Source organism: Accipiter gentilis, unplaced genomic scaffold (genome assembly GCF_929443795.1).
Source record: "Accipiter gentilis unplaced genomic scaffold, bAccGen1.1, whole genome shotgun sequence".
NCBI classification, from domain to species: domain Eukaryota; kingdom Metazoa; phylum Chordata; class Aves; order Accipitriformes; family Accipitridae; genus Astur; species Astur gentilis.
The window spans coordinates 2393466-2511647 of NW_026060824.1; the positions used below are offsets into that span (position 1 = coordinate 2393466).

Genomic DNA, 118182 nt, shown 5'->3' on the forward strand with positions numbered 1-118182 from the left:
CAGAAAAGGGAGGGAGGGACTCTTTAACAGGGAATGTAGTGATAGGATGGAGGGTATTGGTTTTATACTGAAAGAGGGTAGGTTTAGATGAGCTATTAGGAAAAAATCTTTACTGTGTGGGTGGTGAGACACTGGAACAGGTTGCCTAGAGAAGTTATGGCTGCCCCCTCCCTGGAAGTGTTCAAGGCTAGGTTGGATGGGGCTTTGAGCAACCTGCTCTAGTGGAAGGTGTCCCTGCCCATTGCAAGGGGGTTGGAACTAGATGAACTTTATGGTCCCTTCCAACCCAAACCATTCTATGATTCTGTGATTTCATGATTCTAGCTTGGATATTAGGAAAAATTTCTTCTGTGGAAGGGTTATCAAATATGAGAACAGGCTGCCCAGGGAAGTGCTTAAGTCACCATCCCTGGAGTTACTTAAAAGATGTGTGGATGTGGCACTTAGAGATATGGTTCATTGGTGAACACAGCACTGTTAGTTTGTCATTGTTTAACCCAATGTGGTAGTACATTCCCCCCACCCCCATCCTGCCAGCAGGAAACAAAACTTCTCCAGGAAGGGAGAAGGGAAAGGAAACCCTGGAAGCTGCATGTTGAAATTTGAACTGGCCAATCGAGATGTGCCAGGTACACCGAGGTGGCCCTCCTAGCCAATAGAATTGAATGACCACAGGTCAGATTCAACAGGGGTATAAACAGGGTCCTGCTGGAGGACATGTTGGAAACATTCCTCCTCGGAGCAGTGGGTCTGCAGTCAGGGACTCCCCATCGGGTCGGGGCACCACCCAAGGTAACTCCTCGAGGGAGAGAGCCCTCAGCTTTTGGGTGAGTGTGATACCGAAAAAGCCAGTCAAAGAAACTCTCTAAGACTCAATTTTGGAGTTTTAGAAAGCAGGCATTCTTTATTGCAGCACTGGGTGCACGGGGGATTGCTCCACCTTTCATGCACACTGTCAGGCCTAATTGTGCAGGTTAAGTACATGTTCTACATATATATTCACTAGATTTCTGAGAAATGTTATACATATTCATTAGTTTTCTGGGGAAAATATTAGCATATGCAAATGTCCATTATGCAGGCATATTGAAGGTCTCTGGTGGTCTTCAAGAGTCCTCTGGTGGTCTTCCATAGTCTTCCTCTCTTGTCTGCTACTTGACCCTTCTCAGATGATTCTGTGCAGTGTGATCTTCTGCATGTTTGATACATCTTATCCTAAAGAATGCTTGTTAGTGCTTCTATTATCTATGCTTGCATTTTGACATAATCCATATGGATACTTCTAAGCTCAGTTACCTAAGAGGGCTAAAGTACTTATCTTCTTCAGAAACTGCAAGGCCATCCAAAAGCAATTTGTCACATATTTTGCAACATACAGAACCCCCATCCACCACTGATCAGCAAACAATCGGTCAAAGAAACAGCAAGGCCATTGTACTCAGAAAAACATCCTGCAACCTCAGCACTGCCCGAGGTAACTCCTTGAGGGAGAGAGCCCTCAGTTTTTCGGTGAGTGATATGCACATTTTGAGCCATCGCTTTAAATCTTGGGGATTCTTAAGTCGGCCATGTAGTATTAATTCTCTTTACATCGAGCCTGTGGTTTTATAAAATGTTACCGGACTTCTGACTTTTGCTGAAGAATAAATCTGAGCTTTAACGCCTATTGGATATGGTTAGTTGCGCATCCCTAACAGTGGGAAGAGTTTAGGGGGGCTGTGCTGGGCTGGAAAGCCCCCAGGAGAGAAAAATATCAGTGTATAGCTTGTAGTGTGTGACCGTGCAGGGCAAGGACTGACTCCGGGGGTTTGTGGTGCAGAGCCAGGGCTTGTGGCAAACATGGAAGACATGCAGGTGCAGGAGAGAGGAGGAGGCTGGTCTGTGCCCTTGGTGGTGTGGACAGATGAGGAAGGTGGCTCGGGGCCTTCGTCACCCCAATTTTTGTCCATTTCCAGCACTTGCTGGTCGTCCCAGGTTTGCAAGTGAGTTTTGCTGTTAGGCCATCTCCACCTTCCTCCTGGGCCAAGGGCTGGTTTGGGGGAACAGACAGCCCTCCCCAGCTTCCTTCCTTCCCCAGACTCTGGCAGACCCTGGAGCAGAGCTTTCTGCAAAGCCCCACCTGGGACAAGGCTGGGGCAGGGGAGGGTTCAGGTGCTGGGGCAGCTGCAAAGTAGGAGGGCCATGGGGGAACTGTGATCTGAAGGCCATCATTGGTGTCGGGAAGAACGGCCAGAGTCAAGAATCACACTCAATATGAGTTAACATCTTGCTCGTTTACTGTTCAGGCGTCTTGACAAGACTCAAGACTGACTTGTCCACACGCCTTATACAATACTCTGATTGGTACAATACCCCGTTTCACGTGACACTACCTTATTCTCTATTGGCTGTGCAAGCTTCTTCACAAGGTGTCCAGCAGTTATCTCATTCTTCAGCATCCAGGTGTTGTCAGGCTCTTCTTATCTTCCTTTTTCCCAGTGTACAGGGACACAGCATCCTTGTCTGCTTCAGCACTTTGTAAACTTATGCTTCGTTCCCAGCTAAAGGCTGGATTGCTCACATGCCTTCGCCCAGCCAAGAAATCCTCAACAATTCCCCCTTTTTGTTTTTGAGTAATCCAGGCTTGCTTAATAACTTGGGATGCCATTTTCCTTAATAAGCTGAACAAGGTAAAATTATTACAATAGCTAAAATCACAATATCTACAACAATGCCCATAATTCTTTGAGCCAACCCGTTACCCCTAATCACCCAGACCATGAGGACTATGAGGAAGATGAACCATCCATACATTCTTGTGCCATCTTGCTCCGCAAACTCAGCCCAGCAATCGGTAGGTGCCAGCTTTCCGTGGGCGTCCCCACAGAGGCAACGACGGCCTCACTGTACACCAGCCCGATGCTCTTCGGAATATCCAGGTATTTATACATTTGCAGAGGAACGGGTTTTAGCACACGTGGCCAGCGGGTGCCAAAAGTCCGCCTCGGTTGCAATCTATGACGCATGCGCTCGCTGGCCAGGCGCGCTGCACGAGTCATAGCCATCTTGTCTATTGGTTCATGGGCTTTGTGATGCGGTTGCAATGCACAGAGAATCTTGACCTGTTATGTTAGCCAAGGTGACCTATACGTTAGTTTTTGACTGACGTGGTATTCATATTGCCACACCATCTATGATGTTCCAGATGATGATGGTCGTACAGATCGAACGGAAGTCCATTGTGGGCCTGCATCTGTGGAAACACAAGCATAATCTCGCCCCCAGGTTGTTAATGAAAATGGATTTTCTTAATGCCAAGTTTCTTGTTTTACTTATGTCAGGGAGAGCTCAAGGACACTCTTATTCTATTTCCAAACCTGTGTTATGTGTTCCCATGGGAAGTCCATGTCCTCTTTCTATCAACCAACTCTCCACAACTCCCCCTTTTTGTTTTGGCACTAACCAAACCTGGCTGGTGAGGCGGAATATCAATTGCTTAATACAAGACATCACACATCCCACTAAACAAAGCCAAATTAATACCATGAAAATAATGATAAGGCCAGATTGTAGCAGCCCTTTAAACCAACCTGATAATCCTAACCAATTTGTCAAAGCTTCCAACCCAAAAAATCCGACATCTTGCTGGATCTTTTTTGTGTGTTCTATCAAACCTTGTATTTCCTTATGAATAGAACGTGAGTGGTCTGTTATGGTTATACAACAGAGTCCATCAAAATCTTCACAACCATGACCGTGTGCTAATAAGAGAAAGCCGATAGCAGCCTGATTCTGCAATACCACATGTTGCGTTGCCGAAAGATCTTCTGTGAGCGCAGACAGCACTTGACTGGTCCCATTCGCTTGCTTTATCACCCAACAGACAAGTCGAGCCAGGGTACTGTGTGCTTTCGCTGCTGCAACTCCTGGTGTGACGAAGGAGGCAGCCCAGACCTCAAATTGACCCCACAGGCTTACTGTATCATTACAGTTATTAGACAACGTCTGGGCAACATCGCGCTTCCAGCGAATGTGATGCGAACTATTCAGGCGATGGTGAGGGAGAGCCAAGCTTAATTTCCCAATGGTACAAGGACCACCTACAGGGACAGAGGGTATTCCAGACCATGCCCGATTACCTGAGGGCAGTTGTCGGGGATATCTTGTACCTGGGGCAGGATTAGAGCTATTTCTAGACTTGATTGAACACCAAGCATTTTGCCAAAAACTATCGCTACCTCTCGGACTAACCCGTGTAGCTACTGTGATGTTATCTACACATCCCTTTTGCGAGCCTTCTTGACAGTTGGGCGATGATGCATTTATAAAGAGGCAAAAACTGGCATTTAGCGAGTCCCATAATTCTATTTCTTGTGGCTCTGGTCCAATAGGAAGTCTACCATCCCACTTATCATAATCCTCCATGGCCTTGCTCATGGTGGGTTTGAGAGCAAGCTGGGCAATGTTTGCGGCATCTACAAAATTCCCCCATGCCTCACTAGTCAATGGCACACCCACCAAACATGTCAAAAAAGGGGTACTAGGAGTGGCTAAGCTTGCACAAAAGGTGGTTGTATTAAGAGCTCGTGCCAAGGATACCCACACATTTTCTCTAGGACCATGTAATTTGCGTGAAAACAAGTCTAAAACTTTCCCGCTTGTTATACTACACAGCCCTAACCATCCAATCAACCACCATAGACCTTTATCTTTCTCCATCTTTGGTTGCTGGTCCTGCCCCGCCAGATGGACTCACGCCGTCCACTTGCTAGGCACCCACAGCGGTCCTGTTGGAGTAGAGACACACATATAACCATGGCCATTAAACATTACTGGTGCAGGACCCTCCCATATGCCCGTTTTAGGATTACGATAGTATACTGACATATCCAATTTGGGAAGGTCTGTGTTTGCACAAGTGTTGTGTACAATTGCTGGTGGCTCATTACTATCCCCCAGAACACATAAGTGATTCATTACAAATAATGCCTTATGTAAACACTCTTTAGGGCCAGTATAACTCATATATTTGTGCAGATAGTCCTTCAATGTTCTCTTCGTTCTTTCTACAATCACCTGCCCTGTTGGAGAGTTGGGGAGACCTGTTTCGTGCTCAACTCCCCAGGTTGTCATAAATTGTCGAAAGCTGTTGCTGCTATACGCTGGGCCATTGTCTGGTTTTATTGCCTCTGGTACACCCATCACCACAAAACAAGCAATTAAATGTCGACACACATGTATAGCTCGTTCTCCTGGTTGAGCTGTGGCCCATACAAACTTTGAAAAGGTATCCACTGAAGCATATTTTAACCGTCCAAACTCAAGCACATGAATAACATCCATCTGCCATAATTCCAAGGCCTTTAGTCCCCTAGGGTTTACTCTGATTCCAAGACCTGGCCCGTGGTGGCTACACTGGGGACAGCTACACACTATACCCTGTGCTTCATTCACGGAAATGTTAAATTGGTGGTGCAGGCCTTTTGAATTCTGGTAGAATTGTTCTAGCAGCTTCAAACTGATTCAAAGGAGCACGTAGTCGAGACACACTGACTAGTTGGTCTGCTCGATGGTTGCCTTCACCAAGGCCCTCCTGCCATTTGTGGCTACGAATATGGATGACACCATATGGTGCTGTTCTTTGCATAAGGGCTCTTTGAAGGTGTTGAAAAAGCTTAAAAAGTCGTTGGTTTTGTATTTCCCGCAAAAAGGCATCCTCGATCCGCTGAACCACCCTGGCTACATGTAAAGAGTCTGTCACTATGTTTAGTGGCATGGCCATCCAGTTTGTCAATGTCCAACATACAGCTGCTAATTCTAATGTTTGAAGGGTGTCACTTGACTGGGCAACAATCATATATGTTCATGCCACTGTCCACCTTTGTACCATGTTGCCGCGGCTTGTTGAGAGGCCCGCCCTGCATCGGTGAATACAGTCAGACCATTTTTAACAGGTATTTCTGAACATCGAGGTATTGGAACCCATGTATAGTTTACAAGCATGTGCCCATTCTTGCCCGTTGGCATATCGGTCGAAAGAATGCCAGAATAATCCAGAAATGCCAATTGCAATGGAGTGGAATGACGCAAGGCCCACTCCCAGTTGGCTGCTGACATAGGAACATGTATACTATCTGGTTCAGCACCTGTCATAGCTAGGACCCTAGTACGTCCTTTCTTGATAGCCTCTCCTACTGCTTCCAGCCGTGGTTGTACACTTGTTCTGGGTTGACTGGCCAAAAATACCCATTCTAAGATTCGAAGTCTCTCTTTAACCGCTCCTCCTTTCCCTTTTTGTTTTTTCCACTGCGTGATGACTGAAAAAATAGAGCGGGACCAGGAGATAATTAATAATTGGATCGGTATATCTAGTCGTGTTCGTGAAGCCCACCGTGAGGCAATCATTTCACCCAATTGCCAGACGCACTCCTGCTGTTCAGTGGTGAGACGGATTCTCTGTGCAGCATCAGTACCGCGAAGTAATGTGCGTAACGGAGCTAAGTCATCATTTGTAATGCCCGTAACGGGTCAAATCCACTGCAAATCACCCATCAAGGCTGGAACGTCCGTAAGTGTATGAATGTCTGCCATAATTGTAACCTTCTGAGGTGTGATAATACTGTCTGTTATTGCCATCCCAGATACTTCCAAGGGGCTTGACGCTGTACCTTTTTGGGTGCCACTTGCAACCCAGCTTTTCTTAAAACGGCGGATAGCTGTTGCAAGTCTAGCTCTGAAAATGGTTGTTCTCATGCTACAAGGATATCATCCATGTAATGATAAATCATCGCAGCAGGCCATAATTGTCTTAACGGTAGTAGTGCTGAGGCAACAAAAAGTTGACACATTGTTGGACTATTTTTCATGCCCTGGGGGAGCACAACCCATTCATAGCGCTTGGCTGGTCTATCCTTATTGGTGGCAGGTAATGTAAAAGCAAAGCGTTGTGTGTCAGACGGGTGCAGGAGTATGGTGAAAAAACAGTCTTTCAAATCTACTATTAACAGTGGCCAATGTTCCGGTAACGTCGAGGGAGACGGCAAACCTGGTTGCAAGGCACCCATGGCTTGCATCTTTTCATTAACCTTGCGCAAATCATGTAACAGCCGATACTTGCCCGATTTTTTTGGTATGACAAAAACGGGAGTATTCCAGGGGCTGGTAGAGGGTTTGATATGATGTGCAGCTAACTGCTCTTGTATTAATTGATGTGCTATAAGCAGCCATTCCTGGCTTAGCGGCCACTGCTCCACCCATACAGGCTCATCCGTAATCCAGGCCAATTTCAGGGTGGGGGGCTGCCGTGCAGGGGCCGCTGCCAGACAACCGTATCGGGGGTAGTAAGTATCACCCCCCACTGGGTCATACACTCTCTGCCAATCAACATATTTACGCCGTCAGGAAGAGGTAAAATCATTACTGATAGGGTGGCTGTCCTTTTTTCCGAACTAATTTTGACAGGTTGTGCACTGACCATTGCCGTTGATGTTCCTCCTATTCCATCCACTCCGCTAAGGCTCGGTTTCATCGGCCAGTGTGAAGGCCATACTCTAATAGAAACAATAGTAACATCGGCTCCTGTGTCTAGCAAGGCTTTTAATCTAAGAGTTTCTGAGCTGCTTGATAAGGTAACCGTCGTGACAGGCCATTGTGACATGTTTAATGTAAGACATACAATATCTCCCGTTGAGCCAAAGCCAGAGTTACTTCTGAGTGGCTGGAATATCTGTGTCTCTCCTGTAATTTGTTGGGTGAGATTAGCCAAGGGTACAAGCTGTGCAATTTTACTACCACTAGGGATAAACAATGGTGGATATAAGGTATAGGCAACTATTTGTACTATGCCTGTAAAATCTGCATCAATAATACCTGGGAGTACTAGGATACCTTTTAGCCCCGAGGATGAGCGCCCTACTAACAGGGCTCCTAGCTTGTAATGCGAGCTATGTAAAGGACCATGAGTGGTCGTAGGGATCTTGACTGGCCGATTATTAACTAATGTAACGTCTATTGCTGTTGCCAAGTCAACACCCAGGCTCCCCCTTGTGTCTGATTGTTCAAGCTTTGTGGGGCTGCCATTGTTGTCTGCACGCAGCTCCCCTCCACGCTCATTTTCCCGTTTCCCGACTGCTTACAAACAATACTAGAGTGTGTTCCAGATTGGCAACGTTTACACCATATGGATGCGCGACAGGCACGACGCATGTGTCCTGACTGTCTGCATCGGTAACACACCCCCCAATTATTGTTTGGTAGTCGTGCATTCCCATTTCGACTACAGGGCTTTGAACTCGCTAAAACAGGTTTTAATGTGGCTGCCAAGGCTTTTGGTTTGCGCTTGCACTGTTTCCTTTAATGCTTCAGTGGCAAAGGCAGCCTGTTGCCCTACCTCACTATTGGATACTCTCTCTAACATCTCTTCTATCGGCGCAGCCTTAGGTAAGGTTGATAAAAAAATTTTGCCTTTGAGTTGGCATTTTCATGTGCTAACATGTGCAATAATTGTGCCCTCATCTCATCGGTTAAATCAGGAGCCCGTTCTAATGCCTGCACCAAACAATTAACAAAATTCCCATAGGGATCTTGCACCCCTTGCTTAATGCTCGTAAAAGAAGGTGGTCTCTTTTCATAGGGAACGAGGAACAATGCCTGTCGGGCAGCATCTGCTGCAGTGTTATGCATTTCTGTCAGAAAAGTGAGTTGTATGTTCGGGTCCGCATACGGCCCTTGGCCTAGAAGCATATCTATTTGTACCCCGTGAAGGGGATCTCCGGCGGCTCGCAGTATCGCCACGACTCGCTGGCATTGTTGTTCCCGCTCCTTTTCCCACAACAAATACTGGGATGGGGATAAAATCAATCTCACCACAGACATACAATCGCTAGGGGTCATTACATTGGCCCCAAACACGTATGTTATCAAATGTCTAGATGCTTCGGAGAATAACCCATATTGAGTAACTGTAGCCCAAACTCGCTGCATGAGTTTCCAATCAAATGGCTTCCATTCTGCCCCTGGCCGGCCATTTGGCAATCGTGTTACCACAACGGGGCATGCTACTGCAGAGGCAGCTTCCCAATCCCCTTCTAAGATATCATCTTGGAGAAGTGCATGCCATCGGCTTTGTGGAGCAGCGGGTCGCATTGTTACCCCCCCAGCAGCCGTGATTTGTACATCTCTCACAGGGACGGAGTCAGATATCTGCAGTTTCTGAAGTGATCGTGCAAGTCAGGAGTATGAGTCATCCTTCTGCGCAGCTGGTGCTGTTGGTTTCACCATCTGTGGTTCCGAGAGGCAGGATGGATTAAAGGGCGGTGGCGGGGGCGCAGGTGGTTCTGCCCAGGGCTGGCCGTGGCCGCAGCTGGCGGTGGCCATTCCATGGCCAGCTGACATGCGCCGCTGCAAGGAGGCGGGGGGGCGGGAAGAGGGGGGAGGAGGGAGGGGAGGAACGCGGCGGTTCTTGATCGTCTCCCGGGCTTCCCTCGTCCTCAGAGGAGGAAGGCTCAGTGTCTATTGCCGATACTGATCGGGGCTGAGATTCCCTCGGGCCGCAACTGGCACTCCCTTGTTTAGGATCGCACTGTCCTGTTTCCGGGTCGCCAGGTGAATTACTTAAAAGCTCAGTAGCTGACGCTTTCATAGGGACAACAACCCCTCTAGCGGTTTTCGTGGTTTCCAAGTTGAAAATACGTGTGGACTCAGGAATAGTAGTCTCAGTGCCCAACATTGTGGAGGCAGCCTAGGCCATTTTTTTTTCTGCTACCATTTGTAGAAGGTGATTCATTACTTCTCGCCAAGTCTGTCCGAAAGCTTTTGTGGTACGACTCCCCTTAATCGTCTCATTCCACAATTTATCTCCCAGTTCACGCCACTCTGTGACACTGAACATAGTCTCAGGAGTCTTAAAACATCCTCTCTCTTTTCCCCAATGACAGAGCTCTTGGAGCTTTTGTGTGCTCACACTGGCCTCTCGCTTTGCGAGAATTTCCATTAACAGTGTGAGTGCCGCTTCTCGATCCAAAGTAAATAAAAGCGGTCTTACCGATGCAGGTCCAAACTGGTGCACGCAGTTGAATCCAGCTTTCTGGCCAAATTCTCGCAGATGCCTCCTGCTCCACTCCTCCCGCCTCCGTCTGCTCCGCCGAGTCTTGTGAGAAGATTTGAGAAGCCCTCCGTCTGTTCTTGGCCCAGTTATAACAGATTTGAGGGTCCCTGTTCGGGTGCCAAATGTCGGGAAGAACAGCGGGAGTCAAGAATCACACTCAGTATGAGTTAACATCTTGCTCGTTTACTGTTCAGATGTCTTGACAAGACTGACTTGTCCACGCGCCTTATACAATACTCTAATTGGTACAATACCCCGTTTCACGTGACACTACCTTATTCTCTATTGGCTGTGCAAGCTTCTTCACAAGGTGTCCAGCAGTTACTTATCTCATTCTTCAGCATCCAGGTGTTGTTTGTCAGGCTCTTCTTATCTTCCTTTTTCCCAGTGTACAAGGGCACAGCGTCCTTGTCTGCTTCAGCACTTTGTAAACTTATGCTTCGTTCCCAGCTAAAGGCTGGATTGCTCACATGCCTTTGCGCAGCCAAGAAATCCTCAACAATTGGGATCACAAATGGGGGAACTTTCCCTGCCCCTGACTCTACCCTTGCCCATGCTGTGCCTGCAGAGTGGGGCTGTGGGACCATGTATGGGCAGCAGGGCTGGTCCAGTACAGGGACAGAGCGCTGACAGGGGCCATGAAGCAGCTGCCAGGAGGTGCCATCATGGACACTTGTTCTCACAGTTGCATACCAGAGGCTCATCACTGAGAACTTATAGCTATTTTGTCAAGTAAAAAGAAAATTATAAAGTTTTAGTTCATCTTTGAGAATTCAAAGGAGTTCTCTTTCAGCACTGTCTTGTTAATGGTAGTAGTGATAGTTCCACTAATTCCAAAATGTCCTTGAGAGCTTTGATATTTTTCCTTGGTTCCAAACCTCAGGCTGCTCAGACACGGAAAGTACTACCTCAAAGCTCTGCAAACCAAATCTCTCCCACCTTCTTTCATCCACACTCTTTTATCCCAGGACACTTCTAACCATCATGTCAGCGGACTACTTGGTCTCTTTTTTACCCGGGTGAAGTCAGGGTGCTCCCTCATAAAGCCTTCCCTACAAAAGTCTTCTCTACCTGCTGATCCTCCTTGTATCATCTCACACAACGCACAGCTCCAACTTCCTTCTGCAGAGCTCTGTGAGATGGACAGTTTTCCTGTTCCTTTCATGAGAAGAGGTGACAAACAGGAGAGACTCCTTGCCAGGAAGCCAGAGCTTTGGGTGTTGCTCAGCTGCTTCTTACTGGCACTTTACTCAGACTCTGTTTTTCTGTATTTGGTGTTTTTCTGTAACTACTCTTTCTGCAAAGAAGATCTTAAAAAGAGAATGATTTCATAAAAGATGGGCATAAAGGCCCTGTTGTAGACAACAACATTTGCCATGAGCTCTGGAGGGATTCAGGAAGATAGTTAATAAGCACCAAGAATATGTAAGAATCTCAAGGCCTCTTCTGAAGAGTGAGTGGCTCTGAGCAGCAGTGATTGGCTATATGTAGGGCTCAGAGAGAGGGTTGAGGGATGTCAGTGAGAAACAAGGAGGTGGCACATGGCTTTAGCAAATCCTGAAACCCTCTCTGAGGCCAGACATGGAAAGCAGTGGATGTCTGTGGATGGGGAAGAGGAGGAGGTGTGTCCTGGGAAGATGTCAGGAAGGAAGACCCCTCTTCTGCAAGTCAGGGATGAAAGAGATTTTTCCATGTTGTGTGCATGCCTAGGAGATGGAGAATGCCTGCTGATTCATGGGCACTGACACTTCAGAGAGGTGCCCGGCAGCACTGATTTTACTGAAAGAGTATCACAGGACCTCAAAACTACAGTAGAGGTTTAAAGGGACAGGACTGGACCCAGTATTGACCCCTTCAGTGCACCACTGGTAACCTGCCTCCACGGAGACCTCGTGCCACTGATCACCATTCTGTGGGCCGGCCATTCAGCCAGTTTTGCAATCCACCTCACTGTCTGCTCATCCAGTATCTGCTTCAGCAGCTTCTCTATAGGATTTTATGGGAGACAGTGTCAAAAGCCTTACTCATCTACCAAGGCAGCCATTGCATTGGAGAAGTTTATCAGGTTATCAAATAGGAATGGCATTTCTTTTCATCGGCTGCGCTCTGGGCCTCTGTGGTGTATCAGCTGGGGTCTGGCACTTGGAGGGCCATGATGTTATGCCGCTGTAGAGCCCATAGTGATCTGGCCACCTCAAAAAAGGGATGATAGGTGGTAAGTGCTACCAATTTTGGACATTGCTTGATAGCAAAGAAATAAAGTGGACTGTACCCAACCTCCATTGCTCTCAGCTCTGTTTAGATATAAAATGCAGATGTCAAATGTTTTAATATAAACTTGTCCTCAGAACAGCTGCACCATTCAGTGTCTTCATAGGTAATGCATTTCAGAAATGACTGTATAAATCTAGATTTATGTAGAGGGAGAGAAAGGGTAATCAGCTTGCTCTTCCACACCAATGGACAATAGAGAAAACAACGATGAGGATTTATAGAAAACTCTCAAAACTCTGAAAATGATGACTTCTTACACACTTATTACACCAAGCACTTTTCTGCATATGTTTCAACATCTACCTATCATCTCCACTCACGGGTTGATGCAGTTGCTGACCTGGGGGTGGCCACTGCCTGCAAGATACCCTGAGGTAGCTGAAGACCTCTCATGGAACAGAGAAACGTGAGGCAGGACCAATGGCAGAATACCTGGAGCATGAGCTGGTGGACAGGCAGGTTGCATCAAAGCCTCTTGGCTGAGACAAGTGATTTCTCTCCCTTGACTGGAAAGGGAAGCCTGGGCAATTGCACCCAAGGTGTCTAGTTTTAGAGGTGATCACTCTCATCCCTGCCTTCACCTACAAGGGAGTCACCTGTAATTTTCCAAGCAGTGAATGGAAAACAAGCGTGTCTAGATGATGCAGAGTCTGCTTAAAGACATGCCTATAACCCAGACACGTCGAGGTTGGTTGGTGCAGATTTGGCTGTTCAGAAGGGAGCTTTTCATTCCCTTTGTCTCTTTGCTTTCCTCTGAGCCTTGAGGGAGCTCGTGACTTCAGTGTGTGACACGCTGTCTGCAAAAGAGCGAATATGGACAAACAAACAAAAAAATTCAAGGACAGGGAACTTTTGGGGAGGTCCTGGCATCTGTGACTAAACAAAAAATGTGTTTCCTGTTGGTCTAAGTTCTTTCTCTGTAGGAAGCAGGTTTCAGTGGAGGTAATGCGGACTTAATACTTAGCTGAGGAATGGCTTTTAGTTTTTACTGAACTATGCCTTCTTTTGGTTTTGCTTGTTGGCAGTTAAGAAACAGCCTTTTGTGTCTGTGTGTCACTCATTCTCCAAGTAAAACAGCTGGGAATTGGTGCCAACAGGCTGAAACACGCAGCTGCAGCCTTCAGTGGCAAAAGCTCAGATTGGAACAGGGCTGCTCCAAGTCCCAGGTGGCTGATGAGAGACATGGTAGGTTGGGGGTAGGGATGAAGACTGACCATAGGTTGTGGAACATGAAGGCTCAGGATTTTCACATCTATTCAGACTGCTTTAGGATATGCACAGGATCAATATCAGTTAGAGTTTGCTGATATCAATTCATGTATAAGCAGAAAAATAACGTGGAAAAAAAGAAACCCTTTCTTTTTGGTGTTGTTTAGTGTTCATATCATTTCACTTTGATTACACTCCTGAAACTGCTCTAATTAACCACATCAGAATTGAAGACTGAAAGGAAAATGATGCACAGCGACTGGACATGTTAGGGTGTTTTGCATGTTAATGAGCCCTCTGGTGCTGACTTCCTGAACTGCAGATCCTGAAAGATTGAAGACACCCCTGGAGAATTAGAAGTCAGCAGCAAGCCTCCAAGTTTCCGAGTGTGTTAGTGGGCTCCAGTGAGGGCCATCCCTGAAAAGGCCATGGAGGGAATGATCAGAGAAGGGACTGTGCCTGGGGGCTGGTGAAGCAGGAAGTCAGAGGCACTGCTTAGAGGTGGAAAATCATGCGTGGAATGTGGCTGTGAAAACCCTTGTTGTGTTTCACCAAGCGGGACAGCCAAACCCTGACCCCCATCCTCTGGGAAAGGGGACCCATTACCTCATGGGATGCTTGTGGCTCTTCTGGGGAGCAGTGGGATGTGGCGGGTGTGCAATGCCGAGTGCAGGACAAGATCAACAGAGGGAAGGTGAAGAGCCAACAATGCCCTGGGACTATAAGAACCTGGTGTCTTCTCATGGGCCTCAATGGAAGAGACAGCAGCCAGGGTGGAGAGGATAAGGATCCCCCCAGACAGACATTAGCTACGTCCCCCTTTCCCCAACCCACTCGGGCATTGGGATCTCCCAAGCCATACTGATACCATTTTGTCCTTACTGGCTGTTGCTTCAACCACACAGCTGTGGTTAAACAAGGATTAGCCAATGCCCATGAGTGCCTGACAACCTGTCTGCCTTCAAGTACCACCATCACGCCTCTCTCGCATCCAAGCTATCACAGCTCCACACGTGCTTGAATCTTCTAGTTCTCTCTCTATGCCAGCTCTGAAATACCTGTCCTCCTTCTGCCACCTCAAAATCAAAACTCAACTTATTTCACTTCAACAGGATGCCCCGCTACCCCGCTGCCAACACTTCAAGTCTCCTACCAAAGATAGGAGAAGTTGCATATGTTTGTGTTTTGAAAGATAAATGCCTTAGATTTTCAGTATTTTTTTAAATAGATACTGATAGTACTGGGGAAATCACAAAAAACACCTACCGAAGAATTCCTGATATGGTCAGAGCTGTATGTATGGGGGCACACGAAAAGCAGGCCTGCACCTGAAGAGATTTATTTCTGTGGCCAGGGAGACACTGAGAGCTCTCGCTTATTCAAAAGCATGAAGGGGAAGGAAGGGCAGCATCATTCAGGGTGGAAGCGAATACGGAAGTTTCCTGACCAACATTCTGCACAAAGCAGGACTGGACCAGATTACTCAGGGGTTTATCCAGAAATGCTTAGTCACTTTCTGGGATAGAGCTGGCACAAACTCCCTGGGAAACAGATTCCAGCATTTGACTATCCTCATGTTGGATATGTATTTCTCTATATGTGCACTAATGCCCTTCTTTCAGCCCAGTGCCTCTTGTCCTTGTATCTTGTACCATGGACACAAGCCTGACTCAGTCTTCCTGTGAACACTGCAATGCTGCTACATGTTTCACCCAAGATCTTCCTTTCTCCAGGCTGGACAAGCCCAGCTCCTTCAGCTTCTCCTCACAGGTAAAGTCTTCCTGCCTCGGACCATTATGAGGACCCTTCGCTAAAGTGGATCCAGCTTGCTAACATCTTTCCTATTTTGGGATCTGAAATGTGGACACAGTGTTCTGTAGAATCTCTTCCCACAATCACCTGGCCATGCTCCCACTGATATAGCCCAGGGTGCTCCTGTCCTTCCTTGCTTCCAAGGCACATGGCTGCATCCTGTCCATCCCGCTGTCCACCAAGACCTTTCCAAAAGGCCTCCTTCCAGACAGGCAGACCCCAGCTTGTGCCATTGCCAGGATTAGTCCCCTGTAGGGGCAGAAACTGGCATCAGTCCTTGTGGGACTTCCTGACTTTCATGCCAATGCATGCTCTCTTCTGCCTTGGAGCCTTTCCCTGAGCACAGGGGCCTGGAGACCATTTCAGTAAAGACTCAGGCACAGCAGGCATTCATTCCTTCAGCCCCAGCTGCATCTGCTGTCCTTATATCACCTTCCCCTTCAGCAGCAGCCCTGCATTTCCCTTGTTCAGCCTTGGTCTCTCAGAAGTGACCAAAGGTCTTCTGTTTGCTTTTGACTTCCCTTGCAACCAGCATCTCCAGGTAAGCTTTTCTTTACCTACGCACATACCTCCACAACAAAGGCAATAGAAATTCCTGGTTTCTACCTGTCCTTGCTGACACCTCCTGGCAGATGCTTCGTGGCCCCTGTCAGCGGCGTGTCCCTGTGCTGGCTCAGCCCCACTGCCCGTACATGGTCCCACAGCCACAATGTGTAGGTGCAGCGCGGGAGAGGGTAGAGTCAGGGGTGGGAAACTTCCCCCCATTGTGAGCCCTATGATGGCCTTCAGAAAACAGTTCCCCCATGACCCTCCTACTTTTGCAGCTACCCAGCACCCAACCCCTGCCTTGCCACAACATTGTCCCGTGTGGAGCTTTGCAGACAGCTCTGCTCCAGGGTCTGCTAGGGTATGGGGAAGGAGCAGGACTGGGCAGGGCTGCCCATTCCCCCAAACCAGCTCTTGGACCACCAGAAAGATGGAAAAGGCCTCACAGCAAAATTCAACTGTAAACCTGGAGTGACCGGCAAGTGCTGGAAATGGCCAAAAAGATATGCTGGGGGTGACAAAAACCCTGAGGCACCTTTCCTGTCTGTCCACACCACCAAGGGCACAGAAAGGCCTCCTCTCCTCTGCACCGGCTGCATGTCTTCCATGCTTTCCACAAGCCCTTCCTCTGCACCAGAAAACGTCGGTGTCAGTCCTCACCCTGCATATTCACACACTACAAGCTATACACTGATATTTTTATCTCCCAGGCACTTTACAGCCCAGCAGAGCTCCCTCTAAAGTCTCGCCACTTCCCTTAACCTCCCTCTGCCCAGTGCAGCCCAGTGTGACATGGCCCCACAGCAGTGCCCACCACAGGGTGCGGCAGAGCTCTGGGCACTCACCCCAACGCCCCAGACCCTCTGAAGGGTAGAGCAGCTCCTCGGGGGTGGAGAGGGGTGAGCTCAGAACATGGGGGCATCCGAGGCACAAAGCCTGAGAAGACCCCCTTGTATGATGGAACTGCTGCAGTGGAGGCCAGCTGTGTCACACAAGTGCCCACTGCCTGTCTTTGCCTGTGGTCACAGGCCTGCCCCACAGCAGGACTCCAGCCATGCTTGAAGAGCACAGAGGTCTTCCACCAACCAAAGGTTTCAGAAGGAAAGCATGGAAGTGGGAAGTCCAAGCGCTGGTGCTCCCTGGCAGTGCTGCTGTGCCGGGACTCCTTTCTTCTTCCTCTCTGGACACGAGCACGGATCGCTGCAGCTGCAGAGAAGGTCTTCGAGGAAGGGTCTCAGAAAAACAAGTCACTGCAGGGCCCTTTATTTTGGTTAAATACACAGAGGGTATGGCTCTTCATTTGCACAGCCTCCAGGTCACAAAAAAGCTGGATATATTGTGAATTAGAAACCAGAAGAAGTAAGACATTTCTTTGTGGAAAGCATTCAGAAAAGTAAAATAAAACAAAACAAACAAAAACATCCCCAAACCAAAAGAATTAAAGAAGGCATGAAATCCAAAATATTCATAAAAGAAACACCAGAAGAGGCTGGGCCTGTAATGAGATATATTATGAGTAATATGCAAAAGACAACATGTAGTTTATTCCTTCTCAAAGGCACCCAGTGATTAGTTTTCTCAGGGCATCCTTGATCTCATGGTTTCTCATGCTGTAGATGAGGGGGTTCAAGACTGGAGGCACCACTGAGTATAGTAATGCCACCAGCAGGTCCAGGGACGGCGAGGAGATGGAGGGGGGCTTCAGGTAAGCAATCACAGCAGTGCTTACAAACAAGGAGACCACGGCGAGGTGAGGGAGGCAGGTGGAAAAGGCTTTGTGCCGGCCCTGCTCAGAGGGGACCCTCAGCACAGCCCTGAAGATCTGCACATAGGACAGCACAATGAAAACAAAACACCCAAATGCAAAACAGATACAAACTGCAAGTACCCCAGCTTCCCTGAGGTAGGCATCTGAGCAGGCAAGCTTGAGGATCTGGGGGATTTCGCAGAAGAACTGGTCCACAGCATTGCCTCGGCAGAGGGGTAGTGAAAATGTATTGGCAGTGTGCAGCACAGCATAGAGGAACCCACTGCCCCAGGCAGCTGCTGCCATGTGGAGACAAGCTCTGCTGCCCAGGAGGGTCCCGTAGTGCAGGGGTTTGCAGATGGCGATGTAGCGGTCGTAGGCCATGACAGTGAGAAGAAAATACTCTGCTGACATCAAAAAGACAAACAGAAAGAGCTGTGCAGCACATCCTGCATAGGAGATGGCCCTGGTGTCCCAGAGGGAGTTGGCCATAGCTTTGGGGACAATGGTGGAGATGGAGCCCAGGTCAAGGAGGGAGAGATTGAGGAGGAAGAAGTACATGGGTGTGTGGAGGCGATGGTCACAGGCTACGGTGGTGATGATGAGGCCGTTGGCCAACAGGGCAGCCAGGTAGATGCCCAGGAAGAGCCAGAAGTGCAAGAGCTGCAGCTCCCGTGTGTCTGCAAGTGCCAGGAGGAAGAACTGGGTGATGGAGCTGCTGTTGGACATCTGCTGCCTCTGGGTGTGGAGCACTGAACAGGGAAACAAGGGCAGTGACAAGTTAGGGCATTATTCTTTGAGCAATAACAAAGCCATTTCTCATACTATACGTTCAAAGCACCTTTACAATTGCAGTGATATTTTCGTTCAGCTGCACTATTGGAGCTCTGGTTGGTCCTAGCTGAGTGTGCCGTGAGGATCCGGACTTCTGACTACTGGCTGCCCAGGAATTAGCCCTGCTCTGCAGCAGTGGCTTTCTGGGAATGGTGTTGGTCAGTCCTGGTGTTTGAATTGGTCAGATTAATCTGCCCCTAAACTAAAAGTACTTGTCAATATCTGCACTCCCAAAGCTAAGAAAATACAATAGAAGCATTGTTTGGGTGAGAGGTCAGGGTTTACAGCTCTCCCCCATCACACCTGGTGATTTTCTTGGATTTCAGAAACGCCTATCCTGTCTGCTGCACTCGGAGAAAATAAAGTGGGTTCTGCGAGGAAAAAGTACTGCCTGCACCACAGTACAGAATGAAGGGAGCTGGTCTGTCACTCTGTCTTGTTCCCAGCTACCCTGAGATCTCACCTTTCTGAGATGGAAGGTAATCACACTCCCGGGTTAACCTGAAAATAATCCAGAGACTACTGAGAGCAGAGAGATCCACTGCCCATCACAAAGTGACTCCCCCTTTCTCAAGGTCTCTGCACCCCACTTCTTGCCAAGGACACACACGGCTCATTTCACAAACCCAGTATTATTTCCTCACTCATGGTGTCTCTGTGTTTTTCCATGGGGCATTCAGGAAAACCAAGATGCTATGGGACAGACCTGCATCCTGGAGGGCAGATCTTCGGGTTGGAAGGTCACCCTAAGGAGGTAGCCAAGTGTCCTGATGGTGGTATCTCAGGAAGGGAGAGTCAGCTCATTTCCTAGGGAATGACACAGGCTGCATTGCCCACAGCCCCACAGCTTGGAGGGAAGCTTGGACACCTGTGACTTTGTTCCCATGGACACAGCTGCATGGGAGGACCCACAAGATCAGTGTGTGTCTCTGCAGCTGAAACTCCCAGACAAGAGAAACAGACAGCCAGAACAAGAGAACTATAGCAATAACACACTAGTGGAGAATCAACAAAAAAATGCAGTGATTGAGTGGTCAGAGAGGCAAATGCAGAGGCAGCTGGGCAGTCAGGAAAGTTACCCTTACCCAGCTGTACATGCCACCTCCCAAGCACCAGCACAGCCAGGCAGTTGTTCTCATTCCCTGTGCTCTACTTCAGGAGGCTCCTATCAGACCTACTGGTCATTCAGACTTACACCTCAGGAGTCTTAGTGAGCTGTTCAAGCATGACAGCTCCTTTTCCATTCCTCCTGAAAATTCTCCAAGAATAGGAAAAAGAAAACACAACCTCAGGAAAGCTTCTCAGGTTTCTAGTAATCCCTGCTTTCACCGTGCCCTTGAAATGTGCCCTCAAAAACGTCCTGGGGATGATCTGGAGCTGTGAGCAGCGCTGATCCACACAGCACCCTCTTGTCAGCAGAAGGACCCTGCCCTGCTGGGGTTTGCTTCTTCCACCCACAGCTTCTCCCCCTCCCCAGCTACTCCACACTCTGCTGTTAGAGTTCCTCAGGCAGGCTGAGTACTTACCCTGACCAGCGGCAGAGTTCCTGCCCTAACACACAGCCCCCTGGCCCCAAGGACCCTGCTCAGAAGGACAGCCCTGGGCACCCCTGGCTGCACACCCACCTTCACACTCTGCAGCCATCCCCGGGTGAAGGCAGCTGACATGCCCTGTCCCTCTGAGGGTGCAGCAGGGAAGCTGTGCTCCAAAGTGCATCCTTTTTCTCTACACTGGAGAAACTGTAAGAGTCCTCCTGAGAGGTTCTCTAGGCTGTGGGATGTGCCAGCTTTAGGAGGTCATTCCAGGAACCACAGCTGCATTGCCCTGAAGCAAGACACTTACCCTGTTAAGGCGATGAAAAACTGTCTCCAAGTCAGCTCTTCTCTGTCCTCCCACCCCAGACTGCCTTTAACGTCTCTCTCTGCCTCACTTCTCTTCCCTCGGTGCCTGCAGGCAGTGCCCTCAGCCCTGCTGCGCTTTGCAGAGGAGCTGCTCCTGGGCAGAGCTGTCTCTCGGCAGTGCTGCCTGCTTGCCATGAGCTCCCTCCAGCCCAGGAGCCCAGCCCAGCTCAGCAGCAGAGGACCAGCCCAAGGCAGCCCTTTCTCTGCCCCCTCTGGGCTCCCTCCAGGTGTCCCTGGGGCTCCAGGGGAACCTGCTGGGAAACAGGCTGAAGCAAACAGTGATGTTGTTTACCTCATCTAGGGAGAGACACTTCTTTCCTGAATTCTGCTCTCAGAGACAAAGTTACATATACATGCCACATTTTTTGGTCACATTCTGAGACAGGATACCTAAAGAGAGGCAGGCAGGGATCTTCTTTACCCCTGTTGAGGGAAGGGATCCAGTTGCCAATGGAAGCATCTCATCCTGCATTTCAATTCATGAAAGTTGAAGGAGGCTCAGCTCCCTCCCATGAACACCACAAAGCCACAGGAGGTGGGATTCCTCTTGCCTCAGTTCAGGCATGAGCAAAATAGACACCTGTATGGGAGCTCCTTGTCTCAGCTCCCATCTGAATTAATGGGGAGGAAAGGCAGGGGTAAGGTATTCAGATGCAAATCCCTGGTGACATTTGAACTGCCAGAGGTGGTCCAAGATACATGTAGGTAACAGTAAACTGTAATGCAGAAGTTCATAGAGACAGGGCAACATCTTGGGAAACGTGTATTTTGGGAAACATATATATGGGAAATTCCTTTGGCTAAGTGACAGGGCAGCTTATGCCCAACTAAAGGCCAAAAGAACCTTTTCCTACTCCTTATCTTCATGGCACTTGATACAGGTATTCATATGAACGATTGCAATCACGTACCATAGCGAGAACTGGGTCTCTCTCTTTTCCATCAGCTGAATTTACTATACCTCCACTGCCTATAATGGCATGTGTCCCAGGTTCGTCCCCACATTGCCTAACAGAATTCAGGGCAGGTCCTCTGTTTAATGTCCAAATCCAGGGCCACAGAGCTACGCGGGATGCCAAGACAGGCAGGGACCTCACAGGAGCTCCAGGAAAGCAATTCCCATTCAGGGTGGGTGCATCCTAGACATCTCAGATGGCATCACAGAGAGTGTGATTTGGTGCCTGTTTGCCATACACTAAAGCCATCAGTCAGAGGCATCAGTCATCAGATGCCAACAGAGAGGTAAGGTCTGTTCCTTCTTCACCCAAGAGCTGCAGGCATTGCACGAACAGGAAGTATGTCACACAGGGGTTTTTACTCACTCCCTTGATGATCCAATCAATGAAAAGACCAAGAATTTTCAGAGTGTGCCTGGATACATCTTGTCATCAAGGACGTTACCCTCCAAGCACAGCAATGGTCCATATCAAAACTTAGTGGAAGCTCAAAAAGGATTTCAAGGGCACCAGGATGAACTTTTGATACTTCAGAAACCGTAACGGAAGAAAAAGAGATAAGGTAGGGCCACTGCTGAAATGAGGAAGAGCAGCTCTAAATAGATCTGAGGTACTCTACGTTACAGCTTTGGCTAATACCAGCAAGGTGTCCCAGGCCTTTGAGCTGTGAGGCAGGATTCTGGAGGAGAACAACCAGCAGTGAATCGGGATCAAGCGCGGGGTTACTCAAGCAAACTACACCCTTACCAGTCCATGGGAACTATAGGGGCTGCATCGAAGGGTGCCGAGAGAGTTGTTTTTTCTTGAGAAGGTGCTGGTCTGTTTTGACCCCAGGAAGAAAGGAACTCAGACACGGTGAGCTACTTTGTAAAATTATGTTCATCATCGTTAACACTATAAGGAGAGAATCATGCAGATCACCTTAGGTCCCTTTAGATGGTGGGAATCCCAGGTGGTGTAGCACTGAATGGGCCTTCCACCTCAATGCAGCAAACCAAGCAGACCCCATCCATAGAAGACAGTCTCCTGTTTTGGTCATTCAAGCTATTGTAGGGTTTTCTTACAAGGAACAACTCTACTCATCATCTCAACAGTCAAACAGAAATGATGTTTTCATGGGAATGTTTTGCTGCACTCTTAGATACAGGGAAGGCCACGCAGGAGGCATGATGTCCAGTACAGTGTGGGACCTGCCTGCAGGCTCTTATGTGATAATATGCTGCTGAGATCGTCCTGTGGCCAAGGGATCTGTGCAGCATAGCACAGGTTTGATGGCCGTGCTCTACATCCAGCAGCCCTAAGAACGCGACGTTCAATATTTTCCTGGTCAGGACCAGTGTTCAGGTTTCCCTGTGAGAAATCCGTGGTCCAGTAGGCTGCCAAAGCTGAGATGCCGTGGCCCAAATGTGCACTGCCAGGAGCAGGTGGAGACCCATGGCTTGTCACAGAACTGTGATGGTTTTGGATTAAATGAGATGTGGTAGGACAGCGCGCTGAGCTGTGGTGCTGCAATGGAGGGATACAGTCTCTCCCAGGGATCAGCAGGGAGGATAAGGACTATGCCCCCTGTATGAAGGGGAAGCTTGGATTTGTGGGGTCCTCTGTGTGACAGAAAACAGGTTGGACTAGCTTTTGTCATTTCAGATCAGAGCAGGAGTCAGCAGGAGTGACCTTGTGTTTGTAGTTACAGACTGCTTGCTCAAGAGGAAACAGAAGAAGTCTTTTGTCAGCAACCCCAGGAAGTCCCCAGATTCACAAGCAGGTTCCTGTGGTGAACAACTTCAAGTGCCCTGGCATTCCCTGGCAAGGCAAAGCAACAGGGTGCCAACAGCTTGACTTTGGCTATTGGGACAACTTCTTCAGACAGCTGCTAGGTGGGCCAATGAGAGTGATTCTCACCTAGACCTGATCCTGCCCAACAAGGAACAGCTGGTTAGGGATGTGATGATATTCAGTGTCAGTCTTGGCTGTCATGGCCATGAATTAGTGGGGGATGAGACACCAAAGGGCAGTGAGTAAGGCCAGCAGCAGAGCACAGACGTGGGACTCCAGAGGAGAAGACTTGGACATACTCAGGAGACTGGGACAAGTGGTGCCATTGGAAGCATCTCTGCTGGGTTAAGGAGCACGGGAAATCTGACAGGCCATACAGTACAGCGTCTTCCAAGCACAAGAGTGATCTCCCCAAATACCCTTGAAGAGAAGCAACCATCTCTGGAGGCTGCTTGTGTGAACTGACTGAGCTCCAAGACAAAAAAGCAGCAGGCAGGAGTTAGAAGCAGGGAAAGCTGCAGACAGAATATAGAAACCTTGTCCCGGGATGTAGGGATGATGCCAAAGCCAAAGGTCCCATTGTCTTGAGAGGGGAGGCTAGAGGCAGCAAGATGAGCTGATGCTGGTTCATTAACAGTAAAAGACTAGACAGGGATCATGTGGGCCTGCTGCTGAACTTCCTAAGTGTAGGAGCAGGTAAGGCTGAGGAACTGAATGACTTCTTTGGCTGTGACTTCTGCCAGGCCTTTGTGACTGGCAACAGGACCCTGGAGGGAAACAACCAGCAGTGAGTGGGGATCAAGTCAGAGGTTACTTGAGCAACATCAGCCTTGAACAGCTCCTGGGAGCAGAGGGGAATCATCCAAGGCTGGGGAGGGAGGAAGCCAATTTTGTAGTGAGGCTCACTCTGCATCACTTTTGACAGATCCTGGAGATCAGGACAAGTCCCTGATGACTTCCAAAAAGGTTGACAGCTCTCTTCCAACACAGGCCAGAGGATGACCAAGGGAACAACAGGCTGTTTAACCTCGTATTGGAGAGCAGTGTGTCTCTGAGCATGTCCTCCTGGATGTATTTCTGGGAAGATGAAGAGGAAGGTGACGGGGCATGGCCAGCATGGATTTACACTGGGTGGATCATGGTGTATGTCCATGAATCATGGACAACCACGGTGTCCAACATTGGAGGGTATCACTCTCAGTTCTGCCTTCACTGACAATGGAGTCACAGGTACTTTACCCTGCAGGGAATGAAAAATGCGTGGGTCTAGGTATTGCAGAGTCTGCTTGAAGATGCTACTGTGTCCCAGATACATTGGGCTTAGTGCCCATTTGGCTACTCAAAAGACAGCATTGCATTCACTTTGTCCCCTTTTTACCCTCTGTGATTCAGGGGAGCTCATGACTTCAATGTGTGACTTGCTGTGTGCAAAGAGCAGATATGGACAGATAGAGTGCAGAGCAGGGAGTGTTTGGGGGGGGCCTGGGATCTCTGCTTACACAAAAATGTAGGTTTTATTCATCTAAGGCTATCCGCTGTGGGAAGTGGACTTCAGAGGAGGTAACGTGGACTTAATATACAGCCGTTGAGTGTACTGCGTCACTGCATGTCTGTGTGCAGCTCGTTCTCCAAGCAGGAGGGAGTTGGTGCCCACGGGCTGAAACACGCAGCTACAGCCTTCAGTGAAGAAAGCTCAGATTTGAACAAGGCTGCTGTAAGTGCCAGGTGGTTGGGAGAAAAGGTGGGGCTGAGGGAAGGGATGAAGAATGACCATAGATTGTTAAAAACGTAAAGGGTCTTGATTTTTGTAATCATTCAAACTCCATTAGGACAATCAATGTGAATTGAGGATTTCTGATATCACATGGTGCAAGAGAAGAAAAATAAAGAAAAGTGTGTGTGTGGGGGGAGAATTCCTTCTTATTGTTTAGTATTGTCATCTTTCCACTTTGACTACACTCCTGAAATGTCTCTAATTAACCACATAAGAATTGAAGACCTAAAGGAAAATTATGCACAGAGCCTTGTCTCCTTAGGGAGTTTTTACATTAATGAGCCCTCTGGTGCCAAGTTCCTGAACTGCACATCCTGAAAGATTGAACAAGCCTCTCAAGAAGTGAAAGTCAGCATCAAACTTGCAAGTTTCTGAGGGTGTTAGTGGGCTCCAATGGGGAACATCACTGAAGAGACCGTGGAGGGAATGCCCAGACAAGGAGGTTTCACCTGGGTGCTGGTGAAACAGGAAGTCAGAGGCACTGGTTACAGGTGGAAGATTAATTGTGGATGTGGCTGTGAAAGCCCTAAATGTGTTTCTCCAAGCAGGATGGCCAAGCCCTGAGTCCCATCCCCCTGGAAAGGGGGATCCTTTCCTTCATGGGGTGCTCACAGCTCTTCCTGGGAGCAGTTTGATGTGGGGGGTGTGATGCCGAGTGAAGGACAGCAGTAGGACACCTCCCAAGCTCTTTTGTGGTCGGTGAGGAGGGAACAAGGGCCTAGGGCTGTAAGGAATGGTGTCCTCGCAAGCTTTCCCTACTTCTACTTCCTGCTTGTTGCCTTTTTGCCCTGGAGCTCAGTTCACACAAGCAGCCTCCGGAGATGGTCACTTCTCTTCAAGGGTATTTTCGGAGATCATTCTTGTGCTTGGAAGCGGCTGTCCTATAAGGCCTATCGTATTTCCCATGCTTCTTTACACTTCACAGCTGCTTCCAATGGCACCACTTGTCTCAGATTCCTGAGTGTGTCCAAGTCTTCTCCTCTGGAGTCCCACGTCTGTGCTCTGCTGCTGGCCTTACTCACTGCCCTTTGGTGTCTCATCCCCCACTAATTCATGGCTAGGACAGCCGAGACAGACACTGAATATCATCACATTCCTAACCAGCTGTTCCTTGTTGGCCGGGATCAGGTCTAGGTGACAATCACCCTTGGTGGCCCACCTGGCAGCTGCCTGAAGAATTTGTCCCAATAGCCAACTTCAGGCTGTTGGCACCCTGTTGCTTTGCCTTGCCAGGGAATGCCAGGGCACTTGAAGTTGTTCTCTACAGGAACCTGCTCATGAACCTGGAGACTTCCTGGGGTTGCTGACAAAAGACCTTTGCTGTTTCCTCTTCCTGAGGAAGCAGTCTGTAACTGCAAACACGAGGTCACCCTTGCTGACTCCTGCTCTGATATGAAATGACAAAAGCTAGTCCAACCTGTTGTCTGTCACATACAGGACCCACACAAATCCAAGCTTCCCCTTCATATAGGGAGCAGAGTCCTCATCCTCCCTGCTGCTCCCTGGGCAGAGCCTGTATCCCTCCATTGCAGCACCACAGCTCAGCAAGCTGTCTCACCATGTGTAATATAATCCAAAACCATCACAGTTCTGTGACAAGCCATGGGTCTCCAGCTCCTCCTGGAAGTGCACATTTGGGCCATGGCATCTCAGCTGTGTCAGTGTAGTGGACCACAGACTTCTCACAGGGAAACCTGAACACTGGTCCTGACCAGAAAAATGTAGAACATCAGTTCTTAGGGTAGCGTTGCTCTGCACATGCTGCACATACAGCACGGCCATCAAACCTGTGTTGTGCTGCACAGATCCCTTGGCCACAGGACAACCTCAGCAGCATATTATCACACAACAGCCAGCAGGCAGGTCCCACTCTGTACTGGACATCATGCCTCCTGCGTAGCTTTGCCTGTATCTAACATTCTCATGAAAACATCATATCTGTTTGACTGTTGAGATGATAAGTAGAGTTGTTCCTTGTAAGAAAATCTTGTAGTAGCTTGGATGACCTGAAGAGGAGACTGTCTTCTATGGATGGGGTCTGCATGGTTTGCTGCATTCAGGTAGAAGGACCGTTCAATGTTACACCACCCGGGGTTCCCACCATCTAAAGGGGCCTGAGATTATCTGCATGGTTCTCTCCTTATAGTGTTAACGATTTTTAAAATGTTTAAATAATTTTAAAAGGTAGCTCACCGTGGCCGTGTTCCTTTCTTATTGGGGTCATAACAGACCAGCACCTCCTTGAGAAAAAAAACACTCTCTCAGCACCCTTGGATGCAGCCCCTATGGTTCCCATGGACTGGTAAGGGTGTAGTTTGCTTAAGTAACCCCGCGCTTGATCCCCATCCACTGCTGGTTGTTCTTCTCCAGAGTCCTGCCTCACAGCTCAAAGGCCTGGGAGACCTTGCTGGTATTAACCAAGGCTGTGATGTAGAGTACCTCAGATCTATTTAGAGCTACTCTTCCACATTTCAGCAGTGGCCCGACCTTATCTCTTTTTCTTCCGTTACAGTTTCTGAAGTATCAAAAGTTCATCCTGGTGCCCTTGAAATCCTTTTTGAGCTTCCACTAAGTTTTGATATGGACCATTGCTGTGCTTGGAGGATGATGTCCTTGAAGACAAGATGTATCCAGGCACACTCTGAAAATTCTTGGTCTTTTCATTGATTGGATCATCAAGGGAGTGAGTAAAAACCCCTGTGTGACATACTTCCTGTTCGTGCAATGCCTGCAGCTCTTCGGTGAAGAAGGAACAGACCTTGCCTCTCTGATGATTGATGCCTCTGACTGATGGCTTTAGTGTATGGCAAACAGGCACCAAATCGTACTCTCTGTGATTCCATCTGGGATGTCTAGGATGTACCCACCCTGAATGGGAATTGCTTTCTTGTAGGTCCTGTGAGTTCTCTGCCAGCCTTGGCATCTCGCGTAGCTCTGTGGCCCTGGATTTGGACATTAAATAGAGGACCTGCCCTGAATTCTGTTAGGCAATGTGGGGACAAACCTGGGACACATGTCAGTACAGTGAGTGGAGGTATAGTAAGTTCAGCTGATGGAAAAGAGAGAGAGACCCAGCTCTCACTATGGTACATGACTGCAATCGTTCATATGAATACCTGTATCAAGTGCCATGAAGATAAGGAGTAGGAAAAGATTCTTTTGGCCTTTATTTGGGCATAAGCTGTCCTGTCACTTGGCCAAAGGAATTTCCCACCAGCGTCATACATGATTCCCAAGATGTTGACCTGTGTCTATGAACTTCTGCATTACAGTTTGCTGCTACCTACATGTATCTTGGACCACCTCTGGCAGTGCAAATGTCACCAGGGTTTTGCCTCTGAACACCTGACTCCTGCCTTTGCTCTCCATTAATTCAGATGGAAGCTGAGACAAGGAGCTCCCATACAGGTGTCTATTTTACTCACACCTGAACTGAGGGAAGACGAATCCCACCTCCTGTGGCTTTGTGGTGTGCATGGGAGGGAGCTGAGCCTCCTTCAAATACAATCAGTAGTAACACAGGATGAAATGCCAACATTGACCCCTAGATCCCTTCTCTCAGAGGGGGGAAAGGAGATCGCTCCCTGACTCCCTCTGGCTGTCCTGTGTAACAGTAGGACCAAAAAATATGGCATGTAGGTGTAACTTTGTCTCTGAGAGGAGAATTTTATTTCCGGAAAGAAGTGTCTCTCCCTAGCTGAGGGAGGCCACAACAGTGTTTGCTTCAGCCTGTTTCCCAGCAGGTCCCCCTGGAGCCCCAGGGACACCAGGAGGGAGCCCAGAGGGGGCAGAGAAAGGGCTGCCTTGGGCCGGTCCTCTGCTGCTGAGCTGGGCTGGGCTCCTGGGCTGGAGGCAGCTCATGGCAAGCAGGCAGCACTGCCGAGAGACAGCTCTGCCCAGGAGCAGCTCCTCTGCAAAGCACAGCAGGGCTGAGGGCACTGCCTGCATGCACAGAGGTGACAGAAGTGAGTCAGAGAGAGATGCTAAAGGCAGTCTGGGGGGGGAGGAGAGAGGAGAGCTGACCTGGAGAAAAATCTTCACAGCCCTGAACAGGGTAAGTGTCTTGCTGCAGGGCAATGCAGCTGTGGTTCCTGGAATGACCTCCTAAAGCTGGCGCATCCCACAGCCTATGGGATCTGTCAGGAGGACTCTTAAAGTTTGTGCAGTGTAGAGAAAAAGGACGCTCTTTGGAGCACAGCTTCCCTGCTGCACCCTCAGAGGGACAGGGCATGTCAGCTGCCTTCACCCGGGGATGGCTGCAGAGTGTGAAGGTGGGTGTGCAGCCAGGGGTGCCCAGGGCTGTCCTTCTGAGCAGGGTCCCTGCACCCCAGGGGGCTGTGTGCTGGGGCAGGGACTCTGCCGCTGGTCAGGGTAAGTACTCAGCCTGCCTGGGAAACTCGAACAGCAGAGTGGGCAGAAGCTGTGGGTGGAAGAAGCAACTTGCAACAGGGCAGGGTCCTTCTGCTGACAAGAGGGTGCTGTGTGGATCGGGGCTGCTCACAGCTCCAGATCATCCCCAGGACGTTTCCAAGGGCACTTTTCAAGAGCAAGGTCAAAGCAGGGATTGCTATAAACATAAGGAGCTTTCCTGAGCCTGTGTTTTCAGTTTCCTACTCTTGGGGAATTTTCAGGAGAAATTGAAACGGTGCTGCCATGCTTGAACAGCTCACTGAGACTCCTGAGCTGTAACTCTGAGGGATCAGTAAGTCTGATAGGAGCCTCCTGAAGTAGAGCACAGGGACTGAGAAGAACTGCCTGGCTGTGTTGGTGCCTGGGAGGTGGCATGTACAGCTGGGTAAGGGTAACTCTTTCTTGACTGCCCAGCTGCTTCTGCATTTGCCTCTCTTAGCCACTCAATCACTGCATTTTTCCTTGATTCTCCACTAGTCTGTGTTACTGCTATTGTAATCTTGTTCTGGCTGTCTGATTCTCTGGGGTGGGAGTTTCAGCTGCAGAGCCACACACTGATCTTGTGGGTCCTCCCATGCAGGATCTGTCCATGGGAACAAGGTTACAGGTCTCCAAGCTCTCCTTCAAGCTGTGGGCAATGCAGCCTGTGTCATTCCCTAGGAAATGAGCTGACTCTCCCTTCCTGAGATACCATCATCAGGACATTAGCTATTTTCTTGGGGTGTCCTTCCAAGCTCTGAGCTGCCCTCCAGGATGCAGTTCTGTCCCATAGCGTCCTGGTATTTCTGAATTCCCCATGGAGAAGCACAGAGACACCATGAGTGAGGAAATACTGCTGGGTTTGTGAAATGAACCATGTGTGTCCTTGGCAAGAGATGAGGTGCAGAGACCTTGAGACAGGGGGAGTCACTTGGTGTTGGACAGTGGGTCTTTCTGCTTTCAGGAGTGCCTGTAGTCTTTACAGGCTAACACAGGGTGTGAATACACTCCATCTCAGAAAGGAGCTATCTCAAGGTACCTGGCAACAAGACAGAGTGACAGAAAAGCTACCCTCTGTCTGCACTAAGCCACAGGCAATCCTCTTGCCTCACAGGACACACTTTATTTTCTCCGACTGAAGCAGAAATGATGAGGGTTTCTGAAATACAAGAAAAACTCCAGGTGAGATAGGGGAAAGCTCTAACCCACCCACTTCTCACTCTTCTGTTTTGATTGTGGTTTCTTAGCCCTGGGAGTGCAGATGCTGACAAGCACTTTTACATTAGGAGCAGTTTCATCTGACCAATTCAAACACCAGGACTGACACCCTAATGGACACCATTCCACGAAAACCGCTGCTGCGGAACAGGGCTGACTCTTTGGCAGCCAGTACACAGAGGTCCTGCTTTTCATGAGACATGCAGCCAGCAACAACCAGAGCTCCACCCACAGAGCTTAACAGAGATCTCTTTGAAATGGAAAAAAATGCGGTGAACATGTACTATGGCAAATGGCTTTGATTTTGGTCAGAGAATAATGCCCAAACTTGTCTCTGCTCTTGCCTCCTTGTTCAGTGCTCCACAGCCAGAGGCAGCAGATGTCCAACAGCAGCTCCATCACCCAGTTCCTCCTCCTGGCATTTGCAGACACGCGGGAGCTGCAGCTCTTGCACTTCTGGCTCTTCCTGGGACTCTACCTGGCTGCCCTCTTGGGCAATGACCTCATAATCACTGCCGTAGCCTGTGACCACCGCCTCCACACACCCATGTACTTCTTCCTCCTCAATCTCTCCCTCCTTGACCTGGGTTCCATCTCCACCATTGTCCCCAAAGCCATGGCCAACTCCCTCTGGGACACCAGGGCCATCTCCTATGCAGGATGTGCTGCACAGGTCTTTCTGTTTGTCTTTTTGATCTCAGCAGAGTATTTTCTTCTCACTGTCATGGCCTATGACCGCTACATCGCCATCTGCAAACCCCTGCACTACGGGACCCTCCTGGGCAGCAGAGCTTGTGTCCACATGGCAGCAGCTGCCTGGGGCAGTGGGTTCCTCTATGCTGTGCTGAACACTGCCAATACATTTTCGCTACCCCTCTGCCGAGGCAATGCGGTGGACCAGTTTTTCTGTGAAATCCCCCGGATCCTCAAGCTCGCCTGCTCAGATGCCTACCTCAGGGAAGCTGGGGTACTTGTAGTTGGTGTCTGTTTTGGATTTGGATGTTTTGTTTTCATTGTGCTGTCCTATGTGCAGATCTTCAGGGCTGTGCTGAGGATCCCCTCTGAGCAGGGACAGCACAAAGCCTTTTCCACCTGCCTCCCTCACCTCGCTGTGGTCTCCTTGTTTATCAGCACTGTCATGTTTGCCTACCTGAAGCCCCCCTCTATCTCCTCCCCATCCCTGGACCTGCTGGTGGCAGTTCTGTACTCAGTGGTGCCTCCAGCCTTGAACCCCCTCATCTACAGCATGAGAAACCATGAGATCAAGGATGCCCTGAGAAAACTAATCACTGGATGTTTTTCCAAACGAATAAACTGCCTCTTGTCTTCTGCATAGTACTTATCTCATTATAGGCCCAGCCGTTTTTCTGGTTTCTTTTACGGTGATTTGGGGGTTTGAATGTAATTTTTCTTTGCTCTTCTTGCTTTCCTTAATTTATTTGCATGCTTTCCACAAAGAAATGTCTGTCTTTCTCTGGATTCTAATTCACAATATATCCAGGCTTTCTGTGACCTGGAAGATGTGCAAATGAAGAGCTGTACTCTCTGTGAATTTAAGCAAAATAAAGGGCCCTGCAGAGACTTGTTCTTCTGATATCCTTCCTCCAAGACCTGCTCTGCAGCTGCAGGGAGCAGTGGCTGTGTGCAGAGGGGAAGAAGAAAAGAGTCCCGACACATTAGTACTGCCAGGGAGCACCAGCGCTTGGTCTTTCCCGAGCTGCTCTCTTCCCACTTCCATGCTTTCCTTCTGAACCCTTTGGTTGGTGGAAGGTCTGAGTGCTCTTCAAGCATGGTTAGAGTCCTGCTGTGTGGCAGGCCTGTGGTCGCAGGCAAGGACAGGCAGCGGGCACTTGTGTGACACAGAGCTGGCGTCCATTGCAGCATTTCCATCATAGATGGGGGTCTTCTCAGGCTTTGTGCCTCGGATGCCCCTACATCCTGAGCTCACCCCTCTCCACTCCCGAGGAGCTGCTGTGCCCTTCAGTGGATCTGGGGCTGTGGGGTGAGTGCCCAGAGCTCTGCCGCACCCTGTGGTGGGCACTGCTGTGGGGCCATGCCAGACTGGGCCACATTGGGAAAAGGGCAGGGGAGGTGCAGCAAAGTCAAGGGAGGTGTTAAGAGTTTAGGGGGAGCTGTGCTGGGCTGGAAAATGACCAGTAGAGAAAAATACCACTGTATAACTAGCAGTGTGTGACCATGCAGGGCAAGGACTCACACTGAAGATTTGTGGTGCAGAGGCAGAGCTTGTGGAAAGCATGGAAGACATGCAGGTGCAGGTGAGAAGAGGAGGCCAGTTTTTGCCCTTGGTGGTGTGGAGAGACAGGGGAGGTGGCTCAGGGTCTTGGTCACTCCCAGTGTCTCTCACTGGCCAGTTCCAGCACCTGCTGGTCACCCCAAATTTACAGGTGAGTTTTGCTGTGAGGCCATCTCCATCTTCCTGCTGGTCCAAGGGCTGGTTTGGGGGAATGGACAGCCCTGTCCAGCCTCTCTACTTTCACAGACCCTGGAGCAGAACTATCCGCAAAGTGCCATCTGGTACAAGACTGCAGCAGGGGTCAGAACAGGTAGAAAGCATGAATTTCTATTGTCTTTGTTGTGGAGGTATGTGTGTAGGAAAAGAAAAGCTTACCTGGACATGGTGCTTGCAAGGGAATTCAGAAGCAAACAGAAGACCTTTGGTCACTTCTGAGAGACCAAGGCTGAACAAGAGAAATGCAGGGCTGCTGCTGAATGGGGAAGGTGATTTAAGAACAGCAGACACAGCTGGGCCTGAAGGAATGAATGCCTGCTGTGCCTGAGTCTTTCCTGAAATGGTCTCCAGGCCCCTGTGCTCAGGGAAAGGCTTCAAGGGAGAGGAGAGCATGCGTTGGCATGAAAGTCAGGAATTCCCGCAAGGACTGATGCCAGTTTCTGCCCCTGCAGGGGATGAACCCTGGCAATGACACAGGCTGGGGGCTGCCTGGCTGGGAGGAGGCCTTTTGGAAAGGTCTTGGTGGGCAGCGAGATGGACAGGAAGCAGCCTTGTGCCTTGGAAGAAAGGAAGGACAGGAGCACCCTGGGCTTTATGAACAGGACCATGGGCAGGTGATGGAGGGAAGGGATTATAGAAAACACTGTGTCCAGATTTCAGATTCCAATATAGGAACAAAACACTTTAGCGAAGGGCCCCAATAATGGTCCGAGGCAGGAAGACTTTGCCTGTGAGGAGAGGCTGAATGAGCTGGGCTTGTCCAGCCTGGAGAAAAGAAGATCTTGGGCAAAACATGTAGCAGCATTGCAGTGTTCCCTGGAAGACTGAGTCAGGCTCGTGTCCATGGTACAAGACACAAGGACAAGAGGCAACGGGCTGAACGAAGGGGGTTAGTGCACATATTTTTCCAACGTGAGGATGGCCAAATGCTGGAAGCTGTTTCCCAGGGAGTTTGTGCCAGCTCTATCCCAGAAAGTGAGTAAGGTGCCTTTGGATAAAGCCCTGAGTAATTTGGTCTGGCCCTGGTTTGAGCAGGAGGTGTTTCAAAAAACTCCTGAGGTCCCTTCCAGCCTGAATGATGCTGCCCTTCTTTCCCCTTCATGCATTCAAATGAGGGAGAGCTCTAAGCATCTCCCTGACCATAGAAATAATTCACATCAGGTGCAGAGATGATTTATATGTGCCCCCATACATACAGCCCTGACCATATCTGGTATCCATCAATATGTGTTTTTGAGATTTCCCCAGGTCTATCAGTATCTATTAAGAAAAAAAAAGGAAAAAAAAAGAAGCATTGACTCTTCCAAGACATAAATATATGCAACACAGCAGTCCACATCTTTGGTAGCAGACTGGAAGTGGTGGCAGGGGTAGCAGGGCATCCTGCTGAAGTGAAATAAGTTGAGTTTTGATTTTGAGGTGGCAAAAGGAGGACAGGTATTTTAGTGCTTGCATACAGAGAGAAATAGAAGATTCAAGCAAGTGTGGGGTTGTAATAGTTTGGGTGCAAGAGGAGCATGATCAGTGTATTGGAAGAAGGCAGACAGGTTGTGGGCAACTCACAGGCCTTGACCAATCCTTGCTTAACCACAGCTTTGTGTTTGAAGCAACAGCCAGTAAGGACAGAAGGGCATCAGTATGGCTTGGGAGTTCCCAAGGTCCAAGTGTGGTGGGGAAAAGGGGATGCAGCTAAAGTCTGCCGGGAAACCAGCACAGGCATAGGACAGTGTAGGACAGCCTGCAATGGGGATGATCAAGGACATTGCTGAGCTCTGGTGCTGCAATGGAGGATACAGGCTCTGCCCAGGGAGCAGCCGGGAGGATGAGGACTATGTCCCCTGTATGAAGGGGAAGCTTGGATTTGTTGGGGTCCTCTATGTGACAGACAACAGGTTGGACTAGCTTTTGTCCTTTAGGATCAGAGGAGTCAGCAAGAGCTGTGACCTTGTGTTGGAAGTTGTAAACTGCTTGCTCAGGGAGAGGAAACAGAAAAAGTCTTTTGTCAGCAACCCCAGGAAGTCTCCAGGTTGATGAGCAGGCTCTGTGGAGGGTGGGTGAGGAGGCAACGAGGCACTGGAGCTGTAAGGACCTCATGTCCTTTTGCATGTACAGAGTGTTTACTGCTGGTGACCACATCCTATGATCAGTACTGGGCTGTGTGCCACCTCCTGCCCTCTACAAGACTCAGGAACTGACAGCTCTATCTCCTTTGCTAGGGGGATTTCTGTCAGCTACAGTAATCATTTCAGTCATGACCCAGATACTGTTCTGTGGCCCCAGTGGAGTGGACCATTTCTTCTGTGATTTCACCCCATTGCTGGAGCATTCACACGCTGGCAATATGACACTCATGCTCTTTGTTATGATGACCTGCTTTTTAGATCCCATTTTCCCCTTCCTGTTCACATGGTCATCCTGTGTGCATCAGAGCTGCCACCCTGAGGAACGTCTCCCATCCAGCACGGGCAGGCAGAAAGACTTCTCCACCTGCTCCTGCCACCTCACTAGTGCCACGCTTTTCTACGACACCCTCATCCTTGGGTGTGTGATGCCCAGAAGAACCCTCCTGAGAGAGGCTGACAAAGCCCCTTATCTACACCATCCTCACATCCCTGTTCAATCCTCTCATCTACAGCCTGTGGACTAGAAAGTTTGGGGGAGGGGGACACTGAGAAAAATGCTCAGGGAAGCTGTGAGCTGCACGGAGAGCCCATGGGAGTTGCTGGCCTGCAGGAAGAGATCACTTCTGGTTCTCTTTTGAACCAGCCCAGAGGACCTGGCCTGGCATGTGTGGTGTCCTGGGCACTCCCCTGCAAGTGTGGGATATAAAGACAGCTTTTGGTGTGCGATGCAGCAGAGAGGTGCTGGTGGAGCTGGCTGGTGTCATCCTGAGGCCTCTCTCAAACATCTTGGAAGGGGCAGAGAGAGCAGGGTGTTTCCAAGATCCTCAGAAAAGGCAAATCTCAAGCCCATCTTCAAGAAGGGCAAAAAGGAGGATTGGGAGTGTTACAGGTTGGCCAACTTCATCTCAGTCCCTGGCAAGGTGACAGGGAAAATGCTCTTGCAGCCATCTCCATTGCTTGAAGAACAAGAAAAGGATTGCTGAATCCATGTGGGAGGGGAAAGGAGGGCATGCTGTGTATGTGGACTTTTGCAAGTCCTTGGTTTCCTATAGTCTCCTTAGAGCAGATTGTTGACATCTTGACTGAAGACTTTGACGATGCAGTGCATGGGAAGTTGGCTGGACGATCAGGAATGAATTCCATCAGTGGTACAAAGTCCTCTGAGAAGCCAGCAGCATCCCTCCGTGATGAGCAAAATTTCATAAAAGATCTTTAAAAGCTGGAAATCAAGACTTTTTCTGCTATTACATAGATTTCTTTTTGTGCATAGGCTTCCACATTGTTTTAAAATTTACATTCTGCTCTTGATTCAGTTGTCTGCACAGAGGTGGCCATGGCATCCAAGCTGTCCTGTGGTAACTAAAGCAGCCATTTGGGAAAAGTGATGCAGGAATCCTTCGGATGTATAAGTGGGTTTGCAGGCAGGGAACCTCGAGGGTGGTGCAGGGCATCACCTTCCTCCAGTGCTGCTGGGTAGGCTGTGAAGAGGTCTCTCAAGCACGGCAGACAGTATATCCCCTTGGATGGTGGCTGTGAGGTCACTTCTGACTGGTCAGCAGCAACAGGGAGAGAGATACTCTGAGGTCATGAAGGTCATCAGGAAGCTGCCCTCAACAAGATGACTCATTTGGGGAGGGCAGGAGGAGCCTGGGCAAAAGAAATGGGAGATTTGGGGCAGGGAAGAGGACCTTGACCAACAGACATGAAAGGTTTTGAAGAGGTAAAATGGGTTAAGGACGTTGCTGTGAAAACACTGACTGTGAAAAAGTTCCTGCTAAGGCTTTACGCTATCTCTACCTAGTAGCCTTAAGCCCTAACCCTACGCCTAAACACAACTTCTTCCCATGACAGTAATCCACTGTTACTAACCTAACTGAGCTTAGGCTATCCCTAACCTCAAAGCTGACATCTAAGCCAAATCCCAAACCCAAAAACCCTTACGCTTACACCTACCAGGTTGCTCAGCCTAGTCCCTAGCCTCTACCCCTAGTCTTAACATGTTGGCCTTAATCCTAGCCCTCACCCCAGACCTAAACAAAACCCTAACCCACCATGCTAGCCCGCACCTTAAACACTAGCCAGGGAACCTCAGCAGAACACCAACCTCTCTGCCTAAGCTTTTGCCTAATCCCCAACCCTGAAAGGTGAGCTCTAATCCCTAAGCTCCAACCTGAACACTGAATCCCTGAAGCTCACTTTCCCATGCTCTACTGCCCTCATCTTGGTCACCTCTCCTCAACCTTACTTAAGCTGTTTGGACCCGTGGGACCGGGAAAGGGATTGTGAGGTCCCAGAAGAGTTGCATGGCATTGGGAGAGGAATGTGAGGTGACCTGTATCTGATGAGCTCGTAGGCCACAAGGAGGAGATGGGTGGGAATGGCTTTGGTGAGGTCAGCTGTGCCTCAGGATCTCATGGGACAGCAGGAGGCACAAGGCTGGGAAGGTGGCTGGGAGGTCCCTTCTGTCCTTGGAGTTGATAGGCCAGCAGCAGGAACAAGGCTGGGAAAGGGACTGTGAGGTCACTTCTTTCTGAAGGAGCTGATAGGTCAGCCCTTGACTCATGGCTGGGATATGTGCTTTTATGCTCACATCTGCCAGTGCCTCTGGCAGACCAGCAGAAGCATGTTGATTGTGAGAATCCCTTTCCGTAAGTACCTGGTAGGCCCGTCCAGGACAAGGCCTCGGATATGGGTTCTCACACCTCTTCTGCCTGAGTACATGACGGGACAGCAGCAGGCACGTGGCTTGGTGGTTGTTCTGTACCTGGAGGTTCTGGTTTCTTACATCCCCAGTAAGAAAGACACGCAGCCTCTGTGCAGTATCATTTGAAATGCCGTTTGATAGAGCAAAGACTACAAACAGTGAATAAGGCCAACTGCATACAGGGCTGTATTAGTAGGAGTGTGGCCACCCAGGCAAGGGTGTTCTCATCCCTCTGGCCTCAGCACTGGTGTGACCACATCTGGAGTAGTGTGCCTGGGTGTGGAGTTCTTACCCAGTCTGTAGGAGCGGGGAAGAACTGGAGTGGTCCCAGAGGACATCTGCCAGGATGGGGCCTCTTTGGAGAGGCTGAGGGACTTGGGCTTCTTTCGCCTGGTGAAACGGAGGCTCAGGACACTATAGTAGTAGAGTGCACCGGCTTGAAGGGTGGCTTCAGAGACGATGGAGCTTTTCTTGGTAGTGGGAAGAGAAGGAAATTTGCGCAAAGTGCAGCTTGGAAGGTTCAGACTGGATGTGTTGAGAAAGAAATGCCACTCAAAGGGTAGCCTTGTGGTGCAAGAGGTCACCCAGAGAGAGCCCAGATCAGCCCGTGGCCTTGTGTTTCAAGGAAAATCCAGCCAGGCTCGAGAAACATCCGTGAAGGAACAGAAAGGCTGGGGTGAGAGCTAGGTGGGAAAGCAAGATGGACATCAACAGCCTGAAGGGAAGGAGGTAAGGCATGGGGCAGGTTATGACAGCCTGCAGGAGAGATGGCCAAGTGCTCTGGCAAGGCTGAGAAGCCAAACAGGTCCAAGGGATTTGTCACCTTGGATTTGACAGTAGCTTCTGCCACTGAGGCCTACCAGGTAAAACTTGTTTTGAGGCTCTGGACTTAGTTTCTTCCCCACCACTGCTTGGGGAAACCAGGATACACTGTGCAGTTTTCCTACACTTGGCATTGCTCACCCTCACATCCTGCTGCCCCCAGGAAGAGCCCTGACACACCTGTGAGGGACAGGATCTGTCTTCCCAAGGCCTGCAGATCAGGGTTGGCCTTTCTGCTTCATAAAACAAAGCAAATCTTTTCTCAGCATTGTAGCCACCTTCACAGTGCTTTTGCCTACCTGCAATCACAGCCTCCAAGTATCTGCTCTAACGAGTCCCTGGGGAGGCTTTATCAGGAATGGCCCTCAGTGGGGCCTATTAATGCTTCAAGGTACTTTGTTTCTGACTTTGACTTCTTGAGAAGTTTCTTTCAGTCTGCTCTCAGTATCTTAGGTTCATGGACTCAGCCTCAAATACACCATGGGTCTCATTAGGATACAGAAAGTTCTTACGAGACTTGTTTCTTCCTGCAACTTTCTCCTAGTCTGCAAGACTTGTACAGCTTATTAGAAAAATGTCATATTGTAGTTAAGGAGGAAGATTTCAAACTACACCTATACCCATGGTTTTGGTTTTTTTTTAAAGAACAGTTTTTGTTACTCTTCAGTTTAGAGAAGAGGTGATAGAAGCATTCTCCAAGTGATAATGATCCAGAGTGTCTCCTCAGGAGGTCTGGACAGCTACAAAAAGCAGTCCCTTGAGGTCTGACACTGTATGGACACCCTTGCTCCTCACCTCTCAAACCTCAGCACTTCTGACATTGGCCACCTGGGGTTTACATCTCTGTTCCTTGCCTCAGACTTCTCCACTGATCTCTACAGCTGGAGGTTACAGCTCCTTTGCACCATCTCCCCCCTGCTCTCCTTAGAGAACTGGCTGCACACAGGCCCAGAATAAATATTCCTATTTGCAAGCAAAGCAAAGAAAATCATGAAGAAATTTCATAAACAATAAGTCGCACTCCTCAACAACTTGGGAAGTACAAGCTGCCCCTAATGAGGCTGCCTTTCTACACGGGCTAATCTTATGAGAAATGTTTGTGTTGGAGATGAAAAAGTTAGATATAAACACAATTAAAGAATTGGCTAAAGAGACTATTAGACTACTGGTAGACAGGCAAGCTTGTAACTCCCTGAAGCTCAAAGCAGCTGCATAGCGGGAGAGGTATCTGAATGACCAAAGAGCAAGGGAAGGAGAGAAGTGGAGCATCATGGAAAGGGCCTTTGCCTAGGCAGTCTGCATCTGAAAAGATGACTTTCACAGATGCTCATTTTGCCACGACAGCTGCAACTACATGAAAGACTAAAGAAACTAAATACACCGAAGAACAGGCAGAATAGTGGTAACAAAGTTACATGGGAGGACTAATATTTCTTTGGAATGTCCTCTGTAAAGGGTCATGGAATTGGTAGGGGCCTCTTGAGAGTGAGGACAAACCAAAGTTGCACCCATCTTCTAAAGAGGCCAGAAGTGCAACCCAGGGAGCCACAGGCTGTACAAGGTCACTTGGAGATGGAGGGATCTCAGAGCTGCCAGGTTCCTCTGAAGATTTAAGGCCTCTGAGACAGCAGCAGAAGATAACAGTTTTGAACTGGCCTAGCCTTTAGATCCTTTCACATGTAATGGCTATGCTCCCCCAGTTCAATCATTGGCACCTGGAAACCAGCCCTGCTTTTCCTTCCTCTCCTCCCAAAACCTGACCAAGGGATGAAAGGAAGGAAGGAAGGAAGCAGAAAGGCCCTAGGCCTCCATGAATCAGCTCGGTTCTGACACTTAGAGGGCCATAGAGTCCTTCCCTTGTGCAACCCATAAAGAATCAAGATAGGAAGTGAGCCTGCAAATCTGAATCAACAAGGTCCATGGACAGGCAAGGCTGTGTCTATGGTTGTGTCTGGAGACCAGTAGCCCTACAGCATAGATCAAGCTGGGGCTGAAACTCAGGCCAAGGCTTCAATTGTCTCCTGGGCCCATGCACACAGGTGTGGGTGGAGGCCGCAGGTGATGCTGCTCAGGGTCCTGACACTGCCATCTTAGACCCCACCTGCCAGTGCCCTCAATAGGCCAAATTCTCATTCCCTGATGTGCAGGGTCTGCTCTCTGCTACTCTTCTTTTCCCATCTCTGGGGATCTGGGGGACCAAAATTTCATGGTCACTATGGCCAAAGCTGACAATGGACTTCACATCCCTGACCAGCTCTTCCTCTTCTGGGACTTGCAGGTCCAGGTGAGCATCAGACTGGATGGCCTACTTAGAAGCTGACCCACAAGGAAGCTCCCACCTAATCAGTTGCCTGTCCCGCATAGAATGTCCACACATATCTGACCTGCCCTGACATCACACAAGGAATCCCCCACTTCTCCTCTGTCAGTATCTCCAAAGCATGTTGTGTCTCCATTCACCAATTAACCCATGGGAGCTATCCTTCCTCACCTCAGGTTATACCACTTATCTCACAGCTCTGCCGTGGTATGCAGAGCTCTCCCTGTCCACGCCCAAGGTGTTAGGAATTGATGCCCATTAGGACTGCAGCACCTCAGATGTGGCACCAGGGCCAAGGGCAGACTTGTAACAAGGAAAGCTTCTACCATGTGATGGGAGCCCTTGTCTAGAAAGGCTTTGCTTCTCAGCAGAGACATGACAGAATAGATGGCAGGTGGCAACATCATGATGAATGAGGTTCCCATAAAGAGCAAAATCTGCAGTCCCCATGGCCAGAGAGAAAGACACCTGGGCTATGCAGCCCTGGCAGGAGAGGGGTTTGCTGTCCCAGGCAACTCTGCAGCACTGTGGGACTTGTGACAGAGGTGAAGGTCATCTTCAAGAAAGACAAGTCCCACGGAGAGGACAGAGCCACACTGTGGACATCATGCTGGAGTCAACCACCGAGATAGCAGCTCCACAGAGAAGGACCTTGAGGTCCCAGAGGACCCAAGCTGTTGAGCATGATCATGCAATGCACCCTCATGGTGAAGGCCAACAGCCTCCTGGGTTGCATTAGGAAAAGCATTGCTGGCAGATGGATGGAAGTGATCCTTCCCCTCTACTCAGCACTGCTGAGGCCACAGCTGGAATTCTGTGTCAAGCGCTGGGCTGTCCAGTGCATCGTACTTGTTGACCTACTCAAGCAAGTCCAGCAAAGGGCCACAAAGCTGGTTTACGGGGCTTGAGCGTCTTTCCTAGCAGAAAAGGCTGAGAGATGTGGGACTGTTCAGCCTGGAGAAGAAAAGGCTGAGGAGGATCTTATTGATGTGTATAAAATTCCATCTGAACCCAAGGAAAAACTATTTGACCGTGTGGGTGGTTAAACACTGGAACAGGCTGCCCGGAGAGGTTGTGGAGTCCCCCTCCATGAAGTTATTCCATACTCACCTAGATAAAGTGCTGAGCAACATACTCCAGCTGAGCCTTCCTCAGCTGAGGGGGTTGAACTGGAGGGTCTCCAGAGGTCCCTTCCAATCTCAACATGTCAGTGATTCTCTGAGTATAAAGGAGAAAGGTAATACAGAAAGAAATGAACACCACTTAGCCTTGACCACAACTATTGTGGGATCCCGTGGAGGAGACCCAAGCTTGAACAGGGGGAGAACTGTGAGGAGGAAGAGTTGTTCTTTTGTGACTGTTAACCCCCTCTTCACCATCCCCCATGCTCCTCTTGGGTCTGGGATGATTAGAAGAATTTGAAGCAAGGGAGTAATTTGAGCCTGGGGGAAAGTGTGAGGGCAATGGACTTGAATAAGTTTGCCATGGTTTCTCACAATCCAAACCTTTTTTACATGGCATAAATTAAATTGATCTTCCCCAAGTCAACTCTTCTTTGCCTGTGACAGTAATTAGTAAGTGATGTCCCTGTCTTCATGGTGACCCATGAGCTATTCCATCTTATTTTCTCCCTTCGTCCTTGTAAGTTGGAGGTGTGACTGGGCAGCTGGGTGGGGGTTAGGGTACTGCGCAAGGCTAACCCACTACAGGATGACCACCTCAGGACTGCTGTGTCCAGTATGGGGTCACCACCACAAGGAAAACCCTGACAGAGTGGAGAGAAAGTTGCAGAGGCCAGAAGGATGGTTGGGGCCCGGAGCACATTGTGTACAAGGAGAGGCTGAGAATGCAGGGGTTTGGAAAAATCCCTCAGAGCCAAACACTGGAGGAAGGACCCAGGCCAGGTGGTGAGAACTCTGTCAGTGGAGATTTTCAACATCTGTCGAGACAAGCACCTGATCTAGCTGGAGGTGTCTGAGAATGGGCTTGGCTGAGAGTCTCGCTGTGGCAAGAGCTATGGGACTTGATGTGTAATGAGTGTTGGTAGGAAACTGGTTCCCTTTGTATGTATAATGGCAGTAGAGCTGGGTATCCTAGAGACCTGGAGGAAGACAGGGGTGACCATGCAGCAAAGGTCCTTCCTCAGGGTTGGGCTGTATGGCCACTCACTCTCTGGCCCTTCTTTGTTCATACAATAGGTGATCCCAAACACTGACTGCATTTGCCCCTTCTCTGTCCCCACCAGCCCCCACGACCCAGGGCAGCATGACAGTCCTGGCCCTGGAGCTCCTCAGCCAGCTCTTGCATCTCTTCAGCCTCTTTCCCTTGTGCCAGATGGGTTCCCGCTGCCTGTCCTGTGATTGCAGAGTCCTCCTTTCCCTCTGAATACTTGGAATTAACACTTTTGTGTGATTCCACCTGGGCAATCTCTCACTTTGTGGAGCTCCAGTCACAGGCCAGGCTCACGCTGCCCATGGAGATCACCTGGGATATCCAGGCAGCTACAGATTCCCCTCCTGGAGGATGGCTTCTGCCCTGTCACATGTGGGAAAGGGCTGGGCTTGTATCTCAGTGACCGTTCACCATCTCCTCTGTTACCAGGCACCAACAGGTGAGTCCTAAGTCCACGCCTCTAGCAGGTCACAAGATGACAATGAGTTTTTTGCCCTTGAAAACATGGATCAATAGGCCTTTTTGAAGTGCAGTATCTCGGGCCTGTTCCTGACACGAGGCTTGGAAAAACACCCCTACTATCAGGCAGTGCACAGGGAAGATCCCTTTTTATTACAGAGATGCTGTGAGGGAGTCAGCTTGGACCCAGTGTTACAAAGACACATTTTTCTGTGGTCCTCCAGGTGAGACAGAGGAGGTTCATGCTTCACATGAAGTACGGGAAGTCCAAGTATTGGTCTACGAACATGAAACCCCAAAGAGCAATAACAGCAACAATAATGAAACAAAGCATGGGCCTAGTATGGGAGTCACTTGTGGAAAAAGACTGGAAGTTTACTGGTATTGAAAAATGTCCATGAAATCACTTTCCTCAGGGCATTTTTGAGCTCCCTGTTCCTCCTGCTATTGATGAGGGAGTTCACAACTGGAGGCACCAGCGAGCACAGCACTGCCACCGCTAGATCCAGGGATGGGGAGCAGATGGATGGGGGCTTCAGATAGGCAATCATGGCAGTGCTGACATACATGGAGACCACTCAGCCCACAAGGCAACAGCCCTAGCCAAGAGAACAAGGACCTCAGTTCTGGGTCCCAGCCCTACCAAAGCCCTTGGCTTTCCCCACCACAGGCTGTCCTATACTGCCCTATGTCAGTGAATATTTCTCTGCAGATTTTAACTCTCCTCCCTGCTTCCCCAACTCACTCTGACCCCATGATATCCCAAGGTTTACTGAAAACTCTCTGTCCTCACTGTTCTTCAAACATAAAGCTGCAGTTTTCTGAGGGTTAGACAATGTCTCTGAGTTCCCCCAAACCCATCTGTCTTCTTTCAAAGCCTTGTTTATGTTCCTCTAGCACCCAAGATGTGCTCCTCTAGCCCCAGGCTCGCCTGAATTCTTACATGCACAGCTCTCTCCCCTCACTACCTCGTGTCTCACAAACCCTTCCTTCTTCCCCCGCAGTGATGAATCTTCACCCCAGGTCTGTGCATCCTCCACACTCATAGATGTTTCCTGAGGTCCACCCAAGTCTGGGAAGTGAAGCAGGAAAAGAGCAAGGTCAGCTCATTTGGCATGATAGCCACCCTCAGCAGCGGGCATTCTCCATTTTCTAGGCATGCACATATGATAGAATAATCTCTTTCATCCCTGACTTGCAGAAGGGTCTTCCTTCCTGACATCTTCCCAGGACACACCTCCTCCTCTTCCCCATCCACAGACATCCACTGCTTTCCATTTCTGGCCTCAGAGAGAGTTTCAGGATTTGCTAAAGCCATCAGTCACCTCCTTGTTTCTCACTGACATCCCTTGACCCTGTCTCTGAGCCCTACACATCGCCCATGACTGCTGCTCAGACCTGCTCACTCGTCAGAAGAGGCCTTGAGATTCTTGCATATTCCTGGAGCTTATTAACTCTCTTCCTGGCTTTCTCCAGAGCTCACGGCAAACGTTGTTGTCTACAACAGGGCCTTTATGACCATCTTTTATGAAATCATTCTCTTTTTAATATATTCTCTGCAGAAAGAGGAGCCAGAGAACAGCACCAAAGCCACCACAACAGAATCTGAGTGAAGTGCCAGTAAGAAGCAGCTGAGCAACACCCAAGCCTCTGGTTTCCTGGCAAGGAGTCTCTCCTGTTTGTCACCTCTTCTCATGAAAGGAACAGGAAAACTGTCCATCCCATGGAGCTCTGCAGAAGGAAGATTGAGCTGTACATAGTGTGAGGCATTACAAGTGGGATGAGCAGGTAGACATGAATTTTGTAGGAAAGGCTTTGCGAGGGAGTACGCTGATGTCACCCAGATAAGGAAGTGGAGGCTGGGTCGTCTGCTGATGTGATGGTTACAAGTGTCCTGGGATAAAAGAACGTGGATGAGAGCAGGTGGGAGAGATTTGGTTTGCAGAGATTTGAGGTAGTACTTTCCGTGTCTGAGTAGCCTGAATTTTAGAGCCAAGGAAAAATATAGAAGCTCTCAAGAACCTTTTGGAATTAGTGGAACTATCACTACTAGCAGTAAGAGGACAGTGCTGAAAGGGAACTCCTTTGTATTTAGAATTATGAACTAAAGGTTTTTAATTTTCTTTTTACATGACAAAAATAGCTATGCGTTCTCAGTGATTAGCCTCTGGTGTACAATTCTTAGAACAAGTGTCCATGATGGCACCTTCTGCAGCTGCTTCATGGCCCCTGTCAGCATGCTGTCCCAGTGCTGGCCCAGCCCTACTGCCCATAAATGGACCCACGGTCCCACTATGAAGGCACAGCACGGGATAGGGGAGAGTCAGGGTTGTAGACCTTCCCACCATTGTGACCCCAATGATGGCTTTCAGATCACAGTTCTGCCATGATCTTCATACTTTGCAGCTTCCCCAGCAGCCGACCCATGCCCTGCTGCAGCATTGTCCCAAATGGGGTTTTGCAGACAGCTCTGCTCCAGGGACCACCAGGGTCTGGGGAAGGAGAGAAGCTGGGCAGGTCTGTCTGTTCTCCCAAACCAGCCGTTGGATCAGCAGGAAGATAGAGATGGCCTCAGCAAAACTCACCCGTAAACCTGGAGTGACCAGCAAGAGCTGGAAATGGCTAATGAGAGATGCTTGGGGTGACAAAGACCCTGAGCCAAATTTGCCGTCTGTCCACACCACCAAGTGTACAGAGCAGACTCCTCTCCCAAACACCTGCATGTCTTCCATGCTTTCAGTAAGCCCTGCCTGTGCACCAGAAAAACCCAGTGTCAGTCCTCACAATGCATGCTCACACACTACAAGCTATACACCTATATTGTTCTCTCCTGGGCACTTTCCAGGCAAAAAGGCTCAACCTAAACTCTTCCCACTGTTCTTGACCTCTCTCTACCTCCACCGCCCTCTCCCCACCACAGCCCAATCTGTGCTGGCCCCACAGCAGTGCCAACCACAGGGTGCGGCAGAGCTCTGGGCACTCACATCACAGCCGCAGACCCTCTGAAGGGCACAGCAGCTCCTCGGGAGTGGAGAGAGCTGAGTCCCAGGGCTGGGGGCATCTGTGGCACAAGGCCTGAGGAGATCCCCTTGTATGATAGAAATGCTGCAGTGGAGGCCAGCTCTGTCACACAAGTGGCCACTGCTTGTCCTTGCCTGTGGTCACAGGCCTGCCACAAAGCAGGACTGTAGCCATGCTTGAAGAGCACTCAGGCCTTCCACCAACCAAAGGGTTCAGAAGGAAAGCATGGAAGTGGGAAGAGAGCAGCTCAGGAAAGACCAAGCGCTGGTGCTCCCAGGCAGTGCTGCTGTGCTGGGACTCTTTTCTTCTTCCCCTCTGCACATGGGCACTGCTCCCTGGAGCTGCAGAGAAGGTCTTGGAGGAAGGATCTCAGAAAAACAAGTCACTGCAGGGCCATTTATTTTGTTTAAACTCACAGAGGGTACGGCTCCTCATTTGCACAGTGTACAGGTCACACAAAAGCTGGATAGGCTGTGAAATAGAAACCAGTAAAAAGAGAGACATTTCTTTGTGGAAAGCATTCAGATAAGTAAACTAAAGCAAACCAAACCAAACCAAAAAAAACCCCCAGAAGAATTAAAGAAGCCACTAAAACCAAAATCTTTGTAAAAGAAACACCAGAAAGACTAGGCCTGTAGTGAGATATTTTATGAGTCCTATGAAAAGGACAAGTAGTTTATTCCTACTCAAAAGCATCCAGTGATTAGTTTTCTCAGGGCATCCTTGATCTCATGGTTTCTCATGCTGTAGATGAGGGGGTTCACAGCTGGAGGCACCACTGAGTACAGAACTGCTACCGCCAGGTCCAGGGATGGCGAGGAGATGGAGGGGGGCTTCAGGTAGGCAAACATGCCAGTGCTTACGAACAAGGAGACCACGGCGAGGTGAGGGAGGCAGGTGGAAAAGGATTTGTGCCGTCCCTGCTCAGAGGGGATCCTCAGTACCGCCCTGAAGATCTGCACATAGGACAGCAAAATGAAAACAAAACACCCAAATCCAAAACAGACAGCAACTACAAGTACCCCAGCTTCCCTGAGGTAGGCATCTGAGCAGGCAAGCTTGAGGATCTGGGGGATTTCGCAGAAGAACTGGTCCACAGCATTGCCTTGGCAGAGGGGTACTGAAAATGTATTGGCAGTGTGCAGCACAGCAGCGAGAAACCCACTGCCCCAGGCAGCTGCTGCCATGTGGACACAAGCTCTGCTGCCCAGGAGGGTCCCGTAGTGCAGGGGTTTGCAGATGGCAACATAGCGGTCATAGGCCATGACAGTGAGAAGAAAATACTCTGCTGAGATCAAAAAGATGAACAGAAAGACCTGTGCAGCGCATCCTGCATAGGAGATGGCCCTGGTGTCCCAGAGGGAGTTGGCCATGGCTTTGGGGACAGTGGTGGAGATGGAGCCCAAGTCAAGGAGGGAGAGGTTGAGGAGGAAGAAGTTCATGGGTGTGTGGAGGCGGTGGTCACAGGCTACTGTGGTGATGATGAGGCCGTTGGCCAGGAGGGCAGCCAGGTAGATACCCAGGAAGAGCCAGAAGTGCAAGAGCTGCAGCTCCCGTGTGTCTGCAAATGCCAGGAGGAGGAACTGGGTGGTGGAGCTGCCATTGGACATCTCCTGCCTCTGGGTGTGGAGCACTGAACAAGGAGGCAAGGGCAGAGACAAGTTAGGGCATTATTCTCTGACCAAAATCAAAGCCATTTCTCATAATACATTCACTGCCTTTTTTCCATTTCAATGAGATCTCTGTTCAGCTCTGTGGATGGAGCTCTGTTGCTGGCTGAGTGTGCTGTGAGGAGTAGGACTGCCTAATGGGTGCCAAGGAATCAGACCTGCTCTGCAGCAGTGGGTTCTGGGAATGGTGTCAGTCAGTCCTGGTGTTTGAATTGGTGAGATGAATCTGCTCCTAAAGTAAAAGTGCTTGTCTACATCTGCACTCCCAGGGCTAGGAAAACACAACTAAAGCATTGTTTGAGAGAGAGGGGAGTTTTTACAGCTCTCCCCCATCACACCTCGTAATATTCTTGGATTTCAGAAAACCTCATCATTTCTGCTTCACTCAGAGAAAACAAAGTGTGTCCTGCGAGGAAAGAGTACTGCCTGCAGCTTAGTGCAGAGTGAGGAGAGCTTTTCTGTCACTCTGTCTTGTTGCCTGCTACCCTGAGCTCTCACATTACTGAGTTGGAGTGAATTCACACCCTGTGTTAACCTGAAAAGACTCTGGGCACTACTGAAATCAGTGATACCTACTGTCCAACAACAAGTGGCTCCCTCTTTCTCAAGGACTCCGCACCCCACCTCTTGCCAAGGACACACATGGTTCATTTAACAAACCCAGCAGCATTTCCACAACCATAGTGTGTCTGTGCTTCTCAATGCGGCATTCAGAAACACCAAGACGCTATGGGACACATCGGCATCCTGGAGGGCAGCTCACAACTATGAAGGCCACCCCAAGAAAATAGCCAAGTGTCCTGATGATGGTAACTCAGGAAGGGAGAGTCAGTTCATTTCCTAGGGAGTGACACAGGCTGCATTGCCCACAGCCCCACAGCTTGGAGGGAAGCTTGGACACCTGTAACCTTGTTCCCATGGACACAGCTGCATGGGAGGACCCACAAGATCAGTGTGTGACTCTGCAGCTGAAACTCCCAGCCAAGAGAAACAGACAGCCAGAACAAGATAACTATAGCAATAACACACTAGTGGAGAATCAACAAAGAAATGCAGTGACTGACTGGCTCAGAGATGCAAGAGGCAGCTGGGCAGTCAGGAAAGAGTTACCCTTACCCAGCTGTACGTGCAACCTCCCAGGCACCAACACAGCCAGGCAGTTGTTCTCAGTCCCTGTGCCCTAATTCAGGAGGCTCCTATCAGACTTACTGACCCCTCAGACTTACAGCTCAGGAGTGTCAGTGAGCTGTTCAAGCATGACAACAGTTTCTCGATCTCTCCTGAATATTTCTCAGGAGTAGGAAACTGAAAACACAGGCTCAGGAAAGCTCCTTAACTTTATAGCAATCCTTGCTTTGACCTTCCCCTTGAAAAGTGCCCTTGGAAATCTCCTGGGGATGATCTGGAGCTGTGAGCAGCCCTGATCCACACAGCACCCTCTTGTCAGCAAAAGGACCCTGCCCTGCTGCAAGATGCTTCTTCCACCCACAGATTCTCCCCACTCCGCTGTTCGAGTTCCCCAGGCAGGCTGAGTACTTACCCTGACCAGCGGCAGAGTCCCTGCCCCAGCACACAGCCTCCAGGGGTGCAGGGACCCTGCTCAGAAGGACAGCCCTGGGCACCCCTGGCTGCACACCCACCTTCACACTCTGCAGCCATCCCCGGGTGAAGGCAGCTGACATGCCCTGTCCCTCTGAGGGTGCAGCAGGGAAGCTGTGCTCCAAAGAGTGTCCTTTTTCTCTACACTGCACAAACTGTCAGAGTCCTCCTAACAGATCCCATGGACTGTGGGATGTGCTAGCTTAAGGAGGTCATTCCAGGAACGACAGCTGCATTGCCCTGCAGCAAGCACTTACCCTGTTAAGGGCTGTGAAGATTTTTCTGCAAGTCAGGTCTTCTCTGTCCTCCCCCCCCAGGCTGCCTTTAGCATCTCTCTCTGCCTCACTTCTCTCCCCTCGGTGCCTGCAGGCAGTGCCCTCAGCCCTGCTGCGCTTTGCAGAGCAGCTGCTCCTGGGCAGAGCTGTCTCTCGGCAGTGCTGCCTGCTTGCCATGAACCCCCTCCAGCCCAGGAGCCCAGCCCAGCTCAGCAGCAGAGGACCAGCCCAAGGCAGCACTTTCTCTGCCCCCTCTGGTCTCCCTCCTGGTGTCCCTGGGGCTCCAGGGGAACCTGCTGGGAAACAGGCTGAAGCAAACACTGGTGTTGCCTCCCTCAGGTAGGGAGAGACACTTCTTTCCGGAAATAAAATTCTCCTCTCAAAGTTACATCTATATTCCACAGTTTTTAGTGTTATTGTTAGACAGGACACCCAGAGAGAGGCAGGGAGTGATCTCCTTTACCCCTGCTGAGGGAAGGGATCTAGGGGTCAATGTTGGCATTTCATCCTGTGTTACTACAGATTGTAGTTGAAGGAGGCTCAGCTCCCTCCCATGCACACCACAAAGCCACAGGAGGTGGGATTCCTTTTGCCTCAGTTCAGGTGTGAGCAAAATAGACACCTGCATGGGAGCTCCTTGTCTCAGATCCCATCTGAATTAGTAGAGAGCAAAGGCAGGAGTCAGGTGTTCAGAGGCAAAACCCTGGTGACATTTGCACTGCCAGAGGTGGTCCAAGATACATGTAGGTAACAGCAAACTGTAATGCAGAAGTTCATATACACAGGTCAACATCTTGGGAATCATGTATGACGCTGGTGGGAAATTCCTTTGGCCAAGTGACAGGACAGCTTATGCCCAAATAAAGGCCAAAAGAATCTCTTCCTACTACTTATCTTCATGGCACTTGATACATGTATTTGTATGAACGATTGCAGTCATGCACCATAGTGAGAGCTGGGTCTCTCTCTCTTCCATCAGCTGAATTTACTATACCTCCACTCACTGTACTGACATGTGTCCCAGGTTTGTCATCACATTGCCTAAAAGAATTCAGGGCAGGTCCTCTATTTAATGTCCAAATCCAGGGCCACAGAGCTACGCGAGATGCCAAGGCTGGCAGAGAACTCACAGGACCTACAAGAAAGCAATTCCCATTCAGGGTGGGTACATCCTAGACATCCCAGATGGAATCACAGAGAGTACGATTTGGTGCCTGTTTGCCATACACTAAAGCCATCAGTCAGAGGCATCAATCATCAGAGAGGCAAGGTCTGTTCCTTCTTCACCGAAGAGCTGCAGGCATTGCACGAACAGGAAGTATGTCAGACAGGGGTTTTTACTCACTCCTTTGATGACCCAATCAATGAAAAGACCAAGAATTTTCAGAGTGTGCCTGGATACATCTTGTCTTCAAGGACATCATCCTCCAAGCACAGCAATGGTCCATATCAAAACTTAGTGGAAGCTCAAAAAGGATTTCAAGGGCACCAGGATGAACTTTTGATACTTCGGGAACGGTTGCAGAAGAAAAAGAGATAAGGTAGGACCACTGCTGACATGAGGAAGAGTAGCTCTAGATAGATCTGAGGTACTCTACGTCACAGCCTCCATTAATACCAGCAAGATCTCCCAGGCCTTTGAGCTGTGAGGCAGGACTCTGGAGAAGAACAACCAGCAGTGGATGGGGATCAAGCGCGGGTTTATTCAAGCAAACTACACCCTTACCAGTCCATGGGAACTATAGGGGCTGCATCCAAGGGTGCTGAGAGTGTTTTTTTCTCAAGGAGGTGCTGGTCTGTTATAACCCAAGTAAGAAAGGAACACAGACACGGTGAGCTACCTTTTAAAATTATTTAAACATTTTAAAAATCGTTAACACTATAAGGAGAGAACCATGCAGATAATCTCAGGCCCCTTTAGATGGTGGGAACCCCGGGTAGTGTAGCATTGAACAGGCCTTCTACCTGAATGCAGCAAACAATGCAGACCCCATCCATAGAAGACAGTCTCCTGTTTTGGTCATTCAAGCTTCTATAAGATTTCTTACAAGGAACAACTCTACTCATCATCTCAACAGTCAAACAGAAATCATGTTTTTATGAGAATGTTAGATACAGGCAAGGCCACGCAGGAGGCATGATGTCCAGTACAGAGTGGGACCTGCCTGCTGGCTGTTGTGTGATAATATGCTGCTGAGGTTGTCCTGTGGCCAAGGGATCTGTGCACCATAACACAAGTTTGATGGCTGGTCTGTATGTGCACCAGGGAGCAGTCATCCCTAAGAACTCGATGTTCAATATTTTTCTGGTCAGGACCAGTGTTCAGGTTTCCCTGTGAGAAGTCTGTGGTCCAGTACGCTGCCACAGATGAGATGCCATGGCCCAAATGTGCACTGCCAGGAGCAGCTGGAGATCTATGGCTTGCCACAAAACTGTGATGGTTTTGGATTAAACGAGACTTGGTAGGACAGCACGCTGAGCTGTGGTGCTGCAATGGAGGGATACAGGCCCTGCTCAGGGAGCAGCAGGGTGGACTAGGACTATGCCCCCTGTATGAAGGGGAAGCTTGGATTTGTGGGGGTCCTCTCTGTGACAGAGAACAGGTTGGACTAGCTTTTGTCATTTAGGATCAGAGCAGGAGTCAGCAGGAGTGACCTCGTGTTTGCATTTACAGACTGCTTGCTCAGCAAGAGGAAACAGAAAAGGTCTTTTGTCAGCAACCCCAGGAAGTCTCCAGGTTCACAAACAGGTTCCTGTGTTGAACAACTTCAAGTGCCCTGGCATTCCCTGGCATAGCAAAGCAACAGGGTGCCAACAGCCTGAAGTTGGCTATTGGGACAACTTCTTCAGGCAGCTGCCAGGTAGGCCACCAAGGGTGATTCTCACCTAGACCTGATCCTGGCCAAGAAGACACAGCTGGTTAGGGATGTGATGATATTCAGTGTGAGTCTTGGCTTTCATGGTCATGAATTAGTGGAGGATGAGACACCAAAGGGCAGTGAGTAAGGCCAGCAGCAGGGCACAGACCTGGGAGTCCAGAGGAGAAGACTTGGACACACTCAGGAGACTGAGACCACGGGTGCCATGGGAAGCAGCTCACATGGGTGAAGGAAGCATGGGAAATACGATAGGCCTTACAGGACAGCCTCTTCCAAGCACAAGAAGGATCTCCCCAAATACCCTTGAAGAGAAGCAACCATCTCTGGAGGCTGCTTGTGTGAACTGACTGAACTCCAGGGCAAAAAGGCAGCAGGCAGGAGGTGATGGCAGGGAAAGCTGCCGACAGAATGTCGAAACCTTGTCCCAGGATGTAGGGACAATGCCAAAGCCAAAAGGCCCACTGTCTTGAGAGATGCATTGGAAGATAGAGGCAGCAAGATGAGCTGATGCTAGTTCATTAACAGTAAAAGACTAGACAGGGATCATGTGGGCCTGCTGCTGAACTTTCTATGTGTAGGAGCAGGTAAGGCTGAGGAACTGAATGACTTCTTTGGCTGTGACTTCTGCCAGGCCTTTGTGACTGGCGGCAGGACCCTGGAGGAAAACAACCAGCAGTGAGTGGGGATCAAGTCAGAGGTTACTTGAGCAACCTCGGCCTTGAACAGCCCCTGGGAGCAGAGGGGAATCATCCAAGGCTGGGGAGGCAGGAAGCCAATTTTGTAGCAAGGCTCACTCGACATCACTTTTGACAGATCCTGGAGATCTGGACAAGTCCCTGATGACTTCCAAAAAGGTTGACATCTCTCTTCCAACACAGGCCAGAGGATGACCAGGGGAACAGAAGGCTGTTTGACCTCATATTGGAGAGCAGTTTGTCCCTGAGAATGTCCTCCTGGATGATAATTCTGGGAAGATGAAGAGGAAGGCAACTGGGCATGGCCAGCATGAATTTACACAGGGTCGATCATGCCGTATGTCTATGGATCATGGACACCCAAGGTGTCCAACATTAGAGGGTAACAGTCTCATTTCTGCCTTCACTGACAATGGAGCCACAGGTACTTTAACCTGCAGGGAATGAAAAATGCGTGGGTCTAGGTACTGCAGAGTGTGCTTGAAGACGCTCCTGTGTCCCAGATATATTGGACTTAGTGCCCGTTTGGGTATTCAAAAGAGAACATTTCATGCACTTTGTCTCTTTCTTCCCGTCTGTGAATCAGGGTATCTCATGACTTCAATGTGTGACTTGCTGTGTGCAAAGAGCAGATATGGACAGATAGAGTGCAGGGCAGGGAGTGTTTTGGGGGGTCCTGGGATCTCTGCTTACACAAAAAATGAGCTTTTCATTCATCTAAGGCTATCCGTTGTGGGAAGTGGACTTCAGAGGAGGTAACGTGGACTTAATATACAGCCGCTGAGTGTACTGCATCACTGCATTCCTGTGTGCAACTGGTTCTCCAAGCGGGAGGGAGTTGGTGCCCACGGGCTGAAACATGCAGCTACAGACTTCGGTGAAGAAAGCTCAGATTTGAACAAGGCTGCTGTAAGTGCCAGATGTTTGAGAGAAAAGGTGGGGCTGGGTGTAGGGATGAAGAATAACCATAGATTGTTCAGACATAAAGGGTCTTGCTTTTTGCAATCATTCAAACTCCATTAGGAGGATCAATATGAATTGAGGATTTCTGATATCACATAGTGCATGAGCAGAAAAATAAAGAAAAGTGGGGGAAAAAAAGAATTCTTTCTTATTGTTTAGTATTGAAATCTTTCCACTTTGACTACAGTCCTGAAATCTCTTTAATTATCCACGTAAAAAATGAAGACCTAACGGAAAATAATGCACAGAGCCTTGGCTCGTTAGGGAGTTTTCATGTTCATGAGCCCTCTGGTGCCAAGTTCCTGAACTGCAGATCCTGAAAGATTGAACAAACTTGCAAGTTTCGGAGGGTGTTAGTGGGCTCCACTGAGGTACATCCCTGAAGAGATCGTGGAGGGAATGACCAGAGAAGGAATCTGTCCCTGGGGGCTGGTGAAACAGGAAGTCAGAGGCACTGGTTACAGGTGGAAGATCAATTGTGGAGGTGGCTGTGAAAGCCCTAAATGTGTTTCTCCAAGCAGGATGGCCAAGCCCTGAGCCCCATCCCCCTGGGAAGTGAGATCCTTTCCTTCATGGATGCTTACATCTCTTCCTCGGAGCAGTTTTATGTGGAGGGGTGTGATGCCTAGTGAAGGACAGCAGTAGGACACCTCCCAGGGTCTTTTGGGTGTCGGTGAGGAGGGAACAAGGGCCTGGGGCTGTAAGGAACCAGTGTCCTCACATGGGCTTCAGTGGAAGAGACAGCAGCCTCCGTGGAGATGACAAGGACTTCAGTTGTGTTGGTGGGGATGAGGGGGGCAGCACACAAAGGCCCTGTTTGCACCACAGAGAGTCCTACACTGTCCTATGCCTGTGCCAGTTTCCCTGCACACTTTAGCTTCCTCCCCCAGTTTCCCCACCTCACCCTGTCCTTGGGATCTCCCAAGCTTTACTGATGCCTGTGAAAGGCTAGACGCTAGCTGCAGTACAACTTGCTTAGGAGAATGAACACGATCTGACAGTACGAGCTTTTACCTCAAGGTCAGTGTGACCTGAAGACCCAACCTAAGCCAGCTCTTCATGACTGAGAGCACCCCATAATGGCAATAAAAGCATGGAAGATTTACCTTTCAAAAAAACAGGTATGTAGCCATGAAGCAGGCATGAACTATAATCGACCAGAATCCAGGATAAACATCCCCCACCTGCAGCGGCCATCAGTTTAGTACAATGATGATTAACACACCACTGACCATACCTCTGCATCACCTGCACAGGTCAAGCATGTACTGATCCCGTGTGGGACAAGTACATACCGATTATTCAATCACTAGTAAGTGATTAGCCCATCCGTTAACATGAATAATTAGATTGGTCTCTACAACTGTATTGGAACAGATGTAAACCCTGCTTTCCTCTGTATTAAGGTCGTCCATGCATTAGGCTGGGGCACCGCTGTATGCACAGCTAAAATGAGAGAATAAATTACCTTGGTAATTCTTTGTAAGCATCCTTGTCTGCCTCCTAAGCCAGCGAATAAGTGACTTTTACGTGCTATTTGCTCCTCACTGTCTGTCCCATCAAACCCAAAGCTGTGGTTACCTGAGGATTTGACAATACCTGGGAGTTCCCCACAACCTGCCTGACTTCTTCCAAAACCCTGCTAATGCTCCTCTCTCACCCAAAGCATCCCACTCCCTGACTTGCCTTGCTCCTGTACTTAGCTCTGTATCCCAGCAATGAAATGCACGTCCTCCTCCTTCTGCTGCCTCAAAATCACTACTTCAGGTCCTCTCCCTGCCTCTACCACACTCACTGCTATGCACACACCGCTCTCTCCCTGCACTGCCATGTGTCTCAGAAATCCAGACTTCCCGCCTCCCCTGCACTTATGGCACGGCAAGAGGGTTCTGCCTTTTCCAGGATCATGGATGTTTCTTGTGGTCCATCCAAGTCTGGGGACTGAAGGAGGGGAAGAGAGCAAGGTCAGCTCATGAGGCATGACTGAGCACAGCCACCCCTAGCAGCAGGCATTCCCTATCTGCCAGGCAGAAGCATGCACACAGGATGGAAACAACTCCATTATCCTTGATGTGCACAAGAGGGGAATTTCTTCCTGCTGTCTTCCCAGGACAAACCTCCTCCTCCTCCTCCACTCACACAGATCAACTGCTTTCCATTTCTGGGATCAGACGTGGTTGTAAGGATTTGCTAAAGCCATCAGCCATTACCTTGTTTCTCACCGACATGCCCTGAGTCTCTCTCCCAGGCGTGCACATGGCCACTCACTGCTGCTCGGGGCTCCACTCACTCTTCAGAAGAAGCTGGGCAGAGCTGCCCATTTTCCCTGTTGCAGGCACTGAGCCCAGCCGGAGGATGGAGATGGCCTCACAGCCAGACTTAGCATAAACTGGGTGAACAGCCAGTGCTAGAAATGGCTGGTGAGAGAGGCTGGGAGGGTAACAAAGGCCCTGGGCCACCTTCCCGGTCCATCCATGACACCAAGGGCACAGACAGGCCTCCTCTTTCCTGCCCCTGCATGTCTCAGCCCCCATCCAAAAGCCCTGTCTCTGCACCACAAACCCCGTGATGCGAGGCCTCACCCTGCATGGTTATGCAGTACAAGCTTTACACAGATGTTTTTCCCTCCCAGGAACCTTCCAGCTCAGCCCGGCTCCCTCCAAGACCTCCCACCTCCCTTGCCCTCTCTCCGTACTGAGATGGGGAGCCAAAGGAACCTTAGTAGATATAGTAGCTATATGGATGTAGAAAGGAACTGTTTAATAATTATGTAGCTTGTAATGAAGTTAAAGAAATTTCAATAGAGGTAGACATGGCCCAAGGGGATGAGAAGTGATGTTTAATGTTTGCATTGTTGAGGCTGGCTGGGACAAGAGACAGTCCCTGATAAGAAGCAGAAGTCGACCCCAAGAACCAGCCAAGACCGGCCTTGTGATTTGCATAAATGCCAAGGAGTGACTGAGTCTGCACAGGGACAGAAGGTTAAGAGTTCACTGTGAAGAAGACACACAGCCTTCATCTTCACAACCCCTGACGACCACCACAAAGAGGCACTGCGCAGGCGCAGTTGGAAGGAACTTAGGGAAATGACTCCTTGGAACTAATTTTAATATGAAGCGGGGATAGGTCATGCCTATGTATAGGCGTTTTGTGAAACTCTATGTATATGTAACACTTGATTGTATAAATTTAAAGCAAACTGCCGAGTCAGGCGCGCACGACTTTGGTGGTACTACCCCCCGTGCTGCCCAGCGCTGAATGAACATATCTACTTGACAATCTCGCTGATTGTGGAGTCTGTTTTCCGCATGTCAGTTTTGGTGAGCCAGCCAGGGGACGCTCTGCTCAGCTGCAGGACCGACTGCAGAGCGGACACCCTGGGCGTGCCCTGAGCACTTTCCTCAGGGGATCCTCCGCTGCTAGCTGCTCACTGCGGGAGCAGACAACAACCTCCTGAAGCCGTGGACCAAATGGTCACAGAGGGAGCCTGTAAAAAGTATGGGCCGGGGCAGCTGGTAAGTTGTGCAGAGATGTCTGGCGTGCAGCGTAGTCCCTGTATGGGAGGAGGGTACCCTGTATGGGAACAAGGGGGAATTTGCTGACCGATAGAGCGGCCACTAGTTATCTGGGGGGTAGATCGAGCAAATCCGGGGTGACCACTGTATCCCAGTATCGGGAGCCAGGACAGACCTGTCAGTGACTGGTATATAAGAGGCAGGAGAAGGGTAAGCGCACCCTCTCACAATTGCGCCTGGTGCATTTTTGGGGTAAGTGGACCCCCTCGCAATTGCGCTTGGTACATTTTTGCAGCTGCTGAAGGTTGTCAACTGGAGCAATGATTGTATGATGTGAATGTTTGGAAATTTATGTTAAAGATTTTATGTGGCTGTGTGGAAATGATATGTTGAAATTTATAGGTGTATGTATGTTTGTTAATGTGTGAATGTCTTTACCTATTAATAGGGGTGATTCCTTGCTTTGTATGTGGGCTTGCAACTGGACTATATAATAATGGGCATCTGGCTTGGGTTTTGTTGAAGTGTCAATCTTGTGGGAGAAGCTGGTACTATACATCTAGCAGACAGAAACCAGACTGCCTTGAGTGTTTTCCCCAAATTCCACACTTTTATGATTGGGAAAGAGATTATTAAGAATCCAAAATACTGAGATTGGTGTGTAAAGGAAAATTTAATTTGAGAAATTTGGGACGTGTGGGAGGAAAACTGGGGGAAGAGCATAACAAAGTGTAAAAAACAATTTGCACGGAAGCTTACTAAAAGGAGAAGCCAAAATCAAACTTAAGAATGATTAGGAGGAGTTATAAAATGGGAAACAATCAAGGAGAAGTATTGAGGAAAAGTCCTCTGGGTTGTGTAATTGCCCACTGGAAAGATATTGCTGTTACTGGAGGTACAGAAAGTAAAAAGAACCTTATTAAATATTGCAGTTGGTGGCCATTGTATAAGTTAGAAGGTGATGCGAAGTGGCCACTTAATGGGTCACTTGATTATAATACTCTATTACAACTAATGCTGTTTTTAAGGAGAGAAGGAAAATGGGATGAGGTTTCGTATGCAGACATGTTTTTCACCCTCTGAAACCATCGGGAGTGGCAAAGGGACTGTGGAATGGTACCCCCACAGGACCCCATGGTGCTTGCACTTGAGCAAGAGAACAACAAGGAGGTTAGAGGTAAGCTGAGGCGGTGTTGTTTGGCATGTAGTATTGGACAAAGATGTACAAAGACAAATAAGATCCATCAGGCACAAGAACAAGATCTAACTGATTTAAGCCTCCCTGTCCTGGTGTCAGCTGGGATAGAGTTAACTAACTGTCTTCCTAGTAGCTGGTACAGTGCTATGAGTTCATTATGCGAAGAATGTTGATAACACTGGTTTCAGTTGTTGCTAAGTAGGGTTTAGTCTAAAGTCAAGGCTTTTTCAGCTTCTCATGCTAAGCCATCGAGAAAGCTGGAGGGGCACAAGAAGTTGGCAAAAGTCACAACCAGGGCACCTGACCCAAACTGGCCAACAGGCCATTCCATACCATGTGGAACTAAGTTCCATATAAATGACCGCAACAGTAGACCAATACCTGGACTTCCTGTATTCATGTGAAGCATGAACCTCCTCTGTCTCACCTGGAGGACCATAGAAGAATGTGTCTTTGTAACACTGGGTCCAAGCTGACTCCCTCACAGCATCTCTGTAATAAAAAGGGATCTTCCCTGTGCACTGCCAGATGGTAGGGCTGTTTTTCCAAGCCTCATGTCAGGAACAGGCCCAAGATACTGCACCTCAAAAAGGCCTATTGATCCATGGTTTCAGGGGCAAAAAGCTCATTGTCACCTTGTGACCTGCTAGAGGGGTGGACTTAGGACTCAGCTGTTGGTGCCTGGTGACAGAGGAGATGGTGAATGGTCACTGAGGTACAAACCCAGTCGTTTCCCACATGTGACAGGGCAGAAGCCATCCTCCAGGAGGGGAATCTGTAGCTGCCTGGATATCCCAGGGGATCTCCATGGGCAGCGTGTGCCTGGGATGTGACTGGAGCTCCACAGAGGGAGAGATTGCCCAGGCGGACTCACACAAAAGTGTTAATTCCAGGTTTTCGCAGGGAAAGGAGGACACTGCAATCACAGGACAGGTAGAGGGAACCCAGCTGGCACAGGGGAAGGGGGCTGGAGAGATGCAAGAGCTGGCTGAGGAGCTCCAGGGCCAGGACTGTCATGCTGCCCTGGGGCATGGGGGCTGGTGGGGGCAGAGAAGGGGCAAATGCAGTCAGTGTTGGGGATCACCTATCATAGGAACACAGAAGAGCCAGAGAGTGAGTGGCCATACAGCCCAACCCTGAGGAAGGACCTTTGCTGCATGGTCACCCCTGTCTTCCTCCAGGTCTCTAGGATACACAGCTCTCCTGCCATTATTCATACAAAGGGAACAAGTTTCCTACCAACACTCATTACACATCAAGTCCCATAGCTCGTGCCACAGCCAGACTCTCAGCCAAGCCCATTCTCAGACATCTCCAGCTAGATCAGGTGCTTGTCTCGACAGATGTTGAAAATCTCCACTGATAGAGATCTCACCACCTGGCCTGTGTCCTTGCTGCAGTTAGTGTCTAGAGAGATTTTTCCAAACCCCGGCTTTCTCAGCCTCTCCTTGTACACAATGTGCTCCAGGCCCCAACCATCCTTCTGGCCCCTGCAACTTTCTTTCCACTCTGTCAGGGTCTTCCTTGTACTGGTGACCCCCATACTGGACACAGCAGTCCTGAGGTGGTCGTCGTGTAGTGCGTTACCCCTGCCCAACACTCAGACGCCCACCCAGCTGCCAAGTCACACCTGCATCTCAAAAGGACGAGGGCAAAAAATAAGATGGAATAGCTCATGGGTCACGATAAAATCAGGGAGATCACTTACTAATTATGGTCACAGGAAAAGAAGGGTTGACTTGGTGAAGGTCAATTTAATTTATGCCAAGTAAAAAAGTTTTGGATTGTAAGAAACAGTGACAACATTGTTAAAGTCCATTGCCCTCACGCTTTCCCCCAGGCTCAAATTACTCCGTTGCTCCAAATTCTTCTACTTGGGAGATCCCAAGGTCAGGGTGAGGTAGGGAAACAGGGGAAGGCAGCTAAAGTGTGCAGGGAAACTGGCACAGCCATAGGACAGTGTAGGACTGTCTGTGGTGCAAACAGGGCCTTTGTGCACTGCCCCCCTCCTCCCTGCCAACAGAACTGAACTCTTTGTCATCTCCACGGAGGCTGCTGTCTCTTCCACTGAAGCCCTTGTGAGGACACTGGTTCCTTACAGCCCTAGGCCCTTCTTCCCTCCTCACTGACCCCCAAAGTGCTTGGGAGGTGTCCTACCACTGTCCTTCACTAGGCATCACCCCCCCACCCCCCCCATCAAACTGCTTCCAGGAAGAGATGTAAGCACCCCATGAAGGAAAGGATCCCCCCTTCCCAGGGGGATGGGCCTCAGGGCTTGGCCATCCTGCTTGGTGAAACACATTTAGGGCTTTCACAGCCACCTCCACAATTGATCTTCCACCTGTAACCAGTGCCTCTGACTTCCTGTTTCACCAGCCCCCAGGGACAGATTCCTTCTCTGGTCATTCCCTCCACGATCTCTTCAGGGATGTACCTCAGTGGAGCCCACTAACACCCTCCGAAACTTGCAAGTTTGTTCAATCTTTCAGGATCTGCAGTTCAGGAACTTGGCACCAGAGGGCTCATGAACATGAAAACTCCCTAACGAGCCAAGGCTCTGTGCATTATTTTCCTTTAGGTCTTCAATTCTTATGTTGTTAATTAGAGAGATTTCAGGAGTGAAGTCAAAATGGAAAGATTTCAATACTAAACAATAAGAAAGAATTCTCCCCCCCCCCCCCCCCCCCCACTTTTCTTTATTTTTCTGCTCATGCACTATGTGATATCAGAAATCCTGAATTCATACTGATCCTCCTAATGGAGTTTGAATGATTGCAAAAAGCAAGACCCTTTATGTCTGAACAATCTGTGGTCATTTTTCATCCTTACGCCCAGCCCCACCTTTTCTCTCAAACAGCTGGCACTTACAGCAGCCTTGTTCAAATCTGAGCTTTCTTCACCGAAGTCTGTAGCTGCATGTTTCAGCCCGTGGGCACCAACTCCCTCCTGCTTGGAGAACCAGTTGCACACAGGAATGCAGTGATGCAGTACACTCAGCGGCTGTATATTAAGTCCACGTTACCTCCTCTGAGGTCCACTTCCCACAACGGATAGCCTTAGATGAACAAAACCCACATTTTTGTGTAAGCAGAGATCCCAGGACTCCCCCAAACACTCCCTGCCCTGCACTCTGTCTTTCCATATCCGCTCTTTGCACACAGCAAGTCACGCATTGAAGTCATGAGCTCCCCTGAATCACAGAGGGAAAAAAGGGGACAAAGTGAATGCAATGCTGTCTTTTGAGTAGCCAAATGGGCACTAAGTCCAATGTATCTGGGACACAGGAGTGTCTTCAAGCAGACTCTGCAATACCTAGACCCACGTACTTTTTATTCCCTGCAGGGTAAAGTACCTGTTGCTCCGTTGTCAGTGAAGGCAGCCTGGCTGCTGCCCAGGCTTCCTTTTCTACCCGTATTAGGTAGTCATCCATTACGATCCAAAAACCCCCATAGCACTACGTCTACTTGAGGCTTGACTATCTCCATTGTGGACAACCCAGAGCCTTTCTGGGTGCATGTTCCCAGTGCCTGACAGACCTTGTAGTGCAGATGCCTTTCTCTTAAGCCTAGTCAGATTTCCCATGGCCCAACTTTGTCCCATGGCTTCTCACCTTTCAACTGTGCCCACCTGGGAAGACTATGACTCATTCTCTTCTGTACCATCACATAAGCTAGCTGTAGACAATGACAGTATCTCTCCTAGGCCAGCCTTGAATTTCTGACATCCTTCTCTTTGGCCCAATGCTATCAGCTGGTCTTCAGCAGACTCCCCATTTCCAGCAGTTGGAGGGTGTTGGACTTGTGGACTTAAACCTGTATCTATGATTGCCACGCTGATCCCCACCAGCTCCCACTTCAGCTTCAGGAGATAACTAGGGATGTGAAGTCAAGGGTCACCCACCCCATTCCAGGGGTCTTCATTCCAATGAGACAGACTCTGTCCTTGTTACAGATGTACAACTAACCAAATCTAACAGGAGTTAAAACTCAGATTTATTCTTCAGCAAAAGTTAGTTAGAAGTCTGGTAACATTTTATAAAACCACAGGCTCAATGATGTAAAGAGAATTAATACTACACGGCCAACTTCAGAATCCCCAGGTTTTAAAGTGATGGCTCCAAAATGCTCATATCACTCATGTAAAAGCTGAGGTCTCTCTCCCTTGAGGAGTTACCTCGGACAGTGCCCCGACCCAAAGGGGAATCCCCGACTGCTGACCCACTGCTCCGAAGAGGACTGACAACATGTCCTCCAGTGGGACCCCATTTATAGCCCTGTCAAATCTGACCTGTGGTCATTTAATTTTATTGGCTAGGAGGGTCACCTCGGTGTACCTGGCGCATCTCGATTGGCCAGTTCAAATTTCAACCTGCAGCCTCCAGGGTTTCCTTCCCCTTCTCCCTTCCTGGACAAGTTCTGTTTTCTGCTGGAAGGATGGGGGGGGTGGGGTGTGTGGGGAATGTACTGCCACAAATCCCAACATATTTGGCTTACAGGAATGTCTTTGAGTAGATTCTGCACCAGCTAGACCCGTGTGACTCGACTGGCAGAACCACCCGCAGCAGGGGGAAACCCCATCTCCCAGGCTGAGACAGGCGGTCTAGATGCAAACATCTGCAGTGCCTGCTTGTTACTGGCCTCCAGGCAGTGTGTCACCCATTTTCCATGGCCCTCTGAGCCTGACTATCAATCCCAGCTCCTGCCCATCTCTATATCCATCCATCCATCCATCCGTCTGCTCATCCCTCCCTCCCTCCCTCCCTCCAAATGTCCTGGACACAATAATAAAGACACCCACTGATCTCCCCTCATCCAGAAATACAGCCTGTTCATCCTGCAAAGCCATGAGTTTGGTCTAACATGATCCACCCTGTGTAAATCCATGCTGGTCATGCCCAGTTGCCTTCCTCTTCATCTTCCCGGAAATATCATTGAGGAGAACATGCTCAGGGACATATTGCTCTCTCCAATATGAGGTCAAACATCCTCCCTGGACCTTGAGTCCTCTATCAACATCTGTGATAGCAAGGGTGCACCCACGGCAATGGGAGATGTGTCTCGGGGACGCCTAAGCCACTTGGGCACGCATAGGTCCATGGGAGCAGAAGGGATGTGCCCAAGGGTGCTGAGGGAGCTGGCTGGTGTCATTGCAAGGCTGCTCTCGATCATCTTTGAAATGTCAGGAAAAACAGGGAGTTCCCTGGTGATGCGAAAAACACAAACATGGCACTCGTTTTCAGTTAGGGCAAGAAGGAGCATCCAGGGAACCACAAGTTGGTCAGCTACATCTCAGTCCTTGGGAAGGTGATGGAGCAAATTCATTTGATTAATTCTTTTGCCCACATCTGCCAACTCTTGCTGTCTCAGATGCCCTGGGGTAGCTGAAGCACCCATATGCTGCTTGGAAATGTGACCCAGGACCTACAGGAGCCCTTCTGGAGCATTTGTTGGTCACCAGGAAATGTATCTCCAGATATACGACCTTAGTTGAAACAACTTCTTTCTCTCCATTGACTAGAAAGGGAAGTGTAGACAACTTGATTTGACATAAGCATCTGCACTGAGGTGTCTGATGTTGGGGGAGACCAGTCTCGTCCCTTTCTTCTCCTAAAAAGGAGTCACTCTTCATTTACCCTGGAGGGAATGAAAAGGGAGTGTTCAGAGATGATCTAGAGACCCCATTCAGCAGACACTGTAATAATACAGAGGTGTTGAGATGAGTGCCAATCTGGCCACCCACCCAAACCCCGGGTGTTTCACGGAAGTTGGTCACATTGCTTCCCAGTATCAGCTGAGAGAGCCTGCACCTTAGTGGGTGACTGTCTCTGTGCAAAGAGTGAGGAGTGACATGCATGTGCTCCTGGCCGGAGAGGGGTTTTAGCACACTGGGATCTCTGCAAGACATAGAAAAATGGGGTTTTGTGCTGCAGCCCTGATTATGGTAGAGATGTTTAGAAAATGTCAATAAAAATGAAACAAAGAAGAAATGAGGAAGGAGCTATAGCAAAGAAAAGGTTTTAATGTAATTTTCAGCATTTTTAAAATTATTTGTGTTTCTTTCCTCCTAGTTTAGCTTTGTTTTCTTCTCATAAACTCATCTTTGGGGGATTTAATGAACTTTTTTTTTTTTTTAATTACTCTTTTGAAATAAATAATTATTTCCGGAACTGGGGTGGGATGTAGCTACAGGGACACAGATGCCTGGGGCCAGTGCAGGTGTCCTGGAAGTCTCTGCCTGGCCTCTTTCAGCAGCTCCTGAGGGACTCTGGTCTCCTGCAGTAGACCTCCTGTCTTGCATGACAGTGCCCAGTTGCAGGGAAATACCTCGGATACACCAGGGCCTCTACCAGTGTCACTCAATGTCCATGGTCAGACAGCTGAGCTCTGCCTGGAAAGGGAAAGAACTACTTGAAAATTTTTAAAACAACAAACCACACAAGCAGCATTTCATCAGCTGAGATGATTGAAGACTTTTAGTAAAATGATGATGTTTTTCTGCCATGACAAAATGGCAGAAGTGTATTAATTGCAGGAGAAGAAATATTGACCTTCCCCTGTACTTGCATTGCCAGGACTCTGTTCATGATACTGTGTGTTTAACCTCCTTACTTTTTCCACCTGTCCAGGTCTAAAAGCATCTTCTCCGCAGACTACCTGGTCTATGCCATTTCCATTGGTCTCCAGTTTTCCTTTCCCCTTACCGCTTGTTCAGTCAGATCCATCTCAACTACCCAGGCTGAAGCTTTGAGCTTCAGGGAGTTAGAAGCCTTCCCTTGTCTTTCAGCAGTCTAATTATCTCTTGAGACAAATCCCTCATTGTGTTTACATCTATCATTTCCCATCAATCTGTCTAAAACTTTTCCAGTGAGGTTATCCCCTGTGGATGGTGAACCTCCTTGGAGGCAGCATGGGTTTAGCATAGAGTTGAGGAGTGTGTGTTATTGTTTATTAAACTTTACCATGCTTTCCTTCTGTTTGTTGGCAATGAAGAGATATCCTGCTGTGCCTGTGTGCAGCCAGGTCTCTAAGGAAGGCAGGTGGGAGCTGGTGCAAAGGAGTTGTTACCTCCAGTTGCAGACTTTGGACAAGTCTGATGTCAGTGATGCAAGTCCCAGGTGGCCAATGTCGGAAATGGCAGGGCTGGGGAGGTGAGGAGGAAGTGTATTGGGTTTGCCTGGCAAGGTTTTGGTAGCGGCTGGGCTACAGGGGTGGCTTCTGTGAGAAGCTGCTAGAAGCTTCCCCCATGTCCAGTAGAGCCCATGGCCATGCCAGTGGGCTCCAAAATGGACCTGCTGCTGGCCAAGGCCGAGCCAATCAGCAATGGTGGTAGCACCTCTGTGATAACCTATTTAAGAAGGGGAAAAAAAATCCTGCTGCAGAACAGCAGCCAGAGAGAAGAGTGAGAATAGGTGAGAGAAACAATCCTGCAGACACCAAGGTCCATGAAGAAGGAGGAGAAGGAGGTGCTCCAGGCACCAGAGCAGAGTTTCCAGTGGAGCCCGTGGTGAAGACCATGGTGAGCCAGTTTCATAGAATCATAGAATGGTTTGGGTTGGAAGGGACCTTAAAGATCAAGTAGTTCCAAGCCCTCTGCCATGGGCAGGGACACTTTCCACTAGAGTAGGTTGCTCAAAGCCCCATCCAACCTAGCTTTGAACACTTACAGGGATGGGGCAACCACAGCCTCTGTGGGCTACCTGGTCTGGTGCTTTACCAGCCTCATAGTGATGAATTACTCCTTTATACCCCATCTAAATCTACCTGCTTTCAGTTTAAATCCATTACCCCACATCCTATCACTACATGCCCTTGTAAAAAGTCCCTCTCCAGCTTTCTTGTAGGCCCCCTTTAAGTACTAGAAGGCTGCTATAAGGCCTCCCTGGAGCATTATCTTCTCCAGGATGAACAAAGCCAACTCTCTCGGCCTGTTTTCATATGAGAGCTGCTCCAGCCCTCCGCTGATCATCATGGTCCTCCTCTGGACTCATTCCAACAGGTCCATGTTCTTCTTACGTTGAAGACCCCAGAACGGAACGCAGTACTCCACGGTGGGGTCTCACGAGAGCAGAGTAGAGGGGGAGAATCTCCTCCCTCGACCTGCTGGTCATGCTCCTTTTGATGCAGCTGAGGATAAGGTTGACTTTCTGGGCTGTAAGCGCACAGTGTCAGCTCATGTGCAGCTTTTCATCCACCAGTGCCCCAGGTCCTTCTCCACAGGGCAGCTCTCAGTCCCTTCTTCCCACAGCCTGTATTGATACCAGGGGTTGCCTCACCATGTGCAGGTCTTTGCACTTGGCCTTGTTGAACTTCATGAGGTTCTCATGGGCCCAGCTCTGAAGCCTGTCAAGGTCCCTCTGGATGGCATCCCTTCCCTCCAGTGTGTCGACCGCACCACACAGCTTGGTGTCATTGGCAAACTTGCTAAGGGTGCCCTCGGTCCCACTGTCTATGTCACTGATGAAGATGTTAAACAGTGCCATTCCCCAAACTGACCCCTGAGGAATGCCAGGTTTTCCCCCTGCAGCCCATGGAGGTTAACGGTGGAGCAGATATCCACCTGCAGCCCATGGAGGACCCCACGCAGGAGCAGCAGGATGTACCCAAAGAAGGCTGTGACCCCCGTGGGAAGCCTGCATAGGAGCAGTCTCCTGGCAGGACTTGTAGGCAGAGGAGGCCACACTGGAGCACATTTGTAGCAGGATTTCTGACCCCGTGCTACACCCACACTAGAGCATTGTTCCTGAAGGACTGCACCTTGTGGAAAAGACCCATGCTGGAGTAGTTCATGAAGAACTGCAGCCCATGGGAAGGACCCATGATGGAGAAGTTCATGCAGAACTGTCTCCGGTGGGAGGGACTCCATGCTGGAGCAGAGGAAGAGTGTGAGGAGGAAGGATTGGCAGAGACAATGTGTGATGACCTGACCGCAACCCCCATTCTCCATCCCCCTGTGCTGTTTGGAGGGAGGAGGTGGAGAATTTGGGAGTGAATTTGAGCCCAGGAAGAAGAGAGGGGTGGGGGGAAGGTGTTTTAAGATTTGGTTTTATTCCTTGTTACCCTACTCTGATTTGATTGGTAATAAATTAAACTGATTTCCTCCAGCCAAGCCTGTTTCACCTGTGAAGGTAATTGCTGAGTGATGTCCCTCTCCTTTTCTCAACTCACGAGCCTCTTGTCATATTTTTCTCTCTCCATCCAGCTGAGGAGGGGGAGGGATACAGCAGCTTGGTGGGCATCTGGCATCTAACCAGGGTCAACCCACCACACAAGTAAAACATTTCCATCCCTTTAAATTGTTTCCTTAATTTCTTTGTTGCTTCATGTTATTTTTTGACATTTTCCTGAACCTTTCTATCAGAATCAGGCCTATAACATTAAATACGATAGGTTTGTATCTCACATGGAGTTCGGTGCCCTAACACATTCCCTGCCCAGGACTGTCCTTGCCTCTGCTCACCCTTTCACACAGCCAACCACAATCTGAGGTGTTCATCTCTCTCAACTGTTACAGAGAAGATGGGTGGCCATCTTCAGTGAAACGCTCTGTTTCTGCATGGCCAGCATCTTTGTGTTACCAGTGCTTCTGGAAGGAGTCCCTAAATCAGCAAGACACACTCCCTTCACATTCCCTCAGGGGCACATGAATTGTCCCTGTCTTTTAGGTGAAGAAAAGGACAAGATTGCCCTTACCCAACACCAGACACCTCAGCGCCTATGTCTACATCTAATGGAGTTGTCTAGACTTCCCTTTGGAATAAACGGAGAGATTGTCTCCACCAAGAAGCCTGGAGAGCTCCTGGTGACCAGCTAAATGCTCCCGAAGGGCACCTTGGGTCACATTTCCAAGTACCTTCTAGGTACATCTGTAACCCCGGGGCAGCTCAGACAGCAACAGCCTCTGTATGTGGGCAAATGAATCCAGACCTGAACGTAGGTCTTTTAGTCTTGAGCTGAAACCGACTGAAACGTTATTCTAGGCAATAACTGAAACCAATCTTCATTTTCAGAGTGTCAGATATTTTGGCTTAGTTGTTATAATTATTTTTTTCTTTTTATGTTTTCATTTGGGAGGACCACATGAGTCCACTACAGTAATTTCCCTCTGCCAACATATTCAGATGGAGTTGTTCATCAAAATGCTTTTCCTACCACTGCTCGGAGTGGAAAAATTTTGTTCTGAAAAAATACTATATCCTTATTGATGTATTTCCCACCTCTTCTTCAGCCTCTCCTTATTTTGTCTTTACAGAGAACTCCAGAGAACTCCGGGTAAAGATTTATTGAGTAATTAAATGTGGGAGATATTTCTGGGCATCACCTAGTTCCCCTCCCTGCCCCTACTCAATGAAGGGCTCCCCTCAGTTATGTCTCATCCACAAACACGCTGAGAGTGAACTCTGTCCTATTGTCCAGGCCATCACTTAAGATGTCAGACAACATTGCCCCAAGCACTTCTCTGTGAGGGATACCTCTAGAAACTGGCCACCGGCTGGACTTTCTAACAACGATCATTATGTTCCCTGCATTTGCTGTGACATTTCAAAGACAAAGGACAGCAGCCTTGCAATGACACCAGTCATTTTCCCCAGCACCCTTGGGTGCATCCCCTCTGGACCCATGCACTTGCCTGTGTCCAACTGGCACTAGTGCTCCCCAGCTGCATCTTGCTCTCCCATGGGTGAAGCTTTGCTACCACAGAGGCTGCTAGGAGTCTCAAGGACCAGGGAGACTTGGGGGAAGATCTTACCAGGAAAGGAGTAAGGAAGTGAGGCCATGAGATCCTCAGCCTCTTCCATGTCTGTGCAAGGCCTTTTTGGACAGCACTGCAGGTTAAAGTAATTGAATCTTGCTTGGATTGATGTGTACCTCACTGTCAGGAGGGGACCTTGGGCCAAATTAGCCTCAGATCCCTCAGCCTCTCCTCACAGGCAAAGCGCTCCAGCCCTTGGCTGTCCTGAGGGCCCTTTGCTAAACCCACCCCAGCTTGCCAGTATTATTCCTGATCTAAGGATCTGAAAGCTGGAAGGAGTATTCCAGAGAATTCCTTTCCCTTGACCTCCTGGTCGTACAGTCCAGGATGCTGGTGGCTTCCCTTGCTGCCAGGGTAGATGGCTGCCTCCTGTTCAGCTCCCTGCCCACCAAGACCTTTCCCACAGGGCTGCTCCCAGAAAGGCATCCCCCAGCCTGTGCCATTGCCAGGATGAGTCTCCTGCAGGGGCAGAAACTGCCATTTGTCCTTGTGGCATTTCATGAGGTTCCTGCCGATACGTGCTCTCCTCCTCCTTGAACCCCTTTCCCTGAGCAGAGAGGCCTGGGAGACCTTTTCAGTAAAGACTCAGGCAAAGAAGGCATTGAGCACCTCAGGCCCATTAGTCTCTGCTGTTTCTTAGATCACCATGCTCTTTCAGAAGCAGCCGTGCATTTTCCTTGTCCAGCCTTGGTCTCTAACACAGCAACTGAAGCTCTTGCCTTTGCTCTTGACTTTTCTTGCAGCCACCAATTCCAGGTGGTCATCCCCTGGCAGCTGCTCTGTGGCCCCTGTCAGTGCCCTGTCCTGTGTTGGGCCAGCCCCGCTGCCTCACACGTCCCCCCACAGACCCACTGTGGAGGCACAGCATGGCAAAGGGTGTATTCGGTGTGAGGAACAGTTTCTCTTGCATGAGCCCCATTATATCCTTTTGTGCCCTGTCCCCCTTCTGTTCTTCTTCCTTGAGATAGCCTCTTCCAGGTCCTGGAACCTATCCAGCCCCATCCGCATCCCATGTGGGGTTTTGCTGACAACCGTGCTCAAGGGTCTGTCAGGCTCTGCAGAAAGAGAGAGGTTGAGCAGGGCTGGCCATTCCCCCAGTGAGCCCAGCAGGAGGAGGGAAACGGCTGTGCACCAAAACTCACCCATAAACCCGTGCTGAGTGGCCAGTGCTGGAAGTGGCCAATTAGTGAGGCCACCAGTGAAAGCTCACTCCAGCCTCACTCTCTAAATCATCACCCTATGCTCACCTCCCCTCAGCCCCCAGAGAACCCCAACACAGCAGCTCAGCCTCGTAGGGGGGAAATTTCTTCAGCCTGTTCCTGACCTCAGCTTTTGGAAGAAGAGACCAACCTCCAGACACCAGAACTGAGAAAATCCCCTTTTCTTACAGAGACGTGACAGGGGAGGACAGCTGTGCCATTGTGCCAGACACATGTGCAAAGACTTCTGGGTCAGACAGGCTGGATTCCTGCCTCTGGGCAAGTGGAGCAGATGCAGACATCACTGGGCAAATATGTTTATCACAGATAAAATACCCAAAGTACAGGAGGCTCCCCAGATACATTGGAAATCACTTGTGAAGAAGCACAGGTAGCTTATTGCTTCTGAAAGATTACTGATTGAATCAGCTTCTTCAGTGCATGTTGGAGCTCCTTGTTCCTAATGCTGTAGAGGAAGGGATTCACTGCTGGAGGCACCACTGAGTACAGAACTGCTACCAGCAGGTCCAGGGATGGGGAGGAGATGGAGGGGGGCTTCAGGTAGGCAGTCATGACAGTGCTCATAAACAAGGAGACCACAGCGAGATGAGGGAGACACATGGAAAAGGCTTTGTGCCGTCCCTGCTTAGAGGGGATCCTCAGCACAGCCCTGAAGATCTGCACATAGGACAGCACAATGAAAACAAAACACCCAAATCCAAAACAGACACCAACTACAAGTACCCCAACTTCCCTGAGGTAGGCATCTGAGCAGGCGAGCTTGAGGATCCGGGGGATTTCGCAGAAGAACTGGTCCACAGCATTGCCTTGGCAGAGGGGTAGTGAAAATGTATTGGCAGTCTGCAGCACAGCATCAAGAAACCCACTGCCCCAGGCAGCTGCTGCCATGTGGACACAAGCTCTGCTGCCCAGGAGGGTCCCGTAGTGCAGGGGTGTGCAGATGGCAACGTAGCGGTCATAGGCCATGACTGTGAGAAGAAAATACTCTGCACCAAACAAGAAGAATACAAAGAAGACCTGTGCAGCACATCCTGCATAGGAGATGGCCCTGCTGTCCCAGAGGGAGTTGGCCATGGCTTTGGGGACAGTGATGGAGATGGAGCCCAGGTCAAGGAGGGAGAGGTTGAGGAGGAAGAAGTACATGGGTGCATGAAGGCGGTGGTCACAGGCTACAGCGGTGATGATGAGGCTGTTGGCCAGGAGGGCAGCCAGGTAGATACCCAGGAAGAGCCAGAAGTGCAAGAGCTGCAGCTCCCGTGTGTCTGCAAATGCCAGGAGAAGGAACTCAGTGATGGAGCTGTGGTTGGACATTTGCTTCCTCCGTGTGTGGTTATCTGTTGAGGAGCAAAATGCACTAGTGAGTTAGGCCAGACTTCTCTGAGCAAAACATATTGCATGTGTCATTACAACCCCACATTCAGACTCCCTCATTTTAGGAAGACTTCTCTGTAGCTCTCTTACTTGAGCACCAGGTTTTGCTGGCTGAGGGGGCTTTGGAAGCAGGGACTCTGTCGTGGGCTCTTGAGCAGCCCTTCCTGCTCTGCAGTGAGAGGGAACTAGGAACACAGGCTGATCTCAAATTGAATGCACTCGTGACGTATCAAAGAGCTTTTCAGCATTGCAGTTTTCCACTTGCCCAACTGCAGAACAGAGCTGAGGGGATTCTGTTTTGTTCATTTCGCTCTAGTTGCACTTGCCACTTTTAGGAGTGGGTTTGGATGACTGAAATCCCTGACATTTCTAATGCACTCCGAGTGAAATCTTGTGGATCTTGCGAGGCAAAGGGACAGTCCCTTAGTGCAGAGTGAGGAGAGCTGCTCTGCCTATCAGTCCTGGTCTCAGCTGCCCTGTGCTGGCAGCCTGGAGCTGGAGGAGGGTCCCTCTCAGGTGTTCCCCTAAAAAGAAACTGGATGCTGCTGAGAGCAGAGGATTCCAGGTTCAAAGAGCAGATGCCGGACTCCTTGGCTTTTCTCAGGTCCTCTTGAGGAGGACCTCATCTCTCCCCTCCCAGACTAGGACACAGAGGGACTGTTGCAGCTGCCCACATACAGCTGCCCCACAGCATTTCCACAGCCTTAGCACTGAGGTGTCTTCTCCATGGGGATCCTAGCACTATGGGATACTATGGGAGAGCTGTGCCCTTCTGGAGGGCACCCTGCAGCCCAGCAGGACACCCCAGGGAAATAGCTGAATGTCCTGAAGCTGCCCGGAGGAGACTTGGGCACTTTGCTGCCATAGACACATCTGCAAAGCAGGACCCAAAGGGCCGGCATCTGAACAGGAGAGGAACCTGCCACCCCTGACCCCCGCCTCCCACACTGACTCAGCAAATCCAACGGTGAGAACCAGGGCAGCACAGGCAGGAACGGATGACAGTGGAAGGCCACAGTCTCCTGCCAAGGGAGGAGGGACACACAAAGATAGACACAGGGATTTGTCCTTTTCTGGGCTCTGGTTGCTGCAGGGGCAATGCATGCCTCAGACCTCAGGAGTTGGAGGGCAGAGGCTCTGCTTAGGCTGGGAAAGGAGACCAGGGAGGAGTTGCACAGGTGAAGGTGTCTGCACCACAGGGATGGCAGGGAGGTGCCCACATCCACCTCCCCAGCGTTTCTGGCAGCAGCTCCCTCTCACTGCCTGCCTGTGTCTCTGCTGCCTGGAGCTGTTCCTGCCGGGAGCCATCTCCCTGGCCCCAGCACAGCTCCCTGTCAGTGCTCACAAACCCCATCCCACTTGCTCTGTGTTCACCTCTGCCTGCAAACGCCTTGCAGGGGCAGGGCACCACCCGGGGGCATCTCTGCCTGTGCAGGGGCTAAAGGCCAGATCACAGAGAACCTCATAAGGCTGGATAGGGGAAGTTGTTGCTGAGCTGATGTGCTTTTGAGAAACACCCCCCCTTAACAATGTCAGGAGGTAGAGCTGAAGCTGTGAGAAGCCCTGAGCCATGCAACACTTTCTTGAGAGCAGGACCGTGGCCTGCTCTGCCCTGCCCTAGCCTGCTGGGGGTCATGCCTTCCACCTACAACTTCTCCCTGCATGGTCATGGGGAGTTTCTTGGGCAGGCCGAGAGCTGACACTGGCAGACAGCAGAGTCCCTGCCCCAGCACACATCGCCCTGGGCTCCAGGGCACCCGCTTGGAAGGACAGCTGTGGGCACCCCTGGGTGCACAACCCACCTTCACACAGCTGTAGCCATTGCCGGGAGAAGGAAGCTGTCTTGCAATGTCCCTCTGAGGGTGAAGCAGGGAAGCCCTGCTCTGGAGCAGGTCCTCCTCCTCCACACCAGAGAAAAGCAAGGAGAAACATCCTGACCGGTCCTATCAGCCCTGGCACGTGCCATGTCTAGGAGACACTTCCAAGAATTCATCGGCATTGCCCTGCAGCCCTAGACTTACCCTGTCAAGGTCTGTGACGATTTCTGCCGCAGTGAGCTCTCACCTGTCCTCCCACCTCAGACTGCCTTCAACCTCTCTGACACTTCTCTTGCCTGCTCGCAGTGCCTGCAGACAGTGCCCTCATCCCTGCTGTGCTTTGCAGAGGAGCTGCCCTGGACAGAGCTGTCTCTCTGCGGCACTGTCTCCTTGTAATGAGCTCCCTCCAGCCCAGAAGCCCAGCCCAGCTCAGCAGCAGAGGACCAGTCCAAGGCAGCACTTTCTCTGCCCCCTCTGGGCTCCCTCCAGGTGTCCCTGGGGCTCCAGGGGAACCTGCTGGGAAACAGGCTGAAATAATCACTGATGTTCCCTCCCTCAGCTGGGGAGACACACTTCTTTCCAGCAGTGTTATTTCCCCTTTCACAGGCAGAGTGTCCTGGTTTCACTTGGGATAGAGTTAATTGTCTTCCTAGTAGCTGGTATAGTGCTATGTTTTTGAGTTAGGTATGAGAAGAATGTTGATAACACACGGAAGTTTTCAGTTGTTGCTAAGTAGTGTTTAGTGTAAAGTCAAGGATTTTTCAGCTTCTGATGCCCAGCCAGCAAGAAGGCTGGAGGGGCGTAAGAAATTGGGAGGGGACACAGCCAGGGCAGCTGACCCACAGTGGCCAACAGGGTATTCCATACCATGTGACATCATGTGTAGTATATAAACTGGGGGGAGTGGGGTTGGGGGGATGGCTGCTCAGGGTTGAACTGGGTGTCGATTGGTAGGTGGTTGGTTGGTTGGTTGGTTTTTTATGCTTGTGATCTATGCATAAACTGCTGCTGATCTGTCTTGTTAAAATGTCTCATGCATGCCTCAGTGTCACTGGATTCACTGGCAGATAGCAGCTTGGTTTACTTCTGATGGGATTCACCCTTCACCATGTAGAAATTAATGCTTCAGATCTGAGATAGTCTCCCAGATCTTTGTGTGTGGACACAGCATCAGGGGGTGAGCTCTTACATGTGAGAGGAGAGCTGGGACTGATCTCTCTCACTAAGGTCTAAGAATCAAGTCATGTCTTGCCTCGCTCTGTCTTCCCCTTTTCCTCCCTTTCCTCCTTTGCACCCTATTTCTTCTTAATTGTCTTACAGTAAAAGCGGCTCTTACAAGATCCGGACAAGCAGTGTAAGCAAGACTGTTGCTGAAGTGGCTAGTATTTATCCCTTTTCTGCCTTTTTTCTCATCTGTCACCAGGTAATCTATTCTCTAAAAAAGAAAGTCAAGTTTCTTTTCTGCAGATGACAAAACCCAGTCATTCAGGGTCAAGGATTCTGTTCTCTCCTCTCTTTACAAACCTCCCTGCAGCGAGCAACCCATGTTAGGTTTGCAAACATTCATGCCAATCTTGGTCAAGCTCGCCTAACCCTGCAATCACCTGTATGTGGATGTTTGTAGTCTTTCTCTAGGCTTGACAGTATGTGTGATGGTGGACAGGCCATCAGCATCCTCTAAGAGCCTGTTGTTTGAATTGCTCTGTATAGGGAAAATGTCCCAAAGAAAAGGCTTGGAGAATCACACTGTTGGATCTGGATTCATTCTTCTGGGATTTTCTGGCCACTCCAGCTTGCAGGGCCTGTGCTTTGCAGTATTCCTGGTCATCTACCTTGTGGTCCTCACAGGGAACAGCCTGATTGCTCTCATCACAGTGGTGGACTCAAGCCTCCACAGCCCCATGTATTTCTTCCTGAGGAACTTGTCCTTCCTGGAGGTCTGCTACACGTCAGTCACTCTGCCAAAAATGCTGGTGGGTTTCCTGATGGAAGATGGCCGGATCTCCTTCCTTGGCTGTGCTGCCCAGCTGTATTTCCTGGTTTTGTTGGGCAGCATCGAATGCCTTCTCCTGGCTGCCATGGCCTACGACCGCTACACAGCCATATGTGACCCCCTGCACTATACCCTCATCATGAGCAGGGGTCTCTGCATCAGACTGGTGGTGGGGTCATGGATAGCTGTCATTCCGGTGCAAGTCGGACAGACCTACCAGGTATTCACTTTGCCCTTCTGTGCGTCCCATGACCTTCACCACTTTTTCTGTGATGTTCCCCCTCTGCTGGAACTGGCCTGTGCTGACACTTTCTGGCACCAAGTGATGCTGTACACCATCATCCTGGTATTTGCCATCCTTCCCTTCTCCTTAATAGTTATTTCTTACATTCAAATTATCAGGGCAATTCTGAAAATACCTTCAGCTCTGGCCAGGCACAAAACCTTCTCCACCTGCTCTTCGCACCTCGGGGTGGTGATGCTCTTCTACGGCTCAGCCACAGTCACCTATTTAAAGCGACGGTCAAGGGATTCTGTAGATGCTGACAAATACCTGGCCCTGCTTTACACAATTGTGACCCCCACATTTAACCCTCTCATCTATAGCCTGAGGAATAAGGAAGTGAGGATTGCCTTGAAGAGACTCTTACGGACAAAGTGATACTACAGAGTATGTGAAATATAGTCCCAGATGTTCCACTGGGGTACCTGGTTGCCTGAACAAAGGCATCCCATATTTGCTCAAAGAAAACTACATGTCCAGCCTGCCTTTAATCCTCCTCAAGAAGGGGAAAGGTGTCCTGAGGCATTCCTGTTAGATCCTGCCCCACTATGATATCTTTGTACTCTAGAGCATCTTCAGTGCCCCTAAGTATTTCAATGCAAGTAGCTACTTCAAGCTGTGTCTGACCTATGTAATATTAAAGGGAAACAGTCAAAGCATGGTCTGTAGTCAATGAAGCCCAGAGGGTGACACAACCGATGAAGAGATGACTACCTTCAGGTTTGAGAAATCACTTGCTAGACCCCATGGACTATCTACAGTGTCCCTGCGTGCAATCAGCTAAAAAAAGTTAAAAGACATGAAGGTCTTCTTCTCCTGCTATGATGTCTTGCACTGAGTTTTGTAATGCTTGACTATCTTGACATAAAGAATAATAATAAAAAATCTCCAGGGGGACAGTCCAGCACTGGAATAGTGTCCCAGAGAGCTGTGGAGTATCTGTTTGTCATGGTTTAACACCAACAAGCAACTAAGCACTGCTGAGTTACTCGCTCAGTCCCCAGCAGTGAGGTGGGGGAGAGAATTGGAAGAGGAAAAGTAGGAAAACTGGTGGGTTGAGTTAAAGGCAGTTAAATAGATAAAGAAAAAGCTGGGCACACAATCAAAGTAAAAGAAGGAATTCATTCACTCCTTCCTATTAGCAGGCAGGTGTTCACCCATCTCCAGGAAAGCAGAGCTCCATCACACAGAACAGTTACTTAGGAAGACAAACGCCATCACTCCAACACTCTGCCCACCCCTTACTTCCTCTGCCAGTTTGTTTTGCTGAGCATGATGTCATACGGTCTGGGATATCTCCTAGTGAGTTGGGGTCAGCTGTGCCAGCTGTGTCCCCTCCCAATGTCTTGTGCATCCCCAGCCTACTGGCTGGCAGAGCAGTGTGAGAAGCAGAAAAGGCCTTGACATTGTGCAAGCCCTGCTCAGCAGTAACTAAACCATCCCTGTGTTATCAACACTGTTTTCAGCACAAATCCAAAACACAGTCCCACACAAGCGTCCATGGAGAAAATGAACTCTCTCCCAGCCAAAACCAGCACAAGCATTTATGTACAAAATCAGCTTTGCCACTCTGAAACGGTCTCTTTGAAAAACTAGCCCGGTGGGGGTTTTTAGCCCAAATGCCTATGCAGCACTGAAGTGTGTTTCCACATATGGAGCAGCTTTGCACAATGTCTGCTCCAAGAGGGGAAATATCTCAGCCTGCAATTGGAAATGGCTGATGCTGGGAGGGGATAAATGTGTCTCCTGAGACAATATTTGATATGCATACAATACAAAAAGATTGTGAAGGTGAATGGGTATGACAGAAAGAGGAAAACTGCCCACCCAATGGAGCTTTGCAGAAGGAGGAAGGAGCGGTACACAGCATGAGGCGACACCAGTGGGATTAGCACGTAGGAAAGACTTTTGAAGGGAAGGCTTTGCAAGGGCATACCCTGACTTCACCCAGCTGCAAAATAGAGACTGGGCAGTGTATTGAAGTGATGGTGAGAAGTGTCCTGGGGTAAAAGAGTGTGGATGAGAGAAGGTTGGAGATTTGGGCTGCAGAGATTTGAGGGAGTCCTTGGCTGTTCAGAGTAGGTTGAGCTTTGGAAACGAGAAAAATTAAGCTCTCAAGGATGTTGTGGAATTGGTAGTACTATCACTAAGAACAGAACATTACTGTAAGGGAATTCCTTCTTATTCTTCATTATGATTAATTAAAGCACTTTCATTTCCCCCAACATTCATCTTGACATGACAAAAGAGCCATAAGTTCTCGGTAGTTAGCCTCTGGCATGAGTTCTTAAAGCAATGTTTTTTCTGTCATGGCTAGCTCTTTGTTGTCATTTACATGTTACACTTCTTAGACAGCATTGCCCTTTAAATCATCCCTGCTTCATATCTTTTCTCCCTGTTTTGTGGAGGAGGGGGAGATGGAAGAGGGGAGGTGTTTCTTTTTTAGCCAAAGGCAGCAGAAGGAGACATCCCAGATTAGTGCAAAGGCACAAAGGAAGCCAACATTACCCCGTTACTGACATTTCCAGTCTCTGAAGTCTGAGTTGTGCAGCAGGGACCCTGGAAGCTCTGAGCTCCTTTCATCTGTCCTGCATCTCAACATGTAGAATGAAACTAACCTAGTCAAAAAGATTCTTTGGATTCTCCTCACAGCCTGAAGCACCGCATTTGCCAGGAGACTGCCCAGGAGACCAAAAGAGGACTCACGCTCCTCTGCACAGAAAGCATAGCTGTTCCCAGGAATCTCAGGAGGCACGGCATACCGATTCCTGGGTTCAAGGAGCTGGTCAAATTACTTGTCTCCACTTCCGTAATGGTGGCTGCGATGCCTGGCCCATGTGCAGACTCTGTACAGGGATGCTGACGTTCATGGAGCAATCTGCTTGGACCTGAGAGCCGGCTGGCCCTGCTTGGAATCCAAGGTAGAACTTGAGACCTCCTGAGTACAGGACCATTCCACCCTGAGTTCTCCTATGCCCCTCTGCTGTAGAGACCCCCACCTCCAGCTGAATTCTTTCTCCTGGGGCACACTGCAAGGCACAGGCTTATGGAAAGTTTATTGGGAAAGGGAGTGCTGGGATTCTGGTCCAGCCTCCCAGCAAAAGGTGGGGTATCACCAGTTCCAGGGTCAGGTTGGCTGAAACATCATGGGGTTTATTCCGCTCCCAGTGCAGACCTTGCCCCCTTCCCCTTGAAAAACTTCAGGAGGTCTCTGTTGGCCAAAGCCACAAGGGTGTGAAAGTGCCTCTGGACAGAAATTCCAATGTGTCAACATTTAAGATTTGTGGGCCAATGCCTCTGGCAAGATAGCGATATGGGGAACTGCAGGACACTACGGGTAAAGAAAGAGAATGACGTGGTTAACTGAGCGGCACCCATGGTCATAAACATTACAGCAACCATCTCAGAAGTACCATAAGAGCGTACAAAACAAGAGATGCAGGGCCAATGGGGAAAGGATTAACATGGCAGGCTACTCTTTTGGAGGGTAGGAGAGAACAGCTTGGGCAGAGGGAAATGAAAAGGGAAGCAAAGGATGTGGTCAGGGCTGTTTGGGGACACCTGTGAAGCAGCCCTGCACCTGATGTGAAGTACTTCTGTGGTGAGGGAGAACCTGAGAGTTTTCTCACATTTGAAGACATGAAGGGGAAGGAAGGACAGCATCATTCAGGCTGGAAACGACCTTGGGAGGTTTCTCGACCAACCTCCTGCCCAAGACAGCGTCAGACCAGATTCCTCAGGGCTTCATCCAAACACGGCTTGGTCACTTTCTGGATAGAGCTGGCAAACGCCCTCTGGGTAATGCCTTCCAGCACTTGACTACTGTCATGTTGAAAAAGTTTCTTCCTGTATGTACCCTGACCTTCTCTTGTTTCAGCCCATTGCTTCTTGTCCTTGTGTCTTGTACCATGGACATGAGCCTGACTCAGTCTTCCCGGGAACAGTGCAATACTGCTGCATGTTCCCCCAAGGTCTTCTTTCCTCCTGGCCAAACAAGCCCAGCTCTTTTAGCTTCTTTTCACATTCCAAGTGCTCCTGCCCTGACCACCATGGTGCCATTCCACTGAACAGGCTCCAGTTTACCAATGTCTCTCGGGTATTGTGGGGTCAAAATCTTGGCAAGTATTCTGGATCTGTTCTAAAATGTGCTGAGCAGAGGGGGATAATCACTTCCACTGTCTGTGCTCCTTCTCATACACCCAGGATGCCGTTGGCCACCTTTGCTGATGGGTCATCTTTTGCCTAATGAAACCCAAAGACCACTAGAGCCTTTCCCACAGAGCTGCTACCCAGGCATGCAGCCCCTGGCCTCTGTCATTGCAGGGGCTTAGTTCCCCTTGGGGTATGGACTTTGGATTTGTCTTTATTGGATATCATGAGGTTCCTTTTGGCCCATCCCTCCAGCCTGTCTATGTCCTTTTGAGATGGCAGCCCTGCCCTCCAGTGTAGTGTCTGCTCTCCTCAGTGTGGTGTTGTCCTGGTTTTGGCTAGGATAGAGTTAATTTTCATGCTAGTAGCCGGTATAGTGTTATGTGTTGCATTTAGTATGTGAAGAATGTTGATAACACTGATGTTTTCAGTTGTTGCCAAGTAGTGTTTAGACTAAAGTCAAGGATTTTTCAGCTTCTCAAGCCCAGCCAGCGAGAAAGCTGGAGGGGCATGGGAAGTTGGCACAGGACACAGCCAGGGCAGCTGGCCCCAAGTGGCCAACATTGTATTCCACACCATGTGACATCACATCTAATATACAAACTGGGGGGAGTGGGGGCGGGGGGAATCGCCTCTCGGGGACTAACTGGGTGTCGATCGGTGAGTGGTGAGCAATTGCATGATTTGTACATTCCAATCCTTTTATTATTACTGTTGTCATTTTATTAGTGTTATCATTATCATTATTGGTTTCTTCTTTTCTGTTCCATTAAACCATTCTTATCTCAACCCATGAGTTTTACTTCTTTTCCCGATTTTCTCCCCCATCCCACTGGGTGAGAGGGCAGTGAGTAACTGGCTGCGTGGTGCTTAGTTGCTGGCTGAGGTTAAACCACGACATCATCCCAACTCCAAAAGGAGCATGGGGGATGGTGAAGAGGGGGTTAACAGATAGTACAGAACCATTCTGTTGCTCCTTCCTCCTCACACTTGTCCCCTTTTCCAGCATGGATCTTCTCCATGGGATACCACCATATTTGCAGTCAAGGCTATGTGGTGTTCATTCCTTTCTGTCTTACTTTTCTCCCTTATACTCAGAGAATCACAGACATGTTGAGATTGGAAGGGACCTCTGGAGATCATCTAGTTCAACCCCTCAGCTGAGGAAGGCTCAGCTAGAGTATATTGCTCAGCACCTTATTTAGGTGAGTATGGAATAACTCCATGGATGGGGACTCTCAAACTCTCCGGGCAGCCTGTTCCAGTGTTAAACCACCCACACAGTCAAATAGTTTTTTCTTGGGTTCAGATGGAATTTTATACCCATTAATAAGATCCTCCTCAACCTTTTCTTCTCCAGGCTGAACAGTCCCACATCTCTCAGCCTTTCCTCCTAGGAAAGATGCTTCAGTCCCGTAAACCAGCTCTGTGGCCCTTTGCTGGACTTGCTTGAGTAGGTCAACAAGTACGATGCACTGGGCAGCCCAGCACTTGACACAGCACTCCAGCAGTGGCCTCAGCAGTGCTGAGTAGAGGGGAAGGATCACTTCCATCCATCTGCCAGCAATGCTTCTCCAAATGCAGCCCAGGAGGCTGTTGGCCTTTGCCATGAGGGTGCATTGCTCGCTCATGCTCAGCTGCTTGGGTCCTCTGGGTCCTCAAGGTCCTCCTCTGTGGAGCTGCTATCTAGGTGGTCGACCCCAGCATGATGTCCACATTGTAGCTGGATCACAAGCTGTCCTCCCCGAGGGACTTGTCCTTCTTGAAGATGACCTTCACCTCTGGCACAAGTCCCATGGTGCTGCAGAGTTGCCTGGGACTGCAAACCCCTCTCCTGCCAGGGCTGCTCAGCCCAGGCCTGTTTCTCTCTGGGATTGGGGACTGCAGCTTTAGCTCTTTGTGGGAACCTCATTCATCATGATGTTGCCACCTGCCATCTACTCCAGCATGCCTCTGTTGAGCAGCAAAGCCTTTCTAGACAAGGGCTGCCAGCACCTGGGGGAAGGCTTCCTTGTTACAAGTCTGCCCTTGGCCCTGGTGCCACATCTGAGGTGCTGCAGTCCTAATGGGCATCAATGCCCACCACCTGGGGTGTGGATAGCAGGAGCGCTGCACACCATGACAGAGCTGTGACATGAGTGGAATAAGAGCTGAGGTGAGGAAGGGCAGCTCCCACGGGTTATTTAGTGAATGGAGACACAGCATGTTTAGGAGAGACCAACAGGGAAGATGAGAAGCGGGGGATGTCTTGTGTGATGTCAGGGCAGCTCAGATATATATGGACGATCTCTATGCGACAGGCAACTGATTTAGGTGGCAGCTTCTGTGTGAGCCAGCTTCTAAATTGGCCATCCAGTCTGATGCTCACCTGGACCTGCAACTCCCAGAAGAGGAAGAGCTGGTCAGGGATGTGAAGGCCAGTGTCATCCTCGGCCATAGTGACCATGAAATTGTGGTCTCCCAGATCCCCAGGGATGGGAAGAAGAAGAGCAGAAGAGAGCAGACCCTGCACATCAGGGAATGAGAATTTGGCCTATTGAGGGCACTGGCAGGTGGGGTCTAAGATGGCAGTGTCAGGGCCCTGAGCAGCATCACCTGCGGCCTCCACCCACACCTCTGTGCATGGGCCCAGGAGACGATTGAAGCCTTGGCCTGAGTTTCAGCCCCAGCTTGATCTATGCTGAAGGGCTACTGGTCTCCAGACACAGCCATAGACACAGCCTTGCCTGTCCATGGACCTTGTTGATTCAGACTTGCAGGCTCACTTCCCACCTTGACTCTATGGGTTGCACAAGGGAAGGACTCTGGCCCTCCAAGTGCCAGAACCCAGCTGATTCATGGAGGCCTGGGGCCTTTCTGCTTCCTTCTTTCTTGTCATCACTTGGTCAGGTTTTTGGGGAAGAGGAGGGAAAAGCAAGGGTGGTTTTCAGGTGCCAATGATTGAACTGGTGGAGCAGAACCATCACATCTGAAATGATCTATGATCAGGGAGCTGTGTTCGGAGAAGACGTTGGCACTGTGCAAACACTATACAGCAACAGCTAAAACACTGGTGTGTGATCAGCACTGTTTGAGGCACCAATGCAAAACATAACACCATAGGGGCTGCTACGAAGAAAGTGAAACCCACCCCAGGCAGACCCGGGACACTTGAACCAGAGTCCCCAAAATGGACACAGTGGTGTACAGGTGGTTTGACAAGTGATGGGCAGTGGAGACAATATTTTCCCTCACTCTTTTGGTGATGCTCCTCTTTCTACTCTCCAGGACACTGCTGGCCACTTTGGTACCAGGTAGCCCTGGATCATGTGGATTACTGCTGGATTGTGTTTTGTCTTCTCTCCACCACCAGGGCTGTTTCCTCAGAGATGCTCTCTAGCCAGGCAGTCCCCTTCCCCTGAAACTGCAGGCTGTTAGTCTATCCCAGGTGCAGGATCTGGCCTTTGTCTTTCTTGTATCTCACAACGTTCCTGACAGGACAGTCCTTCTGCCTCTTAGGTTCCCGTGAATGGCAACCCAAGGTACAGGAATGGTCCTTCCAATATAGTGCCATCAACAAATGTGGTGAGAGTTGCCTCCTCTGGGTCATGGACACAGGTGTTAAACTGCACAGCACCCAGGAGAGTCCCCTGTGCAGCCCCACAATACCCCAATATGTCCCTCTGTCCTCCAGGTAGGGTATGGCCCGTTCACCACTGTGCTCTCAGCCTCATCATCCAACTGGTGCTTTGCCCATCTCTTTGTCTATCCATCCAGACCTTAATGTCCTAACTTGAGCAGAAAAATATTGAGGGAGACTGTGCCAAAAGTCTTGCTGAAGTGGAGGTAAATGACATCCACCGAGCTCCCCTCGTGCACAAATGCACTTCCTTCATCATGACGGCAATCAGGTTGGCAAGGCCTGATTTACCCTTGGGAAGTCCATGCTGATGTTCTCCTTTTTTAGGTGCCCAGAAATGTCACCCATGAGGAGTCATTCAATGGCACACTCCTCGTCAAAGTGACCTTGTACAGCCTGTGGTTCCCTGGGTTGCACTTCTGGTCTCTTTGGAAGATGGGCACAACATTGGTTTGTCTTCCATCTCAAGACACCCCTACCAATTCCATGACCCTTTACAGAGGACATTCCAAAGAAATATCAGTCTTTCCCTGTAACTTCGTTAACACTATTCTGCCTGTCCTACGGACTACTTATTTTCTCTAGTCTTTCATGTAGTTGCACCTGTCCTGACAAAACGACCATTTGTGAAAGTCATCTTTTCAGATGCAGACTGCCTAGGCAAAGGCCCTTTCCATGATGCTCCACTTCTCTCCTTCCCTTCCTCTTTGTTCGTCAAGATACCTGTCCCGCATGCAGCTGCTTTGAGCTTCAGGGAGTTAAAAGCTTGCCTGTCTTCCAGTGGTCTAATTGTCTCTTTAGCCAATTCTTTAATTGTGTTTATATGTAACTTTTTCGTATGCATCACAAACATTTCTCATAAGACTATCCCTTGTAGAAAGGCAGCCTCATAGGGGCAGCTTGTACTTCCAAAGTTGTTGAGGAGTGCGACTTATTGTTTTTGAAACTTCATCATGATCTTTTCTTTGCTTGCAAATAGGAAAAATTCTTCTGGGCCTGTGTGCAGCCGGTTCTCTAAGGAGAGCAGGGGGGAGATGGTGCAAAGGAGCTGTAACCTCCAGCTGTAGAGACCAGTGGAGAAGTCTGAGGCAAGGAACAGAGATGTAAGCCCCAGGTGGCCAATGTCAGAAGTGCTGAGGTTTGAGAGGTGAGGAGCAAGGGTGTCCATACAGTGTCAGACCTCAAGGGACTGCTTTTTGTAGCTGTCCAGACCTCCTGAGGAGACACTCTGGATCATTATCACTTGGAGGATGCTTCTATCACCTCTTCTCTAAACCGAAAATAATAAAAGCTTTTCTTAAAAAAAAAAAAAAAAAAAATCATAAGTATAGGTGCACTTTGAAATCTTCCTCCTTAACTACACTATGACATTTTTCTAATTAGCTGTACAAGTCTTGCAGACTTGGAGATAATTGCAGGAAGACACAAGGCTCGTTAGGGCTTTCTGTATTTTAATGAGCCCCATGGTGTGTTTGAGGCTGAGTCCATGAACCTCAGCTACTGAGAGTAGACTGAAAGAAACTTCTCAAGAAGTCAAAGTCAGAAGCAAAGTACCTTGAAGAATTAATGGGCCCCACTGAGGGCCATTCCTGACAAAGCCTCCCCAGGGACTCGTTAGAGCAGATACTTGGAGGCTGTGATTGCAGGTAGGCAAAAGCACTGTGAAGGTGGCTACAATGCTGAGAAAAGATTTGCTTTGTTTTACGAAGCAGAAAGGCCAATCCCTGATCTGCAGGCCTTGGGAAGACAGATCCTGTCCCTCACAGGTGAGTCAGGGCTCTTCCTGGGGGCAGCAGGATGTGAGGGTGAGCAATGCCAAGTGTAGGAAAACTGTACAATGCATCCTGGATTACCCAAGCAGGGGTGAGGAAGAAACTAAGTCCAGAGCCTCAAAACAAGTTTTGCCTGGTAGGCCTCCATGGCAGAAGCTACTGTCAAATCCAAGGTGACAAATCCAATGGACCTGTTTGGCCTCTCAGCCTTGCCAGAGCACTTGGCCATCTCTCCTGCAGGCTGTCATAACCTGCCCCATGCCTTACCTCCTTCCCTTCAGGCTGTTGATGTCCATCTTGCTTTCCCACCTAGCTCTCACCCCAGCCTTTCTGTTCCTTCACGGATGTTTCTCCAGCCTGGCTGGATTTTCCTTGAAACACAATGCCATGGGCTGATCTGGGCTCTCTCTGGGTGACCTCTTGCACCACATGGCTACCCTTTGAGTGACATTTCTTTCTCACCACATCCAGTCTGAACCTTCCAAGCTGCACTTTGCGTAGGTTTCCTTCTCTTCCCACTACCAAGAAAAGCTCCATCGTCTCTGAAGCTACCCTTCAAGCCGGTGCACTCTACCACTGTAGTGCCCTGAGCCTCCGCTTCACCAGGCGAAAGAAGCCCAAGTCCCTCAGCCTCTCCAAAGAGGCCCCATCCTGGCAGATGTCCTCTGGGACCACTCCACTTCTTCCCCGCTCCTCCAGACTGGGGAAGAACCCTCCACTCGGACAGACTAGTCCAGATGTGGCCACATCTCATTGAGGAATGAGAACACCCTTGCCTGGGTGGCCACCCCTCTCCTAATACAGCCCTGTATGCAGTTGGCCTTATTCACTGTTTGTAGTGTTTGCTGTATTAAATGGCATTTCAAATGATACTGCACAGAGGCTGCGTGCCTTTCTTACTGGGGACATAAGCAACCAGAACCTCTGGGTACAGAACCACCGAGTCCTGTGCCTGCTGCTGGCTATCAGATTCTCAGGCAGAAGTGATGTCATAGTCAACATGCCAGCCATGTGCCTGCTGATGGCCAATGACCCCAAGAGATTGGAGATTCCAATGACCTCACACTTGCCTTCATGGCCATGTGCCTCCTACTGGCCTATGAGCTTCTCTGACATAATTGGTGTCGGAGTGATAGCCCAACCCATCAGCCGTCTTGTGGCATGTCAACTGAGCAGCCAGAAGTAACCTCACCGTGATCTTCCAAGCCACATGCCTGCTGCTGTCCCGTCATGTACTCACGTACTTAGGCAGAAGAGGTGTGAGAACCCATATCCGAGGCCTTGTCCTAGATGGGCCTACCAGGTACTGGGGGAAAGGGATTCTCCCAATCAACACGCTTCTGTTGGCCTGCCAGAGACACTGGCAGATGTGAGTGTAAAAGCACATATCCCAGCCATGAGTCAAGGGCTGACCTATCAGCTCCTTCAGAAAGAAGTGTCCTCACAGTCCCTTTCCCAGCCACGTTCCTTCTGCTGGCCTATCAACTCCAAGGACAGAAGGGACCTCCCAGCCACCTTCCCAGCCTTGTGCCTCCTGCTGTCCCATGAGATCCTGAGGCACAGCTGACCTCACCATAGCATTCCCACCCATCTCCTCCTTGTGGCCTATGAGGTCATCAGACAAAGGTGTCCCGATCCAATATCGGGGAGGGTTCTTAAATGATCCCAAGAGCGAGATTAAGACACAAACGAGGTCAGATGCTGTACAACCTTCCAAGTTTTATTTCCTATAACAACTGATAACTGTGATAGGACAGAGGGAAGAAGAAAGGAAAAAGAGGCAGACTTAAGCAAGAAAACGGAAGAGAGCTAGCAAGACTAGTTACTACCAGCAAGAAGCCAGCAACGTCCCGCTGAGTCGGTCCCTATGCAGGTGATAGAGGGTTCGGTTCTTCTTCTGCTGCCAGCCAGGTGTCTTTCCCTCATGTTCAGGTGTTACAGTCCTTCAGATGTCTTCCAGGTGCGGGTCTTCAGCTCTCCCCACTTTTCTGCTTTTTGAGGGGGGAATATGCAGTTCTTTTATTGTCCCAGTCCCCATGATTTCTCTGATAAGTCCACCCGTTTCCACAGGACTCATTACCATATGTGCCTCCCAGAGACCCTCCATGGGCACATGCCCAGGTGCTCATAGTGGTTTCTTCACCTTGCTCATGGGCAAGCACAGCTCGGTAGGCGTGGATATGGCGGATTCTTCAGAGACATCTTGTGCGTACTCCCCCACAACAACAGGATGTTGAGGCAGCAGCAATGTCGAGACAACCAGCCAAAACAGTCTCTCACACCCTGCTGCAGCCTTGTCCCATATGGGGCTTTGCAGATAGCTCTGCTCCAATGTCTTCAGAAGGAGAGAGGCTGTACAGGGCTGTCCGTTCCCCCAAACCAGCCCTTGGACCAGCAGGAAGATGGAGATGGCCTCGCAGCAAAGCTCACCTGTCAAGTTGGGGTGACCAGCAAGTGCTGGAAATGGCCAATGAGAGACACTGGGAGTGACAAAGACCCTGAGCCACCCTTCCTGTCTGTCCACACCACCAAGGCCACAGACCGACCTTCTCTCTCCTGCACCTGCATGTCTTCCATGCTTTCTACAAGCCCTGCCTCTGCACCACAAACCCCCGGTGTGAGTCCTTGCCCTGCATGGTCACACACTACGAGTTATACACTGGTATTTTTCTCTCCTGGGCTCTTTCCAGCACAGCACAGCTCCCCCTAAACTCTTCCAACTGCCTCTGACCTCCCTCCACCTCCCCTGCCCTCTGCCCAGTGCAGCCCAGTCTGGCATGGCCCCACAGCTGTGCCCATCACAGGATGCGGCAGAGCTCTGGGCACTGACCCCACAGCCCCAGACCCTCTGAAGGGCACAGCAGCTCCTCGGGCGTGGAGGGGGGTGAGCCCCAGGGGTGGGGGGCATGCATGGCACAAGGCCTGAGGAGATCCCCTTGTGTGATGGAAATGCTGCAATGGAAGGCAACTCTGACACAGAAGTGCCTACTGCCTGTCCTTGCCTGCGACCACAGGGCTGCCACACAGCAAGACTCTAACCATGCTTGAAGAGCACTCGGGCCTTCCACCAACCAAAGGGTTCAGAAGGAAAGCATGGAAGTGGGAAAAGAGCAGCTCGGGAAAGAGGAAGCGCTGGTGCTCCCAGGCAGTGCTGCTGTGCCGGGACTCTTCTTCCCTTCTGCAGACAGGCACTGCTCCCTGCAGCTGCAGAGCAGGTCTTGGAGGGAGGATCTCAGAAAAACAAGTCACTGCAGGGCCCTTTATTTTGGTTAAACTCACAGAGAGTACAGCTCTTCGTTTGCACAGCCTCCAGGTCACAGAAAGCCTGGATATATTGTGAATTAGAAACCAGAGAAAGACAGACATTTCTTTGTGGAAAGCATGCAAATAAGTAAAACAAAGCAAAAAGAGCAAACAAAAATGAGATTCAAACCCTGAAATCACCGTAACAGAAAGCAGAAGAAAGGCTGGGCCTATAATGAGATAAGTGTTATGCAGAAGACAAGAGGCAGTTTATTTCTTTGGAAAAACATGCAGTGATTAGTTTTCTCAGGCCATCCTTGATCTCATGGTTTCTCATGCTGTAGATGAGGGGGTTCAATGTTGGAGGCACCACTGAGTACAGAACTGCCACCGCCAGGTCCAGGGATGGGGAGGAGATGGAGGGGGGCTTCAGGTAGGCAATTATTCCAGTGCTTACAAACAAGGAGACCACGGCGAGGTGAGGGAGGCAGGTGGAAAAGGCTTTGTGCCGTCCCTGCTCAGAGGGGATCCTCAGCACAGCCCTGAAGATCTGCACATAGGACAGCACAATGAAAACAAAACACCCAACAGCTAAACAGACAGAAACTACAAGTACCCCAGCTTCCCTGAGGTAGGCATCTGAGCAGGCGAGCTTGAGGATCCGGGGGATTTCACAGAAAAACTGGTCCACCGCATTGCCTCGGCAGAGGGGTAGTGATAATGTATTGGCAGTGTGCAGCACAGCATAGAGGAACCCACTGCCCCAGGCAGCTGCTGCCATGTGGACACAAGCTCTGCTGCCCAGGAGGGTCCCGTAGTGCAAGGGTTTGCAGATGGCGATGTAGCGGTCATAGGCCATGACAGTGAGAAGGAAATACTCTGCTGAGATCAAAAAGAGAAATAGAAAGACCTGTGCAGCACATCCTGCATAGGAGATGGCCCTGCTGTCCCAGAGGGAGTTGGCCATAGCTTTGGGGACAGTGGTGGAGATGGAGCCCAGGTCAAGGAGGGAGAGATTGAGGAGGAAGAAGTTCATGGGGGTGTGGAGGCGGTGGTCACAGGCTACGGTGGTGATGATGAGGCTGTTGGCCAACAGGGCAGCCAGGTAGATGCCCAGGAAGAGCCAGAAGTGCAAGAGCTGCAGCTCCCGTGTGTCTGCAAATGCCAGGAGGAGGAACTGGGTGATGGAGCTGCTGTTGGACATCTGCTGCCTCTGGCTGTGGAGCACTGAACAAGGAGGCAAGGGCAGTGACAAGTTAGGGTATTATTCTCTGACCAAAATCAAATCCATTTCTCATAATACATGTTCACCAGATTTTTACCATTTCAACGAGATCTCTGTTCAGCTGTGTGGATGGAGCTCTGGTTGGTGCTGGCTGGGTGTGCCATGACTAGCAGGACCTCTGTCTACTGGCTGCCAAAGAGTCAGCCCTGCTCTGCAGCAGTGGCTTTCTGGGAATGGTGCCAGTTAGTTCTGGTGTTTGAATTGGTCAGATGAAACTACTCCTAATGTAAAAGTGTTTGTCAACATCTGCACTGCCAGGGCTAAGAAACACAATCAAAGCATTGTTTGAGAGATAGGGGGGGTTACACCTCTCCCCCTGAGAGGTAATATTCTTGCATTACTGGGTAATATTCTTGCACTTCAGAAATCCTCATCATTTCTGCTGCATTCAGATAAAACAAAGTGGGTCCTGCGGGGAAAAAGTACTGCCTGTGGCATAGTGCAGTGTGAGGAGAGCTGATCCGTCACTCTGTCTTCTTTCTAGCTACCCTTAGCTCTTAACTTTCTGAGATGGAGGGTAATAACACTCCTGTGTTAACCTGAAGAGACTCCAGGCACTACTGAGCGCAGAGAGATCCACTGCCCAGCACCAAGCGACTCCCCATTCCTGAATGTCTCTGCACCCCACCTCTTGCCAAGGACACACATGGTTCATTTCACAAACCCAGCAGCATTTCCTCGCTCATGGAGTCTCTGTGCTTTTCCATGGGGCATTCAGGTAACACCAAGATGCTATGGGACAGACCTGCATTCTGGAGGGCAGCTCACAGCTAGGAAGGACACCCCAAGAAAATAGCCAAGTGTCCTGATGATGGTATCTCAGGAAGGGAGAGTCAGCTCATTTCCTAGGGAATGACACAGGCTGCATTGCCCACAGCCCCACAGCTTGGAGGAAAGCTTGGACACCTGTAACCTTGTTCCCATGGACACAGCTGCATGGGAGGACCCAAAGATCAGCCTGTGACTCTGCAGTTGAAACTCCCAGCCAAGAGAAACAGCCAGAATAAGGTAATAGTAGCAATAACAGACTAGTGGAGAATCAAGAAAAAATGCAGTGACTGACTGGCTCAGAGAGGCAAATGCAGAGGCAGCTGGGCAGTCAGGAAAGAGTTACCCTTACCCAGCTGTACATGCCACCTCCCAGGCACCAACACAGCCAGGCAGTTCTTCTCAGTCCCTGTGCTCTACTTCAGGAGGCTCCTGTCAGACTTACTGATCCCTCAGAGTGTCACCTCAGGAGTCTCTGACTTGTTCAAGCACGACAGCTCATTTTCCATTTCCCCTGAAAATTCTCCAAGAGTAGGAAACAGAAAACCAAACTCAGGAAAGCTCCTTAACTTTATAGCAATCCCTGCTTTGACCTTGCCCTTGGAAAGTGCCCTTGGAAACGTCCTGGGGATGATCTGGAGCTGTGAGCAGCCCCGATCCACACAGCACCCTCTTGTCAGCAGAAGGACCCTCCCCTACTGCAAGTTGGTTTTCCACCCACAGCTTCTCCCCACTCTGCTGCTGGAGTTCCCCAGGAAGGCAGAGTACTTTGACCAGCGGCAGAGTCCCTGTCCCAGCACACAGCCCCCTGGCCGCAAGGACCCTGCTCAGAAGGACAGCCCTGGGCACCCCTGGCTGCACACCCACCTTCACACTCTGCAGCCATCCCCGGGTGAAGGCAGCTGACATGCCCTGTCCCTCTGAGGGTGCAGCAGGGAAGCTGTGCTCCAAAGTGCATCCTTTTTCTCTACACTGCAGAAAGTGTGAGAGTTTTCCTGAGAGATCCCATAGACTGTGGGATGTGCCAACTTTAGGAGATCATTCCAGGAACCATATCTGCATTGCCCTGCAACAAGACACTTACCCTGTTAAGGGATGTGAAGATTTTTCTCCAGGTCAGCTCTCCTCTCTCCTCCCCCGCCCCCCAGGCTGCCTTTAGCATCTCTCTCTGCCTCACTTCTCTCCCCTCGGTGCCTGCAGGCAGTGCCCTCAGCCCTGCTGCGCTTTGCAGAGCAGCTGCTCCTGGGCAGAGCTGTCTCTCTGCAGTGCTGCCTGCTTGCTATGATTTCCCTCCAGCCCTGGAGCCCAGCCCAGCCCAGCAGCAGAGGACCAGCTCAAGGCAGCCCTTTCTCTGCCCCCTCTGGGCTCCCTCCAGGTGTCCCTGGGTCTCCAGGGGAACCTGCCAGGAAACAGGCTGAAGCAAACACTGGTGTTGCCTCCCTCAGTTAAGGAGAAAAACTTCTTTCCTGAAATAACATTTTTGTCTCGGAGAGAAAGTTACATCTACATGCCACATTTCTGCTCAGGGCATTTGAAGGAAGCTCAGCTCCCTCCCACGCACACCACAAAACCAGAAGAGGTGGGATACCTCTTGCCTCAGTTCAGGTGTGAGCAAAATAGGTGTGAGCATGTGAACTCCTTGTCTCTCAGCTTCCATCTGAATTAATGGAGATGGAAGGCAGGAGTTAGGTGTTCAAATGCAAATCCCTTGTGACATTTGAACTGCAAGAGGTGGTCCAATATATACTTAGGTAACAGCAAAGTTCATAGAGACAGGGCAACATCTTGGGAATCCTGTATGAGCCTGGTGGGAAATTCCTTTGGCCAAGTGACATGACAGCTTATGCCCAAATGAAGGCCAAAAGAATCTTTTCCTACTCCTTATCTTCATGGCACTTGATACAGGTATTCATATGAACGACTGCAGTCATGTACCATAGCGACAGCTAGGTCTCTCTCTTTTCCATCAGCGGAATTTACAATACCTCCACTGACTATAATGGCATGTGTCCCAGTTTCGTCCCCACACTTCCTAATAGAATAAAGGGCAGGTCTTCTATTTACTGTCCAAATGCAGGGCCACAGAGCTACACGAGATGCCAAGGCTGGCAGGAACCTCACAGGAGCTAGAGGAAAGCAATTCCCACTCACAGTGTGTGTACTAGACGTCTCAGACGGCATCACATAGAGTGCGATTTGGTGCCTGTTTTCCATACACTAAAGCCATCAGTCAGAGGCATCAGTCATCAGATGCCAACAGAGAGGCAAGGTCTGCTCCTTCTCCACCCAAGAGCTGCAGGCATTGCATGAGCAGGAGGCATGCCACACAGGGGTTTTTACTCGCTCCCTTGATGATCCAATCAATGAAAAGACCAAGAATTTTCAGAGTGTGCCTGGATACATCTTGTCTTCAAGAAGAGCATACTCCAAGCACAGCAATGGTCCACATCAAATTTTAGTGTAAAATCAAAAAGGATTTCAAGGGCACCAAGATGAACTTTTGATACTTCAGGAACAGTTAAAGAAGAAAAAGTGGTAAGGTAGGACCACTGCTGACATGAGGAAGAGTAGCTCTGGATAGATCTGAGGTACTCTACGTCACAGCCTCCGTCAATACCAGCCTTGTCTCCCAGGCCTTTGAGCTGTGAGGCAGGACTCTGGAGAATAACAACCAGCAGTGGATGGGGATCAAGCGCGGGGTTACTCAAGCAAACTACACCCTTACCAGTCCATAGGAATGAGAGCGAGCTGCATCCAAGGGTGCTGAGGGAGTGTTTTTTTCTCGAGGAGGTGCTGACCTGTTATGACCCCAGTAAGAAAGACACTTGGACCCTGGGAGGTACCTTTTATCATTCTGTGCATTAGTGCTAACAGTATAAATAGAGAACCATGCAGATAATCTCAGGCCTCTTTAGATGGTGGGAACCCCAGGTGGTGTAGCATTAAATGGGCCTTCTACCTGAATGCAGCAAACCATGCAGACCCCATCCACAGAAGACAGTCTCCTGTTCTGGTCATTCAAACTACTGTAGGATTTTCTTACAAGGAACAACTTTACTCGTCGTCTCAACAGTCAAACAGAAATGATGCTTTCATGAGTATGTTTTGCTGCACTGTTAGATACAGGCAAGACTACGCAGGAGGCATGATGTCCAGTACAGAGTGGGACCTGCCTGCAGGCTCTTGTGCAACAATATGCCTCTAAGGTTGTCCTGCGGGAAAGGGATCTGTGCAGCGTAACACAGGTTTGATGGCTGTGCTGTACGTGCAGCAGGGTGCAGCCCAGCACAGCCCTAAGAACTCGATGTTCAATATTTTTCTGGTCAGGACCAGTGATTCCCTGTGAGAAGTCTGTGGTCCAGTACGCTGCCACAGCTGACATGTCGTAGCCCAAATGTGCACTGCCAGGAGGAGCTGGAGACCCATGGCTTGTCACAGAACTGTGATGGTTTTGGATTAAATTACTTGTGGTGAGATAGCTTGCTGAGATATGGTGCTGCAATGGAGGGATACAAGCTCTGCGCAGGGAGCAGCAGGGAGGACGAGGACTATGCCCCCTGTATGAAGGGGAAGCCTGTATTTGTGGAGGTCCTTTATGTGACAGACAACGGGTTGGACTAGCTTTTGTCATTTAGGATCAGAGCAGGAGTCAGCAGGAGTGACCTTGTGTTTTCAGTTACAGACTGCTTGCTCAGGAAGAGGAAACAGAACAGGTCTTTTGTCAGCAACCCCAGGAAGTCTCCAGGTTCATAAGCAGGATCCTGTGGTGAACAACTTCAAGTGCCCTGGCATTCCCTGGCAAGGCAAAGTAACAGGGTGCCAACAGCCTTGTCGATGGGGTATCATGCCTTTATAGTGCAAGCACCTATATAATTGGCACTGCCCAGAATGGCCACCACTGATGTGGACTCCTTTGTTGCAAATATTTATATTTAGGCAGATTAAACATTTATTTTTTTTAAATACTGATACCCTTAGGCAACTCATGCAAATACTTGAAGGATTATTGATGCATTTTAACATGATTATCAACAGAAGGTCCACCAGCTTTACATCTCAGGAAATGGGACACCAGTGGCCAAGGGGAGGATGGTCTGGGGACTGTCCTGGCATCTGGGAAACTGAAGCTCCCATCTCCCCAACACCCTGCCCTCCTCGGTGAGGGGTGTGAGAAACTCTGCCAACGAGGTCAGAACTCACAGTCATGACAAGTATCTGATGTCTAACTGCAGCCAGTGTTGGCTTGCCAGCTCAGGATTTCAGCTTCCATTTGAGTCAGAACCACTTCACACTACATCCAGCTTCCCTCTGAGGCTGGCTGCTGTGTGGCACAACTGTCCTGGCTCTCCAGGCAGGTTGGGCAATGGTTTGATGCCTGAATTGGAAGTTTTCCCCATTCTGGGGTAAAAGACCTTCAAGGAGAGAAGGTTGTAGAGATCTGGGTTGCAGAGTTTTGAAGTAGTCTTTCTAAAATTTGAGCAGGCTGAGCTTTGGAGCCAAGGAAAAACAGAGACGCTCTCAAGGATGCTTTTGAATTAGTGGTACTATCACTGATAACAGTAACATGACAGTGCTATAAGGGAATTCCTTCTCATTCTCGATGATGATGATGATGATGAATTAAAGCTCTTTAATTTCATCCCCAACGGTCATTCTTACTTGGCAAAAGGGCTACTACACTTCAGTAGTTAGCCTCTTCCATGAAGTTTTAGAACAGTGTTTTTTCTCTCACTTCTACCTCTTTGCTGTCATTTAAAGATTACACCTCTTAGACAGAATTGCCCCCAAATCATCCCTCTTCCATATATTTTCTCCCTTTTCTCAGGGGCGAGGGGGACGTGGCATAGGGGAGTTGTTTCTTTTTTGGCCAGAGAAGGCCAAGGGACACATCCCAGGTTAGGAACAAAGGAAGCCAGGATTTTTATGTGGTGTACACGGACACAGCACCGTTACCTGCATTTCCAGTGTCCAAAGTCCTAACTGTTCAGCAAAGAGCCCGGAGTTGTGAGCTCCCTTCATGTGCCCTGTATGTCAGCACGTAAAATGAAACGAACCTAGTCAAAAAGTGTGTTTTGATTCTCTTCAGAGCCAGAAGTACCACATGGGCCAGGAGACAGGTGAGGACACCTAAGAGGGAATCCCACTTCTCTGGACAAAAGCTTAGGTGTTCCCAGGAATCTCAGGGTGCACGGCATACAGATTCCTGAGTTCAAGGAGCTGGTCAAATGCCTCATCTCTGTTTCTGCAATGAAACAGAGCTCTGGTTCATGTGCAGACTCCGTACAAAGAAGGTGACAGTAATTGAGCACCCTGCTCTGAAAGGATTAACAAGGTAGGCTGTTCTTTTTGGAAAGGTATTAAGATAGGAAGAAAGACCTTGGGTTGTGGCAAATGAAAAGAGAAGCAGAGGATGTGGTCAGGGCTGTTTGGGAATACTTGTAAATACTTGTAAATTCACCTGATGTGAATTATTTTTGTGTTCAGGGAGAGCCTGAGAGCTTTCCCTAATTTGAAAACATGAAGGGGAAGGAAGGACAGGATTGTTCAGGCTGGAAGGGGCCTTGGGAAGTGTCTCAAGCAACCTCCTGCACAAAGCAGGATCAGACCAGCTCACTCAGGGCTTTATCCAAACATGCCTTGGTCACTTTCGGGGATAGAGCTGGTGGATGCTCCCTGGTAAACAGCTTCCAGTGCGCTACTGTGCTCATGATTGAAAAGTTTCTCCCTTTATCTAGCATCCTTCCAAGCCCAACCATGCAGCTTGTTTTTTACCCATCTACTTAAACACACATGAAGACTATATTAGCCTATCTTGGACACAAGAATATTGTGGGGGATATTGCTGAATACATGACTTCCAGGTAAAAAGCCACCACTGCTCTCCCTAAGTCCAGCAATTCTGTCCTTACATCAGAGAAAAGAAAAAGGTTGGCCAGGCACAATCAACCCTGGTGCTGTTTATAATCTTTGCCGGTGACATGGGCTGTGGGACTGAGTGCACCCTCAGCCAGTTTGCCAACGACACCAAGCTGTGTGGTACGGTGGACATGCTGGAGGGAAGAGATGTCATCCAGAGGGACCGTGACAGGCTTGAGAAGTGATGTTGTGCAAATCTCATGAAGTTCGACAAGACCACGTGTTGAACATTGGTGCAGGACCGGGGTCAGGGAATCCCTGGTATCAATACAGGCTGGGGGATGAAGGGACTGAGAGCAGCCCTGTGGAGAAGGACTTGGGGATACTGCTGGGTGAAAAGCTGGACATGGGCCAGCAATGTGTGCTCACAGCCCAGAAAGCCAATCGCATCCTGGACTGCATCAAAGGAAGTGTGGCCAGCAGGTCCAGGGAGGGGATTCTCCCCCTCTACTCTGCTCTGCTGTGATCCCACCTGGAGTACTGCTTTCAGCTCTGGACCCCCAACAGAAGCAAGACATAGACCTGTTGGAAGGGTTCCAGAGGAGGGCCACAAAGATGACTGGGTGGCTAGAGCACCTCTCCTATGAGGACAGGCTGTGAGAGGAGAGGTTGTTTAGCCTGGAGAAGAGCAGGCTCCAGGGACACCTTATAGCAGCCTTCCAGTACTTAAAGGGGGCCTACAGAAAAGGGAGGGAGGGACTCTTTAACAGGGAATGTAGTGATAGGATGGAGGGTATTGGTTTTATACTGAAAGAGGGTAGGTTTAGATGAGCTATTAGGAAAAAATCTTTACTGTGTGGGTGGTGAGACACTGGAACAGGTTGCCTAGAGAAGTTATGGCTGCCCCCTCCCTGGAAGTGTTCAAGGCTAGGTTGGATGGGGCTTTGAGCAACCTGCTCTAGTGGAAGGTGTCCCTGCCCATTGCAAGGGGGTTGGAACTAGATGAACTTTATGGTCCCTTCCAACCCAAACCATTCTATGATTCTGTGATTTCATGATTCTAGCTTGGATATTAGGAAAAATTTCTTCTGTGGAAGGGTTATCAAATATGAGAACAGGCTGCCCAGGGAAGTGGTTAAGTCACCATCCCTGGAGTTACTTAAAAGATGTGTGGATGTGGCACTTAGAGATATGGTTCATTGGTGAACACAGCACTGTTAGTTTGTCATTGTTTAACCCAATGTGGTAGTACATTCCCCCCACCCCCATCCTGCCAGCAGGAAACAAAACTTCTCCAGGAAGGGAGAAGGGAAAGGAAACCCTGGAAGCTGCATGTTGGAATTTGAACTGGCCAATCGAGATGTGCCAGGTACACCGAGGTGGCCCTCCTAGCCAATAGAATTGAATGACCACAGGTCAGATTCAACAGGGGTATAAACAGGGTCCTGCTGGAGGACATGTTGGAAACATTCCTCCTCGGAGCAGTGGGTCTGCAGTCAGGGACTCCCCATCGGGTCGGGGCACCACCCAAGGTAACTCCTCGAGGGAGAGAGCCCTCCGCTTTTGGGTGAGTGTGATACCGAAAAAGCCAGTCAAAGAAACTCTCTAAGACTCAATTTTGGAGTTTTAGAAAGCAGGCATTCTTTATTGCAGCACTGGGTGCACGGGGGATTGCTCCACCTTTCATGCACACTGTCAGGCCTAATTGTGCAGGTTAAGTACATGTTCTACATATATATTCACTAGATTTCTGAGAAATGTTATACATATTCATTAGTTTTCTGGGGAAAATATTAGCATATGCAAATGTCCATTATGCAGGCATATTGAAGGTCTCTGGTGGTCTTCAAGAGTCCTCTGGTGGTCTTCCATAGTCTTCCTCTCTTGTCTGCTACTTGACCCTTCTCAGATGATTCTGTGCAGTGTGATCTTCTGCATGTTTGATACATCTTATCCTAAAGAATGCTTGTTAGTGCTTCTATTATCTATGCTTGCATTTTGACATAATCCATATGGATACTTCTAAGCTCAGTTACCTAAGAGGGCTAAAGTACTTATCTTCTTCAGAAACTGCAAGGCCATCCAAAAGCAATTTGTCACATATTTTGCAACATACAGAACCCCCATCCACCACTGATCAGCAAACAATCGGTCAAAGAAACAGCAAGGCCATTGTACTCAGAAAAACATCCTGCAACCTCAGCGCTGCCCGAGGTAACTCCTTGAGGGAGAGAGCCCTCAGTTTTTCGGTGAGTGATATGCACATTTTGAGCCATCGCTTTAAATCTTGGGGATTCTTAAGTCGGCCATGTAGTATTAATTCTCTTTACATCGAGCCTGTGGTTTTATAAAATGTTACCGGACTTCTGACTTTTGCTGAAGAATAAATCTGAGCTTTAACGCCTATTGGATATGGTTAGTTGCGCATCCCTAACAGTGGGAAGAGTTTAGGGGGGCTGTGCTGGGCTGGAAAGCCCCCAGGAGAGAAAAATATCAGTGTATAGCTTGTAGTGTGTGACCGTGCAGGGCAAGGACTGACTCCGGGGGTTTGTGGTGCAGAGCCAGGGCTTGTGGCAAACATGGAAGACATGCAGGTGCAGGAGAGAGGAGGAGGCTGGTCTGTGCCCTTGGTGGTGTGGACAGATGAGGAAGGTGGCTCGGGGCCTTCGTCACCCCAATTTTTGTCCATTTCCAGCACTTGCTGGTCGTCCCAGGTTTGCAAGTGAGTTTTGCTGTTAGGCCATCTCCACCTTCCTCCTGGGCCAAGGGCTGGTTTGGGGGAACAGACAGCCCTCCCCAGCTTCCTTCCTTCCCCAGACTCTGGCAGACCCTGGAGCAGAGCTTTCTGCAAAGCCCCACCTGGGACAAGGCTGGGGCAGGGGAGGGTTCAGGTGCTGGGGCAGCTGCAAAGTAGGAGGGCCATGGGGGAACTGTGATCTGAAGGCCATCATTGGTGTCGGGAAGAACGGCCAGAGTCAAGAATCACACTCAATATGAGTTAACATCTTGCTCGTTTACTGTTCAGGCGTCTTGACAAGACTCAAGACTGACTTGTCCACACGCCTTATACAATACTCTGATTGGTACAATACCCCGTTTCACGTGACACTACCTTATTCTCTATTGGCTGTGCAAGCTTCTTCACAAGGTGTCCAGCAGTTATCTCATTCTTCAGCATCCAGGTGTTGTCAGGCTCTTCTTATCTTCCTTTTTCCCAGTGTACAGGGACACAGCATCCTTGTCTGCTTCAGCACTTTGTAAACTTATGCTTCGTTCCCAGCTAAAGGCTGGATTGCTCACATGCCTTCGCCCAGCCAAGAAATCCTCAACAATTCCCCCTTTTTGTTTTTGAGTAGTCCAGGCTTGCTTAATAACTTGGGATGCCATTTTCCTTAATAAGCTGAACAAGGTAAAATTATTACAATAGCTAAAATCACAATATCTACAACAATGCCCATAATTCTTTGAGCCAACCCGTTACCCCTAATGACCCAGACCATGAGGACTATGAGGAAGATGAACCATCCATACATTCTTGTGCCATCTTGCTCCGCAAACTCAGCCCAGCAATCGGGCCTCAGCAATCGGGAATATCCAGGTATTTATACATTTGCAGAGGAACAGGTTTTAGCACACGTGGCCAGCGGGTGCCAAAAGTCCGCCTCGGTTGCAATCTATGACGCATGCGCTCGCTGGCCAGGCGCGCTGCACGAGTCATAGCCATCTTGTCTATTGGTTCATGGGCTTTGTGATGCGGTTGCAATGCACAGAGAATCTTGACCTGTTATGTTAGCCAAGGTGACCTATACGTTAGTTTTTGACTGACGTGGTATTCATATTGCCACACCATCTATGATGTTCCAGATGATGATGGTCGTACAGATCGAACGGAAGTCCATTGTGGGCCTGCATCTGTGGAAACACAAGCATAATCTCGCCCCCAGGTTGTTAATGAAAATGGATTTTCTTAATGCCAAGTTTCTTGTTTTACTTATGTCAGGGAGAGCTCAAGGATACTCTTATTCTATTTCCAAACCTGTGTTATGTGTTCCCATGGGAAGTCCATGTCCTCTTTCTATCAACCAACTCTCCACAACTCCCCCTTTTTGTTTTGGCACTAACCAAGCCTGGCTGGTGAGGCGGAATATCAATTGCTTAATACAAGACATCACACATCCCACTAAACAAAGCCAAATTAATACCATGAAAATAATGATAAGGCCAGATTGTAGCAGCCCTTTAAACCAACCTGATAATCCTAACCAATTTGTCAAAGCTTCCAACCCAAAAAATCCGACATCTTGCTGGATCTTTTTTGTGTGTTCTATCAAACCTTGTATTTCCTTATGAATAGAACGTGAGTGGTCTGTTATGGTTATACAACAGAGTCCATCAAAATCTTCACAACCATGACCGTGTGCTAATAAGAGAAAGCCGATAGCAGCCTGATTCTGCAATACCACATGTTGCGTTGCCGAAAGATCTTCTGTGAGCGCAGACAGCACTTGACTGGTCCCATTCGCTTGCTTTATCACCCAACAGACAAGTCGAGCCAGGGTACTGTGTGCTTTCGCTGCTGCAACTCCTGGTGTGAAGAAGGAGGCAGCCCAGACCTCATATTGACCCCACAGGCTTACTGTATCATTACAGTTATTAGACAACGTCTGGGCAACATCGCGCTTCCAGCGAATTTGATGCGAACTATTCAGGCGATGGTGAGGGAGAGCCAAGCTTAATTTCCCAATGGTACAAGGACCACCTACAGGGACAGAGGGTATTCCAGACCATGCCCGATTACCTGAGGGCAATTGTCGGGGATATCTTGTACCTGGGGCAGGATTAGAGCTATTTCTAGACTTGACTGAACACCAAGCATTTTGCCAAAAACTATCGCTACCTCTCGGACTAACCCGTGTAGCTACTGTGATGTTATCTACACATCCCTTTTGCGAGCCTTCTTGACAGTTGGGCGATGATGCATTTATAAAGAGGCAAAAACTGGCATTTAGCGAGTCCCATAATTCTATTTCTTGTGGCTCTGGTCCAATAGGAAGTCTACCATCCCACTTATCATAATCCTCCATGGCCTTGCTCATGGTGGGTTTGAGAGCAAGCTGGGCAATGTTTGCGGCATCTACAAAATTCCCCCATGCCTCACTAGTCAATGGCACACCCACCAAACATGTCAAAAAAGGGGTACTAGGAGTGGCTAAGCTTGCACAAAAGGTGGTTGTATTAAGAGCTCGTGCCAAGGATACCCACACATTTTCTCTAGGACCATGTAATTTGCGTGAAAACAAGTCTAAAACTTTCCCGCTTGTTATACTACACAGCCCTAACCATCCAATCAACCACCATAGACCTTTATCTTTCTCCATCTTTGGTTGCTGGTCCTGCCCCGCCAGATGGACTCACGCCGTCCACTTGCTAGGCACCCACAGTGGTCCTGTTGGAGTAGAGACACACATATAACCATGGCCATTAAACATTACTGGTGCAGGACCCTCCCATATGCCCGTTTTAGGATTACGATAGTATACTGACATATCCAATTTGGGAAGGTCTGTGTTTGCACAAGTGTTGTGTACAATTGCTGGTGGCTCATTACTATCCCCCAGAACACATAAGTGATTCATTACAAATAATGCCTTATGTAAACACTCTTTAGGGCCAGTATAACTCATATATTTGTGCAGATAGTCCTTCAATGTTCTCTTCGTTCTTTCTACAATCACCTGCCCTGTTGGAGAGTTGGGGAGACCTGTTTCGTGCTCAACTCCCCAGGTTGTCATAAATTGTCGAAAGCTGTTGCTGCTATACGCTGGGCCATTGTCTGGTTTTATTGCCTCTGGTACACCCATCACCGCAAAACAAGCAATTAAATGTCGACACACATGTATAGCTCGTTCTCCTGGTTGAGCTGTGGCCCATACAAACTTTGAAAAGGTATCCACTGAAACATATTTTAACCGTCCAAACTCAAGCACATGAATAACATCCATCTGCCATAATTCCAAGGCCTTTAGTCCCCTAGGGTTTACTCTGATTCCAAGACCTGGCCCGTGGTGGCTACACTGGGGACAGCTACACACTATACCCTGTGCTTCATTCACGGAAATGTTAAATTGGTGGTGCAGGCCTTTTGAATTCTGGTAGAATTGTTCTAGCAGCTTCAAACTGATTCAAAGGAGCACGTAGTCGAGACACACTGACTAGTTGGTCTGCTCGATGGTTGCCTTCACCAAGGCCCTCCTGCCATTTGTGGCTACGAATATGGATGACACCATATGGTGCTGTTCTTTGCATAAGGGCTCTTTGAAGGTGTTGAAAAAGCTTAAAAAGTCGTTGGTTTTGTATTTCCCGCAAAAAGGCATCCTCGATCCGCTGAACCACCCCGGCTACATGTAAAGAGTCTGTCACTATGTTTAGTGGCATGGCCATCCAGTTTGTCAATGTCCAACATACAGCTGCTAATTCTAATGTTTGAAGGGTGTCACTTGACTGGGCAACAATCATATATGTTCATGCCACTGTCCACCTTTGTACCATGTTGCCGCGGCTTGTTGAGAGGCCCGCCCTGCATCGGTGAATACAGTCAGACCATTTTTAACAGGTATTTCTGAACATCGAGGTATTGGAACCCATGTATAGTTTACAAGCATGTGCCCATTCTTGCCCGTTGGCATATCGGTCGAAAGAATGCCAGAATAATCCAGAAATGCCAATTGCAATGGAGTGGAATGACGCAAGGCCCACTCCCAGTTGGCTGCTGACATAGGAACATGTATACTATCTGGTTCAGCACCTGTCATAGCTAGGACCCTAGTACGTCCTTTCTTGATAGCCTCTCCTACTGCTTCCAGCCGTGGTTGTACACTTGTTCTGGGTTGACTGGCCAAAAATACCCATTCTAAGATTCGAAGTCTCTCTTTAACCGCTCCTCCTTCCCCTTTTTGTTTTTTCCACTGCGTGATGACTGAAAAAATAGAGCGGGACCAGGAGATAATTAATAATTGGATCGGTATATCTAGTCGTGTTCGTGAAGCCCACCGTGAGGCAATCATTTCACCCAATTGCCAAACGCACTCCTGCTGTTCAGTGGTGAGACGGATTCTCTGTGCAGCATCAGTACCGCGAAGTAATGTGCGTAACGGAGCTAAGTCATCATTTGTAATGCCCGTAACGGGTCAAATCCACTGCAAATCACCCATCAAGGCTGGAACGTCCGTAAGTGTATGAATGTCTGCCATAATTGTAACCTTCTGAGGTGTGATAATACTGTCTGTTATTGCCATCCCAGATACTTCCAAGGGGCTTCACGCTGTACCTTTTTGGGTGCCACTTGCAACCCAGCTTTTATTAAAACGGCGGATAGCTGTTGCAAGTCTAGCTCTGAAAATGGTTGTTCTCATGCTACAAGGATATCATCCATGTAATGATAAATCATCGCAGCAGGCCATAATTGTCTTAACGGTAGTAGTGCTGAGGCAACAAAAAGTTGACACATTGTTGGACTATTTTTCATGCCCTGGGGGAGCACAACCCATTCATAGCGCTTGGCTGGTCTATCCTTATTGGTGGCAGGTAATGTAAAAGCAAAGCGTTGTGTGTCAGACGGGTGCAGGAGTATGGTGAAAAAAACAGTCTTTCAAATCTACTATTAACAGTGGCCAATGTTCCGGTAACGTCGAGGGAGACGGCAAACCTGGTTGCAAGGCACCCATGGCTTGCATCTTTTCATTAACCTTGCGCAAATCATGTAACAGCCGATACTTGCCCGATTTTTTTGGTATGACAAAAACGGGAGTATTCCAGGGGCTGGTAGAGGGTTTGATATGATGTGCAGCTAACTGCTCTTGTATTAATTGATGTGCTATAAGCAGCCATTCCTGGCTTAGCGGCCACTGCTCCACCCATACAGGCTCATCCGTAATCCAGGCCAATTTCAGGGTGGGGGGCTGCCGTGCAGGGGCCGCTGCCAGACAACCGTATCGGGGGTAGTAAGTATCACCCCCCACTGGGTCATACACTCTCTGCCAATCAACATATTTACGCCGTCAGGAAGAGGTAAAATCATTACTGACAGGGTGGCTGTCCTTTTTTCCGAACTAATTTTGACAGGTTGTGCACTGACCATTGCCGTTGATGTTCCTCCTATTCCATCCACTCCGCTAAGGCTCGGTTTCATCGGCCAGTGTGAAGGCCATACTCTAATAGAAACAATAGTAACATCGGCTCCTGTGTCTAGCAAGGCTTTTAATCTAAGAGTTTCTGAGCTGCTTGATAAGGTAACCGTCGTGACAGGCCATTGTGACATGTTTAATGTAAGACATACAATATCTCCCGTTGAGCCAAAGCCAGAGTTACTTCTGAGTGGCTGGAATATCTGTGTCTCTCCTGTAATTTGTTGGGTGAGATTAGCCAAGGGTACAAGCTGTGCAATTTTACTACCACTAGGGATAAACAATGGTGGATATAAGGTATAGGCAACTATTTGTACTATGCCTGTAAAATCTGCATCAATAATTCCTGGGAGTACTAGGATACCTTTTAGCCCCGAGGATGAGCGCCCTACTAACAGGGCTCCTAGCTTGTAATGCGAGCTATGTAAAGGACCATGAGTGGTCGTAGGGATCTTGACTGGCCGATTATTAACTAATGTAACGTCTATTGCTGTTGCCAAGTCAACACCCAGGCTCCCCCTTGTGTCTGATTGTTCAAGCTTTGTGGGGCTGCCATTGTTGTCTGCACGCAGCTCCCCTCCACGCTCATTTTCCCATTTCCCGACTGCTTACAAACAATACTAGAGTGTGTTCCAGATTGGCTACGTTTACACCATATGGATGCGCGACAGGCACGACGCATGTGTCCTGACTGTCTGCATCGGTAACACACCCCCCAATTATTGTTTGGTGGTCGTGCATTCCCATTTCGACTACAGGGCTTTGAACTCGCTAAAACAGGTTTTAATGTGGCTGCCAAGGCTTTTGGTTTGCGCTTGCACTGTTTCCTTTAATGCTTCAGTGGCAAAGGCAGCCTGTTGCCCTACCTCACTATTGGATACTCTCTCTAACATCTCTTCTATCGGCGCAGCCTTAGGTAAGGTTGATAAAAAAATTTTGCCTTTGAGTTGGCATTTTCATGTGCTAACATGTGCAATAATTGTGCCCTCATCTCATCGGTTAAATCAGGAGCCCGTTCTAATGCCTGCACCAAACGATTAACAAAATTCCCATAGGGATCTTGCACCCCTTGCTTAATGCTCGTAAAAGAAGGTGGTCTCTTTTCATAGGGAACGAGGAACAATGCCTGTCGGGCAGCATCTGCTGCAGTGTTATGCATTTCTGTCAGAAAAGTGAGTTGTATGTTCGGGTCCGCATACGGCCCTTGGCCTAGAAGCATATCTATTTGTACCCCATGAAGGGGATCTCCGGCGGCTCGCAGTATCGCCACGACTCGCTGGCATTGTTGTTCCCGCTCCTTTTCCCACAACAAATACTGGGATGGGGATAAAATCAATCTCACCACAGACATACAATCGCTAGGGGTCATTACATTGGCCCCAAACACGTATGTTATCAAATGTCTAGATGCTTCGGAGAATAACCCATATTGAGTAACTGTAGCCCAAACTCGCTGCATGAGTTTCCAATCAAATGGCTTCCATTCTGCCCCTGGCCGGCCATTTGGCAATCGTGTTACCACAACGGGGCATGCTACTGCAGAGGCAGCTTCCCAATCCCCTTCTAAGATATCATCTTGGAGAAGTGCATGCCATCGGCTTTGTGGAGCAGCGGGTCGCATTGTTACCCCCCCAGCAGCCGTGATTTGTACATCTCTCACAGGGACGGAGTCAGATATCTGCAGTTTCTGAAGTGATCGTGCAAGTCAGGAGTATGAGTCATCCTTCTGCGCAGCTGGTGCTGTTGGTTTCACCATCTGTGGTTCCGAGAGGCAGGATGGATTAAAGGGCGGTGGCGGGGGCGCAGGTGGTTCTGCCCAGGGCTGGCCGTGGCCGCAGCTGGCGGTGGCCATTCCATGGCCAGCTGACATGCGCCGCTGCAAGGAGGCGGGGGGGCGGGAAGAGGGGGGAGGAGGGAGGGGAGGAACGCGGCGGTTCTTGATCGTCTCCCGGGCTTCCCTCGTCCTCAGAGGAGGAAGGCTCAGTGTCTATTGCCGATACTGATCGGGGCTGAGATTCCCTCGGGCCGCAACTGGCACTCCCTTGTTTCGGATCGCACTGTCCTGTTTCCGGGTCGCCAGGTGAATTACTTAAAAGCTCAGTAGCTGACACTTTCATAGGGGCAACAACCCCTCTAGCAGTTTTCGTGGTTTCCAAGTTGAAAATACGTGTGGACTCAGGAATAGTAGTCTCAGTGCCCAACATTGTGGAGGCAGCCTAGGCCATTTTTTTTTCTGCTACCATTTGTAGAAGGTGATTCATTACTTCTCGCCAAGTCTGTCCGAAAGCTTTTGTGGTACGACTCCCCTTAATCGTCTCATCCCACAATTTATCTCCCAGTTCACGCCACTCTGTGACACTGAACATAGTCTCAGGAGTCTTAAAACATCCTCTCTCTTTTCCCCAATGACAGAGCTCTTGGAGCTTTCGTGTGCTCACACTGGCCTCTCGCTTTGCGAGAATTTCCATTAACAGTGTGAGTGCCACTTCTCGATCCAAAGTAAATAAAAGCGGTCTTACCGATGCAGGTCCAAACTGGTGCACGCAGTTGGATCCAGCTTTCTGGCCAAATTCTCGCAGATGCCTCCTGCTCCACTCCTCCCGCCTCCGTCTGCTCCGCCGAGTCTTGTGAGAAGATTTGAGAAGCCCTCCGTCTGATCTTGGCCCAGTTATAACAGATTTGAGGGTCCCTGTTCGGGTGCCAAATGTCGGGAAGAACAGCGGGAGTCAAGAATCACACTCAGTATGAGTTAACATCTTGCTCGTTTACTGTTCAGATGTCTTGACAAGACTGACTTGTCCACGCGCCTTATACAATACTCTGATTGGTACAATACCCCGTTTCACGTGACACTACCTTATTCTCTATTGGCTGTGCAAGCTTCTTCACAAGGTGTCCAGCAGTTACTTATCTCATTCTTCAGCATCCAGGTGTTGTTTGTCAGGCTCTTCTTATCTTCCTTTTTCCCAGTGTACAAGGGCACAGCGTCCTTGTCTGCTTCAGCACTTTGTAAACTTATGCTTCATTCCCAGCTAAAGGCTGGATTGCTCACATGCCTTTGCGCAGCCAAGAAATCCTCAACAATTGGGATCACAAATGGGGGAACTTTCCCTGCCCCTGACTCTACCCTTGCCCATGCTGTGCCTGCAGAGTGGGGCTGTGGGACCATGTATGGGCAGCAGGGCTGGTCCAGTACTGGGACAGAGCGCTGACAGGGGCCATGAAGCAGCTGCCAGGAGGTGCCATCATGGACACTTGTTCTCACAGTTGCATACCAGAGGCTCATCACTGAGAACTTATAGCTATTTTGTCAAGTAAAAAGAAAATTATAAAGTTTTAGTTCATCTTTGAGAATTCAAAGGAGTTCTCTTTCAGCACTGTCTTGTTAATGGTAGTAGTGATAGTTCCACTAATTCCAAAATGTCCTTGAGAGCTTTGATATTTTTCCTTGGTTCCAAACCTCAGGCTGCTCAGACACGGAAAGTACTACCTCAAAGCTCTGCAAACCAAATCTCTCCCACCTTCTTTCATCCACACTCTTTTATCCCAGGACACTTCTAACCATCATGTCAGCGGACTACTTGGTCTCTTTTTTACCTGGGTGAAGTCAGGGTGCTCCCTCATAAAGCCTTCCCTACAAAAGTCTTCTCTACCTGCTGATCCTCCTTGTATCATCTCACACAACGCACAGCTCCAACTTCCTTCTGCAGAGCTCTGTGAGATGGACAGTTTTCCTGTTCCTTTCATGAGAAGAGGTGACAAACAGGAGAGACTCCTTGCCAGGAAGCCAGAGCTTTGGGTGTTGCTCAGCTGCTTCTTACTGGCACTTTACTCAGACTCTGTTTTTCTGTATTTGGTGTTTTTCTGTAACTACTCTTTCTGCAAAGAAGATCTTAAAAAGAGAATGATTTCATAAAAGATGGGCATAAAGGCCCTGTTGTAGACAACAACATTTGCCATGAGCTCTGGAGGGATTCAGGAAGATAGTTAATAAGCACCAAGAATATGTAAGAATCTCAAGGCCTCTTCTGAAGAGTGAGTGGCTCTGAGCAGCAGTGATTGGCTATATGTAGGGCTCAGAGAGAGGGTTGAGGGATGTCAGTGAGAAACAAGGAGGTGGCACATGGCTTTAGCAAATCCTGAAACCCTCTCTGAGGCCAGACATGGAAAGCAGTGGATGTCTGTGGATGGGGAAGAGGAGGAGGTGTGTCCTGGGAAGATGTCAGGAAGGAAGACCCCTCTTCTGCAAGTCAGGGATGAAAGAGATTTTTCCATGTTGTGTGCATGCCTAGGAGATGGAGAATGCCTGCTGATTCATGGGCACTGACACTTCAGAGAGGTGCCCGGCAGCACTGATTTTACTGAAAGAGTATCACAGGACCTCAAAACTACAGTAGAGGTTTAAAGGGACAGGACTGGACCCAGTATTGACCCCTTCAGTGCACCACTGGTAACCTGCCTCCACGGAGACCTCGTGCCACTGATCACCATTCTGTGGGCCGGCCATTCAGCCAGTTTTGCAATCCACCTCACTGTCTGCTCATCCAGTATCTGCTTCAGCAGCTTCTCTATAGGATTTTATGGGAGACAGTGTCAAAAGCCTTACTCATCTACCAAGGCAGCCATTGCATTGGAGAAGTTTATCAGGTTATCAAATAGGAATGGCATTTCTTTTCATCGGCTGCGCTCTGGGCCTCTGTGGTGTATCAGCTGGGGTCTGGCACTTGGAGGGCCATGATGTTATGCCGCTGTAGAGCCCATAGTGATCTGGCCACCTCAAAAAAGGGATGATAGGTGGTAAGTGCTACCAATTTTGGACATTGCTTGATAGCAAAGAAATAAAGTGGACTGTACCCAACCTCCATTGCTCTCAGCTCTGTTTAGATATAAAATGCAGATGTCAAATGTTTTAATATAAACTTGTCCTCAGAACAGCTGCACCATTCAAAGTCTTCATAGGTAATGCATTTCAGAAATGACTGTATAAATCTAGATTTATGTAGAGGGAGAGAAAGGGTAATCAGCTTGCTCTTCCACACCAATGGACAATAGAGAAAACAACGATGAGGATTTATAGAAAACTCTCAAAACTCTGAAAATGATGACTTCTTACACACTTATTACACCAAGCACTTTTCTGCATATGTTTCAACATCTACCTATCATCTCCACTCACGGGTTGATGCAGTTGCTGACATGGGGGTGGCCACTGCCTGCAAGATACCCTGAGGTAGCTGAAGACCTCTCATGGAACAGAGAAACGTGAGGCAGGACCAATGGCAGAAGACCTGGAGCATGAGCTGGTGGACAGGCAGGTTGCATCAAAGCCTCTTGGCTGAGACAAGTGATTTCTCTCCCTTGACTGGAAAGGGAAGCCTGGGCAATTGCACCCAAGGTGTCTAGTTTTAGAGGTGATCACTCTCATCCCTGCCTTCACCTACAAGGGAGTCACCTGTAATTTTCCAAGCAGTGAATGAAAAACAAGTGTGTCTAGATGATGCAGAGTCTGATTGAAGACATGCCTATAACCCAGATATGTCGAGGTGGGATGGTGCAGATTTGGCTGTTCAGAAGGGAGCTTTTCATTCCCTTTGTCTCTTTGCTTTCCTCTGAGCCTTGAGGGAGCTCGTGACTTCAGTGTGTGACACGCTGTCTGCAAAAGAGCGAATATGGACAAACAAACAAAAAAATTCAAGGACAGGGAACTTTTGGGGAGGTCCTGGCATCTGTGACTAAACAAAAAATGTGTTTCCTGTTGGTCTAAGTTCTTTCTCTGTAGGAAGCAGGTTTCAGTGGAGGTAATGTGGACTTAATACTTAGCTGAGGAATGGCTTTTAGTTTTTACTGAACTATGCCTTCTTTTGGTTTTGCTTGTTGGCAGTTAAGAAACAGCCTTTTGTGTCTGTGTGTCACTCATTCTCCAAGTAAAACAGCTGGGAATTGGTGCCAACAGGCTGAAACACGCAGCTGCAGCCTTCAGTGGCAAAAGCTCAGATTGGAACAGGGCTGCTCCAAGTCCCAGGTGGCTGATGAGAGACATGGTAGGTTGGGGGTAGGGATGAAGACTGACCATAGGTTGTGGAACATGAAGGCTCAGGATTTTCACATCTATTCAGACTGCTTTAGGATATGCACAGGATCAATATCAGTTAGAGTTTGCTGATATCAATTCATGTATAAGCAGAAAAATAACGTGGAAAAAAAGAAACCCTTTCTTTTTGGTGTTGTTTAGTGTTCATATCATTTCACTTTGATTACACTCCTGAAACTGCTCTAATTAACCACATCAGAATTGAAGACTTAAAGGAAAATGATGCACAGCGACTGGACATGTTAGGGTGTTTTGCATGTTAATGAGCCCTCTGGTGCTGACTTCCTGAACTGCAGATCCTGAAAGACTGAAGACACCCCTGGAGAATTAGAAGTCAGCAGCAAGCCTCCAAGTTTCCGAGTGTGTTAGTGGGCTCCAGTGAGGGCCATCCCTGAAAAGGCCATGGAGGGAATGATCAGAGAAGGGACTGTGCCTGGGGGCTGGTGAAGCAGGAAGTCAGAGGCACTGCTTAGAGGTGGAAAATCATGCGTGGAATGTGGCTGTGAAAACCCTTGTTGTGTTTCACCAAGCGGGACAGCCAAACCCTGACCCCCATCCTCTGGGAAAGGGGACCCATTACCTCATGGGATGCTTGTGGCTCTTCTGGGGAGCAGTGGGATGTGGCGGGTGTGCAATGCCGAGTGCAGGACAAGATCAACAGAGGGAAGGTGAAGAGCCAACAATGCCCTGGGACTATAAGAACCTGGTGTCTTCTCATGGGCCTCAATGGAAGAGACAGCAGCCAGGGTGGAGAGGATAAGGATCCCCCCAGACAGACATTAGCTACGTCCCCCTTTCCCCAACCCACTCGGGCATTGGGATCTCCCAAGCCATACTGATACCATTTTGTCCTTACTGGCTGTTGCTTCAACCACACAGCTGTGGTTAAACAAGGATTAGCCAATGCCCATGAGTGCCTGACAACCTGTCTGCCTTCAAGTACCACCATCACGCCTCTCTCGCATCCAAGCTATCACAGCTCCACACGTGCTTGAATCTTCTCTTTCTCTCTCTATGCCAGCTCTGAAATACATGTCCTCCTTCTGCCACCTCAAAATCAAAACTCAACTTATTTCACTTCAACAGGATGCCCCGCTACCCCGCTGCCAACACTTCAAGTCTCCTACCAAAGATAGGAGAAGTTGCATATGTTTGTGTTTTGAAAGATAAATGCCTTAAATTTTCAGTGTTTTTTTAAATAGATACTGATAGTACTGGGGAAATCACAAAAAACACCTACCGAAGAATTCCTGATATGGTCAGAGCTGTATGTATGGGGGCACACGAAAAGCAGGCCTGCACCTGAAGAGATTTATTTCTGTGGCCAGGGAGACACTGAGAGCTCTCGCTTATTCGAAAGCATGAAGGGGAAGGAAGGGCAGCATCATTCAGGGTGGAAGCGAATACGGAAGTTTCCTGACCAACATTCTGCACAAAGCAGGACTGGACCAGATTACTCAGGGGTTTATCCAGAAATGCTTAGTCACTTTCTGGGATAGAGCTGGCACAAACTCCCTGGGAAACAGATTCCAGCATTTGACTATCCTCATGTTGGATATGTATTTCTCTATATGTGCACTAATGCCCTTCTTTCAGCCCAGTGCCTCTTGTCCTTGTATCTTGTACCATGGACACAAGCCTGACTCAGTCTTCCTGTGAACACTGCAATGCTGCTACATGTTTCACCCAAGATCTTCCTTTCTCCAGGCTGGACAAGCCCAGCTCCTTCAGCTTCTCCTCACAGGTAAAGTCTTCCTGCCTCGGACCATTATGAGGACCCTTCGCTAAAGTGGATCCAGCTTGCTAACATCTTTCCTATTTTGGGATCTGAAATCTGGACACAGTGTTCTGTAGAATCTCTTCCCACAATCACCTGGCCATGCTCCCACTGATATAGCCCAGGGTGCTCCTGTCCTTCCTTTCTTCCAAGGCACATGGCTGCATCCTGTCCATCCCGCTGTCCACCAAGACCTTTCCAAAAGGCCTCCTTCCAGACAGGCAGACCCCAGCTTGTGCCATTGCCAGGATTAGTCCCCTGTAGGGGCAGAAACTGGCATCAGTCCTTGTGGGACTTCCTGACTTTCATGCCAATGCATGCTCTCTTCTGCCTTGGAGCCTTTCCCTGAGCACAGGGGCCTGGAGACCATTTCAGTAAAGACTCAGGCACAGCAGGCATTCATTCCTTCAGCCCCAGCTGCATCTGCTGTCCTTATATCACCTTCCCCTTCAGCAGCAGCCCTGCATTTCCCTTGTTCAGCCTTGGTCTCTCAGAAGTGACCAAAGGTCTTCTGTTTGCTTTTGACTTCCCTTGCAACCAGCATCTCCAGGTAAGCTTTTCTTTACCTACGCACATACCTCCACAACAAAGGCAATAGAAATTCCTGGTTTCTACCTGTCCTTGCTGACACCTCCTGGCAGCTGCTTCGTGGCCCCTGTCAGCGGCGTGTCCCTGTGCTGGCTCAGCCCCACTGCCCGTACATGGTCCCACAGCCACAATGTGTAGGTGCAGCGCGGGAGAGGGTAGAGTCAGGGGTGGGAAACTTCCCCCCATTGTGAGCCCTATGATGGCCTTCAGAAAACAGTTCCCCCATGACCCTCCTACTTTTGCAGCTACCCAGCACCCAACCCCTGCCTTGCCACAACATTGTCCCGTGTGGAGCTTTGCAGACAGCTCTGCTCCAGGGTCTGCTAGGGTATGGGGAAGGAGCAGGACTGGGCAGGGCTGCCCATTCCCCCAAACCAGCTCTTGGACCACCAGAAAGATGGAAAAGGCCTCACAGCAAAATTCAACTGTAAACCTGGAGTGACCGGCAAGTGCTGGAAATGGCCAAAAAGATATGCTGGGGGTGACAAAAACCCTGAGGCACCTTTCCTGTCTGTCCACACCACCAAGGGCACAGAAAGGCCTCCTCTCCTCTGCACCGGCTGCATGTCTTCCATGCTTTCCACAAGCCCTTCCTCTGCACCAGAAAACGTCGGTGTCAGTCCTCACCCTGCATATTCACACACTACAAGCTATACACTGATATTTTTATCTCCCAGGCACTTTACAGCCCAGCAGAGCTCCCTCTAAAGTCTCGCCACTTCCCTTAACCTCCCTCTGCCCAGTGCAGCCCAGTGTGACATGGCCCCACAGCAGTGCCCACCACAGGGTGCGGCAGAGCTCTGGGCACTCACCCCAACGCCCCAGACCCTCTGAAGGGTAGAGCAGCTCCTCGGGGGTGGAGAGGGGTGAGCTCAGAACATGGGGGCATCCGAGGCACAAAGCCTGAGAAGACCCCCTTGTATGATGGAACTGCTGCAGTGGAGGCCAGCTGTGTCACACAAGTGCCCACTGCCTGTCTTTGCCTGCGGTCACAGGCCTGCCCCACAGCAGGACTCCAGCCATGCTTGAAGAGCACAGAGGTCTTCCACCAACCAAAGGTTTCAGAAGGAAAGCATGGAAGTGGGAAGTCCAAGCGCTGGTGCTCCCTGGCAGTGCTGCTGTGCCGGGACTCCTTTCTTCTTCCTCTCTGGACACGGGCACGGATCGCTGCAGCTGCAGAGAAGGTCTTCGAGGAAGGGTCTCAGAAAAACAAGTCACTGCAGGGCCCTTTATTTTGGTTAAATACACAGAGGGTATGGCTCTTTATTTGCACAGCCTCCAGGTCACAAAAAAGCTGGATATATTGTGAATTAGAAACCAGAAGAAGTAAGACATTTCTTTGTGGAAAGCATTCAGAAAAGTAAAATAAAACAAAACAAACAAAAAAATCCCCAAACCAAAAGAATTAAAGAAGGCATGAAATCCAAAATATTCATAAAAGAAACACCAGAAGAGGCTGGGCCTGTAATGAGATATATTATGAGTAATATGCAAAAGACAACATGTAGTTTATTCCTTCTCAAAGGCACCCAGTGATTAGTTTTCTCAGGGCATCCTTGATCTCATGGTTTCTCATGCTGTAGATGAGGGGGTTCAAGACTGGAGGCACCACTGAGTATAACAATGCCACCAGCAGGTCCAAGGATGGGGAGGAGATGGAGGGGGGCTTCAGGTAAGCAATCACAGCAGTGCTTACAAACAAGGAGACCACGGCGAGGTGAGGGAGGCAGGTGGAAATGGCTTTGTGCCGTCCCTGCTCAGAGGGGACCCTCAGCACAGCCCTGAAGATCTGCCCATAGGACAGCACAATGAAAACAAAACACCCAAATGCAAAACAGATACAAACTGCAAGTACCCCAGCTTCCCTGAGGTAGGCATCTGAGCAGGCGAGCTTGAGGATCTGGGGGATTTCGCAGAAGAACTGGTCCACAGCATTGCCTCGGCAGAGGGGTAGTGATAATGTATTGGCAGTGTGCAGCACAGCATAGAGGAACCCACTGCCCCAGGCAGCTGCTGCCATGTGGACACAAGCTCTGCTGCCCAGGAGGGTCCCGTAGTGCAGGGGTTTGCAGATGGCAATGTAGCGGTCGTAGGCCATGACAGTGAGAAGAAAATACTCTGCTGAGATCAAAAAGAGAAATAGAAAGACTTGTGCAGCACATCCTGCATAGGAGATGGACCTGGTGTCCCAGAGGGAGTTGGCCATGGCTTTAGGGACAGTGGTGGAGATGGAGCCCAGGTCAAGGAGGGAGAGATTGAGAAGGAAGAAGTACATGGGTGTGTGGAGGCGGTGGTCACAGGCTACAGTGGTGATGATGAGGCCGTTGGCCAACAGGGCAGCCAGGTAGATGCCCAGGAAGAGCCAGAAGTGCAAGAGCTGCAGCTCCCGCGTGTCTGCAAAAGCCAGGAGGAGGAACTGGGTGATGGAGCTGCTGTTGGACATCTGCTTCCTCTGTGCATGGGGTGCTCTCAAAGTAGAAAAAAGACAGTGAAGAGTCAGGGCATTATTCTCTGAGCAATACCAAAGCCATTTTCCATAGACCCTCCCATTTTTATACACACACAGACCCTTTTCCTTTTCTAGGAGACCTTCCTTCAGGTCTGTGGCTGGAGCCCAGCTTGGTGCTGGCCGAGTATGCAATGAAGAGCAGGGCCTCTGCCCATGGGCTCTTGAAAAGTCAGCCCTGCTCTGCAGCAGTGGGTTCATGGGATCGGTGGGGGAAAGGGCCAGTCTGGTGTCTGACTTTGTCAGCTGAAACCCCTCCTAACACAGAAGAGTTTGTCAGCATCTGCACTCTCAGTGCTAAGGAACCAGGAAGTTAGAAGTAGTTTAAGAGTTCTAGGGTTTTTTACAGCTGCCCACATCACCCCTGGGGAGTTTTCTTTGATCTCGGGAAGCTTCAGCATGTCTGCTGAACTCCGGGAGAACAGCATGGGCCAGGCAACTCAAGAGGATTGCCTGTGGCTTAGTGCAGAGAGAGGGGGAGCTGCTCTGTCCTTCTGTCTAGTTCCCACTTTCACTGTGCTTGCACGTTTCTAAGATGGGCGTTAATCACACTCCCATATTGTACCCTGAAAAGCCACCAGACACTGCTAAGAGCAGAGACGTCCACTGCAGACCACCAAATGTCTCCCCATTTCTCAAAGTCTCAGCACCCTGCTTCTAGCTAAGGACACACTGGGCTCATTTCACCAGCCCAAGAGCATTTCCTCAGTCATAGCATCTCTGTGCTTCTCCATGGGGCTTTCAGATCACAGAATGCTGCTAGGAGACAGGTTTGCATCCTGCAGGGCAGCTAACAGCTTGGAAGGACACTCGGAGGTGACAGGCAAGTGACCTGATGTGATGGCATCTCTGTAAGGGAGAATCAGCTCATTCCCCAGCCCCACAGACAGCACTGAGCATAACCCCTCAGATGATAGGAAAGCTGGGACACTTGTTCCCATGGACACAGCTGCATGGGAGGACCCACAAGATCAGTGTGTGACTCTGCAGCTGAAACTCCCACCCCAGAGAACCTGACAGCAGGAACAAGATAACAGTAACACAGACAAGTGGAGAACCAAGGAAAAAAGCAGTGATTGATTGGTTCAGAGAGGCAAGAGGAAAGGCAGCTGAAGTCTCAGGGAAGAGTAACCCTCGCCTAGTTGTGCATGCCACCTCCCAGACACCAGCACAGCCAGGCAGTTGTTCTCAGTCCCTGTGCTCTACTTCAGGAGGCTCCTATCAGATTTACTGGTCCCTCAGAGTTATAGCTCAGGAGTCTCAGGAACTTATTCAAGCATGAAAAATCCTGCTTTTCTCCTGAAAATTCCCAAAAACTAGAACTCAGAAAACACAGACTCTGGAAAGCTCCTTAACTTTATACCAATCCCTGGTTTGTTCTTCCCCTTGAAAAGTGCCCTCAGAAATGTCCTGGGGGTGATCTGGAGCTGTGAGCAGCCCTGATCCACACACCACCCTCTTGTCAGCAGAATGACCCTGCCCTGCTGCGAGATGCTTCTTCCACCCACAG

At 49.4% G+C, this 118182-nt stretch overlaps 7 protein-coding genes across 7 annotated transcripts; 2 read left to right on the forward strand and 5 right to left on the reverse strand.

The window, feature by feature from the left end:
• Positions 1–17477: 17477 nt before the first annotated feature.
• LOC126036830 (olfactory receptor 14C36-like) lies at positions 17478–20666 on the reverse strand. The gene is made up of 2 exons (XM_049797041.1): positions 20540–20666; positions 17478–18424 (listed from the first exon to the last, which is right to left on the reverse strand). The coding sequence occupies exon 2, from the start codon at positions 18399–18401 to the stop codon at positions 17478–17480; it is 924 nt and encodes a 307-aa protein (XP_049652998.1). The 5' UTR covers positions 18402–18424; positions 20540–20666.
• A 10218-nt stretch (positions 20667–30884) lies between these two features.
• LOC126036878 (olfactory receptor 14C36-like) lies at positions 30885–31853 on the forward strand. The gene has a single exon (XM_049797092.1). The coding sequence runs from the start codon at positions 30897–30899 to the stop codon at positions 31851–31853; it is 957 nt and encodes a 318-aa protein (XP_049653049.1). The 5' UTR covers positions 30885–30896.
• Positions 31854–47294: 15441 nt separating this feature from the next.
• On the reverse strand, positions 47295–48221 carry LOC126036839 (olfactory receptor 14J1-like). Its single transcript, XM_049797055.1, has one exon. The coding sequence runs from the start codon at positions 48216–48218 to the stop codon at positions 47295–47297; it is 924 nt and encodes a 307-aa protein (XP_049653012.1). The 5' UTR covers positions 48219–48221.
• Positions 48222–71746: 23525 nt separating this feature from the next.
• Positions 71747–75143, reverse strand: LOC126036825 (olfactory receptor 14C36-like). Its single transcript, XM_049797034.1, has 2 exons — positions 74955–75143; positions 71747–72706 (listed from the first exon to the last, which is right to left on the reverse strand). The coding sequence occupies exon 2, from the start codon at positions 72680–72682 to the stop codon at positions 71747–71749; it is 936 nt and encodes a 311-aa protein (XP_049652991.1). The 5' UTR covers positions 72683–72706; positions 74955–75143.
• A 1131-nt stretch (positions 75144–76274) lies between these two features.
• LOC126036879 (olfactory receptor 10AG1-like) lies at positions 76275–77213 on the forward strand. The gene has a single exon (XM_049797093.1). It carries the CDS (start codon positions 76275–76277, stop codon positions 77211–77213), a length of 939 nt encoding a protein of 312 aa, XP_049653050.1.
• Positions 77214–89865: 12652 nt separating this feature from the next.
• Positions 89866–90867, reverse strand: LOC126036832 (olfactory receptor 14C36-like). Its single transcript, XM_049797043.1, has one exon. The coding sequence runs from the start codon at positions 90820–90822 to the stop codon at positions 89866–89868; it is 957 nt and encodes a 318-aa protein (XP_049653000.1). The 5' UTR covers positions 90823–90867.
• Positions 90868–107415: 16548 nt separating this feature from the next.
• On the reverse strand, positions 107416–116609 carry LOC126036880 (olfactory receptor 14A16-like). Its single transcript, XM_049797094.1, has 3 exons — positions 115767–116609; positions 108230–108334; positions 107416–107586 (listed from the first exon to the last, which is right to left on the reverse strand). Exons 1-3 carry the CDS (start codon positions 116607–116609, stop codon positions 107416–107418), a joined length of 1119 nt encoding a protein of 372 aa, XP_049653051.1.
• Between the last annotated feature and the right edge of the window lie 1573 nt (positions 116610–118182).

Coding starts and splice junctions, on each gene's coding strand:
- LOC126036830 (XM_049797041.1), bottom strand. CDS start 18,401: ATGTCCAACAGCAGCTCCATCACCCAGTTCTTCCTCCTGGCACTTGCA.
- LOC126036878 (XM_049797092.1), top strand. CDS start 30,897: ATGTCCAACAGCAGCTCCATCACCCAGTTCCTCCTCCTGGCATTTGCA.
- LOC126036839 (XM_049797055.1), bottom strand. CDS start 48,218: ATGTCCAATGGCAGCTCCACCACCCAGTTCCTCCTCCTGGCATTTGCA.
- LOC126036825 (XM_049797034.1), bottom strand. CDS start 72,682: ATGTCCAACCACAGCTCCATCACTGAGTTCCTTCTCCTGGCATTTGCA.
- LOC126036879 (XM_049797093.1), top strand. CDS start 76,275: ATGTCCCAAAGAAAAGGCTTGGAGAATCACACTGTTGGATCTGGATTC.
- LOC126036832 (XM_049797043.1), bottom strand. CDS start 90,822: ATGTCCAACAGCAGCTCCATCACCCAGTTCCTCCTCCTGGCATTTGCA.
- LOC126036880 (XM_049797094.1), bottom strand. CDS start 116,609: ATGTCCAACAGCAGCTCCATCACCCAGTTCCTCCTCCTGGCTTTTGCA. Junction 108,335..115,766: donor TATACTCAGTGGTGCCTCCA/GTCTTGAACCCC, acceptor TCTTCTCACAAG/ACTCGGCGGAGCAGACGGAG. Junction 107,587..108,229: donor ACCAGTTTGGACCTGCATCG/GTAAGACCGCTT, acceptor GCCTCCTTGCAG/CGGCGCATGTCAGCTGGCCA.